The following is a 111,444-nucleotide window of genomic DNA, read 5'->3' on the forward strand; positions in this document are numbered from 1 at the left end:
GTCCTCCGGCAGAAGCTATCTCTGTCTTACTCCATGTCTCAGTGCTGCTGCTCCATCTTCCCTCAGCTGTGAATCCTACTCTACTCCTACCATTCAGCAGCTGCTTTCCCTTCCAGGACCCCAGTGCTCTCTCCTGGGACATGCCTTATCAGGGAACCTGGGCTCTTTCTCCCCCTGGGATTCCTCAAGCACTGAGGCAGATTACACAGACCAGTCACAGGCACAACATCTGACTTGTGCTGTCTGGCTGAGAAGGGTCAGTCATTTGCAGTGTAGTTTGCAGGCATTAGTGCAAGTATCAAACGAAGGCTTAATTTCAAAAGTTCTCCTGCAACTTCTTGTCAGAGAGAACTAGCCTACGTGGCTAGAATCCAGATGTGCACATCTATCAGTTGTTTGAAAGCATGGAAGTTCAAGATGAGTGCAATGCCAGTCATTCCTTTGCCATACTGCGAGTCCCTCCTGTCAGGTTACTGAGTAGCAATTTGTGCTCTGCAAAACACTCCCACTCAGCACATACAAACAAAACAATTTCTTAGTTATGCACTTTGTAAGTGATTGTTCAGTCCTGCAAACCTTGCAAAGGCCAAGTTGTACTTTGCTCTTACCATGAGCCCCTGGAATCTGGGACAGTGGTGGATTTTGACCATGGAAAACATGAAATATGCATCCACCCAATGTTATTCTTCATCACAGTGAAACTAATTTCACAGCAATATTTATGTTCAGATTTGCTGCTGTCAAGAAAAAGGCAAGTTTTACCTCAAATCTTTCAAAACCAGGAACTCTAACAAGACAACAACCAAACTTGCAGAGAAATTTTCTTAACATGTGAAGTATTTTACCTAGTTTGCTGTGTTTGGTGTTTTTTCAGATGGGTTTCATTGCTGTTTTTTAAAGCATAAAGGATACAAACCTGAAGATATTCAACTTCAAGGTAAAGAGGGCAGAAAATTAGAAGTTCCTGATCACTGAAACATTAAATTTACACTGCTGTGCAACCATGATGGTGTTGGTTACTGTTATTCCCTTTTACATCTACCTTTTCTCTCCTCCAGGTGAGGCTTTAAAATATAGGAATCACTCCCACTTTTCTTTATCTATCAAGGTATTTGCTTTATAAAGTATAATTGGCCCTAATTAGTTACTCAAGCAGGAGAAAGTGACGCAAGGTTTCCTGTTTATCCAGTCTTAAAACGACAGTGGAGTAAAATCTCCAAAGGCAAGTTAATTGCTTCAGTATTAGATCAAAGCACAGTGTCTACTCAATTATTACAAAGTATAGTAATCACTGCAGTAAAAGTTACCCATCAAGCCATTATTTGCAAGAGATTGATACACATTCAAGAAAGGATAGGGGGAAAAAAAACCACAAACAAAACAAACAAAAAAAGGACCATTTTTGTATGTCTGTGTAGCTCTTCAGATGCTCTCCCAGAGAAACTGCAACCATGAGGTACAGCAAACAAAGTCAGATGAGGCTAAAGCTTCCCTTTCTTTAATAGCTACTATTTTTAAATAGAACCAAATTCTACCCTCTTGTTCAGTGGGGTTCCATGGAAGATGTCACAACAGAGTTACTAAAAAGATCTCCATGCAGAAGAAAAATCCTGAGGAAACAAAGAGGGTAAATGATTTTTCTCACACAAAATTTCTTACTGAGAAAGAAATCATCAAAATCTGTCTTAGAAGTGAAGACATAAAAAGAGAAAAGATATTATACAGGTGGAATTGTGTGGTAGAGGATTAAGTCAAGCAAATGCTACTAAGACTGAGATTTGCCAGCATGAGTTGAATTGGGTGAGGCTAAAGGTTTATCTTCAAAAGCATCTTAAATCTTCCAAACACCATCACTGCATATTCACATCAGGACTTTATATATTTTTAAAGTTTTTTAAAATTATCAGTTTATTTATTCTAAAAAACTATGTACAACAGAAGGGCTAAGTACCATCTCTTTCCTTGTGTGCTGAGTATGTTTGAGTGCAAAACATTAATTTAGCTTTTTTTTTTTTTTAATTTCCTAACCAAAAGGCATAATTTCACTAGATAGGTTTGAAGTAATTAAGAATATTTTTTTAGGGCTTTTGATATTTCCGACTAAATAACACCTCAGAAATTACTTCAATGATGAATAGAACAAAAGTATAATGGAGAAACAACTCACACTTGGTATTTTAGCACATCTTTTTCTTTGGGTCTTCATCCAGCACTGATTAACATTAGCTTCCATTACTTACCTCATTAGGCAGTACCTTCATCAGTGTTTTTAAGAGCGTTCTAAAAGGTTATCTGGAGAGAAAGCCTGCAGAAAATTCTAGAGGCTAGGAGAAGCCATGGTATATGCTGATCATGCCCTTTTAAATATAAACTCTGGTTAGAGAAACGCAGAGGCTCTTCATGCACTAAATTATGTGGACTCTTCTCTGTGACCTCCAGATGTCCCAATTCTCCCTGGGTTACCACATAATAGTCATGTAATACTAACCTTGATGGACTGCATATGAATAAGAGGCTATTTTGAGGCTGTAAGTGCTTCAAATTGTAAGGTTCCCTGCATACTATCCCACAGCTGGCTTGGGAGGAGAAAACTCAATGTAATACGTATGCAGTAGTCTTTATGAAAGTCCAGGCTGTCCTCAGAGATCATTCTCCCTGTGAGGAGTCTGCCTTGGAAATAAGCAAAAGACTTAGATCATTAGCAATGAGTTCCATAAATGTGGCTGCTGAAGCATTCCTGAATGCTTTAGGTGGAGGTGTGTACCTTCACCAACACCCAGACAGTCCAGTGTCCACCAGAACTGTCAGTCTTGAATCACAAGCAAACCCCACCTGCTCCTCCCAGCCTGGGCTGCCCCAATGGGCCATAAACGCAGTGAGTGTCTCTCTCAGGCAGCCAGGTCATACCTCAGAACTCCCTGAGGCACAAGGGCTGAAAGCCTCCCACATCCCTGAAAGTCAAGATGCTGCAGAAAAGTCAGAATGTGTCAAACAAGCCCTGCTGCCGCTGCAAAGCCAGCAGCTCCCATTCAGCAGTGGATGCTGTCGTTCTTTAGACACCATCTGTTGCAACAGCTGCTGGTGGCTTTCCAACAGCCTCTTTAGTGCAGATCTAAAACCTGATTGCTCTCAGTCAACCACCCCTTCTTATCTAACCTTGATGAGAGAGACTGAAGATCATGGTTACTTTGGCCCTCTCCCATAGGGCATGCAGTGGCATTGAGCACCACAAATGGCAGCATCACCACCATAGGGGACTGGGAGACAGGATCACCAGAACCCTGCTGGGAGTGCCTGTGTGTGTGGTGTGCTGGGAGCAGGGCAGGGGCAGGTATTCTTTACTGTACAGCCCCCTCCCCACCACCTGCATCCACAGGGATGCAGCACCCAGTCCACCATCTGGCCTGTCTCTTCTTCACTGTGGTCTCTCTAGTGAAGAGCAGCACCATGAGAAGCCTAACCTCTACCAGAGGCTGAGCAGTTTCCAGTCATCCCCAAGAGCCTTTCCTCTCCCTAAATCCCACACCGAAGAGCCCACGAGGAGCAGGACCCTTGCTCCTTCCTGAGGCTCCCTGCAGGCAGAGCCCTGTCAGTCACTCCCCGAGGAGTGCTGTGTCCCTGCACTCCAGCAGGAACCCCCTCTAAAACACATGGATATAAGAGCATATTAGGCCTATCTGAAAAATGTCTTTTGTTTAGTATTTTGCTCCTCATGTTGGCTCTTCAGCACTGCTCAGTTATGTTGATTTTCTTAGCAGGTCTCCTGTGTAATTTTTATAAAGATTATAAGCAGTGTCACCAGTCTGCCCTACTTTTGAACAAAAAAGACATTGAAAATCACTTTCAGCAACACACTTTTAAGACTTTTCTGCTAACATAAAAAAACTTATTTCTGATTACCTCCTTGTTCAGAAGATTTTTCATTGTCATGATTCACTGTCAAATACAAGATTTTTATAAAAGTCTTTGGACAGAATGTCCTAATTACACTTGACCTCAGTTTACACCATGTGACCAGACACGTATCTGAATATCACCATGTAAAACACACTTTTGGCAACCGAGAGCTATTGGATATTTAAGACCATCTGAAAACAAACAAAAAGACAGCATGTTGAAGCAGCGGAGAGCAATCCCTTAGTCTGGTTCCTACCTGCACCTGCATTAGTGACTTAGCTTCTATTTCCTTCAGATTCCTTAAGGAACAGTGACACGCATACAGCGCTTTTCCCCGTATTTTTATATTCTGATTATGTAAGTGTGCTGCTTGCATAACCGCAACGACAGTAAATGTAGGATTTGCCTAAGGATCAACACGGAGCAGCTCCTGCCAGCCGTTCCCGAGCGTCCCTCCCAGCCGCCCCGCTCAGAGCGCGCCGATAAGGTGGGTGCCGTGTGTCAGTGACGCTCACCCCGTGCAGCCCGGCCGAGAACGTTTTGCCTGAAATAACGTTTGCATTCTCTGCATGAGATAAGGTCACCAAAGACATCAGGTCTCAGCGGCCTTACCGGAGCATACACGACAGACCGCCGGCCAGCTGCCACCCGTCCCTGTCTGGGGGTACTTCCCCGGCCTGTCCCGCCGCCGGGGATCCCCCAGCCCCCCGGGGCCATCTCTCTTTCCCCGGGGCTCCCGCCGGGTCCTGCCGCACGCGCGGGCGCAGCCGCGCTCGGGGCCGGGCGGGCGTCCCGGTGCCCCCTTTGTGCTTTTTACACCACGACAGCCCCGCGGGCAGGGCAGGCCCCCTCACCGAGCGGTGCCGGTGCAAGTTGACCCCGCGTACGGGAATGGGTGCCACGGGTCCGGCCCGGCCGCACGCCTCGCTGCGGGGGCTCTCACGGACCCGCCCCCCCGCTGCGGCCGCATCAATCATTAACGGCGGCTCGGGTGTCCAGCGCCTCCCACCCCGGGAAATCCTACCCGGGGCGGCGGGGGCGTCTCTTCCCGCTCCTCGGGAGCGCTGGATGCGCCGCCGGTTTCCAGTTACCGCGATGCCGGGCGGCGGGGCGGGAGGAGCCGCGGCGTTGCCGCCACTGCCCCCGCTGCAATGAGTGATGCTGCCGGGGGCGGCGGCGGGGGCGGAGAGGCGCAGAACTACCGCGGATCCTCCGCCGGCGGCCGCGGGCGCAGCGGCTCTGCCTCGCCCGGTCGGCGGCGAGGCGGCGGGCCCGGGGCCGGCCGGGGCAGCAGCAGCATGCCGGCGGGCGAGGGGGACAAGAAGGAGGCGGCGCCGCCGCCGCCGCCTCCTCGCCCTGCCGCCCTGCTGCGGTGGGACGAGGTGCCCGAGGACTTCGTGGAGTGCTTCATCCTCTCGGGCTACCGGCGGCTGCACTGCTCGGCGCAGGAGTGCCTGGCCTCGGTGCTGCAGCCCACCAACGAGACCCTCAACTTCTGGACCCATTTCATCCCACTGCTGCTCTTCCTCAGCCGCTTCGGGCGGCTGCTGCTGCTGCGGGGTGCCGGGGACGTGCCCTTCCACCACCCGGCCCTGCTGCCCCTCTGGTGCTACGCCTCGGGGGTGCTGCTCACCTTCGCCATGAGCTGCACGGCCCACCTCTTCAGCTGCCTCTCCCCGCGCCTCCGCGCCACCTTCTTCTACCTGGACTACGCCTCCATCAGCTATTACGGCTTCGCCAGCACCGTGGCCTACTCCTACTACCTGCTGCCAGGGCTGAGCCTGCTGGACGCCGGCGCCATGAGCCGCTACGTGCAGCAGCGGCTGGGCTGGCAGCTGGACTGCAGCCTGCCCATCGCGGCCTACCGCGTGCTCGTGCTGCCCGTGGCGCTGGCGCTGGCCGTGGGCTGCACGGCCGCCTGCTGCCGCAGCCGCGCCGCGTGCTGCGCCTACCCCTTCGCCGTGCGCACCTTCGTGTTCGCCATGCCGCTCAGCATGGCCTGCCCCATCATGCTGGAGAGTCTCCTCTTCGACCTCCGCGCACGCAACCCCACGCTCTTCGTCTACTTCTACCGCCGCTACTTCTGGCTGCTGGTGGCCGCCTTCTTCAACGTCAGCAAAATCCCCGAGCGGATCCAGCCGGGGCTGTTCGACATCGTGGGGCATAGCCATCAGCTTTTCCACATCTTTACCTTCCTCAGCATCTACGACCAAGTGCACTACGTGGAGGAGGGGCTGGCTGAGTTTCTCAAGGCCCCCCTGGCTGCCCCCACCTACCTAGGCACCGTGGGATATATGGTCCTCCTGACCGTCTGCCTTGCCGTGGTCGTCAGGAGGTTCCTCAGCGTTGCGGACCTCTGCAAGCAGGACTGACCGGGCTGGCGACCCTCGAGACAGCGACCACCGTGCCAGTGACCCTTGGGCCTCAGACCCTTGGGCCGATGACCTTCGGACTGGTGACCCTCAGACCAGACCCACCGTGTCCTGAAGAAGCTGTGAAACCTGGGGGAAACACACCTGTGAAAGAGCCAGGTTCCTTTCACGGAGGCTTGCTGGAGAAAATGACCATAGCGGAACTGCTCGTGCTCTTTAAACTACTAGGTTACCAGGGGAAGCAAGCAAATGCTTACTGGTATGTTGCTGCTTAGAGTATAAGCTGAAATAATTTAGCTCTGCTACTAGGAAGAATGCATGAATGGTGAATGCCACTTACTAATTTCATAACGATTAGGTCTAAACTAGCTCTGTATATACATATATATTTATATATCTAGCTATGTATTTATTAGCTACATATATGTGTATATATATGTATAGACCTGAAGACAATTGTGCAATGATTTCTCATAGACTTTTAATCAACTCCTGTGTGAAATTTCCTAGCAGATAATGCACTGACGTGTATCTTCCTCTCTGATATTGTAACAGGCCTTTGCAGCCACGTACTGGATTTTAAATGCAAACAAATCGATAGCCAGCTATAGTTTCTAAGGTCTTGCAGCCTTTTCAGCCAGGGAACAATAGATTTAAGAGAGAGAGGAAAAACAGCTGTGAATTATTACAGAATTACCAGTTGATGGAGAGACTTTAATTAGACAGACAGTGAGTGGTTGGTGTAGCCACTTGGATACTAAAATAAAACAGAAGGATATGTAAAATAACTGAACCAGAAAGGGGTCAAAGTGTTTGGAACGGGTGGGGGGGGGTGCAGAGGAAGAAGGACACTGCATAATGGAATGGCTCTTCCCTTAGCATGTCAGGAACATCTGTTGTGCTAAGGGAGTTGCTAAGGGGCCACTTTATCTTCCTGGGTAAATCACCTCCAAGTCAGTCCTCTAGAGTCAAAGTCAGATGCCAGACTTTCTATAAATCCCTGCCAAGCTCGGTGGGAGTTCTGTGGATGTAAAAAGAGTAACTGATGCATGAGATCTCATTCTGGATCTTTAAAAAAACTACATGGAATTAGTTTCTACTGCTCTTTAATTAGAGCACTGTCAGATTTACCATCCTAAAATTAGTTGCAGAATAAGATACTGATGAATCTGAGTTCAGCACCTAAAATCTGGTTCTACAAGAACTGGATACTGGCACTTTTTCCTATTCTGATTAGTTGTGGCTGCAGCTGGATGTGTTGAAGTCCTTTTTCAGAAGCTTGGGGGAGTTCAAGAATTAGGAGGCATTTTCCAAAGCAGAATCTTTTCAGAGCAACCCAGTTATTATGTCACACGACAAAGAGCTAAGTATAGATTGGATTTACTCTCTAGATACATTTTTGTAAATTATGTGCAGATTTTAAGCAAATGCATTCTGCTATTGTCAGACAGAACAAGTGCAATAATATTACACAAGGGGCTTACAAATTGAAGTTCAGGTGAGAAGCTACTTGTGTAACCCATTGTCAAAAGAAGGGTGGTACTTCCTTAGGAAACCCTTGTGTCAGACTGCGTAATGGTGTAGTAGCTGTTTTACTCAGCTCCTGTTGTATAAGTGTATTTCTGCTTGGATCCTTCCCATTTTCATGGACATGGCATCTGAATCCCAAGACAATGTTCTGAGTCCAGTCCTAAGCTTCTGTGAGACTAAGTTCCCTTTGTTTAAAATGGGAATATAGGAAACACTGTAGCTAGGGATTAGGAAGTCAAATCCTTAACATGGATCAGAGTCATCACAGACCCCATGACTGATATGCCCTCTACCAATGTAGCAGCTTTATGAAAATTTCTCAATGGAAGTGCATAAGCTAAAAGAAAATTAAACTCACTCAATTTAGCTTTTATCTCAATCCATTTTAAGTATAATGGTTTGAATATTTTAGATTCTTGGTGAACAATTAAAATAGCCTAACAAAAATATATACTCTTTGCCAGTTACAATTCTGCTGGTGTGTCACTTCTGGAAGGGTCAGATGTGGTCTTTTAAGGAGATTGACTAGAATTATCTGAAGTAGCAGTTCCCAAACTTTGGCCTCTTGAGTTATCACTGTTGGGCCATAAAAATCTGCATGGTCTAGAGTGAGTGGCTGTGTTCAGTTTTCATTTGCCAACCTGCATTAAAAGAAAATGGAAAGTACATGAAGTATTTTAAATCTTACCTATTTTCACTAACTTTTGTCATAAACTTAGCATTGCTTTCTTCAGCTGCAAACAAAGCAGAAAATGATCTGCACCACTGGAAGAGGAGGCTGGTTCACAACACTGTTATTCCTTGAAAAGTGCTTTAATATTGTGAAAACCCTGAAAACTCACAATAGGAAGCCAGTGGATCAAGACCTGCAACGATGTCATGCTGTGAATTTCCACAACTGCAAAAAGAGGCCAAAAATCTTTTAGATGGGCTGTATTCAAGTTAAAATAATAGAGGCATAGTACTTAGAACCTAATGACTCATCCAAACTAATTATGTAGAAAGGGTTTGCCTGGGAGATGCCACTAGCACATCCAACCAGCAATTAAAAGAAGAAATAAATCAGAAAGGCCAGGGACAGCAAACCTCAGCACTAGAAGGCAGCTCAGAAACAAACAGTAAAAGCCAAATGTAAAAGACCAGGCTTTTTAAGCATACTGTATAATGAATTATATTTGTGCTTGTCAGTCACAATGTAGAGCACATATCAAGAAGCAATGTCTAAAATGGCTGTTGCTAACTTGTAAAAATACATTTGATATTTGGAGTTAGGCCACACAGGGTCATCTATATATATCTCAACGACAGATAACAGTATAGAGTTTGGATTGCAACCAACTGCAATTTTACTGGAATCTCACTGCTGTTACAAGAATTGCCTGTGAGCCCCTGTCACACTGGAGATTGGCTATCTGGCTCTGATATTAAGAATATTGCTTCATTCAGAAGTTTCTGTTGGCAAATTGTTTAGGCACGTGTATGGGCCTGAGCACCTCATGGAATTGTTTGTAAAAGCTGGTTGCAAGCACTGCTGTCTGAGCCACTGTAAGCAGGCCAGAGCGAATGGCTACAGGGAGATGTGATTAGAATTAAGAGTTCTAATTAATGTAATTTTGTTTGTCTGGTTTTTAAGAAATGTGACTACAGATTAGAATGGTACAGTAAGTGTGGAGAATATCTAGGGAAATGTTACCTGTCTGTGTCTATTCAGTGAAGGACATGTATGTAGATAATTGTTCCATTTGCTGCGTCCAATGGGCAGAAAAAATCTGAGGTAAAAAGATTAAAATTGGAACAAGATATCCATAATTATAGTGCTTGAATTTGCTCACATAAAGTGAGTCAGCATTTGTGTGATTTGTAAGGTGCAGGATAACTTTCTGGTGTGAAAGCACATGACTGAAGAACATGTGTAAGCATGTCCAGAGCTCAGACAAGAGTTCTAACCTGCAGACGAGATGCATAAGGAAATCCTAGAAAACTAACTTGCTTGCAGAAGTACCTGTCATGTTTTTATAACCTGCCATAAGGGCTACAATGTGGATTCCACAGCTCATGTTTAAAACCAAAAAGGCTTTTTAGGCCTTTTGTAGTAGAATCTGTATGGGGATGGGAGCCAAGGTGGGGACTGGAGCACAGGGGAGTGGCCTGTAAATGCCTGGGTGTCTTTCTGTGTTTGGCCAGCACTGACCTCCATACTGACACATGTGTGCTGATGGGAAGAAGTGACTCTTGCTGGGGCCACTTCCCAGAGCATTGGTGGCACAGACACCCCCCCTTGCATTCAGCACATGCCTAGAACTGCAGTCTACACTGGCATAGATACAGTAAGCCTGGCTTCTGGGCACTCCTGAGTGGCCAGTGAGTTTCAAGCTCATCTTCATGTAAGATCGCTAAACACGATTGGTAATCATCACCCTTTTTTCTCTAGTGATACAGTATTTCTTCTGCAGTGTATTCATCTGAATGTCACTATCCAGGATATCTGTGAAGCTCTGAGCAGCTTCATTAGCAAGACTGGAATCCACAGGCTGGAAACAAAGGGAAAGGTTTCATCTGCATGCTGCACTTGTAGAAATGTAGCAGTTAAAAGTAGAAGTATGTTTGGTTTTTTTGCTAAAATGATAGTTCTGCTTAGTTGTCCAAGTGTTATGCTTATTATTTATTTGCTGAATCTAGCTACTTTGTCAGGTTTTTGTCAACAGTACACCTGCAGAAAATGACAGTATGAAAGTTTTACTTCATGTTTAAGTAAACTCTCTGAGGCAGCACATTCACAGAGCATTATTGCACTAAACTCAGTTGATTACCATCCACATGCCTTACAGAAGCAAGTCATACCTGTAGTAATTGCCCAGATCAAACTGTTTTTCATTGCCTGTGAGAGTAAAAATGACCAAGTGGCCAGTAACAAGCTGAGGAGTCAGGCACTCCTGGCTTCTTACCCTTGCTTTGCCACTACCTGTTCTGTAATCTAGGGCAAGTTGTTTAAACTGTGTTCATTTTGAATGAATTTTAATTCATGTGAAACACTGGAATTGTACCAGGGTTGAATTTGACCCTTTGTGTCTCAGTTTCCACATCTGTAAGATGGGGAGAAAATATACCTTACCTACCTCGCAGGGTTGCTCTGAAGACTAGCAAATGTTTGTAAAGCACTTAAAAATGCAAAGACCCTCCAAGGTGCTAAGAAGAAATATTATTGAACTCCAGCAGAGAGAATGTTATATTTTTCCTCATGTCACAGGGAGAGGAACAGGAATATTTCCAGATCATGAACTCTTGGGACAAACCCTTGTCATTGCCATACTCCTAGGATGTTCACATCCTGTGTCTTTTGGAGCTGATGGAAAAATTTTCATTGGCTTCAAGTGGGAGGCAGTCAAGACCCAGGCAGTATTCAACAGGCTGACTAAATGTTTAAGGGTCAGAAGTAAAGAGAAAACATATATGACTTACATACACTTTTCTTCAGAAATTCTCACTGATGACTTGTATTGAGGAGCACTGTAACACCCACAAGGCCTCCTTATTCATTTAGCCATGGATTGTATTCCAGTTATTATGAAACAGTGGAGCAGGATTTCCCATCAGTGTCTGTAAGACTATGATTATGTCTCAGTTGCCATTGGGAATTCTGAACTACATCAAACTGCTTCTTACTAGAGTAAAAAGACCTGAAATAAATGAAGCTTTCGTGGAAAAAAAATGTAATAATTTGAGAATATAAAATTATATTGCTCAAACAACTTTCTCTTTTTCCCCTCCTGTTCTGCAAAACCAACAACATGGAGTTAATCCTATGGCTGAGTGAAATCTGAGCTTGGATCTTTTGACCACATATATATACTCTATCAAGGAGCCCTGAGTAATCATCCTACTAACCCACTCTGCCCATCAACTGGAAGGGCTGGTATAAAAAGCAACATTGAGAAGAGGACTATGCTTTTAAGAGCTTTTCCAACTGGCAGCAGTAGCTGAGGGGGGAAAAAAAAGAAGACATCAAATGATTTGAGTGGTTTGTTAGTTAAGGCCTGTACCTTTAGAAATTCTCCCAATATCCATGTATATTCCTAGCTTCTGTTAGACACCTCTGAGTCAGGGCTGTATAACCAACACCCAAGTTACAGCTGAGACTTTACTCGCTTCTCCTCAGATGAGATGCAAGATTGTAGTGTCACATGCACTGAAAGACACAGACCTCCATTCAAGACACTTAGTGTCTTGGAGCTGGGTGTGGAATGAAGTTAAATCGTTTTCACATCTTGCTTAGATAGATGCTGCTTCATTCCACTGAATTCAGTAATAAAGTATTGACCAAGACAAAGGAAGCAGGCTTTTGCTTAAAGTTGCCTGGAAGGAAACACCACCAGCAGACTTCTGCTTTCAGGGCAATTGCTTCCTGGGCCATATGCAGAACATGGAGGATTCTGAAGTAGGGCTTCGCTGTTTCATGGGAATGCCTTAGGATTTGTGGTTGTAGCTGGGGGTTAATAGTACAAAGAAACAGTTTATAGCAAGTCAATTCTGTCTGCTAGAGGTTCAAGCATGCTTTAGTAGGAGGTATCACATTTAAGGGGTTGTGCATGCAATGAACAAAAAGTGTGAATTTTGTGTAGTTCTGTTGGGAGGGTTTGAAATTTGTACTCTTTGTACACTTTTGGATGCTGACTACTGTATATTGTAATGACTATGCATTTTTAGCAAAAAAATAGGTGTGATCTATAAATAAAGTTAATTCTGAGTTCATTTTTGCAGAAATGCATTTATAAAGGGTTTTCTCACTTCTCAGCATAACTTACTGTGACACCTGTTGGATCAGAAATGTATTGAATGTAGTTATCTTCAAACACAGGTGATGGATGGTAGCATGAGTATAAGAATGTTCAGTTCTTGTATAAGGGTGTTGGTATTCCTGAAAACGCTACACTAGCAAAAGTATCCTGGCCATTTTGTTGTCTTTTATATTTTAAAGCAATAAAATAGCATTATTTGCCATTTTAGTTCCCTGCTAACTCATTAATGACAAACATACATGTTCCACTAAGATCATTCATTTGTATTAGAAAATTGGTGTTCAGTCTACAGTGCTCACTGAAAAATCATTATATTTGTAGCAATAACAGTGTCAAGAAGTGCAGCAAAATATTGACTGCAGAATGAAGAGGTTTATTTGGCATCAGGTTTCCCATCTGGCAGAGTAAGATGGCAAAATACTGTTTTCAGTCCAAGTCAGGCACCAAAAAAGCACTCAGTGAACTGCAATTACATAAAGTATCTGCCTTAAGGCTTTTCTGTCAAAATTCAGCAGGACAGGATGTATGTCAGCATAATTGCAGGCTCCCCCTGATACTGTGGAAAGACTGAACACAGTGGAAAACTGTAGGTTCTTCTAGCTGAAGTCTGTAGAATTCCTTCAAAAGTTGTAAAATTCCTTAGATTCTTATTTGCGGACTTTGTACATCCTATTTCAAATGTGGCAATGACTTTAAGGATTTGATGTTCCCAGCAAAAACATCCATTGCCCTCTTGGAAGCAGATGCTTCAAGAGACTATATCCTGCAAATAAGCAAATGCTTTACAAGACTGCATCCTCCTGTTAGCACTTAAGGGTTTTCATAATGTTATCAGTAAACTCTGGATCTGACTGCTGGACATGAACATGCTGGAGGAAAACATCACAAAACTGATGAAACCAGTGAAGATGGCAAAACACGGAGCAGAATGGTAGGCAACAAAAGTTACAGCTTCTAGGACAAGTAATTTATTGAGGTCAGTACCTCAGCCTTCAGCTGTGGTAGATCCATACTTATTCTGATAATCTACTGGAACTCTGAAGGCAATCTATATTTTGTTACCATGACATCACTTCTCTGACAAATAACCCTGAAAGTCAGGACTGTATTTGAGGAGGAACAAAGGAACATCTGACAGACAATAATTACCTTCAGATTTTATTCTCTCATCATAGGATCACGTATGGTTAACAGGATCTGCAAGTGGAGATGAAACACATGAAAAAGGTAAAAGCTGATAAAAACATAGAGCAAATCAGTATTAATGCTAAGGCTAAATCTTGACTGCAGTGACAAGAGCCTTTGGGGCAGACACTACAGATGCATTTTCTGCATCAGAAACCCTCTACTACAAGACAGATTTCTTACCAGGAGTGGCAGTACACTTCTGTTAGTGGGGAGCTGGAAATACTTCTCTTGCCAGGGAGCACAGCCTTTGGGTACATGATGAATGCTTTACAGAAGCAAAACAACCATGTCACACCATCTTTTTGGAGAGTAAGCAATTTTATAGAGTTTTCTAATTTGAGTATCCTGCCTCCAAGGAGGCAATTCTTTCTTTCCTGTCCTTCCTGACTGATGAAACATGAAAATATAGTTTTCTTCAATTTTTGGTGTTAAGCATACTTTTCAATATTATCCTCTGTTTGCTAGAAAATGTCTATTCTCTCTCACTCCCCTGTTGTCCTGAGAAACTGGGCAATGCCACATGTACAAGGAGAAAAACCTTGGGGTTTTTTCTCCCCTTCTTTATATGCTGGGCTCTCCACATCAACAGTCCTGCGGCTATGGAATTCAATCACTGGCACTCACTAGTGTTCCAAAATCTCAGCTTTTCTTTTTAGCAGCACTTGGAAAGACAACTAGGAAATGTCAGTGGGTGGATAACAAGCAGCAGTATCTGTAGCCCTCAGAAATTATACAACTAATGAGCAAAAGGTAAACAGATCCCTGAGGCAGCTTCTCTGGTACCTTTGTACACACAGGCAGCACCTCTCATTATCCAAAATTTAGTGAAGCTCATAAGCACATCCTTAACTTTAATATGGCTATATGTTTATCTTTGTTCATTGGCGGGGTGAACTTTTCCTTGTGTTTAAGTGTGCTATAGAAGCAGAGCCCTAATGAGCAGACAGTGCCAGGGAAATGCTGCCAGCAAGAGTCTGGCACAGCAGATCCTGCCATCCAGCCCTAAGGCAGTGTCCTACCAAGACTCACATTCCCTCCTCAGCTCTATCACTTTAAAGCACTCTCAGGTCATTGTCTAAAAAATTCTAATACAAAACAAAGAGCAAAATATATATGTATAGCTAGAAATGCACCAACTTAGTCATGAAACAAAGCTGTAGACTTTCCATTTGTCCCAATTACAATATCAAAACTTTGTTTCTTGTAGTATAGTAGAAAATCATAGCTTGAAGAGAAACAGTTTGGAACAGTAAGTAACCAGAATCACTGAGCACTCAAAATATATATTCATTAGCCAACATAGTTAAAAAGAATATTTATTTCTGTAGATTATAGACTTGAAACTTAGAAGCCAAATATTCTATGAAGAACACCCTCATCCCTAGCAATAGAGCAAGTTCCTCCAAGCTATAATTATTCTGCCTCAACAGAAGCATGTCATCTCTTTTATTCTAAAGTTCAGGTGTTCTTTGGACAATAAAAAATATTTTTATTTAACTGCATTCAGTAAAACACAGAGGACTGAGATGATACAAGAGTGGGATACCTGCTCAAAATGCAATATTCAGGTCATTAAATGAATTTATTTCAGGTCCCAGCTAGCTTAGTACTCAGCAGGCCTATCACCTCGGAGGGAATATACAGTCAGTGTATGTTCAGATCTGCTTCTACTGAGATGACCATTGCTCCTAAGAATATAGTGAATTGATATAATGAATGGCAAATAGTAGATACCTCCATTACAGTTAATCTGTGATGAGTATGTTCTTGTATTCAGACATAAGGCTGAGGAAAAAGGAAAAAGTTGGTGGTGTCCTACATACTTTGGTTGAGGTCTATAGCTGTTCCCAAAAACACATTTTAGAAGTCTTCTTTATTAAAGGGGGGAAAAAAATAAAATTAACCTCACAGAGTTTAAAAGTTGTATGGGTTTTGATTTTGCTGGCAGATTCTTACATGGGTTTGCACAAAACAAATGAACTGGTGGACTTACAAATATTACTAAGTGAAGTAATCACTGCTTTCTCTTCTGAAAGTCACAGTGACTTTCTCCAAAGCAGGGTTACTGAAGACCCACATGCATCTGGCCCTCTCCCCTTTTCAGCAGTTGTGGCTTGGAGTGCAAGTCCTCTGTGGAAAGTACTAGATATTCACCTAGAAGTTTCCAACACACTTCTTTGCTGCATTTAAATAGGAATGCCATTCTTTAGCCAAATATGCACATAGAGCTAACAAATAATTACAATTTTCAGTCGCTGGAATTGTGATTTCTAGTTTCAGTATCAGGGCAACGCTGCCAGGTATGTCCTAGACGTGAGTGACTTCCATCTTATTAGTCAACACTCTTTGTTTCAAAAGCCATTTCAGTCCCCCACAGCTCATGAATGAAACAATCTGCTAAAAAGGGGCTGGTAAATGAAGTCTCTAAGGTGACATCTTCCCATGTAGGTCAGCAGTAGCGGTTCCCTTCACAAGTGATTCCTGAGCTACATTCACAAACAATCGCCAGGCTCAGTTCTCCTCCCTTGGCATTTTGCCCAGAAGGCTCAAACAGGCTGGAGAATAATTCTGACTTGTGAAAAGCCCTTTTCCCCTCCTATTCCCTAATCACATCCCTGTGTGCTGTACTGGCACAGAGGATGCAGCAGGAATGCAGTCCATCCATGGCACGGAGCCACATGATCCCACCAGGGCAGCTCCCACACACGAGTCAAAGCAGCCTGAGAACCAGGCAGTGACAGTCCTGCCTGCCTGCTGTGCCAAGTGAAGCTCAGAATAAAGAGATTCAGGCCTGCTGTTCAGAAGAAAGTTTTGCAATATTAGTCTGTGCCCATGGAAGACACTGAGGTCAACCAGCAGGAGTTTTGTAGACAAGATTGGGTCTTATTCAGTTTTAAGAAAACAAACCTTCATTTTCTAACTCAGCCATCAATGATAAATGATATAGAAAATAGAAATTTTTCGTTTCCCTGAAGTTGCTGGATAGAGCTTAAAGACTAAATGACAAAAAAAAAAAAAAAAAAAAAAAAAAAAAAAGGATCAACGGATGTAAAAATATGACCACTGGAGAATAACTGTGGCTGAAACCGTGGACAAATAGATAAAGAGGACTACAGTGTTCTTTTTTGCAAGTCATGTAACAAAGAAGTAACAGCACATGCCCAAAGAAAAAGTCTCCTTTTATGTCAAAGAATTCAGTGAATACAACCACCAGAGACCCCTTTTATTACTCTCCAGGAGCAAAAAAGGATTTCCAGTGGGAGGTGGATACATACAAATTAGTTCTAGGAAAGTAATGTTTATGTATTAAATAAGAACCACGTTTTAATGAATATGTATGATTACGATGGATAAATACCTTGTTGTAAAGCCTCACAACACACACAGAATAAAAAAAAAATCCTCTGTGTGTCCTGCACAGATAAAGAAAGCCTGCTTTCTAATGCTTCAAATGTGTTAGAAAGTATATTCCTGCCGATTTCAGTATCTTCATCACTCTGAGGTCTGAGTTGGATCGAATCCTCCATTTCACCAGCTTGAAATGAGCAAGGCAAAACAAATTATTTACATATATTGAAAAATATCGGGTAATTCAGATTGCTTTAATCCTTCCCAGCACATGCACACGGATGAACAGCAGTAGGGCGGTGTGTGCGGGGATGAAGTTGCTGCAGAGGGATTGCGGTGGCTCTGGGAACCACCGGCCGGGGCTGGGGCTGGGGCTGGGGTCGGGATCGGGATCGGGATGGGAATCGGGATGGGGATCGGGATGGGGAATCGGGATGGGGAATCGGGATGGGGAATCGGGATGGGGATCGGGATCGGGATCGGGGCCGGCGCTCAGGGCCGCCAGGAGGGGCCGCAGAAGCGCTGCCGGTGCGGGCACGGCTGGGGCCAAGGCCGGAGAGCGGCTGGACGGCTCCGGCACGGACACGTTTTCTCCATGGGAGCTGGCGCGGCATTTCTCATCTGCAGCGTATGGGAAGGGGAACAGGAGCCCCCGGCAGGCGCCTCCGCCCAGCCCTGGCACAGCTGGTGGAAGTGCTGCCCTTTGTGGCACTTCGACTGGGCACTGTTACTGTCCTCGGGTTGATTTGGGAGGGATGCCCCATCCATAGAACACTCTCAGGGAGAAGCTGGCACAGAGAGCCTGGCAAAAATAATGCCTTAGAGGCATAGAGGCAGCTGCTTGCTGATATAATCCCGTAGGAAAAAAAAAAACAAAAACAAACCTGTTTTAAGGGGATGACGCCACCCTCTTAGACATTCCTGGAACTTAAACTGAACATAAAGTCAGTCAGAGTGAGAGTATGCATCTTGCCATGCTTTTTATTTAAACATATTGACTAAAATAAGTTCATTTGATCTGTTTCCTTTATCACATGCGTACCACAGCAGATGCAGATTAACATACCTATTAGACTTACATATTAGTTTAAAACTAGTGTGACAAGCAAGCAAAGAAACAAAACAGGCAAGACATAAAAAAACCCCCAAAACTGAAAGTAGTTTCCTATGCAGGGTTTCAAAGTTGAGCAGTTGAAATTCATCAGTTCAGAAATGGCTCCTTCCTGGCCCAGAACAAGTGAGATGGATGAGCCCTGGTAAAGCCCAAGGCACACACCTGGCTGGCACAATGCCATGACCACCCTCTCACAGCCAGCATGTTGCCTACTGGATGGGAACAACTCTTTTACTCTGCTACTCAGGTTTCAGGCTGACCTGTGCTCTTAGGACCTGCCTACCACATCCCTAGCTGATGCCAAACAATGTATATATATTTAATGCTACAGTTTTCAAAACCTTAGGCATTAAAATGTATTTTCTGAAACACTGCAGTCCCCTTCTTGGCTCTAAAATTGCAGTGTTAACTGGAGTATCGTTACAGTGCTGTGATTCAGTCCCCGTGTGCTAGTTTACTGCAGGAGCTGTTGGACCAGCTATGCTGTTTGTAGGGCAGAGCTGACACTCATCCTCTCAGAGACAGACAGACACCAGCTTTTGGCTTGCCATGACCTTCAAGCTCTCCTGGGGAACTCCCATTCATTTTGGCCAGTGACACCTCAGTCCCAACCTACTGCCAAAGATCACACAGCACCCTCGAAACAGCTGTGCTTTCCTGTCCACTGTTAATCTTTCAAATAAGTGTCTTCTGGCCACAGCCACAATCCAGAGCTGCCCTGAGGCTCAGATGACCTCCCCTTGTCAAAGTTGGGATATAAGCAAGCCTGGTCCACTCCTTTCATATTTAACACCAACATATGGAAAAATCTTGTATAGTACTATGATTTCCTGTGCAAGCTGCCCACTGACGGCTACATCTTGTGTTGGCACAAGCTGTGAAAGTCAGCAGCCTTACTGTATGGATGCAGATGTAGCATCTCATCAAAGTGTTTCCAACTCTCTTTACTACTTTATTCCTTTCATTTATTTCTTCCCGTTTTCTGACCCAACTTCACTATCTGATCTGTTTCCTTTTACAAATTTCAAGCCTGAAGCCAAATTTCTTCAGATCTGACTCCTTCTATGCAAGCTGAGCACTGACAACTGCCTTGAATGTGGGTGGAAGCTCTCTGAGAGGAACCAAGGTGGAGCAGCCAGTAAGACTGTCCACGCTGCACACAGGGCACTGCTCCCTGTGTCAGTGCCACACCAGTGCCCTGCCTGAGACTCGTGTAGCTACATGTGCTGCTGCCACACAGGCAGGACATACAAGTGCCTTCCCTACTGCCTACGGCCTTTCAGTAGTCTTCTCTTCCTGTCTTACACAGTTGGTTGTATTAGCACTAAAGAGTAAATAACTCTACATCCCACTCGAAATATGGTTGAAATGTGACAACATGCAATTATCCTTGTATATTCAGTTAAATCCAGTAATAATATATTTTATTCTGACATGCCATTGAATGCATTTATCTCCTCACACAGCCCAGCTATAGGTAAAGCTTCTGGATGGTTCAGACACGTGATATAAACTAAGTCAACACACAACCTGTCTAGATACAAAATACCCTTTGAGAGTGAAATTCTGGTCTCTGAGGAATTTGCTCTGTCAATAGCAAGATTTCCTGTTTTCATCATTAGATTTTGTTCTTAGGATATCAGTCATCATTTCTTTGTCAACAGATTTTGCTTATCTCAACGTGACTGATTGACTTGCAGGTCCAGTCAATAAGAACTCAGAGGCTTCAGCATCTTTTCTGGTAACAGCTGCTGGGATTTACTCTCAGGAGTACAAGAAATGTTCTGCCATACGAGCCCCATCTTTTATGCTCAATGTCAAATGTAACAGGTTTCTAATAATAGAACCACCACAACCTGTCCAACAATTCCAGTCCTGGATTTACCAGAGGACACATCTCATTAGGTTATAGCTAATACAGTAAACAGTGACCCTTCATAGTGACATGGTAAAAATAGAAAGGCTTCACATGACAGGGAGTTTTCTCATCTACAACACTCTTCAGAAGGTTTTGGCAGGGCGAGTTTCAGTGATATGTTTACAATCTCTCTTACGCAAATTACAACAGAACTCTGGGGGTCTCATATGGCTCTTTATAGGTAGGAAGGACAACCGTCAAAAATTTGCTAGATGTTTAGTTTCAGACCTCACTTATAATCATATATTCAAGGATTTTTATGTTATGATGGGAAAATAATAGAAGAAATAGGAATGTAATTGTAATGGAGGAAATAAAACTTTCCACAGTATCTCTTAACTGAAAGAATTTTCTTGAACATTCTCACATTCCCTTAATTACTTTCATGAAGAGATCAAGTTGCAAAAGTATCAGTTGCTTTGGGACTAGCTGTCAACAAAATAAAATAACATATTTTGTTATTTTATAAACTGTTGCTCATCTTTGACTACTGGGGGCAGTAATTCTCTGGTCCAGCTGGTGTTATGGTGCAGTGTTCTCACCAATACTCAGTTAAGAGTTATCTTAAGCCTACAGAGAATTCACGTGACACCCACAGACTTAATGGGAAGGACAAAAATGATGCAGAGGTGCCAGGCTTCAGGGGTCTCTGAACTATGACGCAAAACCTTCATCCACCCATATCCCACAGCTGCACAGCCACAGCTCCCCAGGGACCCCAACCTCATGCTTCCTGCTGTGCAGTGCCACCATCCCAGCCTTAGACCCTCAACCACCACCACAGCATGCCACAGCCCACAGCCAGGAGCAGGGCTGAACAGAGTTATGAAGTCACAATTGAAAACCCAGATCAGACACCCAAGGACAGGCAGCTATAAACTAAACCTGCAGAGAGCTTTTCATCTGCACTGCCTGCACACGGTGGCCAGGACAGCAGCTTGTTCCCTGTGAACAGGTGGCCAGGGACAGCCTACAGGACACCCCAGTCTGAAGGGCACCTCAGCCTCAGCTAGGCAGTGGCTCATGGCACTCATTTCCCAAGGCCAGGGGCACTCATGCCATTAACCCAAAGTCTGCTTCCTGGGCTGGGCTGGGTTTTGTGGATGGCGCTGAGGTGAACACAGGAGAGCAGTGAGTGGAATAGAGAAATGCTGATTCCTCCAGAAATACACGAGTGCATCCATGGCACTCCCTCACAGTGTTTCTGTGCATGTTGTAATGTCTGCACTGAGTTTTGTCCAAGTGCCAAACACACACTGTATTCAGAATACATGTACACAGTTGTGCCTCCTTTTCTTCCTTGTAACACTGGGTAAATTGTGGTTCCTGCCTCAGGGAATTGAGTGGAGAGGCATTGGAGCATATTTGACAGACCCCAGTTAGAGCTGTATACCAGTTTCACACTGAATTTCAATAGGAATGTGGTGTTGGCATCCAGCTTTATTACCACTGCCACTGCCTCAGTGTCTCTTTGACAGAATTTGATTTCTTCCTAAAGAAAAAGGCCTGTAATGCTGACCTGCACCACATGGTGCAGATTAAAAAAACTCCGCGTTTCCTTGCTATGGCTTTAGAAGTACTAAAACTTCTTAATTTGTTGAAGTAATCTAAGTTTTATTCATCTTTAACTCAAAATCTGGATGGACATATTACTGTACTTTACAAGCATCAGCTCCATATAGTAGAGTTGATGCAGTACTTGCTGCTTGGTCATTCTCTTTTCATCTGCCAGAGCCTATTTAATATTTAATTCCTTAAGTTTTGAGTATTAATCCAAATATCACTTGGTGGATTCTCACCCTTGCTGACAGCTGCCTATTCTTTACAGCTTTTACTTAAGATGTGTAGATGCAGAAATCTGCTGCATCCCATCCATCTCTGAGTTTCAAGACAGTCTTCTCTGCTTTTGCAGCAGCTTTCATTCAAAATTTTCTTTAAATATCTTTAACCTGAAAATACATGTTTTAAAGGTAATTTCCTGCTCTGCAGTCAATAATTTCTTTCCAGATGTCAGAAACTATTGTGCTTTAATTATACAGTCCTCTGAAAGGCCTTCCACACTATGAACTTTTTTTTGTTTTATGAAAGTAATTTTATTGGCAAAACATATGACTAGCAAAAGGAATATGACTCTATGCTTACCATAATATAAATTATTACAACACTGTTTACAGCTGAGCTCTAAAAACAATTTTCAGGCAGCTCTGGTTTTTATGACTAAAGCTTAAACCTCTTAGGGTTTTTTTACTAATTTTTTTAAAGCCAGACGTGGCTAATTTCTAATTCCTGATGCCATTTTTGTCAAGCTGGGTGTCTGTAGGTCAGGTGTATGTACTAGAATTATCTGCTTTTTTGAGCTCTCTAATGGAAAATCATACAAACTGTAAGAAGATGTTAGAAAATTGTGTCACACTGTCTAATTCACAAATTGAGATAAAGTGAGAGCAGTTCTCCTCAGCCTGCATATAGCTTAAATCTTGCTTCTTCTGCCTTACCCCTGAATGAGAATTTGTTGCCTGAAAAATTGTCTGTCTTTTAGCTGGTCCAATGAAAACTCACTTGTGCCAAAGAACCAGGCCTCACATGATGCTTTCGGCAAGACTCTGCACAAACATTACCTCTGGAGCTCCATACAGCTGTGGCTATTCAAACTGGCAGCCAGATCTCAAGAGTTCTTTATTCCTGTCAGACACAAACCATTATAGAGCAGCATTCTCCAAGAGACAGATCTGCTTGTGGGACATATAAATACTGGTTTTCCTTCCATTGATGTCAGTAGGAGCAAGGACAGAGGTATGATGTTATGAGATGCTAAGTTCTTAAAATATGTTCTGAATGATTTCTATTTTTAAGAACTGTTTTGCTTTGGAGGATGAAAGGTCTGTTCACTTAATATGAGGAACAAGGTCTGTCTCAGAGATGTGGAAGAACATCCATTCATCCAAAAGCTTAGCTATTTCAGGAATAATCTGTAAATTATTTTTAGAGTTTGTTTAAACCGTTGTTAACTATACCTGGCAGATTTCTGGCAAATGCATTATTGTTTCTTTAGACTTCTCCATTCCTGCAAGGAAACTTTTTGGGAGACGGGACTTGTCACTTCTCCTGTTGACACTCTTCTACTTTGTATAAATAATTACACATTCACTGGGACTGGGACTAACACCTCCACCCTCCCCAGGAGGGTTACTGAACCATCAGACTAGAGCATTGTTTTTCTCTCACCAGCTGTCTCCATGAATATTTAAGTAGTTTTTTACAAAGTGGGACTGTTCCAGTGAAAGGGGCTGATGGTCAGGTCACTGCTCTGAGGCAGAAACCTGAATTTGCAGAGGAGAGAATTTCTTTCAAACACAGGTAGGAGTTAGACTTCGTGAGGCATGCACTGACTTCTTCAGGAGCACTAATGTGATCCTCTCTTTCTATGTGGGATCTACACATCAATTTGTGTCATTGTTTTGACAACCACTTATATTAAAAATACTTCTTTAGCATAAAATGGAATAGTTTGCACCAAATTAAATTGAATTTGGAAACTTAATTACATTTAGAAATATGAAAAATCATATTCAGCTCCTGGGTACTGAGATTTTCCTTCTTGTTCAAGTATTCAGTCAATTATTAGCTCATACTAAATTAGAAAGTCCTCCTACCAGTATGGGCTCCACAAATTCTATGCCTTTTATCTTAGTCTACTCAAAGGTCAAGTAGATAATTTCTGCTTTCTGCTTTAAAAAACTGTGAATTTTATGAAACATACCTTGTTGTCATAGAGTGAAGGGTTTCTGTGAAAGGCAGGGTAACTTGGGAATCTATAGCCTGGAAAAACTTAATTTTCCTCAACTGAAAAACACTCAGTTTAACAAATAGACTTATATTTTAAGGGTAGTTCAAATACCAAACTAAATCAAAACAGATAAACTGGGACTAGGAGTGGGACAGACTGTTAAACTATCCAAAACTGAATGATAGATTTAAACCCTGATTTTAGTATTAATACAAAGTAGTTGAAGAATTTGGAAATGGAGTCAAAATTGTCACAATAATCTTTCAGTACAAGGGTGCAGTAAAATCAAAAGTCCTCTGGAGTTTGGATCAGACCTCTGATCACTTTCTTACAGTTAACAGTTGTCTGGAAATGGATGCTGGAGTCTTCTGCATTACAGGAAATGTAGAAGTGACACAACAGGTATGAATTCAGAAAATAACAGTCCGGGACAGATCAGAGACACAGTACACTGAGTTCAGAATGTACTTAGTTGAATTAGATGTACTGGATTTTCACTTATATTAAAAGGAGATAATTTAATAAGGGTACTTAAGAGGCGACTCTGGTGTTAATAATAACAGAAAATTATTAAGGAATCCACAGAGTCACACTTTTACCTGGGTAAAACCTGTAACCATGAGGTGGATGATAACCAAGAGACAGGCCAGCAAACATTTTAGGGTAGTGTCAGGTCAGAAAGAAGTGGCAGCAGTGCCTAAGAGCCCAGAGCTTTGAACACTTAGCTGGAAATATATAGATGTACTAGACAGACAGTATAATAATCATGATCTATTGGTTGCACTTAGAACTCAGGTTTCATATGAAACAGTTCTTCTCATGCCCTTTCAAGAATGTATATACCTCACATCACATATCTACATCTGCACCTATTTACAGCAGGAATTCCTTGCTATTTGACACTGCACAGGATAATTATTATTAGTGCACTGCAGTACATCTGGAAAGATGAAGGAATGCTGACTCAGCATACTTCAGACAAAGCACTGCACCTCTTGAAGAAGGATGGATTACATAAAGCAGGAGCACAAGAGCTGCATCAGCCTTTCATGCATGCCAAAAGCCCAGCATAATTGCTTTGAAGTGGAAGAGTTACAGCAGTACAGCTCTCCAACTGCAGAACAGGTAACAACAGCAATTTAAATACTCACCAATCCTTGCAAATTCTCTGATTCCCTATTCAAAGATGCTTCCTATCCACAAGAAAATATTATGTGGTAGAGACAGGAAGTCTTCATTCCTTTCCTGATAGGATTAAAATGAAATTTGGCTGTTATCTCAAGAATGAGCCCACAGACCAGGCTTAGATTCTGGAAAGACTTTTCTCATCTCGAAGCAGCTTTTCAGTAAGTGAGTGTAAGGATTTAAACATAAAGACTCTTTCAAAACAGTTGCTTGTGTTCAAGTGTCCATGTCCAAACTGAAGTCAAGTATAGTTTAGAACACTGAAATTAAATCACAATATTACTTAGTCTGGCCTTTATTTTGTTTGGTGGATATGAGAAATTTCCTCAGAGACTGTTAAAACAAAAATAGTCTGAGGCTCTTGAAAGGACTAAAACAAATAACTCCTGGAATACAAAAGGATAAACTGCTTGATTCTGGCACTGCACTTTTGATTCCTAATGTACTAAAGGACTGTTGCTGAGTTAGAACTGAATAAGTTCTAAATAAGTTTAAAGTATTTTTATACCAAGTATATATCTAATTTAGGCATATGATGCTGTTTCTATAATGCTTTTCCAGTATTCAGCTTAATTTTCTGATACATTTTGCAACTAAAATTACTATCTAGAAGTCTCATCCCAGCTCCTAAAATGTCCATGTATGTTCCTTCAATTTTTTTGTAACTTTTCCCTTTAATACTTTAACATTTTAATTACCTATAATATTTTGCCCATAGAAAGAAGCACTTATCTATACTTTGCTGAGGCTGATACTGACAGTGACATTTCTTTACATTATTAAATAACAATGATTCTGTGAAAATCATTACACAGCAACATAATAGATCACAGATGTGTTTTTAAAACATAATATTAGGCTAAACTCTGAATTCTGGTCTGGAAGGCATGTGTGCATCTCCCAGGACACTAATTCAGCACTTAGAAAAAGTAAACTCACTATTGTAATGCACATGGCAAATAGCTGAGTTCCAGTCACCAGTGAAATAATTTGGCCCCAATTTTGCATTCCATGACCCTTGTACTCTGATGGGAAGTAGGCCATAGGGACTGACTGTAATTCCTGTAGTCAGAACTGCCCAGCCCTGGTACAATTTATTGTTGCACAGGAACATCAGTGATGCAACACCCACTTTCTTGCCAGGGACTCTGCGCTGAATAAAGACAGCTGAGGGTTTAGCACAAACAGCAGGAACCCAGGAAGTCTTTCTGTACCATCAGTATGATGCTGTACCTGGCAGAGAATGACTGTATCAAGATATTCCCTCACAATTATTTGGGCTATTTTGGCTTGGCCTAATCTGCCTGTTAAAAAGGGGTATTTTCCCTGTTCTGAATTTTCATCTTTGAGGAAGTAAGTCCTTCAGATGTAGGCTCCCCCAGTTTATCATTCAGCTGTAGCTGTTGAGCTGCTCAGTTAAGTTAGGGACTCCTTTTCAAACCAAGAAATCAGGTGCAAGAGTTATTACAGCTGATGGAAATTTGATTGTATTCTCCATCTCTTCTTGCACAGGCTGTCATATCATTTGCACGTTTTGTAAAGTGCCTTTCCCTCATTGTCTCTTTTATGATAACTTGGAAGCAGATAGTGAATTTTCTTATCAGTAAAAGTAGAAAAACAGCATTTTAGTTGACTGAACAGCACTTTTCTTCCTAAGCATTTGAAGTAAATAAATTAGATCTAACTGTTCTCCTTTTTATGTCTAGCCCTATAAAAAATAGTAGAGGGAAATCCGGAAAATAAACGAGAACATTGGCAGGAACAGTTTCTCACAGGGCTTAGTTCTGATTTCAAATCTGTGTTGTCAGTAACAGCAAGCTAATTACATGTGAAACTGCACCATGAGACTCAGGTCCCAGGTATCATCTGTGCAATAGAGTATGACAGAATAACACATTTGGTTCTCTTTAGAAATATCTCTATCCTGCAACTACAGAATTCAGAAGAAAGGAAAGAACAAAAATGGGGGGGAGGGAACTGAAGCTAGATACCTTAATACAAACCTACTTATTTATAGACAATGTAAAAGTCTTTATTGAACACCAGAGAATTAAAGCACACCCACAAAGAAGAGTTACCTTCTTTGCTCAAAGTTCCAGTTTTATTTTTGACAGCATTCTTGCTGAAAGCATATTCTCATCCTGAAAGAGACTCCTCTGGAGCACCTGCTTTGCCTTTTGTAACTTTTCTTCCCCTGCTTCTGCACAGAGTACCTGACAGACTCTCACTGCACACACTCCTGAGTGCATTCCCATGTGCCTTCACCCTGTCCCTCCTGTGTCACTTGCAGCCAGCCCGAAAGGAAGGTGGCTGTGACCACCACCAGTTTGTTTAGCACCACTTGTGTCAGTAACAGCACTGGCTCCACACTCTCTTTATTCAGGTCAGAGCTGAGTTTAAGAGCGTCAAGTGGAGGTGGTGCTTTTGGAGGGGAAAGGATGCTATTGTACAGTAGATTGTTCAAAACATCAGCTCTTTTCATTACTCAGTCTATAAACCAGACTCTGATCTAAGGCTCCAGAAGTTTACTCATATACAGACATAAGTGAGTCTTATCATTAAATGAGAACAACGGCTCCAAGGATTACATATATACATATACATATATATATATATAGGCCATATTACACACACACACACACACACACACACACACACACACATATATATGTATCTCCACCTCTCATGAAATTAATTTTATTTTGTATCAAGATATAGAAAGTCTATTTTTCCATTTTAGTGACACAGTTTTCTAGCTGCTCTCCTATTTCCTTCCCAAGCACAACACAATTAATGGTCTCGCGTTTCTTTCCCACATCCACCAAAGCTAAGGGAATCTGTTTTGTAATTTTGTTTCATAATATTATTCATGGAGAACAATTGGAGATTTGCTTGGAGATTTGCTGATTTAGATTACATCAAGACTGGCTAGCTGATCTGTCTTAGCTTTTACAGCTCTCTAGATAAGAATAGCATGCTGTGACCCTTGATGATGCCCTGCCCCATGCTGGAGCTCAGAAGTTGACCTGCAGAATCTGAGGTGCATTGCTCCTCTCCTCTCTGTTTGCTGCTGGAAGATTTGATCATGGGACTGCCTGATCCACAGCTACCTGCTGGCAGTTCAGAGGCTCTGCCTTTTTCTATTTTAGGGCCTTCTACTCCATACTTTATGCTTTTACATACTGAGTGTTTTCCTCAGGCTATTGTGTTTAAAATTCATTATTAGGGACATAGCATTTGCTTAAAAATGTTTTTTTTTTAGAATCCATTCTTCTGACTGGTACTTTATCCATTTCTACACCTGCTGTGTGATACAGTCATTGTAGGTGCCTGCTCTTGGTCAATGGACCCTGGGTGCTTCATTGGAAGTGTTGAAACAATCCTTTAGGAGGCTTGTACTAGGAAGGAGTATTGTTCACAACATTATCAATGTTCCAAGCATCCTGCTTGATAGTGGGCGCTCTGGTAAATCATTATTAGATAGATTTCTTTGGTTACAGGAATGTTTGCAATTTAGGAGTAGTTTTCTAATTCATAATTTTTATATTATGATGCAAAACAGTTCAAGTAATGATAAATCAGCACCATTCTCTTTAATATCTTCTTATGCTGATAAATAAGCAATTGACTTTGAACAACAGAAAATTATTTTAAAAATAATGATTGGGTCCCAGTTTGTATTCCTACAAAGAGAAGAGGCAAGTAGAAACTGATGCTAGAATTACCCAAACTGACAAATGGAAACATCAGAAGGTAATTTAGAAAAGCCATACTGAAAAACTGTACTGTTCTTATGATTAATGCATCATGTCCCATCTCTGATAAATGCTAAAATGAAATATGACGTTTTGAAACTGTATTAAATATGACATTACTTGAGGTAAAACTAGCAAAGATACAAAAAAAAAATTCAGGAATGTAACCTTAATTCCTAATAAATTCCTAAATTCCTAAGATGTGGGAATATTGTCAATATTACATGTACCTTTGGTATCTCAGTATCAGAAGAACCAGGGGAGGGGAGGTCTATGGCTCATCACAGACATTTTGTATATAAAGCCAGAAACCATGCTGTCATTTGATAAATGAGCCAAGAGCAAAGCTTGACAGACAAAAAGAGAGAAGAGTGAAAATTCCAGCCTGGGGAAGGGTGTGGCTCTGCAAGTTTTCCAGTGCCAACTCTCGTGTGGGTTTTTATTTCTATAAAGTAGCAGATTCAGTTGAAGGCAGAATAACATGGATAGCTCTTTGTTGTACAGATCTAAGCAAATTTGGGAATCCTAGGAACTGGATGGGCCTATCAGTTTGCAAGAGTCATTTTAGGTGCTTGGATTATCAAGAAAATAGGGATAAATCCTCTCTACTGCATGCTTTTCAATGCTATTATGAAAAGGGACAACTTGCAATTTCAGGAAATACCAAAGCTCTTTTGGAAGTGAAAATATCAAGATCTTGGCACTTAAGGCTGCACTGAAGGAGTTAGGGTTGTTTAGCCTGGAGAAGGCTCAAGAGCAGCCTTTATTGCAGCCTTTCAGTAAGTGAAAAGGACTTACAAGAAAGATGGAGGGGAATCTTTTTAATAGGGCCTGTAGCAATAGGGCAAGAAGTAATGGTTTTAAACTAAGAGAGTGTGAACTCAGGTAAGATATGAGCAAGGAATTTCTTGTTATGAGGGTGGCAACATCAAGAAAGGTGGTGGATGCCCTGTCCCTGGAAACATTAAAGGTCAGATTGCACAACCTGATCTAGTTCCCGCTCATTGCAGGGGTGTTGGTTTAGATGACCTTTAAAGGTCCCTGCTAACTCAAACCATTCTATGATTAAAATGAAATATAGAGCAGTTGTTGATAGTATTTATGTAAATTCAAATTAATTTCACAGTGTCAGCTGAACAGGACCTGTACAGAAACACCAAGAGAGTACTGAAAGGTCTTTTGCCATGGCACAAAATCCCAAGATATTTTCTCCACAGAGAAAAGATTTGGTGAGAAGCCTGAAAGCCAGAGCATAAACTAAGATTCATTTTCAGTCAGGTCATCAGGCCACTTTGGCCACTACACAGCAACATCATGATTAACTTTGTCATTGGAAAGATGTCAGGAATACATGGAGGCACAGGAGGTCTGCACCAACATTTACAGTGTTTTCAAAGAGTATCTCAAGGACAGTCTGTCACACAAGGTTACATTTCAGGAAGAGGTTTCCACTTTCCACTTCAGTAGTTGTCTCATTTTCAGGCAGACAAGGTCCATTTGCCAGACATTCATTAGGAAATTTGTTTCTTGTCAGCTTTGTGTACAAAATATCTTTATTCAGTCACTGATAGGGAGATGCCCTCACCCCTGGATCACCAACATCACTAACTGAGCCTAGGACTGCTGGCAGGAGCTGGAGGGGGAAGAGGGGTCACTCAGGCTGGCATTTCTGCCTGACTGCTGCAGAAGGCAATGACACCCTGGCACAGCAGGCATTTTTAATAATTACTATGGCACGAGCACAGTAGTTCATACATTAAATGTCTGTCACTAAAGATTCATCATTCCAAGCCTGAAGATCTGTCACCTCAGGGACACATGACAGAAAATAGTTTTTGTTCTACCTTCAAAAAGAAACTACTGTAGAAAACTTTTGCTGCAATATCAACTGTCAAAAGTTAGACATCTTTTGTCCACATTAATAAAGACACTTTGCTTATGAAACTCCATACTATTTTTGTCACATAACCCATGCATCATTTATGCAAAGAATACATACACAAGGCAGCATAATTAAGATTGCATGAGACTGTAAATCTGCCATCTTTCGGGTTTGAACTTAAAACCTTTCTAGCTGAATTTATATCTACTGCCTACAAACAATTCCTAACTGTTCATTCCATGGTTTTATCCCAAAAAGACAGGGACTCTAATAGATGCTGACTGAGCAGCTTCCTGACTTCAAAAATGAAATATCATCAGTATATTAAAGGGTTTATTTTATTTTTTTCCCCTGCAAGAGTAGAGGACTGGGCTTTGTGAAGAAGAAAAGTAATTCCTGTTTCTGTATTTCTAACAGATCATAATTTAGCTGAAGATTATCGTCAATGCTAACACATTTATTTATGGGTAACTACTTACTGGCCTTTTACTTTTCTGTTCCTTCTGCAGTCATTGATGGAAACCAGCCAGACATCTCTGGGTTAGTTCATGGGTGAATCCTCTCTACCAAGATCATTTCCATTTGGTAAATGCAGTTTAATTTGAGAGCCTTGTTTATAGTCCATCATTTACTACTTGTGGTATTCATAATCTATTTAATAGTGGGGCAGTAAAGAAATACTTGAGCACACTAGATTCAGGGTGTTTAGGAAACACACATTTAGGGTGTGTTCCAGGACAAGCAGTGTCAGGGAGTGATGCTGCTGTTTTCCTGATTGGCAAAGGTACAGGAGCTTGGCTGCATGGGCTGTGCAGGGACTGGGGGCTTTTCCAGCAGCCTGTTCACCACCTTGATTTGCTCAACAGGCCTGGACTGCACTGTTGCTGCACAGATCTGTAGATATGCTTGGGTGGCAATGCAGAACCTGTTAAAGTGTTAACTGTTCACAAATTTAAAACTACCTTTAGATGAGGCAAAATCTGCAGCAAGCACTTATAAAAGGAGCCCTCAAATATGCAATCCATGGGAACTTACTTTGTTGGTGGTTTGGCATGGAGCACAGCTCTTTGGTGGATATAAGGCCTGAAATACTCTTAAAAAATAGAGGGTCTTCTCTACACTAGAAAATGTTGGCAGAAAGCACCAAGGAACTCATGTGTCTGTGCTGTGAAGATTACACTACTTTCTGTCACACACATAGACTTCCAGATCTAGCAATTTTTATTAATATAATATAATATAATGTAATGTAATATAATATAATACCTTCATGAGTATACCCAAAATACCTAGTGGTAGAAGTTAAACTTCTAGCTGCTAACTAGCTGCTAACTTATTGGTCATGGTGTAAGTAAATGCCTCCTTTTTAGCTTTCTTACTTCCCATTTCTGTCACTTAAAATCAGTTCAAAACTCAGCTGAAAGCTCTCACAATGTCATGATCTCTGTTTCCACAGCCTCCTTTTTGTGAGCGTACCCTAACCCTTCACCAAGTCTTGCCTAGATGTGTCCTGCTTCTTCTTCCAGTCCCACTGGGGCAACGTGGGGCAGCCTCTCCTCAGGGCTGCAGGCCAGGCCCTCTCACCTGGCTGTCAACACACCTGCACACCTCCTAAAAACCTGGACCTTGTAAAACCCACACACCCCCAGCCTCTGCTGTTTCCACTCTTCCAGTGCCTCTGTGCACACGGGAGCACTGCTGGCACCTCTTACTGGCCAGCCATCTTGCAGGCTGCCTCCAAAGATCTGGGACATTCCAACAGCAGCTGCATCTCCTCTCCCACAAAATCCCTCTTGGAAACGTAGCAAGCATAGATCCAGGTTAGTCTACTGCTTCCTTCACCCAGCACTGCAGAAAGCAGAGTACAGGTATCATGACTGCAAAACTGCAGCATCCACTTTCTGTTTAATCCTCAGAACATCCTCTCTAATCAACAGTGCTTCTTTGAAGTTTTGGTAATGGGATCACTCTTCTTTGTATTTTGCAGGAATAGGAATGTTAAATGCTCAATAAATGAAATAAAAATAAGAGAACAGGCTTATATTATGCCTTATATGAAGGAGATTTTCTGTTTAGTTCCTCTAGTCTGTTCAGTTGGCTGTGCACTTCTAAGACTTACCTCCTTCTGCAAGAGGCACATATGGGAAGAACTACTTAAAAACAGTAGGAGGAACAGGTTCTTTTAAAAGCAATACTCAGAACATAAATTATTGCTTATCAATGTGGTCATCTGTATGTCATTGTTCAATAGCACTAACAATGTGTTTTTTTCAAATGCTACATTCAATAAGAATACTGTGCTCAAAATAAGAATACTGACTGAATTTTTTTCTTTTTTTTTTTTTCAGTTAAACAACTTCGGCCTAAATCCTGTAAAACACCCAAGTATTGAGTTCATCACTGTATACTCTGCCACAGTCTTTTAAAGAGTATCCTTCACAGCCAGAGCGAAAAGGCTACTAAATGGGTCAGGATTACCCACTGGTAAACAAAACGAAGCATTTCAAGTTTACTTTAGAATTTAAATAAAGAAGAAATTTCAAAGCAGCATTACTATTTTCCAAGCTTTGGCAGAGCTGCAGACGATTGCACAGCCGGCAACACTGACTTCATTCATGCCCGGGACAAACACCCGCACTGTGCCACCTGAGGACGGCAGCGCGGCGTCGCGGGGGGCTGCGGGTTCAGGGCGGGGCCGCGGACGGGGGGGACGCAAAGTGCGGGGCCGGGAGCGCCCCGGGCCGAGCCGCAGCCCCCGGGAGGCACCGGGGCGGGGCCGGGCACACCCAGGGCAGCGCCCGCACCCCGCGTGGGGAGAGAGGGCGGCCCTGCCCGGGCCCCTGCCCTGCCCTGGGGGCGGAGGGCCGCGGAAGCCTTTGCCTCCTCCCTCGGCCCCGGCAGCCACAGGAGGAGCAGGCGGCGGTACGAGCAGCGGTTTTGCGGCCCCAGCCCTGCCCCAGTCGCCGCCGCCGCCCTGAGATGCCGCCCGCCGTCCCGCTGCTGCTGCTACCGTCTCTGTTGCTGCTGGCGGCGGCGCGTCCCGGCGCGTCCCCGCACAGGTACCGCTTCCCCCCCCGTCCCCGCACAGGTACCGCTTCCCCCCCCCGTCCCCGCACAGGTACCGCTTCCCCCCCCCCGTCCCCGCACAGGTACCGCTTCCCCCCCCCCGTCCCCGCACAGGTACCGCTTCCCCCCCCCCGTCCCCGCACAGGTACCGCTTCCCCCCCCCCGTCCCCGCACAGGTACCGCTTCCCCCCCCCCGTCCCCGCACAGGTACCGCTTCCCCCCCCCCCGTCCCCGCACAGGTACCGCTTCCCCCCCCCCGTCCCCGCACAGGTACCGCTTCCCCCCCCCCGTCCCCGCACAGGTACCGCTTCCCCCCCCCCGTCCCCGCACAGGTACCGCTTCCCCCCCCCCGTCCCCGCACAGGTACCGCTTCCCCCCCCCCGTCCCCGCACAGGTACCGCTTCCCCCCCCCCGTCCCCGCACAGGTACCGCTTCCCCCCCCCCGTCCCCGCACAGGTACCGCTTCCCCCCCCCCGTCCCCGCACAGGTACCGCTTCCCCCCCCCCCGTCCCCGCACAGGTACCGCGCTCCCCTGCACACGTCCCGCCCCCCACTGTGCTCGCACAGGTCCCGCTGTCCCCGCACCGGTCCCGCGCCTCCTCCCCTCCCTTGGTCTCCCGCAGTCGCGTTCCCACCGTGCCTCCGTGGGGTGCGCGGGTGTTTCAGTACCCGTGACTGCATCAAGGCAGGAGCATTTCCCACGGAGCCCGGGGGCCTGCGAGAGCAGCCCGGTTCTGGGTAATCTGTAGTCTCTAACCTCTCTAACATAACGGTGTAATACGGTGAGGCATCCTTAGCCTAAAGCTCGGCGGGGCGTTTGCTCACCCTCCTGTGCTCAGCAGTAGCAGTGGTTCCACACAGATTTTCCAGGACTCCTCGCAGAGAGGAATTTTCCAGGGTGTCCGTGCAGTGTGTCCGAGCTGGCACCAGCACCTGAGCTCACCTGAGCTGAGCCCTGAGCACAGCTGGGCCACAGGGCTCAGCACCAGGAGCGGCCCTCAGTATGGGGTGGGTTGTGCTACTGAGGTACAAAAAAGTACTGGAGACTTCCTTGATTAAAACAAATAAATCCAAAGCATAGAAAGGAAGGAGAAGTAATTTTTATAACAGTCCTATTTTAATTATTATTATTATTATATGTACTATAAAAAGTAATTACTAATGACTTTTTAATTTTTTTTTCCATTAAAATAGCAATTTGCAATGATATATCACATGGGCACACCACTGCTCTTAGAAACTAAAAAAGGAGGGAGTGGTATCAGTCTGTGCCTACCCAGAATTAAGGCCCATGTAGTTAATTTTTTCTACACCTAAGTTCACACATTAAATTGCACAATCTATGTCCATGGTGATTTTATGTAAATAATTAAATATGTTTCATTTTAGCAATAGTTTTAAGCATTTAAGATGTTAAGACAGTTTGCACCTCTTATACAAAGAATAAATTAAATATAATTTTTTTTGTTATTCTCAGGCCTACATTTACATGTGGAGGAGTTGTATCTGGAGAGTCAGGGTTTATTGGGAGTGAAGGATTTCCTGGCGTCTACCCACCAAACAGCAAATGTACTTGGAAAATCACAGTAAGAATTTTTAATACCACAAAATCAATGCTGAAGACAATGAACTGCTATTTGTTGTTAAACTGTGTTTTACATGGGGTAACGTGTGCAATAATGAACGCAGTAACTCAAAGTAGCTCAACTATGTGGAGCTTTTTAGGGTTGATGTAATATGATAATAGCAGCTGAAACAGAACTGGCCTTGCCTCATGTCAGAAGCAAATTTTCATTGACTTCCCTGATGCACCTCTAACTGTTTTAAATTAACCCACTTACAAGCAAACATCTCCCCTTCTGTCACTGTGGAAAGTAATAATGAGTTTTATCACAGAAAAGATTCGAGGTGGCGATTATGAAAAGTAAAATTCCTTGGCAAGAAGACATATAAAAAGTTTCACTCAAACCCAAAAAATTCAGGCAGGTTTGCTTGAAGTGTGGTGCTAGGAGTATTCTGCCAGCTAGGACATCTGGAGTCTGTCATGCAGCAGGCTGACAGCACTAGGGAAGTGTTGTTATGTTTATAAATGACTACGTGAAATAGAACCATGTGGTACAATTGATATTTTGATACTGAAATGAGACTGCAGGGCAGAGATAGCATATTAATGGACAACAGATTCCATGAAACAACTAGCACTAAATACTCCTGTTCTGGATGTCCTTATTGCACAGTCTCAGAGAAAGGGATGTGAGTGAATGATTACTTTTCCTCACATCTGCACAAATTAAACCCTCTGAAACTGCCCACCAAATTTCCTCTCTTTTTTAGGCACAGTTCACCAAGAACTCTTCTGACATTTGGGCCTACAGAAAAAATAAGAAGGCATAAAAAATAAGTTAGTCTGTCTGTTGACAGGATCACTAAAGACAACTTCAGTTGAAAGACAGCATCACAGGCTAGGTGTTGGCAGGAGAATAGGATGTCACAGGGTAATTGTTTCCTGCTACTATAGAGATGCTGATGCAAAGCAGGAGGCATTGATCTGTTTACAATGTTCAGTTTAAAACAACTCTCGTACCAAATGAATGATGTGATTTGAATTGTTTTATCGGAAAGATCCCAGTGAAGCTGCAGAGTTGCTTTCTGCACCTTTCTGTTGCGTTTTTACTGGGACATAGTTAGAGGTTACCTTTGATCCATGTCTGACCTCGTCCAGAAGAGGATGTGAAACATGGTGTATGCCCAGAAACTTCCTTCCTTGCTGTTGAGGGGCTGAGGTGACAGCAATCAGCATGGCCCACCTTGCAATCTGAAGAGCAGATGAAAATTGCATTTGGAATCATATGCACTTACCTTAAATAAAAGGGAAAACATACAAAGTTAGTTTAACAGTACAACTCAGTATTAGATGTTAAAAAGTTCAAAACTGAATCTGGAGGGAAATAACAACTTTGCTTCTAAAAGCATGAAGATTTTACCATTTAAAAACTTGAATAACAAATGGAGACAGCATTAAAGCAGCAACTACTGAATCATGCCATGTATCTGCCCTTCATATATGGGGGGTAGAGTGAGAAGGGAACAAATTATTGTACTTAGGAAGTCCATACAGAGTGGTTTCATTGCAGACTTTATGTGGCTGTTAGTATAAAGATACCAGCATCCAGGTGAGCCTGGAAATGGTAAGAAGCATTACTACAAAGCTGTAGCAGAGCTGTGTCTGCACTTGAGCTTTCTTGACAATGGGAGGAACTCAATGGCTTCTGTCCTTTCATGATCACCCTGACTCCCAGTTTTCTGCTGTGCTGCCATTTCACTGCCTCCTGCTTGTCCTCTGTGGTTTGCCCAAAGCCAGAGAAGGGCTGCACAACTGGAGTAGTTCAGGCTTGCTTGTGCCCTCACCCCATTTAACCCCTTTTTATTAAACAGTAATGTTCACTAAGCCAATCTGATTTCTTTTGCCCCATCAACTATACAATGCTCTGTGTCTTTTGGATGTGTAGGAAGGATGCAGGGAAGGCAAGGACTAATAAACTTGCAAGACTAAGCCTTTACTCGCTCGAAAAAGACCATGGTTTACTGAACTGTGGCAAAGTCGTACACTCGGGGGTCTGGTTAGTCTGAATTTAAACAACAAAATCCTTTCACCAAATACTGCTGAGGCTCAGAATAGCTTGCAATAGCACCCAAGTAGGAAAGCCAGTTACACTGCCATGAAGAAATATTCTGTAGTTACTGATAGTCTTCCTCATTTAGCATCTAGTCTTAGAAAGTGACTAAGACATTTGCCTGTCCGTTTTAGCCAAAGGCTGTGAACACCTTTCTGAAAACGCTCTGCTAATACAGGATCTGACAAGTCTGCAAGACTGAAAGAGACGTTGATTCACTTTGTGTTTGGGTCATGAGAAGCATGAAGCTCTTGTTTTCTCAACTACAGGATCTCATCATCTGCACAAGAAATGCAAAGAGAGGTAGAATGAGAGCTAATTTTTCTTTAGAGGAAAAATAAGTTTAGGAAACATTATAGGTAATACAGATAAAGCAGTGTAGCATTCAGATATCATCTGAAGTATTTCCAACTAGTTTGCTAAAGCTGGAAGAGTCTCTCTAATTCAGTGATAGTTCTGTTATTTCAAGAGACTGGGACTTTTTCATCGGGCTAAAGAAAACAGCTTCTCTATTCTAAGAGCTCTAAGAAGTGTTCAGCACATGCTTGTGGTTCTATTACAACCTTGGCAGACTACCCAGCAGCTTTTCACTGGCTTTGCTAAGAACTCATTTGTGCAGCTACTTCCTTTCCTATAGTAATGTATATAGCTTTATCTAAAATATGTCATACACACTTACTTTTAATACTCTGTAATCCTTCTTGGCCATCACCTCACATAAATGTGTCACATAGTCTGAGAATCTGGACTGCTGTCCTGTGTTTTTCTGGCAGACTGCTTAGTTCCCATAAAACTCCAACAACATTATGTGCAACAATAATACTGAAAACTGTCAGGGTTACATAAGGTTGTTTTTAAACGTTCAGGAGCTGCGTTCCAGCAGGTTTGCTGACAATAAGCAAAGTTTGAAAAATTTTACTTAATGGGGCAGTTGGGAATCTGCCCTGAGGGAGCAGAATATTTTAAGAAATTTTTTTCTATGTTTTAAGCTTTCATTTTCCTATGGTATTGTAAAACTGCCCTTCCAGTAGAAAACAGGTCTTTACACATTGGTTGTATTGCTGGAAAACAGAGATGAACAGAATCTAGTACCCTTGTCAGGAAGAGCAAGCTAATACAAATTTTAAAATTGGAGATGGAGATAGAGAACAAGCAACTAGGCAGAAATCATGGTTCTTCCCAGGGTTCTCCAAATAGCTTCCACATTCATTCTCAGTAGAGAGAAATAATACACTCAGTTTGCAGGTAGCTCATGTATTTTTCAACTCTACCTGGAACTGCTATAGCAAAACATACAATCAGCATTTTTTTATTAAACATATATCAAAATATATACAACCCAATACAGGTTTAAAAGTTAGGCAAAATATATTTATGAAAGTTGGCATTTAAGGGGTTTCCTGTCCCAGAAAGATTATTTTCAAAGTAAATAGTCTAAACCATGTAATTTTGATGAAGAGGGTTTTGTATTCAGTCAGAACAATTACAGAAAAACAGCTTCACTAATTTAAAGATAACTGAACTTTGATTAACATTATATGAAATATCTGCAATGAACGATAACCAAAAACAATCTCAATACCTTATTTTGAGGTGTGTTGTATATATAGAATAATCATGCCCTTTTGAAGAGGTTAGTAATCTACACAGATGATTTTAGGGAATTATGATCTACAAAAATTCCCTCTACAAATTTCTTTAGCCTCTCATAGGAGTAAGGCATCCTTTACATTAGTTTAGCATCATAATTTTTGAACCTAAAGAAGTTCATAGAGTTAAAATGAAGGGAAGCTGAGAGTGAGTGTGGGTCAGTTGCCCTTTTTGTGACAAGAGGCAGAGGATGAGGTGACTCTGTTGTTGAAAGATACCAGCTGGATGGATAAAACAAAAATGAGGCACACCCTGCAGAGGAAGCATCACATCATTCTTCCTTTGACTCCTCTCTTTTTTTTCCCTTTTCTTTTAAGAGCTGAATTCCTTCCAGTTCTTCCTCTGAGGTATCTCATCTTCTTACTGCATCAGGCTCAGATGTGGCTCAAAGTAAACAATACTGAGTCATGCTGGCCTTCGCTTGCTCCCCCATGTTTCTCATGGAACAATATTTTAAATGTCCTGGGATAATCATTGACAGATTTTAGCATGTTAGATCTCAACATTTAAAGATGCGAAATGGTAGAAATCAAAGAAAAGTACAGATTTGAAAGATGCCTGTATTTAGCACAAGATTTCTTGGGAGTAGCTGCAAACTGAAACAGCTGCTGCCAGAATGTGGAACCACCATCCCCTGCACTTCTGATTGTCATCCACTCAGACCACAAAATTTTAAAGGATTTAACATACTGGAACAAATGGGCCATTTTTGTAAATGACAAATATTTTAATAAGCAAGTATATTTAAAAAAATAAAATAGCAGTAAGTAGTGACTGTAATTAAGGGCCTGCCACATTTCTGTAAATTACTTACCTCCCCAAATTCAGATAAACTAGAGCAAGGATTGTTCAGACAACTAAAACCTGCAGCAGGCTTCTTGTTAAATGGTCATGACCATGTGGCTGAGTTTTTCCTACACCGTTTTTTACAGACTGTCATGAAACAGAAGTCAGTACATCTATGGGGAACATTCTTGACCAAGTTCAAATAGACTAAACTGACAGAAGCAGAGCTTAAAAGCTACAATGAAATCTAATTAGAAAGTGTAATGCTGTACAGTATAGTATAGCATAGCCAGGGCTGGAGAGAGAAGAAGGAAACACAACACTTCACAGAATGACTGATATAATGAACCAGAAAACCTAAGACCTGAGTGAATGGTTAGCTGCAGTTTGGGGTTGGGGAGCTTTGCCAGTGTCCTGTCCGTCTTGAGCAGGGGTCAGTTCCACATCCTGTTCCCCTCTGTCCCCGTGGGGCAGCACAAGAGAGTGGAATGTCCAGGGGCAGGAGTGAGTGCCTTGGGGCTGGTGGGAGTAGAGCAGTCCTGGGTCACTGCACTCCTGGAACAAAGCTGTCAGTGAGCACCATCAGCATTACTGAAGGGCAACCACTTGGCTAAATCTGAGTGCAATTCCACACGGAGAGCAAAAAGACCTTTTCTTACCCCAGAACCAGCCACTTCTCACATTTCCACTTCCTTCTTCAAACTCTGGGAGAGAACAGGTATACCCAAAGAAGCAATTCAGGCTGAGAAAGTAGGGAAAAATCTCATAAAGATTGATAAAACTGTTTAATATAATATGCTTGAGCAACTTCTGCTCAGCTTTCAAAAACAGGGGAAGCAAAAGGAGAGATATCTTAAAGATGGGCAAGCTTTAGCCAAAGCTGCAAGACATTGTTGTGGAATATGTTGGACAAACTTAACTGTAGGCATGATAGTTTATTTTAAAACACAATAACCTTTAACGGTCACCCCATTTGCATCCTGTTGTACCAGTTGTACAAATTCAGGAAAATTACTGTTCTACCTCAAAAGAGCATATGCTATTTTACATACACACTTCTGGAAAAAAGGCTTCTGTCATCTAACTGCCTAAATTTGACTTTGTCTAACTGATTTTACTGTCAGCATTTCTGAACTGACTTGTCCAGTCACACAGAGTTTGCAGTATGACCCTAAATAATATTCAGGTCTTCTGGCAGGAATACCAAAATCATTTTAGCTTATCTTCTGTTAAAATGGCCAGGCCTTAATACTCCTTTAGTGATTCAGACCAGAAGACAAGTGAATGCAATAAGAGATTTAGATATGAGAGCAGTGATTCAAGGAACAAATTCAACATTAGGTGAATTGTGGCTTTGTAGTAGTAGCAGCCCTGAATGCATTTTTGGGAGAACTTTGGCCTTAAAAGGAAAATTCTTTGAAACCAGCAGCAGGAACTGCGGTGGAGCTGGTCAGGCAGTGTGCACATGGACCCTGGACAGCTGAGAACAGCTCAAGAAGATTCAGTTGCTGCAGGATCAGTATCAGCACTGGACATAAAAGCAGCCACACAAATGAGTAACCTGAACACACCTACAGCACATTTTTCAGTACATCTAGAGCTGCTGCCTCTATCAGGCATTTCTAGCACTTCCATCTATACTTGACAAGCAATTTTTAACTGTTGAGACTCAATGTTAAAACAGTTTGAAAATTTCATACAGGAACAGTCTAGATTTAGTTTATTTCAAACCAGTGTTTTAAAATGAGTCACTGTTAAGGAATGAAAAAAATTCATGTCCTCTTGAATAACGTGGCTTAAATATGAACTTAATGCAGATATATTAAGTGTGTGTTTAGAGCAGAAAATTATAGTAGTGTCTCAGTAAAGCAGAACAGCTGCAATTATTTTAATAGCTAACCACTCCACCATGATATGGATTGAATGCAGATAATTACACTTGCCTGTCTAGGGTCTCTCTATACTTTGAAATACTGTTTCCCTTCTTCAGTTCTGTTACACAGCACTAAATGCTTTATTAGAATAGTTTTCACTTCTCAGTACCCTGTGTTTTCTCTTAAAAGCTTGTAACTGTATCCCAGGAAATGTTCTCCTCCTTGTAAACTATTATGTTGTCTTAATTTACATCCTTCTCTGTATTCTTGTCTCTTTTGCAGTGTCCACAGATGCAGACATGTAGGAAGATATTCCCCGTCTTATGTTTCCTCACATGTTTCAGAAAACAAAACTCTCTTCTATATTGAGGACACCTACTAATGGTTCTTTTGAACTCTCTGTTTATAGTTTTACATTGTCTTTCAAAATATAATTCTTTCACTGCAGCCACTCCAGTAACTAAACATTAGGGTTGTATTGTGTTAGCTGTAAAGTTTCCAATTTTATTTATAAATGAAAGATGTCTGTCAGTAAATTAAAAAAACTTCTTAAAACTATGAAACTTGGTAACACAAATCAGAGAGGTCATTTCATTAGTTTAAAATGGTAAATTGCTTGTTCCATATTTTTTTCATATTAATCTCATCTTCCTCACCTTAGCTGGTGGCATGGAGCTGCATGGCTGATTTTATACTTTCAGCAGAAAGTAGGAGAAACACACCAAGCTGAACTGGTTTATAATGAACTGCATGAGCCTGACTAGAGGATACTCTGGATCAGAAATAAGATAATGGCAAGAGATGGCCAGAGCTTTGTATTTAGGATTGCTCCAAGTTACTTTAAAAACTGCTTTGCCTGGAATATAGTTGACAAAAAGAGCTCATCTGACAGGAAGTGAAGGGTATGAAAACAGCCACACAAACAGTGGGATCCAGTAGGTAAGTGGTCACACTCCAGATGCATCTCTCCCTCCCTCCCTCTCTCTGCAGGTCCCAGAGGGAAAAGTGGTGGTTCTTTCTTTTCGACACTTAGACCTGGAAAGCGACAATCTGTGCCGATACGATTTTGTGGATATTTACAGTGGCCATGCCAACGGACAGCGCATCGGCAGGTTCTGTGGTACTGTGAAACCAGGTGCCCTTGTGTCCAGCAGCAATAAAATGTTGGTGCAGATGACTTCAGATGCTAATACTGCTGGAAGTGGATTCATTGCAAAGTTTTCTGCAGCAGAACCACATGAAAGAGGTAATTAACCATTTTATATGCACTGAAGATAACTATAACTCAGCTCTGTGCAGAGCCACATTGATGCTTAAAAAAGATGTGGTGCCAGAGATACTAAGGATTGTGCTATTCAACATAGTTTTTAATTACCTTGCTTAGCAAATAGCAAAACGTAACTGTTTAGCCATCTTAGTTCATCAAGTAGTAAAGAGAAAGGCTGACATGTCTAAGAGTAGTGGAAGAACTGTACCTAGTAGTAAACTGGCAATAACTAGTCATTACAAGGGCAGATGAAATTCAATGTAGATAATTTTTGCAAATAAGGGGAAAACACACTAACTTTGTGTACAGTACAGCAGGTTCTGAATTGACTGTTACTGTTTTGGAATGAGATGTTAAGTTTAAAATAGATAATTTATGAAAACAGCAGTTGAGCATCAATTCAGTGCTTAATAGGTATCAGAAAAGAAACAGAAACTTAACAATTTTTAGAAAAGAAAATAAAGACCAAACAATAACACAAAAAATTACACCACTATAAATCCATAATGCATATACATCTCAAATAAAGTGTCTCTTTCTCATGTTCCCATCTCAGAACTGAATATGATAAAATTATCAGGAGAAATCAGAGACAACAAGTGTGATGGAGTTAGAAGAACATCACATAGACAAAGATCAACTGCACAGCAATGAACTTCTTTATGCTGGAAAAGTGAAAGGGACTGTAGGAGAGGGCTTTAAAGTCATGACTGGTGTGGAGAAAGTGACTGGGGACCACAGTCCATCTCTTTCAATATAAAATATAAAAGATGAGCAAGTGGCTGCAAAGGAAAGGATAGGGTGATTTTTCTCTGTGACCTGTGAAGCAGCAGAACACTGTACCAGGGGATACTGTAGACTGTTTCTACCCTGGTTTAAAAACACTTACAAAAACATATCAAAGCAAACTTCATTGGGTATTATGGAAGATAAAGGCATTGCCTGGTGCATGGGAAGAGTACGACCAGTCAGAGGGAGGTGGTATTGCCCTAGTTAGGGACTCCTTTGCAAGACTCTTGCTATTGGTATGATACCAGAGACAGTGCAGGTGATGAGTAATCTATCAGGCCTTCCAGCTGTAACCTTGGATCGGTAACTTCTTGAAATATATATTACAACACAGTGACCAAGAACTGAGAAACTGGTAATTCTTATTAATTTATAGTTCATTTAATAAAAAGGTTCATAATAATATTGTAAATAAGGTTTATATACCTGATGGAGTTTTTAATCTGGAACTGAGGGCAGGAGATACAGAAGAAAAAGACCCATCTCCACAGGCTGCAGTTCCTTTGGGAATGTCCGCCCCGGAGATGGTTCTGGCTCCTCCAGTACCTGCGGCTTCTCCTCCTCCTCCAGACCCAGTGTTTGCAGGAATGCCTTCCTCTCTGTTCTGCTGCTATTTGTTAGCTGTGTTTTGCCCTAGGTGCCTCCAGCTGAGGGATGGCTGGGCCGTGGCTGTGGCGGGGCAGTGGCAGAGGCTGCCGGGCGCCCTCAGCGCGGGCCTGCAGCGCCTCAGGGCCGGCCCCGGCCCGCGGTGCTCCGGGTGTCGCTGTGCTCCGGGCAGAGCCCGCGGTGCTCCGGGTGTCGCTGTGCTCCGGGCAGAGCCCGCGGTGCTCCGGGTGTCGCTGTGCTCCGGGCAGGGCCCGAGGTGCTCCGGGTGTCGCTGTGCTCCGGGCAGAGCCCGAGGTGCTCCGGGTGTCGCTGTGCTCCGGGCAGAGCCCGAGGTGCTCCGGGTGTCGCTGTGCTCCGGGCAGAGCCCGAGGTGCTCCGGGTGTCGCTGTGCTCCGGGCAGGGCCCGAGGTGCTCCGGGTGTCGCTGTGCTCCGGGCAGGGCCCGCGGTGCTCCGGGTGTCGCTGTTTTGTCTTGCAGGGGACCAGTACTGCGGGGGACGGCTGGAGAAGCCTTCGGGGACCTTCTACACGCCCAACTGGCCAGAGCGGGACTACCCCGCGGGAGTCACCTGCTCCTGGCACATCGTGGCTCCGAAGAACCAGGTGAGGCGCTGCCATCGCCCTGCTGGCACAGCTCAGCTTCCAGTGCCTGCGGGGACCGACACCTCAGAGCAGCCGGCTGACCCACGCTGCCCCGGGACCCTGCAGCGGCCCCGGGCTGACACCCCGGGCTGGGCTGGGCAGGGCAGGGCAGGCACAGCCCCGCTCCGGCCAGCCCGCCTGCCGCTCCCGCATCGCCCGCTGACTCCTGTGCCTCCTCAGCAGGCACGCACTGGTACACTGCCCTAAACGAAACCCATTAAACCATCCGCGACTGCTAAGGTTTTTAAGCCAGGGAGGGTTTAAAAATGATGTTGCTGCAGTTTATTACTGAGGTACCCAGGTAGAGCTGATTGAATTTAATAAAAGCAGTTTGTTTTATTCCATATTTTGAAGGCTCCATCGCATAACATGCTTGCTTAATTAGCCAGATGCCATGAGAGCATATGTTACTGCTTCATTAAGAGGTGAAGAGATGTGAGAGCAGACTGAGAGGGCTCTTGTGCCATGGCAAACACAAGGGTGTTCCCTACACTGTAGGGCAAATCTCAATCCTAGCTGCACATTTTCTGGTTGGTGCTGAGCCATCTGCTCTGTATCTTAGCAGGAGGTCTATAACGATTGAATGTTTTGGTTGACAAGCATGTTTGGTAGGTTGCTTTTCTTGCCACATCCAGCTTTTTAAATTCATTTACATATAAAGACAACTTCCCTCTTCATCTTCTGCTCATGACTAATCCTTGAAATAAGAAAAGCTGCCCCAGATAAATATATTCTTCTGATCTTTCCTACTTTTCTGTTTACCAAGACAGTTCCTCCCTTGAACTGAAACAGTATGTCATCTTAGTCTTTCCTGTAGTCCTTTTTAATTGATGTTTCTTGTTTGCTAGATACAGGTCATTTAATAATCCTATAGATAAGCAGTGATTTTTAAACCCTTATCTGTAAACTGCACATTACTTTGGTTCTTTCCAAATGTCTCTAGATAAGCCTAAGAACTTTTCCTAAGCTCATAGAGAAGATTTGAGAAAGGCTATATCAGCATAAAAATAAGGACATTATATCCTGTGCCTTTTGATGATTCTATTCCATAAATCTACCTGTTTCCAAAGATGTATTATTCATATACTGCAACAGTGGTTGTTTGCATGGAAAAAAGGCAGAATTTTTACAGTGATGAAAGCCATTTTCCATGGAGTAGTGAATAAGCATCTCTCTTTAAGTACACAGAAAAAGCTCCCCAGTCTTCCATTTGCCAGAATTTAGGTGTCGTTGTCTCCATTTCCCTTTCATAAGCATGTGAGCAATAAAACAAGGCACTCTTGTTTTGTGGCTTCAAATACAAACCAGTAATTACTTAATTTATTAAAGAAGATGAAGGAGCTGCTTCTGATCATGAAGAAGTTCTACCATGAAATACTTATTAGAGCGAAGTGCACTTACTGAACAATATTAAAGTAGATATTATGGCCTGCTGTTTGGCCTGCTATGGAAAAATTTAGCATTTCTGTTCCCAGTTGCATTATTTCTTTCTATACCATCTTTTTTTATCACAAGCACGTTATTCAGATGTGTATTTAAAGTGCATTTAAAGTGCACGTTTTCATTATTATACTGAGGGTTTTGAAACAGACCTTTTAGTCATCTCTGAAATCAAGTCCCCCACGGTTACTCATACTTCATGGGAAACAAAATTATGCCTTAAAAATTCTAATTGTGCAAAACTATATCCAAGTAAAACTAAGACATCAGGTGATAACAGGCTATCATTACTATGAATGTAGAACAAGATAACTTTTATTATGTCAGCAATCAAATAAAGTACATGCCATGTACAAATTACTTATTTTTCTTAGTGTGATCATAGAAGATTTAATACCATCTTTGAGTCAGATCTTTATAAAGGTTGATCTAAAATCAGCACAAATCAGTCTTGTCATTCAAGCCTTATTTGTGCTATTTATGGGAAGGTGATTTAAATACTGTTGTGCTTCATCTAAAGAAGAACAGTAAATGCACATATTACCTCTGTTTCCATGCAGTTAGGTTGTGTTTTCCTTCCTTGCCACACATGACTGACAGAGTCATTCTGCAGGACTTCATTTCAGAGTACTGGATTCCATGTCTGTTTTCTTGTACATTTTTTTTTAATCTTAAGTAGAAAATTCCATAAATAAAAGTCATCAGAGATAATAGCATAAGTACTGGTAATACCAGAATGATACTATTTCACATTTTTGACTTGTAAAGCCTCAATAATTATGGAAATCTGACATAGAAACACTATTCTTTTAAGGACTTACTTTCTCTTTGGTTTAGTCTTACTATTTGCTAATTTTCTTTTATCAACATTTTAATTTCTAATGTTTTTAAGTCTGCATCAAGTATACACAGCATTGGCAACAAGAGTGGTTTAGGCCCTGCTGTTAATGAAGTCAGTGAAACACCTCATACCAACTTTGCTTTTTCTTTAGAGTATCTTGAATGATGCAATGACATTAAAAGCTCCATTTCTGTTGTGTACACTTGCTGTAGTTATTTTAAGAGCACTGTAACACCTAACACCTACTAACATTCACTCATAAAAATAGTTTTCCAAAAGTTACTTGCCTACATTTGAAAAGAAAACATTTTACAGAATATTAGAGTTATATGCTGAACTATTAGTTGGAGAGGTCACGTGGATTAAAATACTTTACAATTAAGTGGATTAAGGAATTTTCCTTTATGAAAAGAAAAATTAAATAGTACTTCAGATGAAGAAGTCACTACAAGAAGTACAAGAAGTATTATTAAATTTTTCATGTCAAAACCTTAATAAGTTCCTTTTGCATTTGCCCTTTAGGTAATAGAGTTAAAGTTCGAGAAGTTTGATGTGGAGAGAGACAACTACTGCAGATATGACTACGTTGCAGTGTTCAATGGTGGGGAAATCAATGATGCTAAAAGAATTGGGAAGTACTGTGGAGACAGTCCCCCAGCGTAAGTAACTTCCTTTAGCTGTGAACTTCACTACCACTGTGTGTCATTTTGCTAACAGTTCTGTCCAAGGCTTCTAAAAGATTTTAATTTTTAAATTGAACACGGTGTTTTCTACCTCCAACTGAACATGTAGAAATTGCTTAGTACCTTGTCTCTCTCTAGGTTTTTTCTGTTTTCTCTCCAATGCCTAACCCTGGCTCCAACCCATGTTCTCTCCTGTCCCACAAGCCTCATTAGACCACTGTGTAATACCACCAATGCTAATCCCAGTGCTACTTCATATTGGTGTAGCACCAATAGTAATGGTAGCTGAACATTAATATAATATGTATGTTTTGATTATAGACACTGAAATGCAAAGATCCAGCTGAGTTCTCTAGCCCCTTGGCTTATTCCTCACTTTATCTGACTCATTTTCCTCTTGGCCCTTTTTAAAAAGACAGGATACACAGCCTGGCTCAGATTTTTCAGATTTGGCCTTGTAGTCTCGGTGTTCAGGAAGCAGAACTAAGCTCTTGGCAGCTGATAATCAGTGCCCTCCCCTGTCCCCTGTCCAGGCTGTGCCAATACTGCAGCAAGGAAAGTCTGATCTGGACAATGCCCATGGCAGCTGTAAATCCAGAGAAATCCTTTAACCTGCCCCTTACTTGTGGTTATGTCAGACCCAGCCATCAGAGTAAAGTGATTTCGGATAATCTGCCAAAAAAAAATGGGAAACAATGACAAGTTTTTACTTCAAAGACTGAATTAAGTGTTTCAAAGAAATTCTTGGTAATCAATATCCAATCATTGACAAAAAGTGAGCCCACAGAAATAATGACCCAAAACATTTTATTTTTGGTGAGGTTGTTGAAAAGTTGCAGGATCCAATACTTTATGAAAGTTCAAAGCCCTTCAAACTGTGTCTTTTTCATTAACAAAATCAAAGTTCAGAAAACCCCATTTATCTTCCCTGGGTACTGAGGATTTCTTCAACGTACTTTCCTACTTTCTTAACCTGACTCCTTTCATTCTGTGGAAGTGGAGTCTGCAATGAAGTCATACAGAAGAATTTAACAATATTCATATTAACATAAACTTCAGGAATCAGAGTTTTAGGTGATTAATGGAAATGAGTTTCATCCTCAAAACACCAGTGTGTGACATGCCAGACAAAAAAAAACATGTATTTTTCAGTATTATCTGGAGTGTTGAGGTTTTTTTTAAAGAATGTTATTAATGCTTTTTGGCTTTGACATTGCAAAAGAATGGAAATATTTTATTTTGGTTTTCTGTTTTAGGCCTATTCTGTCTGAGAAAAATGAGTTGCTTGTTCAGTTTTTATCTGATTTAAGCCTAACAGCTGATGGTTTTATTGGCCATTATAAATTTAGACCAAAAAAGTTACCCACAACTACAGCTCTGCCTACAACCACAACAGTCCCTGCTACTTCAAGTAAGTCTTACTGGCTTTATTCCATTTCCTATAAAAATTAATTATTCCAGGACAAGTAGAAAGTTACAGAAACACAAAATAAATTTTTTTTATGGTTTGTTAGTATTTTAAATGTTGAAGGAATTAATTAAAATTAATATACTCAAGAGAGTACCAGAATATACTCAAGGGAGAATCCACTTAACATTATTTAAGGAAATATATCCAGGCAAGAGTTCAGTGTAAAAGTAACATACTTTACCTGAGAGAATTTTCCTTTCTCTTCTCAATTTTGGACAGTTAACTAGCACATTCCATAGAAGAATGGATAATCTAATTTCAATAAAAAGTTCTGAATATTTCGGGAAATAGTTTTATTTAAAGGAACTCTTCCTTCTATACAAGTTGATATGTAAAAATCTTAGGGTATTTTTCTTCATGTAGTTACTAAAATCAAGCAAAATTGGTATGGAAGCCACCTGAGCCCTCTTCAGGCTCTGTCAACACCCTGTCAATATGACACTCTCCTAGAAGAAAATTTATTTGAAAATATTAAGGGATTGGAACTTACAGAAAAATATGTCTCACTAAAAATCAAGTCTCCTTTTATATTTAAGACTAGACAGCATATATGAAAGATCAGAGCTGGATTTCTCTGAAGGTGTTGCCAAAAATACCTCATTACTGAGATCTTGAAGGGATAAATTCTTAGAATTTTTATATCCTGAATGTGAGTCATTTCAGATACAATTATAGCAGAAAACGAAATTATTTATGATGTTTTTGCAAGACATAACCTGATTCGTACTTAAAACACATCAAAAATCAGGGCAGCAATGACTTGTCGGCAGGAAACAAGAAGCTGTGGTGGTTTAGTTCTGCTAATGAAGGTATTTAAAAGAGATGAAAATAAACATTAAAAAAATGAAATCATAATGACCTGTAAATCATTCTGATGTGACTCTAACAATAAATAATTCAGCTCTTCTTCACTCTAAAGCACTTGTTAATGACATCGTTTGTTCAAACACTTGGTGGTGTCAAGTAACCCAGGCTGTCAATAACCCTGTTCAGGGTTTTGCACAGGCAAGAGAGGTGAACTTTACCAATAAACTCCAAATCAATTTTCATGACAGCATCAGTGTTAGAAAATAAAAACATGCAGATTCATCTGAGAGAGGACAACAGAGGCAAAGAGCTCAAAAGGACCTGTCAGGTAGATAGAAATAAGAATCCTTTCAAGGTGTGACAGTTTTGCACAGTATAGGCATTTCTGATCTTCACAACAAACCAAAGCAAACCAAACCTCTACAGTTAGTTACATTTCTGAGCAGTCATTTGCATTCAGAAGTGTCCAGAGAGACTTTTATTATTATCTTGCATATCAGATCTGTTTAAACTTGCACAGAACTCCAGGCATGAATAAAATATTAAACTTTAGTAGGCTCTTTCAAGAATTATGTCAGTCTTTATGTAACATAAAAATATTAGTACTTGCATAAATAAATAAATGCTATAAATACACTTGTAATAGTAATGAAGATTAATTCAATACCTATAGTGAGGTATTTGACTTCCTTATATCACTGGATAAAGTCATGCATTTTCCTGTCAGTGTGCCTACATGTAAAAGTGGTGGGCAACTAAACTTTTCAGTTCTTCTCTAATTCATGTTTTGCTAAAGTACCTTACAAATAATAGACAGCTTCTGCTGACAAGTCATAGCAAAGTTGGTCACCAACCAAAATTTATTAGACTAAAAATGTAAAAAAGAAAGTGCCCCAAAAGGACCAGACAAGACTATTTTGTAACACATAATCCCTGTTTTAAATCCAGAAAAATCAGAGCCCCTCAATAAATTTTTGGCAGCTACCATGCTGGCATGCACCTGGGACTCATCTTCGTGCTGGGTTTCCTAACCTCCTACTACAGACATTAGCTTGAGAGACTCAAGGAACATGAAATTCTTAATTTTTGATGTGCTGTGTGTAGCATTGAGGTTGGAAGCCCTTGCCAGACCTGTATCATTGACATAGTAACTTGTTCTTTAAAACACTTTTCCTTGTGGGAGGCATTTAACTTTCTAAAGACTCAAATACCAAGAAGACTGGAGAAAAAAAAAAAAAGGAAAAATCAGCCCAAAATAAATAGAAAACTACAAAGACCAGATTTTAATCTTTGGATTTGAAAGGCAAAACAATGAACAGGGCAGATCTTCTAACAGTCATGGCCATTGCACTAAAGACAAAGTAGTTTTAATATGATTTAGTTCAGTGTTAGAAAATTAGAAAATTATTTGATTAAAAATAGTTACAAGTATAAAAGCATAAATTACAGATTGAAAGTTAGTCAAAAGTAATTTTTCAAAAAATACAGGCTGAACAAAACTTTTCTGCAATGCTCCATTCTAAAGTAAAGACTGCAAAGATACTTGTCATAACTAATTTAGTTTTTCTTGGAAATTAAGGCTATGTAGGGATCTGTGGTTTTTGGTTTTTTTTAATCTGTCAGTGTAACTTCCATGTTTCCAATACCTTTGTCACAGACTAATTCCAAACAAATTTGAAAGGGACATAAAAACCTTAAAGTACTGCATCCCAATATATTACATGGAATGATGTAGACTATGAACATCCAACTAAGTAGGAAAAAGATGCCAAGTGTATTTGGTTGTTTATAAACAAAGCATTCAATTTCAGAAAGGAAATGCCAATCCCTAATGTTAAATACATCATTCAAACATTGTGTTTCAAAATGCCATGAATAAAAACTGTGCAAAACTGCCTGACATGAAGGTATGTAAAAAATTTTGGGAAAAAAGGTCAGGCATTTGAATTCTGGTCCCTTTCATCACAGTGTGGTAATTTCCAATAAAAGGGCACCCCCTCCCTCAGAAGTGTCACTGTAATATCATATTGTGGGACTTCAGGTGTTCTACTAGGGCTGTATGGCAAGAGCAGTGACAGATTTAAGATGCCACACAAACCTTGAGTAACATCCCATTCTCTCAGGCCACTAGAACTGACATAGCTGAGACACCTGAAAAGACAATGACCTGAGGTGACAGCAGAGAAAAGGAATATTGTTCCTGTGGTGCTCATCCCCTGAAATGCCAGGTCTAGTTCATGCATACACCAGGATTATTCATCTTTCTTCTTGACTTTTTTTGAACATAGTGCTTTTAATTTGTATCAAATGCTTCATTTCAATTTCAATTTACTTTTTGCTCCTCCAAAAGTTGTGAAACCTACAGTTGCCCTGTGCCAGCAGAAGTGTAAAAGGAGTGGGACTCTGGAAAGCAATTATTGTTCAAGCAACTTTGGTAAGGAAGCAAAGTTTCTTTTTAATTATTCATTCTCTACTGTGTTTTTAGACTCAAGGAAATTTTCCCAGATGTAGTTCTGAGTTACCATTAATACATAGGCTAATATTTTTACACCACCTTATGTATGTCTCTGATATTAGTATCTGTGATTCACTCAGTACGTTTTTGGAGATATTCTGAAATAGGCACTGCACAGATATCTGAGACAAATATACCTTCTCAATCTGAGAAGCAAATGACAGTGTAAGACAACCCCATATTCATCGATTCAGTTACTCTATTGTCATATCTGTTTTCTGTAACCAGCCAATACATGTCATGCTGCACCTGCTGACTGTTCCACAATACAGTGTATAGATGTCCAAAAATGCTATGAAAAGAAATTAGAAGGGATGGAAGCTTCCAAGCACTTCTGTCTGTACACAGACATAAATGAATCAGGAAAAACAGTGTCTACTGTGCATTAGCATGGCACTGTCACTGCTGATCTATTCAGTTATGTGTCAGGCTATTTTCCCATATTAATGCTGCAATCTTTTTTTAATCCCCTATGATATGCCTGGCAATTTGATGGGAAAACTCCCTGCCACCACTTTTTTTTCATTTTAAGAAGACTGTCTCTTCCTGCATTGCTAATCCCCTAAGATTTGAGGAAATCTGAGGGATATGAGGGTAGCTTTGCCTGATGGTGCCCAAGCAGCAGTGAAGAGCCGTGGCTGTACCCTGAGGCAGGGAGGACTCAGGGCAGCCCTTCCCACCCCTGACCACCAGCCTCTTCCAATACAAAAAGAAACAGGTAGGGAAAAAGCCCAAACCATAAATGGTCTCCTCTTACTGACCACACATCAGCTCTTGAGCCTCACGGTAAATGATACTATATAAAGTTTGTTTTTTTCCTCTAGCAGCACAGTAATAAATCACATTCTTCTCTTCCATCTTCTGTCAAGTGCTTGACATTTTTCAGTCTTTTCCATGACAGAAGTTAGAGTAAAAATACTTTATATGCTACTGTGAATGCAAGTATATACAAAGGCAAGAATAGGAAATATGCTGTTCATAGAATATAATTTATTCTAAGTTTATTTGCAGACTTTTTGATTTTAGAAAGTAATAACTATTTCTCTTTCATCATGCATTTCATTTTATTGTATCTAGAAATATAGCTCCAATACCCAGCACTTTAGCATCCACAGTTCTCTCTTGACTGAACTGGAACATTCTATTTAATTAAAAGTTCTGCATTAAAGGAAGAGAATGTACAAATTTGCAAACTCCCAAAACGTGGATTATGCAGTTTTGTAAAATAAATCTGGCTGTACATACTTGATAATTGAAGATCCAATTTATCCTGGGATAGAATATCTGATTTAAAAAGATGACCTGAGAAGAAACCAAATTGTTAATACCAATTAACATTTCCTTTTGATAATAAAGATGGCTTACCAGTTAATTTAATCATCCTAGGGAAGAGAAAGTATCTTGATTTTCATACTGTGAGGACTTTGGGAGATACGATGCAAATCTGCATCTGCATTCAGCTGAAATAAGTAAATTTGTATTGAGCCTCAGACAGATCAAAATCTAGTTTTTAGGGCATTAACTATTCCCTGCTGCTCAGCTGGGAGTGTCAGAGAGCTGGGAATTCAGATTTTGGCTAGAAGAGTTTCAATTCAACTTCTCCATTATTTGAAAATGATTCATTAAAAGTAGTATCAAAATGTACTGTTCAGTTGAAATGAGAGAACTGGGCTTCCACGAGACTGACACCTTGTAGAACAGTTTCATATTTGGTGCCACCAAAATTTGACAGTAGTGAGTTAGTTACTAGCAGTGATACTCATATTTTTAATAAGTTTTCCCAGTACTGTTTGTTTCCTTATTAGGAAATAATATACTTAATAAGTTTTTATGATGCCTCAAAATTTATGTGTAAAGATAAGAAAAATGTACCAAATATATCAAATATCCTTTCTTCCAGTAATAACTGGAACTGTAATCACAGCAGTAACACGGGCTGGCAGTCTGCATGCAACAATATCCATCATTAATCTATATAAGGAGGGAAATTTAGCAATCCAACAAGCTGGCAAGAATATGAGTGCCAAGATTCTTGTTATGTGTAAGCAGTGTCCTCTCATCAGGAGAGGTAAGTACACAGTAATAACTGCTTTGTGTGTTTATAAAAGATAACCATTATAAAAACTACTATTTGAAATATGGCCACAAAAATCAATAAAATTACTGTGGTTTTTTCTGTAATCAGCAGTTAGTATTGCAATCAATTTAAAATAACCAGTCATCTAGGGGTTTATTGCATTTTTCTGTTTTAATGGAAAAGGAATAGGCTCACCTAGATCACAGGAGTTTGAAAAACTTTTTTTCTTTAAAAGTCATGCGATGCAAGATAAAATCTGATTTGGGTCTCTTAGATGAAGCTGAGATAGATTTTGTGTTGAATGTATGTATTCTGGAGCTAGTTTATATACACAGTTGTTTAGAAGGGAAAGACAGTAGCCTGCTAAACCTAGAAGAGCAGTATATCACAGGAAATGGCAGAAATCAACAAGTTCCACTGTTGTGTATCTCCTGAATGTATTTACAGCTTTACAGAAATACTTGTATTAATATACAGAAATCTTGTATTATACAGAAATACTTATATCTGCAAACAGCCAGTACTGCTAAAGGCTACTTTAAATAGTATTACACAGAGATCAACCAACATAAATTCCAGTTAATTGTGATAAAGGTGTTAAAAGGAATACTGGGAGTATTTTTTATTGAAGTAAGTAAGTAAAAAATAAAATTATCTTTAGCTCTGCCTCATAAGTAAACAGGTAGAACATGAGAACATAAATGGAGCCATAGCAGGAAATAGTCAAAACAATTTAATAAGCATCAAATAAAACCCCTGATACCATTCCAGATACTACCAGTGCTTAAGCATATTAACTCAAAGTGGGCAGTAACAAAGTGAAAAATCATGATCAGAAATAAGCTTTTGCCTTTAGTTATCTGAAAACTACTCAGCAGGAGACATAATAATGTCCTTGGTGGAACAAACTGTCTCCTTGTAGGCAGACTTGTGGCTCCAGACCACACACTTCTGTTTCTCATCCTAAATCTCAATGAATTATTTAAGAGTCATTACTTAGTATCTGAACTTTTCTGTTTATATCCCTGTGATACAATTCCTTCCAGTCCAAGACATTGCAAATCCCTAAATCTTCTCAGGCATAAAAATACAGATCCAATTGAATTGTCCAAAGCCAGGTCTTACCACTCATAAAGTCCACCTTGCCTGAATGCTTCTGTACATATCTAGAAAATATTTACATCTCTGGGGAGGGAAAGGGAATGAAAATATTTAAGTGCATTATCGCTTAAGGGCATTAACCTACAAGCTGAGTAAATGTGAAAATATTCAAAATTAATGAGATATATACTTCACCTTGGGTGGCAGTGGTTAGGCTATCCAGTGTTGATAGGCACTTCTAGTGCCTCTCAGACACACTTGATAGTCTGCATTTGTATATTTAAATATGTAATAGACACTTAGCCTTGTTTCTGCTTGATTTTTACATAACTATAGTTTGTGGTGTAACATACATGGCAAAGACAGGTAAGGGAGTAAATGTTGCAGGTAGGAAGGAAAAAATGATGCAAGGCATTAGTAACAAACAGTGAAATGAACAGAAACCACAGGTGAAGAACTATACTTACCAAATGATGTCCCAGATTTCTGTCTTGTAATCTCATTCTCTCCTTTCTAGGTTTAAACTACATCATCATGGGCCAGGTAGAAGAAGATGGTAGAGGCAAAATCTTTCCCAACAGCTTTGTCATGAGCTTTAAAACTAAGAACTCAAAGATCCTAAATGCCTTGAAAAATAAAACATGTCAAAATTGAACTCTGCAGCTGCATTCTATCACCTGTCTTGAAAAATCATTTTAACTTAGTGAAAGTCATGGAAATGCAACTGACTGCCAACAGTACAGCCACGCTGACCCTTCCTTCCCTCCTGTCCACATCAGCACACTGGCACAAAGTGAAATCCTTTACTTGTTCAAGATGAGAACAGACCCTCCTAAGGCTGAAAGCTGAAGATTTGCAGCACAGCCATCTAATCTCAAACATACAAATTCCAATTACTTGGAAATGTTAATTTATAACTGTCCAATTTTTAAGGAGTTTTGTACGTAAAATAAGAATTCTAAGTGCAATATTTATAGCAGCTCAGTTTAATTTAGCTTTTTTTTCTCTAAAGTTGTTTTATTACATGGATTTCTGCATTATTAGCAGTGCTTAATAAAATATTTTAAGATTAAATCATACACCAATCAGTTATTCATTATTTATAAAGTAGGGCAGCTAAATATAGAAACTGTTTTTTGATCATTTCATGCTTTTGATGGTTTGGGCTTTGCACATTGTAACTGACACTACACTTCCTTGCTGATTAAGGGTCTGATTTTCCTTACATGGAAGTCAGTGAATCATTGATCTGAACAGGAACTCTTCAAAGAATTAGACAGCTGTAAAACAGCACCATACTCTTCTCCATTGATGACAACCTACTTAATAAATGTCACTAATAAGTTCTGTAAGGTAATAAGGTAGAGGAAGGTAGCAATTAATTTAGTGGTGGTAAGGTGCATATAGAATCTAAGATCCCTTTAATTGTTAATTTTGTATATATATGTTTGTATATAAATACCAGACCAGAGTTCTTTGACCATGGGCAGGAAACCAATGAAATACACAGTCCCTACTGGAAGTGCCCATTGCTTATTCCAGCAGGGAAATGCAGATTGCCACTGTGTTCTTTGATGGATTCTCACATGTAATGCCCAGAAGCACTGCCACAGTGCAAGTCAGCAGCACAGCAGCCTCTCTTCCAAAGACTTTATGGGTAGCTGAGCTGGGGACAAAAGGATCAGAGGGAGGCACAGAGGTACAAAGAGGCTGTGCTGGCAGCTCACATCCAACAGCTCCATGCTGCAGCCACACTTCAAGGACTGCATTGTCCCACTGACCAAACCAAACAGCATTTCTCTGTGGAACCAACAGCAACGTTTGTTTGCAAAGCAGATGTAGTTCTGTAATTTTAAAACTTTTAAATAAGAATTTTAATTTTCCAGCATTAATTCCTATGCAAACTAAGGGATTATATGCATAGTGCTCTCTGCATTTCTTGGCAGCAGCCTGGGGAAAAGCAATGTGGAAATCATGCTCAGAGCTGTCTTGAACGACAACAATCTATTTTTATTTATGATGACATACCCATCTGTCATGCAGCTTTTTTCACTGAGGCAAGAAAGGTCTGGCAGCTTACTCATAGTCTGCCAAATGGAAGGTAGGGAGACTGCCTGCTCTTCTCAACATTCCCTTTACACCAGTTCCTTTCCCAAATCAATGCACTGGTAGCAGTAGGCCTGAAAGGGAACAGAGGAACACGGAGCAGTGCCAGTTTTCACAAGTTACAAAGCACAGGTAACAACTGTTACAAGTTTTAAACACAGTTCATAGTGACTGCAAACTTCAAACATTTGAAATCCAACTTGCAACCAAACAGAATCAAAATTATCTGATCATGATTTGAAATAATTTCTACAGAAATAACAAGACCATAGTTCAGCAAGAGCGTAAAGTAAGCTGACTTTCATTAATCAGTGATTTTGACCTTCCTGCTCCAAATGCAGTCATGAAAATTTTCATCTCTATTTTTCATTTATTAAGGCAAAGTTAACTCTAAGACAAAACCAACATTAATATGAGAGGGAAGAAAAACCTTTTCCAGTTATCTCAAAAACTCTATTTAGTCCTTTCATGACTCGCAGAAAAATTTGTACAAAGAAACTCTGAATCCTCTAGCCAAGTAAACTCCAGCTTCTCCAAATTTTTTTTAAATATGTGAAATTTTGTTTCTGTGCCTGTCTATAACTACTCTGGGAGTGTGCATAAGGGAGACCTTGGAACAGCCAGTATAAAACTGCCAAATGAGAAAGCAATAACATATTTAAGACACGTGAACTAGAAAAATCTAAATGATGAGACAAAATTGAGTACAGTATCTTCCTTAAAGCTAATACCTCAACATGACAAAGAAAATACTTTCAGTATAAGTGATCTACTGGTAACAGTTCAGAGAACTGATATAATGTTTTTGCAATATGACAAATATTAATCCAACCACATTTTCCGAAGAGCTTTTATTTCCTTCCTTTCTTGAATATACATAACACATACAGCACATAGGTTTTATGTTGGTGCATTATTCAGACATGACATCTCAGTCCAAATACAAAACTCAGTGACCCTCTTAGCTTTGAACCAGGAGGTTAACTTCCTATTCCCATGGAAAGCCAACACATATCAGAATCCCTCTATATTCTAACATTCTGGAAGCAGAGTATTAAAACCTAGTTCAGAAATACATAATTTCATAGTATGGAAAATATATTACCTTTACAAGAAAGAGTTTTATAAGAATTCCTTCAAAAAAGTAAACATTCATGTAAGCCCCCACTCTGTGAATTTCCCAAAATCAACTGTAGTCAAAGACTGCAGTGGCTACCTGCACACGACCATTTCCAAAGAGCACCATCAGAACAGTCAAACAGTCAATCAATCCTTCAGCTGTCATAAATATACTTTATAATTAAAAATACACGAGTCTCGCATTTCTCAGTTACAGTTTGTCGAGTTATATATAAGCATGTAAAAGCCATATAGGACCCTTTAGCACAGAAAATCCACAAAGCCCTTACTGTCCATTGTAAGCAAAGTCAGATAAACTATTTTCACAAAACACAGTATACCTGACATAAAAAAAAAAGTCTAGCCTGGCAACAATTCTGGTAAAAACCAGGAAAAAAGGAAACCAAATTTAAAAGTAGGATATGTAAAACCTGTGTCAAGCAGACCCTACTAAAGTACAACTCTGCAATGACAGGACTCAATGACCTCACAGAAAGAAGAGTAGAATGGTTCAAGGGAATTGTTCAGCACTGCAAACAATAGCATTCATGTGCTCCACCTCATTTTCATGAAATCACAAGTTTTAATAATCCAAATAATTTATCTAGACTTTAAAACCCCAAGATACTAAGCATTAAATGTTTACAGGTTAATTTTTAAATTCTGTTCCCAACCCTAACATGTATATTAAAATGTACTATTGAGGCACTGCTGAAAAATCCAAGCAGGGTTTGACTGTCTTACACATAACTATAAACATTCAGGAAATGGTTGGTCTATTTTGTGTTCAAAATGTCAATGTTCCCACAAAAGTGAAAAGTCTCGATGATTTGATTTGCTACAGCCTATAAGTGTTACTTTACAGTTAGTGTTAATGTACAAAACTAGAACTGCCTCTTTCAGAGTCATACAGTCTTCACATGCACTGTAACCTACAGTCATACATAATTTCCAACTGTCCTGGAAATCTTCTATTATTCTTTATCCAACTTTTCTATTAAAAATAAACAGGCTGGATTTTAATTTTAAAAAGCCTATCTTCTCCCACAACTTGAAAAACAAGTATCAAAAAATAACAGCAAAAATAGAAGAAAGAAACACACTGTGCTAGTTACGAAGCTCTAACATCTGACAGCCACAGACAATCTGAGGAACATTTAAAAAACTCCTATTTACAAATTTTATATACACATCAAGATTAAGAGGTTAAGAAAATTAGTGTATCTGTTTTTGCATTCATTTTGACCACGTGGGCAACGAGCTGCAACTCATGCAAACGCATTTTCAAACGCATTTTTGTGCAATAATCTTCTTGTCTATATGATCTGGCAACAGAATTAGGTCAACACTTTCACCTATGGTTATCTAAAAGCACACACCTTTTGTTTAAAAGTTAGGTCTTAGTTTCTTGGATAAAACATAGCATATTTAGAAGTTCGAAAGCCAAGCAGGTCTCTCATTTCGTTCCGGAATTTTGACAAATCCTGCCGCAGTTCATTGAGGTTTTCCACAGTGGCCTGATCTGTACTTTGCATCTTCTGTCTCATGGAAGTCAAGTAACGGTGGACTAAGCAACACATCACCTTCTGGTAATTCTCATCTCTCTTCTGCTTCAGATTTCTCCATTCCTTTAAACAAACAACGTATTTACTATGGAAGTGATTTTTGAGCCCTAAAGCCTGTATACAATTCTACAGAGAAAAAACGTGAACAAAATAACAAAGCTATTTTTTAAACAAATCTTGATGTACACAAATGTACAATGAATATAAATTGTTCACAAAATCCAAATTATATTATAAGCTGCTGCACCAGCAAAACTGAAAAATTTTATCTACCTGGCTTGGCAATTGCTCTGTGAGCAATCAAGAGTTCCATAATCCTGAATGTCTCTCAGTGCAAATTCCATGAAGTGCTTAAATTTGTTTATTAATGCTATTTTTGGTAGCAAGAAGAAGCAAAATTAGTATGGAAAATTGCAGGGTACAAAAATGTTTATAAAATAAACAAAGAATCCCTTCCCCAGCAATGACAGGCTTCAGTGATCTTTTTTGGTTATTTATTCTGACACTTCTGTAATATGTTTAAAAGCAATTACTTTCTCCAAAGAATATTCTAACCTCACCATTTTTGAGATTAGCACATACTTCCTTGAGGTTTCTATGTGTTTTTATTCAATCAAAACTTTATTTTTTTTCAGACTATTTCTGGTGGAATTGGGGGTTGGAGGGAAGTGGGTTGAAATTCCCAAACCAGAAAGTTAATAAAACCTTCCTTAAGTAGAAATAAGTAACACTCATTTATCTTGGATGCAACACACATTATTCTGTAGTTCCTATTTATCTTAGTAGTATTCACTTTCTGACAGGCAGCTTCATGCAGCAATCTGCATTTTCATTTCAGCCAGCAGCACCTTTCCAGCTGCAGAGCCCAGAGCTTGCCCAACCATTCCTCACCTTGAGGCTGTTCTGACGTTTCACTTTGCCACTTGATGTATGAGAGCAGATCCATTTACTGAGACTGTTGAAAAGATAACAAATGGTCTTGGGAGAGGGTATAACGTTAAAAGGTGGAGGGAGCGTGCATTTATCATCGAAGTAGCTAAGCCAAAGCTTGGCACGAGCAAACTTCCACTCCTTATCTTCATGATTCTAAAATATCAGAAACATTAACAGAAAAAAGCAGCAGAAATATTAATAGGTTATTTTGTAAGTTTAATTTTCTCATACCTGAAAAACTGACCGTTACTTAATTTTGGTTATATAGCATTTTAGTAGATTGATTACAGTGTATTTTAATAGGTTTGCTTGAATATTCTAATACTAAATACTTAAAACAAGTACATATTTCCTCAATTCCCTATATACTCTAGTATAAAATTCAGAAGGGATAACCCCAGATCAAATGCCAAGGCACCACACATATCAAAACCAGCATTTGAACAGCCATTGTATCAAGAAAGTCATCAATTCCCAAAAGCCCTACACATATTCAACATGGAAATTACAATTTTTTAATCAAAGTAAATAAAAAGTTCTTATTTGAAGGAAAAATATCAGCTCACAGACAGTGCTCATCCATGAGGTCTGTAGATCATAAACTTACACATCATAGGAAGAAATTTGCGTAACATCCAAAGACACAGGTAATTGGTAATTAATCAGACACCACTTACTGCTATCAGCTGAAAACTTTTGTGAAGCATTGCCACAAGGAGTTTAGTTAATACTATCACAACTACCACGTTGTAGGTCCCAACAATAACAGCACCCACAAAAGACTGTAATTCTTCACCGTAGCTAAAACGTGTCACAAAGATTGCGACATGTGCCAGGGAGAATATGTACCAGAAGAGAGCAAAACACGTCCCAATAAACCTACAGAAACAAGGAAAAAATCTGGTTAGGTAAACCTAACACCAGAAGTGTTTAATGTAAATTCAAGACCAGTGAAAAATCCAGTTCTGTTTAATTACTAGGGATTAAAGGCTAAAACAATACAGTTGTTTTATAGATCTCAAACTCACGAATGGAATGTGTCATTGCTCTGTTGTTCACAGAAAATGCCCGCACAGTCCTTTTCTTCATTTACAGTAAATCCTTTATCATAAAGTTGGGTCAATCCAATTGTGAATGAGAACAAGACAAGAAGAAACATGCCCAGAAATTTTCCAAAATCTTGTAGCATCTGCCCCATTGAAATCTGTGAAATAGATTTATGTCTAATTTTAGTACAACATGTAGTTATTTCTATTTGTGTTGCCTCCTTCAGCCTTTGATCAAGAAAAAAAATCTATTTACATTTTAAATATTTAAGTTAAATTTTTTATGCAAAACAGACCTTAAGATCAGGAAATTACCTTGTACTGTTTTTCAGAGAAAAATTCTAGATATTAAAAAGAATATGTAAGTCATTTTAATATTGCCTGGAAAATTAATATCCTCCAAATAACCATAAGCAATAGTATGTACACCTTGTTACTTATTTACAATGCCAATGGTAATAAGGAACTGACAGGTCAACAGACAAAAGCAGTAAATGAAATGCATTTGAATGTAAATTAAATGCCATCATAGAAAGTTAAGAAAACATTTAGAAGAACACTTAATTAATCAAAACATTTGGAATAATTTTTTTTAAAAAGTAGTATACAAAAACACATCTGCAGAATACAAAATTAGTTCATTGTAGATTTTATGTATGATTTTAAATAAACATGTGTGTAGGCACACACAAGAAGGACCTTGATTTGCTTTTGACATAAGCACAAATTTTTACAGACACAGCATAAGCTGCTTGCATAATTTGTCTTCCTACAAATTTCTTCAGAACAATGTACCAATATAAAGAATGCAAATATATGTAATGTGGAATTGGGTGAATCTCATCTATATAAATCAGTGCGTGGAAAGCCCAGTCCTATATGATGAATCAAAATCTGTACCAAATCGTAGTCCAAAACTGTAACACAATTACCAGGTTTTGCAAGTACAGCCTTACTGGGAGATGAATTCCTGCTCCCTCCTTGGCTGCTGGAAACTCACCTAGTGCCTCCTGCAGCACAGCACATTTAGAGTCTGCACAGCTTGTAATGGTCATGGAGATTCTTCAGCTGTGGGCAGAGCTCTGCACCAGTTCTGTGCAGTTTTGGTCAGAGGATGACTGTACTCCCCATCAAACTGTTTCATCATATCCAACCCCTTAATGAAAAAACCCAACCCAAATCCCAGTGACAAAACACTTTCCCTTCAACACACTGTTCCAGCCAAGAGAGAGACAGTAGATGAAGCAGGACTGCACAAAAAGTGTAAACTACCCAAAACCTTTTTGTTTGCAAGAGAGTGTAATAACCCATCCCAAATACCAGTTGCTTTCTTCACAGCTTCATGGTTTCCCTCTCTAAGTATGTACAATTCCTAAGCACTCAAAATCTAATTATCTCATCTAGGGAAGTGCTGTTCTACCTACTGTTAATAATAAAATCCACCACACACAGCCAATCTACAAATCTGGATTATAACAAGTTTTATTAGCCAATGAGTCAAATAACTGAAGGCTCAGAAATAAATCTAAGAGCCAAGAGAACAGAGTAGCTGCCTTCCCCTGCCCCCCACTGTTGGGTTTCCATGCCATATTTGATTACCACCATCTGAACTTTGTGACCTACTTTCAGAAAATACTGTAAGAGTTGTTGCACCAGCCCCACTGGCCAGCAGTAATAACGTAAGCTCCTGTGTGCTTCTGAATGGGGTGACTGTTGACTGTTTTTATTTACTTGGAAAATTTCATAACACAGCCTCCTAATAAAAAACTTGTGAAAGATCTAGTACATAAATAAATATGCACATTAAACAGTGAATCTCTTTAAAATGTGGAGAGACTTCAGTGTTCAATCAATTTGTACAACCCTAATGCTTACTGCAACATCAAGACTTTAGTATTTTTTTTTCAAAGTGTGCAAGTACATTTCCATTTAAAATGTGTAACAGAAAATTAGGTAATTAAAATGTGGGAGGTTTCACTATAATCATTACTGGAAGACTCCAACAAATACCAAGTAAGAAGAAACCTGTTCTCCCTTCTTACAACTGCCAATAAATAGGTGAGTATTTCAACACTCTTGAGAGATTTATATTTTTCAAACAAAAGCAATTAGCACAACTCAAGGTGCAGCTTCAGTGAGATCACAGACATAAACAGAAAGACTTTTGATTGCTCTTGCTTGTTACACACTTATTCATCTATCTCTTTGGAGATAAGAAGCTAAGGCAATTATTTGCATAAAACTTTACAGGAAGAACCTCATCTTTATACTTCCCAAACTGTGAAAACTTAGGCAGTATGTTAAGCTTAAAACAGATTAAAACAAAAAGACAGTTCAGGTACAGCTATCATGGAAAAATACGTTAACTGAACTACACAAAGTCTTTCACACTTTTTCTTACCATTTCTCATCTGAATCAGTATGTTTTATACAAGAGATTAATTTAAAAAAATCAAACTTCAATGCAGTATCACTTGCTTTTACTTTTCACTTTCTTTAACATTTTCTCCTATTTTCATTAAGACTCTTGATAGCAAATTAGGTTTAACATTTTTTCAAACAGTAATGTTACTCACCTGGAGTGGTCCCAGAATGGAGCTGGTGGTGTACATGAAGAAGAGACGCAAGTAACTAAGAACATTGGCAAAGGCAAAAAGACCTTCTGCCACCAGGGTAGGATGGAATGCATCCCAGTCCTTCCTTTCAGCATAATCATGAAACTGCAACATAACAAAGGACAAGTTGAGATCACTAACATCATAAATACAGAAATGTACCCATACACTTCTCCCTGCCTCTACTTCCAAAACAGGCAAGAGCATAAAATAAATTAACATATATCACTCAGAGGTGTCGCTCCTCTTTCAGACAAAGGTGTTTTAAAAGCCTTTCCAGAGGGAGACAGAAATCAGACAATTTAAATTCAACCCCTAACTCTGCCACTCACTTGTTTAAAACATTTATTCCTCTGTTCTGCTTTCACTTTATTGAGACAGGGATTAGGGACTTTATAAACATGTGCACTGCCTTGTGTAATAGGCCTTAGTCAAAAATAATATTGAGATGCTACAAAGAAAACCAACGTACACGTGCAATTGCAATGTGGTGACAGCTGATCTCGACCAGTTTTGGAAAGACTTATGAGTTGGTGTTCCTTCAACAGATTTTATGAATGGCTACAGAGAATGGGAGTCACAAGTAAACTGTTGCTTGACATATTATCCTCTAAGTACTGCTATTCAACTTATTCAAGGAATATCCACAGATTCCTAACTTTTGGTTTGGCTGAAAACATTCAGCATTTATATTACCAGCTTCTGCTGTCTCAAAATGAACATTCAAAAACCAAGGAACTCCCAGCTGCTTTATAACAACACCCAAAAAGTCTGCTGCACAAAGATGGCAAGAAATAGGAGTAAGTATTTTGTACACACTGCAATTGCACATGTACAAATCCTTCTGCTATAGAGACTCTTCTTTTATTTCTTACAGCTTTGGGGCCTATAAGGGACCTACAATGAAAACTGAACAATTTTATTTGGTTTTCTATATGACTTAGAAACTATAAATTTGGCCATATAAAAGGTGCAAACCCCCCATTATATGCCTATTGTATAGGACAGGAGTCTTTCATCTTCAAAAAGGTTACAATTTAAATTGGCAACAATGGGTGTGATTTCAGCAAAATAACTAGTACTAGAGACATGCTTGTTGCAAAGCAAATGGCTGGGAAAGCAGCCTAATGTGGCATTCTCCCTCTAGTTTTTTTCCAAGAAATGGAGCCTTCCTTTCCAAACGATTACCAGCCTCTGAATCAATGCTAGGATAGGGAAATGAGCCAAACACCAAGTTGGGAAGAACTGAACCAGTTTATTTCCCTCCCGACTGCCAGACAGCTGTCAACTTGCACTTTTCAAGACACAATAATGGTGCTACTGCACTGGCTTGGATTTTGCTGTAATATACACATTCAATTGGTTTGGCAGTTTGCCATGTGCTGTGTGGTTAACAACACATGCAACAGAATGGCAATGATCATTTTCAAAACTCGAATTTTAATCAAATCCAGATGGCTTTTCACAGAGACAAGACAAGGCTCCTCTATGGTCTCAGGGCTTTTATCCTTATTACCAAAGAAAACACCAACCAAAAAAGTCCCACCAAATAAATTTCAATTAAAAATCCACCACTTCTGACATTTGAGTATATGTATTCAAACGCTAAATAAAACTTTGTGTAACAAAAGCACACTAGGCAATCCAAACACAGAGAATACTATCAGCTTTCTGCATAGCACTGAATGCAATCAGGCAGGCTCAAATGCCCAATCTGAAAAGATGCAGTTCCCTGAAGAAAAATCAAACCATTTGGAAGGCCAGCCAGTCCTTACAAGGAAGACAGTAGATCTGTTTGGGGTTTCCAAGTACTTGGACATGTCCTGATGTGTTTTCTAACTCCCATTTGCCTGATAACTGTGCTTTGAACACCAAGGTGCAGCAAGACCTGAGGTCTTGACAACTCCATGGCCCATACCACACAGACTTTTAAGCCCAAAGCCTACACTGCACCACATCATAGGCAACATTACTAATACTGTACACTTAACCACAACAGCCTAATTCCAACACATCATGTGTAATACATCTTCAGGTATTTTGCAGAAGTGTACTAAAACCACACTTGCTCAATCAGCCCCAGAGGAGCTTCGGATCTATGAAGATTGGTGCTCACCTTGTTATGGGCAACAACTTTGAGGGCAAAAGTTGCCAAATACAGGGAATTCATGACAAAACTAAGCTGATTGCGGGATTCTTCTAAAAAATCTTCTAAACCATCATACCAGAGCCTCTTAACATCTGACCACACCATTCCTGTAGGAAAAAAAAAAACCCAGGGAAGTGAAGCCACTGTGCTGAACAGGTATTACTTACATGATCACTATGTATTTTACACTGAATTTGTTACAGAATCAGTAAAAGGAAATGAAAAAGATGATGATATTTACACACACAAGAACTGGGATTCTGTTGCTTTATTTTTCCATGAAGACATTTGTATTCATGATTTTGAAACTTTACCCAGAAAAACACAAAACTTCCTACTAACCTCAGGTGTTAGAAATTCTGCTGTGGCCCTTTTGACAATGACTTTTAGGGAGTATTTTAATGGGACTGTAGAATACAATAATGTAAGTGAATCCTTATTACTTGATTCTTTTAATTCCATTTGATTTTGCAGAATATTTTCTAAGTATGTTCTTTATCAACTTAGAATACTTTGAGTAAGTATAACGTCATTACAAAATAAATATTTAAGCTATAAATGCAAATACTATTTAAAAACTTGAGATTCAATGATGTGAAAAAACCCCATTTTAATGATCATGTTGCTTAGATATAATTTTTAAATCTTACTTGAAATCCACATTAGAATATTACATGCAGAAAAAATGTATTTCTGTAGCATTTAATTAAAATTATCAAGACCACCTAATGACACACTTTGCCTACAGCAGACCTGATAGAACAAAAGAATTTATAAAACTATAATATTTAATTTCAAAGCACAGGAGGAATCTGACTTGTACTCAAAATTTGATGTTTTCAAGTTTTTTTTAAGACCTGCCTGTGTTTGTGTGGGGGATACTCCATATTTCCAAAACCTGCAAGAACTGCTGAACAGTTTTAATACATTCAATTGTGAAAGGAATCACCATTACACAAAAATCCCCTCACCTTAAAATATCAATCACCCTCAGAACTACTTAGATAAAAACTGTGTTGTTTTTTACTATATCACTGCCTTTTACAAGTCAAATGAAAAAAAATACGTATCTAGTTACCTTACATTAAGAAAGGTAAATTTTAATGTAAAAACAATCCCATGCCAGACAACCAAAAACAAGGTAAAAATCATGAACTTTCAACCAAAAGTTTTTGAGAGCTCAACAAAAATTATACCTGTGCTCCCTCTGCTGCATCAACCAGAAGTGACATGCAGCCTTTCTGGTACGGTTATGATAACTGGTGACAATGACATACAGAAATAGAAAACCATAACACGGGAAAATAATACTTGGTTTTGTGTTTTGAAACAACTATGAGGTAAATGCACACCTCCAATCTCTTAGTCTAAGATGGAGCATGCATACATAAACATACACAACATACACTTTTATCTTTAAACCACATACCAACTGTGCAGCAAATCCAAATTTTGTTATTAACTACTCTTCCAAGCAAGCATTACAGAACTGATCATGAAAGACTGAGTTACTACTTATTGCTGATGTACCACTAAACTGTCAATTTTTTATATATATTCAGCAATTATCATCCAATCCACTCAAATCATACCTACCAATAAGCCATATTATCAGAAGATAGTCTATTCTCTCAAGGGCTGGTCCCATTGTATTCTTCTTATTCTCATTGTAGACAAGGGAGTACAAATTAAGTAATAACAGAAATGTGAAATATGAAGCTCCATGAATAATAAACTTCATAAAAGGAGTGTGAATTATTCGACCTACTCGAGACTTAGGAGCTAACAAGTAACAGAGGGACAGAACTGGCCAGAAAATGCCAACCATCAGAACAGTGAGGATCTTCTTGCAGGTGTGCTTGCGCCGATAGCCGGCCATCTGCCCGAACCACACCGTGTTCAGAAACTGCTGGCAGTTAGACTGGGCAACAAACTGCGGGGGCAGGAGGGGAGAAACAAACAAGGTATCACTCTCAGGTTTCTTAACACACATTACTAAGTTGCATCATTAAAATGAATTTTCTAACTATGTGTACACCTCGCAAAAAAGTTGTTATTTTCCAAGCCCTGTAGTAAAAACAAGCTATGCTCAAACCCCAAGGAACACTGAAATACTTGAGTGTGCTTGATCAGGGCAGGCCAGAAATGTGTAATGCTGGTTGTAGGGCATTCCAGAACTACAGCTTACTACTTTTAAATGCTATGTATTTCAACAGCTTCACAAACGGTTTAAGCTTAGACCTGTAGAACAGACAGAATTATATAATTCCTTTTGAAAATGCTAAAAAACTAACAAAAATGGATTTTGCATGAAAAGGAAACTTCCACTCTGTCCTTGGTCCTTGTACCAGAAACCCACAAATACCCATTTGTCTTCTAGCACAGAAAACTAGTTATAATTTATGAAGGGATAAAAATGACAATAACCTACTGCATGGAGGAAGCTTCATACTGATGGCATAAAAAGTGCTGCTATTCTGGAACAGAGGGGCTATTCAGTTATACCAGCACAGGTCCAACCCAATTACTGAACAGCACGGGCAAGGCCTGAGACCAAGCGGAACACTTAATAACCAGTGAGAAGATGATAAATCATGTTTGACACCTAAGGATCCATGCCTCTCTAGGCAAGGATTTAATGAGGAACTGAGTAAATAATTACCACTACCAGGGCTATTCATAAAAAAGCAGCAGCCTATACTCCAATACAGAAAATACTACACTCATCTCCACAGTAAACACTGAAGAATCACTCAATGTCTTGCAGCATCCCTGTTTCACATACTGATACCTGTGTATTACCATCTCTTCTGTAACTCCTGCAAATCTATTTCCACTTCTGTGTCCGGAGGCAGAACAATAAAGTCATTAATTGCTAGCAAAATATGATATGGAAGGTCTATCAAGTTATGCAAAGACAAACCTCTTTTTGATTATACTTGATTGCAAGTTTTAAGCGGCTTAAGTTCATCCTCTCTTCCAGCAGTCCTCGCTTGTCTACATGTTCATCACTGGAGGTGTGATTCAGAATCACTTCCAGCTCCCGGGAATTCCGTGCTTGTGCAAGTAAATCTTTAGCAAAGGTTTTGCACTGTTGAGCAAGCTCCTCATAATCATTTCTGGAACACACACAGAAGCAGTATGTACTATTACACTGATCCTGTATTTTCCATTAAAACATGAACTAGTCATTTTTGGCTGGGATTGTATAATATGTTAAGACAGATTGAAAGAAACCACCCCAGAAGTCCCATGTCAAGGTCCAAGCGTTCCTAAGACAACTCTGAGTAGTTTTCACTACTTCATGTAACTACATGTAGTTCACCACATGTAACACGACAATTGCATTTCTGTTTAGCCTGCAAGATCACTAGAGAAAATCTGGCAGACTTACAGTATAGAAATTCTTATGTCATGAGTTCCATACATAAAATTGAAGCTTAGAATTATTTCCAGGACATGAGAAAGTGTAGTTGTCACAAAATACTACACTGTAAGTAATCACTTGGACTTTCCAAATGGACAGGAAATTGTTTGGGATTTTGCATTATTCATGTAATCTGAAAACTAAAGTCTATTCAATAAATATTATGTGTTAATGCATTAAACACATGAAAAGAAACCACATGATTTCCTTGTCTCACCTTGCACACAGTCCATTTTAATGCCAACCTTTACCACAAAAATACAACAACTGAACTCTTATTAAGAAAGACAGGCAGCTAAAATGCAGAAAATTCATGTTGTTTAGAATTTTACCTTTTGTAAACACTTGCTCTCACATTCTTGTAAAGTTCTTCAGGTGGTAAGTTACAAACTGGTAAAATTCTGCATTGTTTAAACATTAAATTACACTGAGCATTTGCCCATCATAGAGAGCATTTTCAGCATGAAGTCTTCTACACACACATACATATTTTAAATACATAAACATATGCACTCTTCAAATATAATGAGCAAAATTAATAAACAACACCCAAAACAACTCCTAACACAAGTCAGGTCAGTATAAACAAGGTATTTCATATTTCTACTCTGACGCAGAAAAAAAGTGCAGAGTACTAATGAGATATTGATATGATTAATAGGTGTGTGATTTCCAAGTAAGTAAGCATTCAGCATAATTTCTGTTTATTTTTGCAGAGTAGAGCTGAAATTTGAACTGTTGGTGCAACTACACACATTGAAATGTCTGTACCTAAAAGGATTTAAAGTAATTAAACTGTCAAAATGACTACTAATGAGGCATAAACTATATAATACATCTTACTATGTCTAATTATCAGTTTAAACATTCTACTTACAAAAAATTAAGAATAAATTTTTTCTAATGCATACACCTGTAATTTCATAAAAATATTGAAACCGATTTGTGTTGTCAATTCCTACCTGAACTCAACCTCAACAAGGCTTAATTCCTTCAAGTCTGCACTAAGTTCAAAAGCTCTTAGGATTGGATCCTCTTCTGTCAACATTATTAAGGCAGGACTGGCTAAACAGCGATAAATGTCAAGACGAAACCTTTGACAAAAAAAGAGCAAACAAAATGAAGATGTCATTTGCCTCAAACCAGAATCTGCTCCAAAGGCTTGACTAAAATGGCCAGCTGAAAGACAAAAAAAAATTGGTTTGTTAAAATCAGACACTACAAGCATTAGCTGCAGTATGTCCTGGAAGATACCTGACATATTTAGCACACCTAAGTATCCAAAATCAGCCAAACTGGTTCCCTCTGCTTTTCCTCACTACTTCCACTGTTATCAGTACATCAGCAGAAGTTCTAGATTAAATTAAGATGTGCTATCTCAAATAGTTCTACTGTTGTCTGCTTTGGATACCCTGACATATTTTCTCATACCAAAATTAATGACATAGGGAATAGGATGGATACCAGAATGTGGCCTGTGGTAGCTCAATACTAAAAACTCAAATCCTCTCACTTCTGTTATGTAGTATTTTGGATACAGACTGAAGTAACTATGCAATAATTATCATGTATTGTAATTGCAGTACACTTATGATCTTTGAACTCTGTAGTTTTTCATCCAAATTCTCTCAAATTTTATTCAACCCTCAAACATGTTCTCAAGTTAGCCACAGAAAATATGTACTAGATTGTTACATCCCTCTCCTCATTTAAATCTTTATTAAATAGCTTTCTACTTTCAAAAATACTGAAGAAGAAAAAACGGAAAAAAATTTTAAAATTGTCTTTAGTTTGCATTCATCAATCCATGCCACATAAACACTTTTAGAAACAGGATTCAAAATTATACACTTCCTCATTTTGGCTCACAAATCCACAAGCATTAACTAACTTAAGAAAAATTTTATTTGCATAGTCTCTATGGTCCCAAGCCAAAGGTAGCTAGAATGTTTGAGACACACCTGGTAGAAAGGAAAGGCACATAGTGACTATGCACAGTGACTAACAGTATAAAACCAAAATGGAAAAAAGCCACTGCCTCCCACCAGCCTTTTCAAGCACAAGCCATCCTCAAGAACTATCATCTCTCACAGTAAGAGCTACAATATTAAAGGAATTAAATTAAAGGAATCCACCCATAAACTTCACTTTAAAACCAAAAAGGAAACATATTGAATCTGACCCAGGCAGAGAATTAAGTGTCTTTTAATTATGGCTTTTGACTGCTAGGTCTTACCTGGAATGTCGCAGACTATCTTTTTTGTTCTTGGCAGTGCACAATGTGCACTCACAGCCCACAGCATGAGGTTTGGGTAATGATATGTCTTGCTTCAACAGCATGGTGAGAATTTCATAGTTGTTACGATGAGCAGCTAAAATTACTGGTGCCACATCCATGGTTGTTGAGTACTCCGGGTTCTGAATGCGCTCCATTAATTTCTGGAACAAAATGTAGGAAGTATCTAAATTTATTACTTACAGTTCTACTACATGTAAGGGGGCTTTTGTTCAACCAAGAATTTCTCCTTCAAAATACTTTCCAATGTTTCATAACATGAACAGAAAGAAAAATATGAAACAACATTAAAACACCTGTCAGATAGATACTAAAAAGAATAACAGACCCAGATACTTTTCTGGTTAATTTACATAAAAATACTGCCTATTTTTCCAACACATGGAATATTAGAAATTGTTATTTTGCTCTAGTTTGTGAAAAAATTATTGTATTTACTACTGAAGTGCAGAAAATATATTCTGAATATACCATACTCTGTTACACAACACCTTATTCCTTCCCCATCTTCACCCTCCACTTTGTGCTTTCAAAAGTTCTTTGGTACTTAAGCATTGACAAGGTAAGTTTCAACTGCTTAATTTCAAGGTTTATAGATTTGCTCTGAAAATCTGTGAAGCTTCAATACATGAATAAACACTTTATAAGTCAAGACTGCTAAGTACCTTGCAAACAGACTTCTAGAAAGTATTTATAACCACTAGGTTTTCTCTCTTCTGAACTAGGCATGGGTTTGGCAGGTATAAAGCCACTGGATCCCAAGGTGATAAAGTAAAATAATGTATTTCATCTTTCAAGACAAAAGAAAATTGTTATTACATATAATATTACATATTATTACAAAAATATTCTGTGGTATCCAGATTCTATCACCTTATAGATGCAGGATTTAAGAATATTGTTTTAAATACTACAGATACCCAAAAAAAAAGCAACAACCTTCACAGCCCAAATCAAAAATCAAGGAGTAACAACACTTAACCACAATGGTTGGTCTGGAGGATCGTTTTGGTCGGTGATTAAGTAGAATGTCAACAGCTCCCACCACTTCTGAGTCAATAGCCACCAAAAGTGCATCTGAGGACTAAGTAAAGAAAACAAAACATATGGGAAAACAGCAGTAACTTAAACAGCACAAAGACACAAACTCAAGCCAAACTGAATTTTTTAAAATATATTTTTAAAATTTAATTTTAAAGTACTAAAATTATGTTCTGTATTATCACCAGGCATGTGATCAGGATACAAATTCAGGTTGCCATTGCAGGATTCCACATAGCATTAGTGACAACTTGCATCACTGCACTAACAGCAGAGGAATCAATTGAATGAATTATTTTCCAGCAAAGATTATGCAGGAGACTTACAAAAATCAAGTTTATAGACACAGTTTACCATGTTATTAGTCAGATTAAAAGGAAGTGTTAGTGTAACACAGCTCAGGCACATGGGATACTTCAGCCCTGCATTTGTAATTCTGGGGTACAGTTAGGAAAACAAGCTTTTTCCTTCTTGGCTGGTAACCAACCACTTCTGCACCTTCTATTACGCTGAGATAAGCAGTTTTTCATGTTCCCTACAGATGATATTATTTTTCTCGATTAATTTCCAAAACTTTGGATTTTTACTTAAAAATAAAAGAAAACAACACAGCTTTTATTACTGCCACTAATTCAGATACGAAAAAGCTTGTGGTTTTATTCATGCCCAATATCAAACAATGTAACAAAAGATGTTACTTCTCCCTTACATATTTAATCCACCATAGCTTCACCTCTCCCATCAGTAGCGGAGACGCTGCACACATTTAAGGAAGTGTTGTTGGCCATCAAGCACAGATCAAGTTTAACAAGAAAGCAGAAATGCATGTCTGCCTTAACTTAAAATCAATTAATATAATGTGAATTTTTTCTGCACTACCATTTAAAAAGTTAATACACTCTACAGCCAAAGGGATTTTTGAATTTTACACTGTTTAATAAGAGGCACTCACACCATGTACTTTTTTTCTTAAGGATAATGTATGCATTATACTGGCAGCAGAAGTAACATTTAAAATAAAACTCAAACTTGTTAATATCATAGAAAATGTTACTTATATATTTGCCATACCAGTAAAATCCCACTAGAAGAGTCAACCTGTGAGAAGAAACCACTTCCATAATTCTTTTTCCAATTTACTGGAAAAATAATTGAACTGCCTAAAAAGCAGACTGCATTTATGTCCAAATTCTGACAGATTAACAAAGAAGATGCATGACTACACTGAACATTTTTAATAATGTGTGTAGGATACCTGGCAGCCATAATCCAAAAGCAGCTGTAGTATGTCCAAGTTTTCATTTTCAATGGTTATGGTAACAGCATTTCGTCCTAGCACATCCACACAATTTATGTTCATTTCACCTGAGCTGTTTTCCTCTAAGAGTTTTTTAACCATGTAATAGTCACCTGCAGAAAAAAGGTAAGGATATAATTTCATGTTATCAAGCAATAAAAGCATGTGATCATTTTAAGTACCAGCTACCATCAAACAAGACACTATTCCATAGCTGACAACAACAGTAACTGCGTGTATCAGGCAAGTAAGAAGTCAAGGTAGATAAGCACTCTCTCATGAGGGAGAAAATGAAAGATATTTCAAATCTCTCTTCGGGAAAGCACTAGGCATGTACTTTAATCCACTCCCTTAGTTCCAGTCCTAAAAACAAACACACACAAAAGCACGGGTGCTTTTCAAAACTGTCTCTAGGGTAACAAATTACTTTGCAGCATAGAAGACCATTCTCAGTGTAGAATATTTACAGAAGTATATGCAGAATACAGTAAAATACATACCAAAAATACTGAACCAGCAGTTATACAGACAACTGGGTTTTGTTACGATTTTGTTACGCAGCCTTTTAGCTCTCAGAACCTCTGTTTATAGTTGAAGAGAGAAAGCCATGGCTTCCTCTGATGTTCAGAGCAGACTGCATGGGCTGTGCAGATGAAGGCATCCCACCACTGAGAGTCCCAGAGCAAAAATGCTAAGCTCGCTGGCGAATGCCATTACAGAAATACCCCTGTGGATGTGAGCTGACCTAAGCTCGGGGCCAGCAGGAGTTCTGCGGGCCAACACCCGAGCTCCTGCAGCCCTGCTCACGCCTGAGCAGAGAGCTCGTCTTGGGGATGTCTCGGCAAGCTCCAGTTTTACAGCAGCTCTTTATTCAGAGACTCTTTTAAGAGCGAACACGTCCCAGATAGCTCCGACACAAACCCAACGCCCTCAGGACCGCGGGAGGAGCCGGCCCCGGACCCCGCGGTGCCGCAGGGCAGCCGCACGGCGGGACCCGCAGCCCGGGCGAGGGGCGGGCAGCGTAGGGCAGACACCCGGCCACGGCTCGGGCCCTCGCAGCGAGCGGCCGAAACCTCGAGCGGGGCCCAGGGGGGCCGGGCCGGGCCGGGCCGGGCCGGGCTGGGCCCGGCGGCGGGGCCGGTACCTTTGTCGCAGGCCAGCAGGAAAAGCTTCTCGTCCAGCGTGGTCTCCTCCTTCACCTGCCGCACATCCTTCAGCGCCAGCAGCTTGTTGGGCGAGGCCGAGGCGGACGGGTCCGCGCTCTGGTACAGGGCGGCCATGGCTCCGCCAGGCCCATGCGGACCCGGGCGGGGCGGTGACAGCGCCGCTGGCGAGCGGGACAGCGGCCCCGGCCCGGTCACCCCTGGCGGGCAGGGCCGGGCGGGGCGGGGCAGGGCAGGGCAGGGCCGGGCCGGCGGCCGCTCCCCGCCGCAGTGCGCAGGCTCCGGCCCCGCCGCCGGGGCAGCGCAGGCGGGCGGGCGGAGCGCTGGGGCCGCGGCCCGGAGGCTCCGAGAACGGCGCTGCCCTCCCCACAGCCGGGCAGCGGCCCCGGGCCGCCTGCGAGGGACGGAGGGCGCGGCGGGACGCGGAGCTGCTGGGCTGCCCCAGGGCTCCGCTTGCCCTTCAGTCTGTTTCCTCCCAGCTGCTACAGTAACCGCGGCCCTGCTTGTCACAGCATCAGAGGGCTGCCCATAAAAACTCACTGCGATTTCCTTGAAGCAACTTTGAAGTAATTTTGGACACTTAAACAGCAATACTTTATAAAATGGGAAATACTGGCCTGTATAGAGTAAGGTACCACGTGCCTGACAGGTAAATAATATTATATCATTTTATAAGAGATCATTTATTTTTACAGTGTAGAGATTAAATAAGCCTCCATTTAGCCTCTCCTGTTTGAGGACTTGGACTGAGTTGTCTCCAGAACTCGAATTTGTCTGAAACTTTGTCACCATCTTGGACTGGGAACAGAAACCAAGTAAATCAAATCTTGTCCCAACAATGCAAGCCACCGATTCAAATCCAAGCATTTAATTCCCTCCAGTCCCTGTTATCCCATTATATAATGGAAACTGGAAGGATCCATCCCGTACTGTTGCTATATTGTGTGCAAGATAGTGAAGATGTAAAACTTAGTCCAACTGCTCGCTCATCAGGATTCTCAGGTTCTGCCATACTTAAGACTGGCTTCAGGACCTGAGAGAAAGTAGAAGCTTCATACGTAAAAAAAAAATCTCTTTAATTTTGATTTAGTTTTCTTACTGATTAGCTTTTGTTAACAACTTTATTAAATGTCCAGCTCCAGAACAAGTGAACATTTACCACTGATGAAAAAGGAGTACAAATCAAAGGAAAGATACATAAGGAAATGCAGTACAGTAATGAGAAATCCCATAGTGGACTAGCCAGCTCTTTATTGTTTTCTTAATACAATATTTTATGAAAAGGTTAAAAAAACTCAACCAATACCTGTTTAGTCCAACCGCGAAACTCAGCACATATGCAGACCTAATAATGACAGGACATTTCTGCTTTCTATTGCAGGTTTGTTCATACAACATGGTTTGTAAAAGTTTCTGCTAAGTAACAGAACAAATCTACTGCATATATTTAAAGATAATTCCCACAAAAAAGTTTCATCAGTTTAATCAGTATTCATTAGTTACCAGACATTATCACAGGCCTTTACTTGCTCTGAAGTCAATGACAAGACTCTCATTGGCTCCAACAAGAGTTAAGCTCTCCAAGAATAAGGCAAGGATGATAATTTCTGTGCAGTTTGGAGTCCAATCCGACAGGATTGGAATGCACCTTGAGACTTGTATGACTACATTTAAGTAACACCCACAAAAATCAAAGTGTTTCATAATTGGTTCTGAAACAACGTATGTAGAACAATGCAAGTTCTTACTGTGCTATGGAAACTAATACAAATGAAGCTTGATTCATATGGGTTTTTCCAAGCAATACAAATCTATGATGTTAATTTGTTAATGAACATGTTCTGAAAACGGTGTTCACCATAAATAATTCATGTGTTATGAAACTGAAGAAAATCAACTAATATAAACACATTAATAAAAGATAATTGATGAGTACATTTGTGCATACAATTTTTCTGATACTAAGTTTCAGACTCTGTAAACTGAGAGGCATTCATTGTGCTTAACATGGCAGAAAGTTAGATTATTTTATTCTGTTCAGTCCTCTTCCCATCAAACATGCAAACACTGTCATCACCATTTTTGGCTTCACTTCAACCAGATCATCTGGGAGAGCATAAATACGAGCACCGATTTTTCGAGCAACTGAAATGGCATACCTTGGAAAACAAGAGAAAGCAAATACTGTTATTTTTCTGGCAGCTACTAGTATGTTAAAATTCACAACAACAAAACCAGATTTCAATAGCAGGATATGCCTGTCTAACAGTACTTAGGCTGTAGAAAATGGACATTACAGTAAAGAAAGCATGTTCTGGCAATTGTACTGGCAGATATTTTGCTGCTGGTTGTCAAAGCATTTATTTTGGTCAAAAACAATATGAGGTGTGGCAGACTATTAAGAAACCAATTACAGTGCAGTGGTAGTAGGTCATATCAGGTGTGAATTTGAGTTCATATTTTAGATACACTAATATTAGAATTAATAGTCTATTCAAAAATCAATTAACATTAGTGTTATCTTTCTCTTAACTAATCAGTAAATCATGCATTACACCATGAATTCATGCATTTCCTGCATTTCAGAAAAATAAGAAGCATTCATTTAAAACTTACTTGGCATTATTCAATTTGTCTTGGTAAGAAAGGTCTTCTCTCTTGACCATTTCTGGACGAACTGCTTTTGGTGCAATGGCATCTATTAAATCTAGGACAGGCAAGCTAGTGCTAATTGATTTGTCCTAAAGGAAAAAGACTCACAAGATTAGTTTAAGGAATCTACTTTGATTACTCCGTCTTCAAAATGCAAAAAACCCTATAGCACATCTTGCATGTACACTGAAAGACAGAAGCCTGTTTTCCTACTTCATAGTGTGAAAGTTTTCCTCACCCTTTATGAATTTTGTAATGTTCTTTTCTGCAATCAGTATTATAATGCTCACTGTGCTGGTATCATTATTTCACAAATGATTTAAATTATTTCATCAAACTTCCCTCCTTAAGCCCTAAGGAAGGAAGGGAATTTTGACAGTAGTTCAAGGACCAGACTTTGAAGACAACAAAAAGATCCTTACAGGCCCCCATACATATATTTGCCTCGTTTCCTTGCCATGAACTATTTTCTCCATTAGTTTGTGGCTCACTGTTTTTATAAGTTTTTAACTCAGACGGTGAGCACTCTGTGTTTCATATTTAATACACAGAGATACTTAAAAGAGCAAGTCCTGTTGCTGCAATCATTCCATGCCAACTGTCTGGGCACAGAAGGAGCTGCTGATGCCAAAGAAAGCACAGCCAGTGCCAGTGAGGCTGGCTCAGACCCTACAGTGAGCACAAGCCATGGGGCACAGCCGCCTTTGTCACCAGATCAGAACTATGACTGCCAATTCAGGGAAGTCCCACAGAGCCATCATACTGATTGTACATCTAAAAACACTAATATAGTTCTGTTCAAGGCATTAAATGCATGGAGTGTATCCCCAAGGCCGTAAGACACCTTTATCATTTTCACTATTTGAACTAATGGCAATACAATAAAACTTGGCTTTCATAGTCCACAGTGAAATATAAGGCACTTTTGCATTCTCTGTGGTCTGCTTGCCATAGTAATCCCCAAACCCAAACAGTGAAAGGCAATATTTATGTGAATGTTGTAAAAAATTAGTAGTAAAAAAACCCAAATACTGAGTAGCATCACTTTACATCAGTACCTCCTTACTGGTGAACCATCAGTTGAATTATCTTAAAAACACCATTTGAATGACCTTAAAAACACAATCAACATCCCCCCAAAAACACAGGCACACCAAAGGCATGATACTGGGGCAGATTATTGTCATACGTTTAACTTATTTATTACTTCCATTAAAATGCTTCATGTAGAAATAAGAGTAGCAGCAACATCTCATAAGAAAATGAAGGGGCCTGAGTTACCTTCTAGAGTGAAAATGAAATATTTTTACTTAATTTCTTAATTAATAACACGTACCTAATTAAAGTACATAACATAGTTAACTCTCAAATATGTAACTTGTTAGGTTCTCCTGCTTTGACCCACAGACACTGCTTCAGGTTATAAAATAAACCTGAACAAGAATGTTACATTTGTGTGCAATTATTAATCAGCCATTTCTAGAACAAGATATTCACACAGAACAACACGTCTGACATACATACGGCTTCTTTCTTTTTGAACACTTCTGTGGAAGGAAAGCTTCCTTTATCAGTGTGCTCTTATTTGCTGAATGGGGACAGCTCCCGTTTTCCCCCCGCCGCTGCACATCAGCAGTGCCACTGATGACACAAGGTGTCGCTGGTTACCGCGGGCTCTCTCTCCCGGCTCTGTCGCACCTGAGAACATCCTTGGAACCAGCTCCTAGAAGTGCTCATCTACCCCCAGTATTTCCAAAACTCTTTTTCTTGCTTGTACAAGCATGAGCGTGCCTGTATCCAAAAACTTGGACAATATACGACAGGCCTGAACACTGCTAACTTCACACAGAAGCTCCTTTGAAAGTTTAAACTTCTTTTCTTTGTTGTTGGGCTTTTTGTTTTGGATCCTACTGCAGCTATTATAATTTCTTTTATTTGCCAAGAGATTTGTAAAATACTTTTGAAGATTCAAAGACTGTCAGAAATATTTCCATAAGCAGTTTTTCTAGCTGATGGGAGAGCCACTATTAAAATGAAATTGCTAACAGACCAGGTTAAAAATCTCAGGTTTTATTATATGTGGAAGGAAAAGTAAATAAAATTTATTACCTTGAAACTTATAATTGAAGTTTTCTTATTTGCTTTTGCAAGTGTCTGATTCACCCACTTAATAATAATTTCATCATTTACTTTTTCGCCCTCTCCTAGGTCAGATAATACATTCAAAGTATACCTTCAATAAAGAGAACAAGAGCCCAAGTCAAAATGAGTGGTGGAATTCAACTTAAAAACTATAAGCAAAGGTAAAATATTACTTAATCACAGTAACAATGCCAAATACTCCTCTAAGGTACCCTTTGGGTTTTACAAATGATTACTCTCACAGAAAGATACACAGAATCAACATGCATTGAGTTCTTTTTACTTGCTGCAGGATTTATAATTTTAGTCACAGTTTCTAGTTTATAAGGTTTTAATTGTCACTATAAATTGTGGTTTCAATCACTGCACAGTATGTAAAATTACAAAACACATGTACAATTCTATCTTTGAGAACAGGGATATTTAGATATACAGGGCTATTTAGAGATTGCTCTCTACAATACCAATTGGGTGACCTGAACTCTCCTCTTAATTTGCCTTGAAATACAGACACACATGCACACACACACATATACATCTATCACACACTGCTCCTAACTTACCTTCTCATCAGCTGCCATACCAAAGCCAAAGTCAGAGTTGGATTACCCTCATTTAGATCGTGTCCAGCAATACCAACCAGTGAGAATTTGGCTTTGGTCTTTCCAAGTTCTACTGCATAATTGCAATTCTCAATCTGAAAATAAATGTTGTGTGCAAATAATGAAAACACCTTAATATTTCTGCAATATAATCTTACGTGTATTTTAAATTACTTTGGCTTACTGTTACCTACAGTGAGATCTGAAGCTAGAAAAGATTTCCAGTCTAGCTACACTGTGATTAAAATAACAGTTTTTACTATAAATGCAATTATGCAAGATTCCAATGATAATTTTTTCCACATTTGAGAAAACCAAGTTTCCACTAAGGCAGTGAATAAAATATATTTATATCAAAACTATACTTTGAAAGATACTGAAATCTGTTCTTAAACAGACAGTAATTTTAATTCTCTACATTTCAGGCTTCACAACAATTACAAAAGTAAGTGAAAGCTTGGATTCTACAAGTCTTGCCCAAATCCTCTGGGCAGTATAAAACTGCTCTGGGAGGAAATGTCTCACAGTATAGGAACATCCAGCAACAACAGCCATGTCAAGCCTGAAGCTTTCACTTAGAGATCCAAATCAGGCCATAAATTAAATATTGCCAAATGGTGTCCACATTTAGAAACTGAGGTGATATGTGCTCTATCTGCTATTTATTCTTTGGGATAATATCTGAAAAACAGATTTTCCTTTTTTTTTTTTTTCCCCAGACTCTCCCAGTAGCACAGAAATCTCTACAACACAAACTGCCATCAGCACAATGGAAGGCAGTGAAGCTGGGCTGCTTCCCAGAGCATCCACCCACCTTTTTCATGTTGCCACCCAGTAATGAGTAAGGAGGTTTGTTGACATGGCTCCAGTCAACCGGTACACGTGTCATGTCATACAGTTGGAAGATGATTAAAGCATCAGAAAGGTCACTAAACCAGAGCAAAACAATGTTTTAAAGCACAAAAGCACAGATTGACAATGAAAGTAAGTACCCAAGACTTGTCACAGTGTAATTAAGTTGCTGAAAAATTCCAGACACTTAAATAAAAATTGGTGCCATTCTGTAAAGAAACTAACCTATATTCTATTGCTTGATTCTGCAATTATATCCACCAAACTGCATTTAATTTCATTATTTTCACAAATCTTAGTGAAGCAAGCTCAGCCACCAGCATCAATTAAATAATTACTTTCATAGGGCATACATAGACAAAATAGCTGCTAAGAGTTTTAATTTATTGATACAGTTTTAATTCTCCAAGGACTTTCCCAAATGTTAAATACTCATGCTTTATCTGCAGATGCCTACAGATGTATCCTGCTAAAGAAAAATCAAAACTAACAAACTTATCTTGCAAAACAAGAATAGCAGGAAAAATATTATTTTCCCATTATATGCTGCATTACTGATAATCCTCATCAGCTGCTTCATAAATTAAATTCTCCACATTAAGCTACCTACAGATCACTTTGCAGAGTTCAGAAAACAGAAATAATGAAACCAATTTGTATATATACATACAAGCAGGTGTTACCATTTGCTCCCTCAATCTCATCTTTTATTAACAGGATTTGAATCAACTTCTGGTATAATGTGAAGGTGCCCAGAAGCATCTAAAAGTTTTTATAAAGCCCTTCATCTGAGGAAATACTACACTGCAGAACTTCTTACAGTCTGCTGAAAAAATAAAAATTATGCATCATAAAACACAATTATCTCAGCTTTTAAAAAGATGTAATTCAAATGTACAAGTGAGTGAGGGGGGATGATTTAAAACATCTTAGGTTTTCTAGTTTATCTAGATTCTGACTAGAATATTCAAGTCAGATACTGCTTAATGTGGTCCTACAGACCAGTTTTGAAGTGGAAACCTGGAAATCATTATTCTAGTAGAAATACAACTTCCCATCTTTCCTTATTTCTTCCCTGTCACCCAAGGGAAGTCAAATAATTCTTTAAAAAAAAAAATCTTACCTGTATAAATGATTAACATATGGGCTTACACCCAGTGAATTCATCCAGTTTCTGAAAGTCCTTTCTTCCTTACTTTCTCCTATGGTGACAAATATAATTCTATATAAGTTATTGGAGAAAACACTTTATTAAGCAACGTTTAAATGCTTCTCATATCCCTCATATCCCACCCCCTCCCACCCCAAAATGGGTTTGTAATTTCCCAAACAGTAGTCTAGACTACAAGGCAATCATATCCAATTCAGATTTGCTCAGTTCCTGGCACAGGGCAGGGGCACTACAGGGAGTAGTACTATCAAACTACATTTATCTGATTAAATACAATTTGGTAAAATACAGAAATAACTTTTATTGTATTTCACACAATTAATATATCATGGTGATGATTTATAATAATTTCCTGAAACTGAAATGAGTGGAAATTGCATTCAGAATTACCATTAGATCTGTTTTAAATGACTTTTTAAATTAAAAGTCACTACTAACACACGGGGCACTACAACTCCACTCTCCCCTCACAGAAGTTGACAGTATTAATTTGCAAAGGGGCTCCCAAAGAATCAGATTTCATTTTTTTTTTTTAGTTCTTTGCATAGAAAACGTGGAGAGGCAGTGTTGCATTGGTTAAATTTTTGAAGCTATTTATACTGCCAAGGGGGCCAGTTATCCTCACAGTTTTAACCAGCAATTCTACTTAACAAGAGCTGCAGAAAATTCATTAGGAAGTAAATCCTGACCTTCACTTTCCTGACTTAGATTGCTTTTATTATTGCAATCATGAGTCCTAACCTAACATTCTTTCTCTATAAAGTAACACTTGCAATAGTTGATTTTCTACATACAACACTACCTAAATTTTAATAATGTGTTTGTGGTTGTCTAATGTGAATCAGTGCTGCATAAGCTATTTACTTTGCATCAAAGAGGAGCATTTGAGAAAATATTTAGCCTGAATATGTGAGTTGGAATAACGTCATAACTTTGTTCTCCTGGGTTGATAATCCACAGTTAAGAAAACAGGGATGACACTGAGGAAGGAGAAAACCTCTCCAAACAACGAAAGAGCAGATTTCTCCAGATTGAAGCATAAATATCTAAGCAAGATTTTTCTTTGCTGTTTTCATTTTCTCCTTAGAGGGTAACAATACCGCAGTTGTCTAATGAGGTTTATATAGCATGAAAACTCTCATTTAATATTGCAGTTCTAGGCTAATTACGGAATAATGAATGTTTTTGTAAAATTAAGCTACTGTGTAAACATCTATTTATCATGAGACTAGAAAGAAAATCTCTTTAACATTATTTTTCCATGCCTAGACCTATGTCATAACATTGATTTTTAGATAGAAGTTACCATTTTAATCTAGGTCTCTTACCCTTTTATATAAAAAGTTCAGGACTTCAGAAATTTCAGCTGTAGTTTACAGTTTCTAACAGAGTAAGTTTTACTTTAAAAGTTTCAGCCACCTTACCAGATTCTTTCCAGTTATTATGAAATAGTTCATATTCATCTTACTGATACATTTTCTAAATTACTATTTTTTTCATAAGCAATACAAATTAGTGTTTGTTTCAAATATTTACTTGTAAAAATAACCAAAGAGCCACTGATGAAAGAGAAGAAACAAAGAAAAATACTTTTCTGCCAGGTCATCAGAGAGCTTTGTTTCACATATTTCTTGCCACATTAAAATTTAAAAGAAGAATCACACTTTGTGACAGTTAATATCAGATTTTCCATTTAAAAAACAATCATAACTCAATAATGATATGTAATTTAAGTTTATAAAGAGTATCTTTGAGATTATAGTATTTTGAAGCAAGTGCCTTGTGCATTTTTTTAAAGGATTTTATGGTTACTGAGCTTTGAGTTGATTTGCAGTACCTAAAATACTGGCTGCAAAGTGCTCTTAGGAACACTTGTCCATTGCAGAGACAGTACCAAGGTTATTTAGTGAACTCTTACTAAACAGCATAGCCACAAAAACAGATACTCAGCAGCTGCACTCAGACTGAGGATTTTAAAATGCTTGCTTAACATTGTCAGGAGAATCCAAAGTAGCCAAGCAGAAGCAAGAGCATGCAATCTGGGCAGGACCCTTTTGGGAAACAGGAGTCCAGGAACTAAACCCAGCATACAAGATTTAATATGCCACTCTAAACAAATCCCTTTATCATGCAATACATGAGTGTTAATAAGTTTTCCAGATGGCTGAGAACTGACCAATTTTTTCTCTCTATTCTTTTATTCAAAATATACCTTGTGATCCTATCAGGAGCATATCTTCTGCTGAGTGGTGCAGCAGATAGCCAAAATCATTGGAAAACTGCAGAAAGGGGGCAGAGCTACACAAAAGAGAGAGGAGCAAATTTGGTAGTATCCTTTATATTTATTTCCATCTCTTTTTTGAGATCATTACACTGTGGAACTGAGTAGAGAGTAGCCATAGGGAAGGGATCAAGAATCCAAAGAGCTCCAAATATATCTGAGATTATCTCTGGAACACAACTGATCTCAAGATACAGCTGCACCCAAAGTTCAGCCAGCCTGAGTGGGAGTAATTAACCCTCTCATGGCGACAGCCATGAAGGCTCTGAGTAATCTAAGCAACAGCACAGGACATCTACACTGGAGGAAAAGTAGGTAGACACAAGTACCTCCTCTTCCTCCCCAAACGAACTCAGCTTTCTGCATGACTTTGACTCCAAACTGCTGCTTTCCCCACAAGCGAGAGGCTCCTTGGATCAGCAGCAACATGCAAAGGTGGTGCAATAACTGAGCTCAGGAGTGCCCTCTCCACCCCCACACAATATCAAATGTTCATTTTGCTGTGTCAGTATTCCTGAGAAATATGCTCTCTGTCTTTCAGTGCACATCACCAGACATATTATCAGAGCAGATGTCAGTTCATGCACAGCATTACCCGCCTTAAACTAAAGAGGACAGGCACACCATACTGATCAGGTGGGACAGTCCCTGAAAATATGGAATTTATGCAGGAAAATGAAGACTTTCAGGAAGCTCTACTCACCACACATGCCTACAGCTTGACATCTCGGTTCATAGAAAGCCCTTAATGGCTAAACCCCCCAAAATACCTGTATGGCATTCGACTTACTGCAACCTCTTGCCCTCATTTTATATGCTGTGGGGTTTTTTTCCTTCTCTTTTACTTATGATGGCATATTAAAACAATAGAAAAATGTAAGAACAATGCAAAAAATCAACCAGAAAAGGACAGAGATGATAAAACATTAGGGAAAAACAAGAACAAAAAATTGCAGAATAAACACTATTATGGAGTACAGAAAAGTACTAAATACAGTACCTACATTAGGAGGGGTCAAATCTGCATTTCATGAAGCAAAACAGGAAAGCATTATAAATTATGAGTCAGATTTCAACAGACAATCTATGATGAAACTATAAAGAAATCAATGCCGTATTTTAAATCACTAGCTTGAGAAAACATCAGTATAAACACAGGACTTAATGGAAAACAATACATTAACAGGAAGAAAACATTAACAACATTGTCTTTGGGGTGAAAGAACTATTTTATGGTTTAGATCTACTTGACACCATGGAAATTATTATTTGAGGGCAAAAAGGAGTCATCTACTTTTCTTTGAACAGATAACATTGCCATGATTATCCATCTCTAAAACATATACTGTAAAGAGTAAGTTAAATTTGGCCAGTATTTACAATTACAAAATCATAGTCTAGCATTCAGCTGATTGTAACTTTTTAAACTGGTTTGGCTGAGACTTTTGATCTCATCTAAATGTTTCAGGAAAGTCCAAAAACCAATTCAACTGTTTTTTTCCCATGCCACTGAAAACTCTTCCAAATTTAACCAAGTTTTCAGTATTTCAAATCACACCAGCAATTTTATCTTCAAAGCAGAGAAGCTGAACTGAACATATTCCACCTTCACATAGCTCCTGCATACATTCCAAGAGCTGACATTTCTAACAAAACTGAAGCAGAGGAAGAGCAGACCTTTCCTTCAGTCATTTGTCCTGGCCAGCAGGGACTGCAGTGACTGGGGATATCACAGCTGAAAAGGGAAGACAATGTCCTGTGCTCTACAACCTCTATCATATCACAGCTGGCACCCAGCTGAAGCTAGAAGAGCAAGAAGCCTGAAACAGGAATGCTCTGAGGGCTACAAGATTTGTGACACAGGGATGCAGCAGCACAGACAAATTATGACAAAACAGGCAAAGGAAGATGGACTCACCTAGATGGAAAGGAAACCTGATAGGAACAGTAAGAGGAAGGCACGAGAAGGCAGTGCAGAGGACTATGTGAACATTGCTGATGATTCTCCCGAGTGCAGCACCCCTGATTCTCACATTCCTTTGAGATCAGTGAACAACTGTGAAATACACTGGCAGGAGCCATTCCATTATCTTAGATTAGCTGGTCCACAGCAAGGGCAACAGCCAAAGATTGTTACCAATTATCCCTTTATCTCTAGCATTAGAGATCTGAACTGTGCAGTTAAAGGCCAAAGTCCCTGATAGGTAGGATCTATACAGGCTGTTGATGATGTAGATTGATACAGGCTGCTGATACAGAAGCCTTTTTAAAAAATACGTTTCCTACTTTAAAAGGCAACAAACTAATGCACACACATACATATACAAATGCACTATGTGAAAAATACTTTTAAAGACTATTACAGTTGCATAATATGGCACTGCAAAGAAAAGCTAGAATTTGTACATCAGCTAAAATATAAATAGCATGGAAAGAAGCACGGGAAACTGAAAGGAAAGTAGGAGGACAGTTTTTGCTCCTGCAAATGAATGACAGAAGGTTATTCAGGAATAACCATTTGGTCAGGCTAACACAAGTGAACAGTATACACACCACTGGGGTTTTCCACTAAGGCTTATATTGGCTGCTAGTAAGTAAACACAAGCACCAGCACACAGGGATTCTATGTCACAACCTAGAAGGAGAAATCACTAATATTCTTATCTTCAGTATAGTTAGAAAGTTGAGTACCTTCTAATAAATTGAGATCATAAGATGAATTGTCAGGCTTGTGCAGGGCCGGATATGTGTTAAAGAGATTTGCAACAAAAGCCAAATTGAGCTTAGGGTTGCCTGCAACCACATCAGCTGGAGTTACAAACTGTCTGCAGCCCAATTTATCTGCCTGTTGGAGCATGTATTCAGCCCTCCTCAAGTCATTTTTATCCTAAAAAGAAAAGCAAACAAAAGTTAATTTACAGTTAAGTCTGTTACTAGATTTTACCAAATTGTCAGGGTAAGGAAATCTTTAAATGACCCATGTCAATTCCTCCCTCATTCTGCCAATGCCTTAACCAGCTCTTACAGCCCATGACAATTCCCCTCTGCCTTCTACTGTCCTTCACTTCTGTGGCTGTCAGCACAGCATTCCTTAAGAATCACAGCAACTGCAGCCAAGAGTGTAGAGATTATATTTCCATTTCCAGGTTGTTGATTCCCATATTGTGTATCCTTGTACATATACCGAAGGTTGACCACCACTGCTTTAAACTGATATTCTCAAAGCACAGTAATTCCAGATGATGCCCAAAACCATCAGGAAGAGTTTGACTGCTTCAAACTTGCTTTCTTTTAATGTTTTTCCTCTTAATCATCATAAGTTGGCAACTTACGTGTTTTGCTCACTGGTCCTTATTAGTAATATACTGGTTCATTACAAAATGTGATCATATGAACTGTAGGAAATTACATGGAAAAAATTAACTTCTACCCTTTCTCACTCTTGAAAAATCCAAAACAAGAGTAAACAAAGTAAACAAAGAATTTAAGAGAACTAAGCATGAAGAGAACTAAGCATGGAAGCAAATAATCTTGCATGTGGATTTCATTATTATAATGAATAACGAGATTCTACTTTAGATTCTGATTGATTACAGGCATCTCAGGCATGCAGTTCAACTTTGTATCAAAAGCACTCTTAGAATAATCCTTCCAATAGGTATTATGAAGCAGCCAGATGAGTGTTTTCCCATCCATGTAGGCTGGGTTTAGATCCTCTGTCCCTTTACGACTTAAAGCTTGATGAAACACTTGAAACACTTTCCTGCTGGTTATTGGGAGGGTTGATGTGTTATTTCTAAATGCTGTTTGGTTAGAGGAAGGAACAACAGCTCATGAAGTCTATTCTTCCTTGTCTGAATTCCAGAAGAGGAGAACTGAGTGGGATGTTCTAATATTCATGTTGGATGACCCAACTGAAAACCAATATACACTACTCCAAGTAAAACATAGCTCCAAACTTTTGACTGCAGGATGCATTATCTTGTTTCAGCAGCACTGTAGAACTTACTCAAGTTTTTGCTCATTTAAGCTTTTGAAACACCAAATAATCTGGCTCATTTTTTGCACACATTAGGAAACAACAGAGGATTCAGGGATAACCTGGTAACCAGAATGTTGGATACATACACAGATGTCTCAGATAGTTCCAGTCTATTTTTACATTTTTGGACACTTACATGAAATCCTGTAAAGTCAATTTTAATGGGCAGTTGTTCAAGGTCATCTCCTTTGGGTGCAATCTGATTTAACAGATGGTAGTACGCTCTTGAATCCTAAAACAAACAGCATAATACTTAAAAAAAAAAAAAAAAAAAAGCTAGTATGTAGCCTTTCCTACTAGTCCAATCCAAAAGCCATAAGAGTCAAAAATACAGCAGCCTAATTTCAGTGATTGTGGATGAGGTCATACAGCCATTTTACTACCCTGTTTCACATAGAACTTACTTAACAAGATGACAGAGAATAGGAATATCTGCTAATTATCCTGGACAATGCTAGCTAAATTTATTTTGCTGAACATCAACTAGACTGTTGTAATTAAGATATTCAGGGAAATTTATGTGGCCATCTGCAAAAAGGATCAATTTTGTAGTAACAAACTGGAAGAAAAAATAAACCCCAACCAGTTCTAAAATATTTACTACTTCTCTTACCACCACATAATACTTGTACCATAGTAGCTTTTTTCATATAAAACCCTAGTTACAATCTGCTTTAATAACAACCTTCTTAGTAGCATTTGAAAATATGTAACTTACAATTAAGGACATGGTTTTCTCCAATGAGAGGAGGTCTAACCACCTTAGGAAATCTTCTTCCTTTGCTTTCAGTTTTAAGAAGTTGCTGTGTTCTCTTGTCAAGTGGGCTACTAAAATGCTCTGCATGCCTTTGCAGAATGACTGAAGAGAGAGTTATGCAGCTCTGCCACCTGCCCCAAGAAACCTATCTGCCCCAGTGTCAGTCAGCTGATGCACCAGCAAAGCAGTGACTAGCAGTTATTAGGCAGCTAATAGGGTGGTGCAAATTACCCTAAATAACTCTAATAGCCATCTTACAACATTAGAACCTCCCTATCAGCTCGTTGGAAATGTTCACTTCACACATGTGTGATATGATAATACAGGGGATGAGCAACTAAATACAAGAGATCAAAACAATGCTCTTTCAATGTTGAAAAATGCAGGATAAACCTAGAGCCAGAGAAAACAGATTACTATTTTAGCTAAATTCTTCTGATCTGACAGTTTTTTTCTACGCATTGTGTGTTTTAATACCACTGTGTTCAATTATGAGAGCAAGTAACTACATACCTTAATGTCTTGGCTGAAGTTACTGATTTTCTGCCACCCTGCATTGGCCAGATGGTAATTCACCCAGCGTAGCAAGAGATCTTCTGGGGAAAGCTTCATTAACTGATCCAGCTCTTCCCCTTCATTTAGCAAGGCAATAAGAGCTAAAAGCAAGTTTGAAAGAAAGCTGAAATCACTGCTATTGTTGTCTGAGCTAATTCCAAATGGCTGGCATTGCTATAGGTGGCATTACTCTTACCTTCATTTCTGGAGATCTCAATATCAGCAAAAAGGCCAACTTTAATGATCTGCCACAAGAGTCCTAACACCAAGTGTGGTTTTCCTTCTTGCAAATCTTGTGATCCAATATTGACAACTGTGCAGCCAATGGCAGATGCTGAGTTCAGAGCCAGATTTAAGTTTTCCTATTTGGAATATCATCATTTAACAAACTTGTGAGATTGTTCATATTAAACTTTGGAAGAAATAATGCATTAGTTCAATGGCGTCCAATAGAAAACTGCACTCTGGAAGTTTTTTGTGAACTACCTTGCATCTTATCAAAATATAATGAAATAATGACAGTGTTTAATGTGGACCCACCAAAAAATTGTGGACCACCTTCTGCAGCTGGGATTACTGAGGAATACTTTAATCAAAATACTTTTTCCAATTCTTAAGTATCATTTATACAAATTAAACAATACTGCTCAAAATATCCTGTGCAGGATACTACTGACATCACTGTCATCCCATCTTAAATTTTACACATTTATTCAAGCAATTGTTAAATTGTAAGTGAATGAAAAGCATAAGAAAATCACAGCAATTCAAAACCCTGACACTCAAACTAAAGCTAGTGATTGTCAAAGATATTGACAAAGATTCCAAGAAAAAAATAGCTGGCAGCTCTCATCTATGTTATTATTTTCATGTGTCTTATTTTACTATCTACAGAAGCAACATAAATACATGCAGTATCATCTTTGCTGAGAAATCTTAAATAATAATACTTTAAATAAATAGAGATTACAAAACCTACTTGGAGGATTTAGAATATAGTGTGGTTTAACTTTTTATATTTTAATGTCACTATCTAAAGTGAAAAGTCTGCCATTTAACTGAGGCTTTTCATCATCACTTTTTTTCTCATTGAGCCAGTAACTTACAGATCTACTTTCCTTTCCAGATCTATTTTCTTAAACCCAAAGGAAGTTCTTAAAAATGGTTTCTGTCAAACTTTTCCATTACTTCATACATAATTAAAAATGGAACTCCTCGTCTTCTGTCCAAGTTGCTCTCCAGGATTGAAAGAGCATCATCCTATCATAGAGTATACAGCCATGCAGATACTTTCTGCACTGCTAAAATACAACCTGGCCATCCACTCAAAGTCTCAAATTATTTTCTTCGGGTACTCCGTAAGGCAAAACAAAATTAGCTAATAGGGCAAGAATTAAGGAAAGCAAGAAAGAACTATTTTTTTTCTGCAAATCATCTAAGAAATAGGAGAATGCAGTAGAGTTTGTTAGAAAATATAATCTCATGGTTAAGGATTTTTTTTTATTACATATAATTTTTATTTTTTTCTCCAGCAGGAGAACTGTCATTAAAACAGACAAATATTTTGCTTTTTCATTTGTGACAAGTTCCTATCCATGCAGTACTTACAGAGATAGTGAAAGGAGTGAGTTTTTTCTTATTAATAGCCCTTTCATCAATTGTATCTGGTTGTGAAAAGTTGATCATTTTGCTAAGGAAGAAAAGTCAAGAGTTTATTCAAATTTCCATTACTCAGAAAACATATTATTTGATTATAAACTACTGACAGTAAACTAGCTGCAAATATTTCTTTTAGAAAATTAAAAAAAATATTTTAAAAAATCTTTTCTCCCTCATTAAATAACTGCACATTCATTCAGAATTCCTCAGATATGTTGCATTTTCCTTTTATAATTAACAGATCATATCTTTAACTGTTAAAGAAAATTCTTGAGAAGATTAAAACTGTAAACCAAAGTAACTTAAATGGTCTCCACCAAAAAGTTGTAGCATAATCAGTGTATTTCTGCACTGCATTTCTCTAGTACCTTTTATCTACATGATCTCAAAGACTAATTCACATCAATACTAATAAACTAATCCCTTGTTACCATGGTATGTGATTAAGTACTAGTAATCCACTTTAACTAGAAAGTTGCAGCAGACTAAAGTTAAGAGATCTACTATATGCTGTCTGTTTTGCCATGGATTTAATTCAGATTTCTGTTCCTGCTATCCCATGATTTAATGACTATAATTAGTAACTTTTAAAAATACTTAAATTAGTCAAATTTCCTAATTATTTCAAGTAATGAATTTATGAACTGTTTAATGATCTGCTTTATAAACAATCTGCACATATTTGGCACATATAACTATGAGTCTGAAGTGCAAAACCGCTTCTATAACATATGCAGAGTTATAGAGAAAATATGCTAAAAATCACATTTCTATGGGCAAACAGATTTTCCCCATCTTGCACCTGGACTAAAATGTTTAAGTGTGGAGTCTTCATGTTAAAGCCAGTCTAAAGTCTTCTAATTCATGTCCCTGTGATCAGCATTTAAACTTTGAGATTAATTTCTTTTCTTTCTCATAGCCTTAGACTCACCAAAGAAGGATGCCATCTGCAAGGGATTTAAACAGACTGGCATCTGATGGGTTCATGGGTAGGAGGTGCTTACAGTCTGGGTCATCTTGTAGAGCTTTATTTATCCAATTAACAAAAGCAACTTTTTCTTCCTCTGCAAAGAAAGACAGCATGAAAATAAGATATTAACATTTCCACGAACACATTAACTGCATTAACTTGGGTTAAAGAGGTTCATCTGCAACAAAACCCCTTAGTTTCACAGCGGTCAGTTATTTAAAAAATGAGACCAATGAGAAAGAACACAAAACCAGTAAGGACAGACTGACTTTTCTCCCATTGCACCCGCTAAGTATCTGGTGATTTTCTGAAGGATAACATAAAAATCATAGGAACATCATAGGGAAAGTATCCTCATGGCTGACTTCAAATTCACTTTCTCAGCAATTACAAAGAAAGAAGAGGGGAAAATGTCTCATCTGAAATACACATCATCTCACTCCATGCACTGTTTGTTGAAAACACAGCACTTCATTCAGCCTTCTGCGGGACTTCACAGACTGGCAGCCTTTTGGGACTGCTCTGAACTGCTGAGCTGTCTTTAGCTATGAGAAACTTCAAAAGTTTAATATCTCCATTTCAAATTCTCTTTCATATTCTGTGCATACTTTATTACGATGCATCTAAGAAAGATTATTTGGATAACAGTCAATCAAGTCTCAGTATCCAAGTTCCTAAACAGTACAGATGGTATTCACCTCACCTCAAAAAACACCTGACTCATTCACTTCTTTCATTGTCAGTGGGCAACATTCTGAAATTCTAGAGCACACTTCAGCTCATCATAAATATGATGGCTAGTGAGGCCAGGCCAGGCGAATCGTGCTCTAGTGGGGTTTGTTTCTCTCCACCCAAAATAAAACTGCATCTAAAGAATCATCTCTGATGCCTGACAAGCATCCTTTGGAATGGAGCATATCCCCTGCTTTGAGAATGTACCAGGTATGTCTGGTGCTGGAATCCTACTGAAAGAGAGGATATTGCCACCTTTGGCTAGTCAAGGTAAATATTCCTCATACATAGAACCTTAACACAATTTGGAGCCACATAATTTCCAGACTTAAGTCAATCAAAAAGTTGCAATGTTGCTGATTGCAATATGATCCTAGAAGGTGGTTCACACTCTGGCCAGGAGCTGCAACACAATTAGGCACAATTACCAACTTGAATTACATGCAACAGGGGGAGGTAGAAAGAAACAGATCAAATATTAAAAGCAGCTTCTTCAGTGTGAGACAGTCTATGCAAAAACCATGTAGGAGTGAACAATTCTGTAATGGAAAAGACAGCTGAGGAGGCCAGTCCATCCAGAAAAGATAGGTGGTTGTTAGTGGGGTTTTAGTTCAAGTTTGTTAACACTGTGGAAATAAAAATGAGCATTCATTTTTTTATCTGAATATAGAAATAAGAGTCCATTAGCATATAATGAAGCGAAAACTTGACAACTTTTACTAGAAGTATGCCAAAGGGGCCATTCCTCCCATACAAGATGTCAGTGCTTGTTTTCCTCTTTTGCTCTCACACAGATGTCCAATTTGCCTCCAAGTGCAACTAAGAGTGAAACTAAGCAACAACTGAACAGAGTTAAACTATCACCCACACTTACTTTGTCTATCTCCACATGCTTTTGCTGTGTTAATTTGCTTTCACAGCCAAGTTTACAGTTAGGCTCTGTTTTATCTGTAGTACAAATGAAAGAGTTTTCCTCCATGGAAAATTTGCCCATGTTTATTTACTTCTTACCTGAATAAGAGTGCTGTGTTCCCTCACTAGATATTGCTGATGTTCCTCCAATTGCTGTAATACCTTGCTTTTTGTTTATCGATTTCCGGAATGATTTGCTAACATCTTTGCTTTTCAATTCCTGAATTATCTGAAATTTAAAAAACAGAAAGCATTTTGTGATTGACTGTACATTCAAATACCTGTTAATTCATATAAGTAGTCTAGAGTCAGTAGTTAACCTCACTTTCTTTGATATTTACATAGACTTCGTTCTAAAAAAAAGTCATTCCTGTTTGGCTATCTATATCTATACTGGATATCTAACACATTATTTCACAATGAATACCCCTATTAAGCCATGCTATCTAAAAAAATAGACTTATTAATATCTACACAATTTTTCCACAGATATTTTGGAAAACTGAAGAACACAACTAAAGATACACACATTTTTGATGATGAGAGTATATTTTTCCCACTTATTTCCCCACGTGCTTTGCATGTAAAGGGTTATGACATGACAATTAAACATGTCCTTCCTTTATCAAGCTAATACTATTTTCCACCTGTCTTCAATGTAAACCACATTGGATATATTAGTATGTCCTGGGTTTGCCCAAATACTGCAAAGATCTCAGACTGACAATGAAATAAAAGACACAGTTAATACCTGGAACCAAATATTTGCATGTTTATAATCTCAGAAAAACTAATTCAACAAACAGCCTTCTGCAATTAGCAGCAGTACTCTTAACTTCAAAGCAAAACACAATCATCCCCAAACACCCACAAACCAACAGCCTGATAAGTTCTAGTTTCTTTTAAAATGCACCACTGAGTGATTCCCATTTAGGAAAGGCTAAAGCTTTGAAATCTGCTCAGCGAAAGGGAAAACTTGTACCTCACTCCCAGTAATAAACAGCCTTTAGTATAGAGATTAAGCATAGTGAAGCACTACTAAGAGCATTCAGAGGCTGGTATCTAATTGTCTGCTCTTTTGTCAGAGCAAGGGCTGACCCAACAATATGTAATCCTTCCCCTGCCTCGGAGGAAACAGAAAACAAGACTGATTGCAACTACTGTTCTTTCACATGCTGCTGAAATAAGAACCATCAAATAAACAGAAGTGTGGAAGATAAAAACTAGAAATAACTATATAGGGTATTCTAGGTTGTCACACAAAACTCAAAATAATAGTTATATATAAAAATAATATTTAGCTGTACTACATAATTCTCAATAGATAACAGACAGTAGAGAAACATCCAAAGGGAAGGTCTTACAGAGACAAATTCTTCAAAGTTGATTTTCCCATCCTTGTTGCTATCTGTCACTAAAATGATTTTTTCTACAATCTCCCGGACTTTGTAACCCGGCAAGGGCAGACTTGCTTCTTTAAACAGGTCTTGAAGCTCATAATCACTGACATATCCACTGTTGTCAATATCTGCAGAATGAAAGCACAAGTTGTTATACTTAGGTAAACTTATGCATATTCACATACTAAGGTATGGTAACTGTTAAGAATAAATGAAGCGTGATAAACGCAGTTCTAGGAGATGAGTGGTTTTTCCCTGATATAGATAAGTAAGTATGAAGGAATGCTTCTGGATTAGAGGGCCAACTGTTTAGGACTTGTGCCATCTTGTTATATACTTTCTCAGGAATTATTTTATGATCCCAGAGCACAGATATAACTAGATAGCAAATTTGCAAATAGTGAAGTTCAAGATTTTCCTTTTTTTTTAAGACTCACAACAAAATTATCTATAAACCTTCAAGTCAAAAGGCCATCAATTAATATATCCTTACTGCATATGAAACCATTTGCAATCAGTAAGCTCAAATCTGATGCATGTTGTTATTAGAAGAGCACACTCCCACAAGAAAAACTACTTACACAAGAACGCTGCTGAACTGCATTTTATTTCTTATCCTAGTATCTGATAAACATTTTCTGTTCTTTAAAACTTTCGATTTGGTTTGGCTTACCTGTGAATAATAATTCTGGGATGATCTGTATCTGTTTATTAAAGGTGACCTTCCTTAATCTATTAACTGGTTCTGTTGGAAGCAATTTGAGCTGCCACCTTCACTTACACTTGGCTCTCAAGGCGACATGGCAGGAATGTACAGCAAAGTACCAGAATGCTTTTCTTTTAACAAGAGGTTCAAAATTGTGGAAAGAAATTAATGGTTGTATCATATAAAAATAAATTGAGTATCATTTGTGCTATTCAGCACAGAAACAATCAAAAATATCCTTTGTGCTTTCACCTTTGGCAAATCTCTGTGCAGAAAGCTGTTTTGAATTCATCCTAGTGCAATAAAGAATCATTTTACACACCCATGTTCTTATCCAAAGTAACACATAAATTAATCAACTGCATTACCTGTTCCTATTTTTTTAAATCTATGCATATTTCCATATACTTTTATATATATATATATATATATATGTATGTATGTATGTATATACATATTTATACAAGCAGAATTTGAGCATGTCCAGTAAAATAGCCTTACCTGTGCCTTGGCTACACAATGAAGTATTCTTAAACGCAAAAAATCTGTACCTCATACACAGTATAAATTAAGTCCAATCAAATTTAAGTCCAAAAGAAATCACATCTTGCCTAAGTAAGGCTGGATATAACATCCATAGTTTTATATATTTAATGCTAATATTTTCCATGTTTGACAACAATTTTCAGTGACTTTCATGATCATATTAAATCTCCTGAAAAATGCTAGTTAATAGTATTTTCCCAGCTCTATGAATGATACATTTGTAAGAAATTTAAGAGAACATTACAATTAATCACAAACAGAAACAGATGATGCAGCCACTTTTTTAACTCATCAAGGTGCACCCACTTTTGGGGTTTATTTTTCATTTTTTAGTAGTTAAAAACATTCTTCATATTGTGTCTACTATCAGCACTCAGCCAATAATACCAGAGGGGATGAGTGCCTCTCATTACAGAAGGCCAAGCAGAGAAACAGGCTTTCATCTTCAGCCATAATTAATTGCTAACAGTAATTTTTTGTAATCCATACTACAGTATGTAGCTTCTGTACAGCTTCACAAGGAAGCCACATTTCACTGCAAAAGGCTAAAAACACAGGGTAAAAAAATTAATTTTGTGTTTTTGACAGTATCAAAAGTTCATAAATCAATAGATAAACTTGATGTCTGCATACACATTAATTCATCCACCAGCCTGCAGACTTGTAAGACCACACATAATAACAGGGATGGTCTAACCAGCAGAGGACATGCTCATGAGCTCACTCAGATTACCAGCTATTTTATTTCTCTAGGTTCATCTTTCACTGAGGGTAAGTTTCCATGATGACAAGCTAAGAGTTAAATAAATACCTTCTCTCAGTTTACCAATGTAGCTGCAAGCACTTTATCCATAAAACATTATAAATATGGGGAAAAAAATTAAAATCTAATGATGCTTAATTTTTATGTTTTACAGAAAGCATAAGGAAGAAAATGTTTTCAGTGAGTAGGAGCAGTGCAGACAATTCTTAAAGCAGAAATATGAAAACATGCAGGCAGAGAATGGAGAGAAAGAAGGAATACAGATGGCAAAAACCAAACATATAGAAAAGCTGTCAGGCAACACCAGTGAGTCTCCACCTATGCTAACATCTCTCAGTAGACTGATATGTGTATGTAGTGCTCTTCTCCTTGGTCTGTCATTCCAGCACCTGCAGGATGTAAACTACCTGAGCTATAGATGTCCTGATAATTGTTTAACTGCAACTCATTAATTATCTTCCATAGATGTATCTTACTCGCTTCAGAATTTCTGCTCTTTGTTTGGTCTCAACGGCACCCTGAGTCAATGGGTTCATTGTTCTATTATTTATCAAGAGGTTAGTTCTTTTTATTTTAAACATCCTGACTCTCTACTAGGCATCACATGATACTTGTATTGCAGAACCTGAATAATTCCCTCTTCACTTCTCCATACTACTTATGGTCTTCCAAATCTCTAACATACAGCATCCCAAAAATTTCTTTATCAAGCAAGGATTCCTAATATTTAAGACTTCTTGCCTAAAATGATCCTGTTCCCCGAATCATGACTGATTACAAACATGGTGTGATTTCCTGAGCTGCACAGTTACACATCACCTCTCAGAACTGCAGTAATTAAGAAATAAAGCAGATATGGATATTCACAACAGCAGTGTCATCTGGAAAAAATGGTTAGCTGCTATAAAATTTCTTGCATTTTGTGTGCTTTGATTAATCTGTAAACATCCTGTCAAGCACATAAAACTGCACAGTTATTTATTAACACTGGCTAGCTACAAAAGATCAAAACATCTCCAAGTTTTGTTTACTTAAAACATAATCTGACTGAATAAATGAAATTATTAGTTCACCAAAGCAAGCAAGTAAAGCAAAAACCAAGTGTCAGTAATCTAACATGAAAATATATAACACCTGAAACTTAATCAAATGTTTTTCAGAATTAAGGAGTTCAAAAAAACTGAATTTTGAGACCCATTATGCAGCGTATACAGTAACACAAAAAATTCTATCACCCTGCAAGACAATGTATGTTTTCAGTGCTGAAGCTGAAAGAAATTAACACACAGTTTCAGTGAAAGTAAGGGGCTCTACGTAAACATTCTTTTTACATTTTTTAGATTATTACTGGCAATACAGAGGGAAAACACAGCCCTATCAAAATTAAGTGACCCATAAAGATTTCTTCCATAAATCCTAAACAGTTTTGCAGTGTTAATGGCATCCTTATGATTCCCTTATTTAAAACATACCTATTTTGCCAAATGCTTCTCGTAGCTCTTCAAGCTCCTCACGAGATATAGTAGTTATGTTGTTCTCCATCCTCAGACAGCACAATTGTCGTCCTCAATTGCTAATACCTAATAATAATAATAATAATAATAATAATAATAATAATAATAATAATAATAAAACAGGTAAGATATAAGGCAGGTTGTAATTCCAGACACATATAAGTTACTGATCTATTCAACACCAGGTACCAGACCTGAATGACATGTCCATGCCTGGCACACTTGGAACATAACAAACAACACTTTAGATCAAATACCTAGAAATTATGTTTGCTGTAATAGGGAGTGAAAATTCACAATAGCAGCACCTGTTCACATACATTTGATGTTTTCATTTGCATTGAATAAGCACTGGCCAGCAACCTACCTCCACTGCTTGAGTGGTTTTCCAGCATTAAAATCTCCTCACACTTCAACAAACTGTTTTTGGAAATATTAATTCCTAAGTGAGATACAATGTGATTGCCAAGCAGTGGTTAGTGCTGGGATCTAGTCCTGCAAAGCACTGAGCACTCCAACATTTACACAACATAAATACCAGTGGAACACTTCCAAGTACCTGCCTACAATCCACCAGTGAAAACTGGGGGGCCCTTCCACAACTGCACCAGGAGGTGCCACCTCCTGAACTAACTCTACCACTCTTCTGACACCCTGTTGTCTCCTAACACTGTCTAAGAGCTGAATGAAGGCTTTCACTGAACAAAGATTGGAGTCTGAGTGTGAATCTTTCTCTACTGACCTCCCTAGAATAGCTGAACAAAACTGAAGGCACCTTCACAAGTGTTGATAAACTCCCATGAAAGATTTTGCCTCTAATCAGAGCTTTACTACAACAGGATGATTCAGATTTATTGGTAGTTAGTGCAGCTTTATAAAGAAATCCCACGCAGTTGTCTCAACACACAAGTTTATATTTGCATTTGCCATTTTCCACTGTGCAGCGTCCCTGGCACACACAGAGAAAGTCCAGGGCAGCACAACCCTGCCTGCACTAAGCTCTGAGCAGCACCTGGCTGGAGAAACAGAGAGCACAGGGTGCTACAGGTGGGGTTGTACGGGTCCTAAGCATCTAAGTTTCATCTTTGCTTTTACTTTATAAGCCAAAAGTAGCAAATACACCTCACATAAATATTTTCATCCACGTTGTTCTAAATTTGCCTAAGTTTTCCTTCTGGTTTAGTGCTTTTGCTTTAGAGCGACAAAAAAATATATTCCTAGAATGACCAAGCTCACAATAAATATATTCTGCTATATGCAGCTGCTTCTTCCCCAAAAATCATGCATACCAGCAGAACTGGACTGTTATCCACTGGACAAGACACAAGAAGAGGAAATCTGATTTCAACAATTGGTTTTACCATAAATCATGCTGGATGCCCTTAGGAAACACTCACTGTACCTCTGTTTCCCAGCTTTTGTGGTAAATTTTTCTTCCACAATGCTATTTTAACGGAGTTCTTTAACAACAATGGGTTATTTTAAATAGATCATGTCTACTTTACTTGGGTTAGTATTTTCTATGTCTTCACTAGGACTGTGCCTGTGGGTCACACAGGATATGGCCTTGAGTGTGGGTGGCAAGTTAAGTCTTTTTCCTTCATGTCACTAGATCCTATAAAAGTACTAAAATCCTTCTTACCCATTTTGCTAAGCTTACTAACAGCATGTACCAGTCTCCATACTCAAAAGAAAACAAAATTAAAATATATATTCAGATAAAAATAACCCTTCACACAGGTATTTCTGGAAGTGCAAGTACCTTCACTGTGAGCCTGATATGGTAATTAAAGAAATAATGAACCATGGAAAAAAAATTGGTGATAAAAATTAATTTAAATGCAAATTACCAAGGAAATTTAAATGGCTCCAAATCTAAAAAAAACCGCAAAACCCGAAAAGCAAACAGATGATACTCCTCTGAAATACAGAAATGGCATGACAAAGTATAAGTGAAATATTTAGCTAAGCAAGTATAAAAGACAACAGCAGTTTTGCTGGCACCATTAATGCTTTTAACTATTTACCATTATCATGACTCAGATCTTATCCATTTTTGCAAAGCTGCATGCAATTAGTTTCAGTCCTGCCCTTTTATGATTAATAATTCAGATTTTTCCATCATATTCTATTTAATAAAATAGCAATCTTTGATTTCCAAATATGTTGATTATTTTAGTTACACAGTAGAAACATCTGTTCTTGAATGAGGCAGAAAAATAAAGCTAATAAGTGCTCTAAAGAGACAGCCTTAAATAGCCTATGATATCCCTCCAGGGCAAATTATCTGGTCAATTAAATGGCAACAGTGTTGCAGTCATGGTTCAGGCATTCAGGAGAGACAGAGGTCGAACATTCAGAGACAACACCTTAAATAGTCAGACATTTCAGACAGTTCCAGTCCACAAACAGGGACCTTCTATCTAAGCTAATAAATACCTTGCACACGCAGGTTTATCACCACCCAGGATGATGCAGGGTACAGGCAATTCTGACAAGATTTAGCCTCCAGAGGTACCTGTGTCTTGGACTATGACTGCCTGTTGAAAGGTAAATTCATTTAGAGAGAACATTTCGCTGTACTCTGAGGGTGTTCATACGACACATTTTCTGTAGTCCCTGCCTACATTAAACCACTTCCTGCCACTCCAGAACAGAGTAGGAATAAGCACTGTTTTTATGCTGATGAAGTACCTTTGATCCTCTTTTTAGTACTTGAAAATATGCATAATTTGAACTGACAATATTTATGTAGTCCTAGCCTGCTTTCTATGCCTGGAAGGCTTTTTCAATCTAAAGACAATTCCCTGGACTCTGCTGGAAATCATCCACATCCAACATAAGACAGATACAAACTACTGTTGGTATAATCATGATATTTCTTTGTGTGCAGAGGACTATCTGTGGCTGAGCAACTGTAAAGGATGACGTGAGTAGGTCAAAGAGCAGCTCCTGCCACATTTTTGACCTGTTATCGAAGCTGTCAAAAAAATATAGAGCAGTTAATTGGCAATCAGCCCCAATAGTTGTCTCCATCCATGCAGGCAAGTGGTAATTTCTTTTCCAGTTCTTCATTTCAAATTCTGTGTGCCTCATTTCCACACGCAGCTGCTACTGCAGTAACAATGGAGTTCAGAATGCTGACTCGAGAGCTTATTTTCTTTTGTTGCTGTTCTTTGTCTGTATCAGGGACACACCTCCTCCATCCCTGCTGCAAATACTGCCTATTGCTGCATCATTCTTAAAGCTGTTGTCTCTAATTACAGCCAAGTGGGCATCATTTGCATATACAGGTTGTGCTTTTATGTCACCAGCTGGTTATTACCATGTACTATCTATAATTACAAAACATGAAAATTCTCCTTCTCTTATTTGGCACTGAATCTGCCATAATTTTAATGGGAAAAAAACTGAATCGATCCTTTAATAATGTCAAAGGACATATTGTTTTAGATGTTGCACTGGTGGTCTGTAAAAAAACAGCAGTGTAGATTACCTTTTCTTAATTTAATACAGATTTTTTTTATCTTATTTTGATAAGTCAATCTTTATGACAAAATGAATAATCATTAGAGTTCAGTGACTTTATAATTTTATTATTATTGCTGTTGGTCCTGGTATAGGATACAGAAAGATAGCTTATCTTTCCCATATCACTGGTAAGGCTGCAGGAAATATGATTAAGAAATAAATGTATGGTATCCAAAGTGAAAGAAACCTTGATTGTGGAACACAGTCATGGAATCACACAATGCCAGGTTGGGAGGCACCACAAGAATCAGCCAGTCCAACGGTTCTTGGCAAAAGCACCCTCTAGACAAGATGGGCCAGCAGCCTGCCCAGCCAAATCCTAGAAGTGTCCAATGTTGGGGAATGCACCACTGCCCTGGGGAAATTATTCCAATGGCTGACTGTTGCTCTTTGGGAAAACTGTCTTGTGACCAATTGAAACGTCACCAGGAACAACCTGTAGATATCACCCCTCCTCTTTTCCATGTGACTTCCTTTATAAGGGAGTAACCACACTTTAAATACTGGAACATGATGATAAGGTCTCCCTTAAACCTTCTTTTCTCAAGGCTGAACAAACCCAGTTTTCTCAGTCTTTGCTCCTATGGCAGCTTCCAGTCCTCTGATAATCGTTGTGGCCCTTCTCTGGACTCCATCCAACCTGTTGGCATCTTTGTCTGGGGCAGGAATCAGAACTGGACACAGTATCCCAGGTGTGGCTCTCTAATTAGCTCAGAAAGAACTGATCTAACACACCCTAGACTGATGAGCACTGGGCTTTATAGAGAAAAAAAAAAGATTAAAAAATAGATACACTCCAAATGAAGCAAAGAGGATGCCTGTCAATCTTAAAAACAGGAGAGCACTAAAAGGTCAAAGTAATTAGCTATATACATACATATACCTGTGTATGTATATATATATATATACAAAGGTATTGCAAGCACATGGCTGATTTTTGAAAGAAGAGACAGGGTATAATTATGGTATCAATTACAGTTATTAGCAGAGGATTATGAAGAGCACAATTCTTCCAATATGATACAGTCAGTCTGAAGCTTCACAACCTGGAACACTCAGAGATTATGTTTCTCAGCCTGCCTTATAAACATGACTGGATGATCAAAAGTATTTAATTACTAGAAGTTAGAGGATAACAATGAAGAAATATATAAACCAATATTCAACATATAAACCAATAATCCATGGAATTTTCCTTGGTCTTTTATGAATGGCATTATATAGTGAACAAGGTACCATTTAAGAGGGAAAACCAGTATTTTTAACTTTGCCCAAAACTATATGCACTGACCTTTTCTAAAGGAAGGCTATCAGACCAGCCACAGTGATAAATTTTGTGTCCACAAATATGTATCTCATGAAAGGAGGAGTAGATGTGCACTGAAATTAACTACTTCGTAGGAATTTATTCAACATACTACAGGAACTCTGGTCAGTAACAGAATCAACATTTCCTCTATTCCTTTAAGATAAACCTGGATGACTCATGACTAAGCAGTAAAACAAGCTAAGATATATAATTATTAGACTGGTCATGGGCCTGCTCTGAGTTCACTTACTGTGGTATAACTACAGAACAATTTCACGAGGCTCACGTGAGGATTAAGAGCAACTCTCTTATAAGGCAGCAAAAGCTTACTTGAGAAAGATACCTTTTCATCCAAACAAAATGCCTCCAGTTCCATTTGGCTGCTGAGTGTACAGAATAGCCATGCAAATTTATCGACAGTATCAGTTTCACGCAGTTTCCTTTGCATGCATCATTCAAGAGCATCTCAAACTGCATGTGCTTTGTGTTGTTGCATTCAGCACTCAAAATATATCAACAGAAACCTTACCTATGCACTTGTAAGAAAGTAATTTTGAAAAAGGGCTGTTGCACACTGAGTTCAGGGAAGCAGCTTTCATGAAATGTTCTGCAAACCTAACCTGTTTACAGTCCAGCCACACCAACATTTTGGGCTGAATTTACCCAAATGGATTATCTCAGATCACATGTGACCCATCCTGCTTTGGTTAATTAGTTATTTTTTATGATTTCTACAAGCTTCACCTATTTCCATCACAGAGCTGTGAGTATTGTCATCAAGAGCAAATCTAAAACATTCTCTGTGAAACTGGGACATTGAGATGACGTAAGTCAATACCACCAGCCCTGCAGAGCTGTGCACACAAGTCACTACATTCTAATTATATTTTATGAAGTTTATGAATACTGCCATTCTTAATTCTAGTTATGGTTTAGAACGCTTCTGCAAGTAACAGAACAGCAAAGGAATTACATTTTTTATTTCTGTAGTACAGTGTGTCCAGGGCTCCCTACCTGATAGCAAACCATTTCCAGGCAAATACATAAACAAAGCTGTTTCCATGCAACAAGGAGCTTTTCTTTAGGACTTGAAAATACCAGGAAAATCAGTATTAGAAAAATAGAAACAAGATTTTTCTTACATATCTCTTGATAAGACACAACACTTCTGTTTTTCGGAACACAAGATGAGACTGTCTACAAAAAACAATGTACCCCTTAATCTGAAGCAAAATCATTCTACTTTTGAGATGAGATCTGTTTTCCATGATGAAATGTCAGTATAAGATTCAGTATATCTTAACAATCTTCATATTTTATGTAATTTAAATATATTACTTTTCCAATAAATTATAGAGTACAGAAACCAAGTATACAATACGTGTGTGCCATAATACAACAGCAAATTAGGGAACACAAAAATAATGTTTCCCTACAGAATTTTTAACATGGTTAGATTAAAAAATTCTGACCCAAAGTAAAAGTTGGATACAGTGAATCTGCTGAAGTGGCACTTGCTCTCATTTTTATTATGAACAGCCTTTAGCTTGCTGAAAGTTCAGTAACAGCATGTAGATGGTATCCAAATGATGTCAGGAGAAGTACTGACATAAGGAAAACGGAAGTGTAGGAAGAACCTGAATACACTCTAGCCATAAATCTTAATTACCTTTTATGCTATCTCAACATCTTTCATGGTTTTCATTCCTCAACAACACAAGTATTTAATCAAGAAAAGGAACACAAAAGGCATAAAACTTAATTTTAAACACAAACATACCAACTATCCACCAATAAGACTGTTTCCACTAGAAAGTGTTTTCAGAGTTCATTGTGAATAAAAGCAGCTTATGAAATAGAATAGAGTTACTACATTCTACAGTAGAAAAGGATGGTCCTGTTAAGGGTTTTTTTAAAGATGTTTGAGCCTACAACTTCGTAGGCAAACAGCTTGGAAACACAAGTTGAAGTGCCTGGATGACATCAGAAGCTTGGAAGGTGTGCTGCCAACCTAAAGCAGTTCAGCTCTGGAACATCCTATCAAGCCTTACAGCTGGCCTAAGGGAGATGAGTTACTTTGGCATTCAGTTACAGGACATTTTCCTTATTACCACAGCAAAGGTACCATGGTTTTTAAGAACATGTTTTTCAGTTGCATTCCAACAGCTTCAACTGGAGTCAGCTGGATTTGGCGATTTTCAGAATCTCTAATAATCATGCCATAAATGAAGTAATGAAAACCTTGGGAAACCAATAAGTGCAATGCAATTGCAATCTCCTTCTTAGATAGAAAGAAGCAGTTCTTGGTTGGTGCCACCATGGAAAAGGAACACAAGTGTTAGTATAAACACTCAAAATCTCAGTACCATAGTTCATTACACAGAATGTCATAGACATACTAATATTTTGATTTTCCAATAAGGAAGTATTGCATCCAGCAATAAAATCCACATGCTGTTAATGGCAACACAAAGACAGGAAACAATGGGCAAAACAGTGTCAGAAGGGGGACTAGGGAGTTCCCTTGGGAGACAAGAGATCACACACAAGACTTTGCATTTATTGAGCAAATTCTCTAACAAGTGTCTCTTCAAGCCTACTGGAAAATGTACATTTGTAGAAACCACTAGGATTGTAATACGTGTGACCTTTGTGGGTGTGATTCTAACCTTCCCAATGTAAACCATTTTAGTGTTGCTTTGCTTCCATCTTATTGTCCAGAGTCTAGAATATCTTTTACTGACACAGTTAAAACTAGTGCTTACGAAGGAAATTCACAAGTCCTGGTACAAAACTTGCTGCCCATTTCTGCTGTGTGACTTATGCCTGAGAGATTCATTTTCAACTCTGTGTTTCTGGTATATTGCTATATATAGTTACTATCAGGTCCACTTCTATTTGCCATTAAAGTCACGTGTATTTCCAATGAAAAGCTTCATTCCCCTTAGTCATTAACATGTTTTTCTTAGACACCTCAAGAACACTATTTAAACAGTCCACTATAACCCACAAAAATAATGCTAACAGAAGTGAAACAACCCCACTGCCTCATCATTTTATCCAAGAATCTGAAGCTGGAATTTTGAACATAAATTTGACATTTAAAGGCACTGCTCTGAAAGCAAAACTCCAGCTTTTCCATTTCACACATGGCAATGTATTTAAGCAATCCATGATTGCAGAACTACATTCAAATTAATTAGCAAGGAAGTAACAGAATCAAGGTGAATTGGTAGAAGAAACTTCTTCACACGTGTAAACATCAAAATGTTTACACTGGTCCAGAAAGCATTTGACTGAGCCTTGAACAGAAAAAGTTCAATCAACATAATGTATTGTTTCATTTATCTGACATATTCTTATCTATTCTCACCATCAATATAATTTGCCTTCTGGATTGGTCATATGATACTCTCCAAAAATCAGTTTATTATACTGAAACCTATGTCCCATGGTGACTCATCATTTGGCTTCCCTGTGCTTCCTGGAGAACTTGTTCAAGCTCTCATCAGCACCTTTACTGCTCTTCCTGTTCCAAAGGCTTCCCTTGCCTCACTGACCTTGTCCTCATGTGAGTATCTTTGCTTGTGCATCACTTCTGAATGCATCCACACAGTGACCAGGAAAATGTCCTGTGTCTGGAGGGCCACAGTTGGAAAGGATCATACTTTCCAGTTAACACTGGAAGCTGCTACCTCAGATGCTGAGACCAAAAGCAAGGAAAAAATACAGGCTGAACCAAAGCTACAGCAGCCAAACACAGAATTGTGGCAAAATTAATTCCTGTGAAAGTCAAAGCATCATAGCAGCTTTAGCATGCAAATGCATGGTAGAAGGAAAGAGTACCAACAATAGAGAAAAATTGATGAGAAACTAGGAAGCAGTTTACTTATGAAACCCCTTTGATTACCAATAACAGCTCTGAAGAACAGAATTATTTTTTAAGTCCAAATTTGGTGTCTCTGTGGCATTTCATTAGAGCAAGCTACACTAAAATATAAATGGAAAGGTTACACTACTAAAAGCAAGTTCATTCAGGAACTCCATCCTCAAGTCACTCTTTTGTGCCTAGGCTGACATAACATATCAAGTTTACAACAGCAAAAGAGACTTAAAAGACACACCAGCAAATGATACTTAATCTCTTTCTTTCTCTGTCTACATTTAGGAACGTGCAGCTTTTGTTAGCATGCAACTCCAATGACAAATATAAGCTGCATTATTTTTAAAGAAAATTTCAGTTGGAAAACATTCTGAAATTCTTACTGAAATACCTGTATCAATAAAAAACTCGTACTCAGAGCTCATGATGTGTTAACAGAACCTTCATTTAACAGTAGGACTTCTTGGTTATCCCAGTACTGACAAATAAGATTCATAGGTCAGAATTTATGCTTTAATTATTCTTTTACTTCCTTATTAAACTATAGCATTGCTAGTTAATTACTAAATAGAAAAGCTAATGAGAAGCAATAGTCTGGATTACAAAAATAACTTTTCCAAAAAAAACCACAAATCAGACCCTAAGCAACTAAAAACACCATGAAATATGGAATAACACCTGTCTTCTATTTTCAAATACTTCCCATTATTATCAGATTAACTTTTTAAGCCCTGCTTTCCAGTGACTGGAAAGACTTGAAGTTTGTTTTAGAATTAAACAGATTCTTGTGTATTTTCATAACCCCACAAACTGTGCCAAATTACAATTTCACAGGTTATGAGCTTCATAGTTTTTGAGACTTGGCTGGATTTTGCATTCTGTCTACTCCAATCCAAGAGTACTCACCTTCAACTGTTTAATCTATTACAATGTCACTGATCTTTTGCAAGGCTGTCAATATTTGTCCCAAGCCTCTGTTTCTTCCAGGTTCAGCACCACTTGAGGGGCAGGACATAATGTACTCCCTACTCTTTGATGAGGAATAGGCTTTAGCCTTCTATGGCATTCATAACTTCAGAAAAGGATCTTTTCTTTAGGCCAGCTGGAACATTCTGAACCATTTTTCTCTTCTCTGAGCATGAAGATAACATTTAATTAGCACATAACTGAAAGAGCAGAACTATGAACAAAGCTCTTTGTGAACAAACAGCCTAAGAGGCAGAAGAGGAGGGAGGTGTTAAAACAGCACAAATGCAACACTCCACAAGACTGCCTTTATCCTGCCCCATGCCTGTTCTTTGGTAGCTGAGGTAGGAAACCTCAGCTTGCTACAAATAGTAAAACTCCAGCAGAGAGCCACAGGCTAACTCTTACTAATGAACTTAGTTTTAAGGTCACCCCAGAAGTTAATCACGTGAATGTCATTAAGAGTAACAATAGAAATGCATTCATTCTGCCCTCAGCAGTTGAACTTAACAGCCATATATTCTTCATACTCTGGCTAATTGCAGTTATAAAATAGTACTGAATAGATGTGTGGTGCCAGACTATTTCCCAGTTTTCATTAATTATCAGATGGCAATATGGCCTTCTGACACCCACTAATGCCTTCTTCAGCTCCACATGGTTCAAAAGATTATTAGATTAG

General features: G+C 39.2%; 4 protein-coding genes across 11 annotated transcripts; 2 read left to right on the plus strand and 2 right to left on the minus strand.

Moving 5' to 3' along the window:
• The first annotated feature begins 5,048 nt into the window (after positions 1–5,048).
• Positions 5,049–6,269, plus strand: PAQR9 (progestin and adipoQ receptor family member 9). The gene has a single exon (XM_062499429.1). The coding sequence runs from the start codon at positions 5,049–5,051 to the stop codon at positions 6,267–6,269; it is 1,221 nt and encodes a 406-aa protein (XP_062355413.1).
• A 27,482-nt stretch (positions 6,270–33,751) lies between these two features.
• PCOLCE2 (procollagen C-endopeptidase enhancer 2) lies at positions 33,752–56,715 on the plus strand. 2 transcript variants are annotated; one of them, XM_062499229.1, is made up of 10 exons: positions 33,752–33,837; positions 34,405–34,425; positions 35,316–35,424; positions 42,813–43,068; positions 44,962–45,086; positions 47,929–48,065; positions 49,346–49,500; positions 52,718–52,801; positions 54,783–54,950; positions 56,578–56,715. In XM_062499229.1, exons 1-10 carry the CDS (start codon positions 33,752–33,754, stop codon positions 56,712–56,714), a joined length of 1,278 nt encoding a protein of 425 aa, XP_062355213.1. In that variant the 3' UTR covers position 56,715. The 2 variants fall into 2 exon arrangements, with proteins under 2 accessions (XP_062355213.1, XP_062355214.1); XM_062499230.1 differs by lacking the exon at positions 34,405–34,425 and having other exon boundaries at positions 33,752–33,831.
• Positions 56,716–60,685: 3,970 nt separating this feature from the next.
• TRPC1 (transient receptor potential cation channel subfamily C member 1) lies at positions 60,686–76,934 on the minus strand. Of its 7 annotated transcripts, XM_062498903.1 has the most exons (13): positions 76,799–76,934; positions 75,613–75,767; positions 74,299–74,400; positions 73,257–73,459; positions 71,983–72,114; positions 70,517–70,712; positions 69,190–69,526; positions 67,561–67,700; positions 65,406–65,549; positions 62,812–62,987; positions 62,461–62,662; positions 61,742–61,936; positions 60,686–60,913 (listed from the first exon to the last, which is right to left on the minus strand). In XM_062498903.1, the coding sequence occupies exons 1-13, from the start codon at positions 76,932–76,934 to the stop codon at positions 60,686–60,688; spliced, it is 2,346 nt and encodes a 781-aa protein (XP_062354887.1). The 7 variants fall into 7 exon arrangements, with proteins under 7 accessions (XP_062354887.1, XP_062354888.1, XP_062354889.1 ...); XM_062498904.1 differs by lacking the exon at positions 74,299–74,400; XM_062498905.1 differs by lacking the exons at positions 71,983–72,114; positions 74,299–74,400.
• Positions 76,935–78,840: 1,906 nt separating this feature from the next.
• PLS1 (plastin 1) lies at positions 78,841–101,101 on the minus strand. The gene is made up of 15 exons (XM_062499042.1): positions 101,032–101,101; positions 97,509–97,672; positions 96,244–96,373; positions 94,462–94,594; positions 93,480–93,561; positions 92,068–92,233; positions 91,830–91,972; positions 90,696–90,791; positions 89,209–89,404; positions 84,189–84,267; positions 83,028–83,142; positions 82,175–82,308; positions 81,579–81,702; positions 79,434–79,558; positions 78,841–78,976 (listed from the first exon to the last, which is right to left on the minus strand). Exons 1-15 carry the CDS (start codon positions 101,099–101,101, stop codon positions 78,841–78,843), a joined length of 1,893 nt encoding a protein of 630 aa, XP_062355026.1.
• Between the last annotated feature and the right edge of the window lie 10,343 nt (positions 101,102–111,444).

Source organism: Cinclus cinclus, chromosome 10, assembly GCF_963662255.1.
Source record: "Cinclus cinclus chromosome 10, bCinCin1.1, whole genome shotgun sequence".
In the NCBI taxonomy this organism is placed as follows: domain Eukaryota; kingdom Metazoa; phylum Chordata; class Aves; order Passeriformes; family Cinclidae; genus Cinclus; species Cinclus cinclus.

Coding starts and splice junctions, on each gene's coding strand:
- PAQR9 (XM_062499429.1), top strand. CDS start 5,049: ATGAGTGATGCTGCCGGGGGCGGCGGCGGGGGCGGAGAGGCGCAGAAC.
- PCOLCE2 (XM_062499229.1), top strand. CDS start 33,752: ATGCCGCCCGCCGTCCCGCTGCTGCTGCTACCGTCTCTGTTGCTGCTG. Junction 45,087..47,928: donor TCGTGGCTCCGAAGAACCAG/GTGAGGCGCTGC, acceptor TTTGCCCTTTAG/GTAATAGAGTTAAAGTTCGA. Junction 52,802..54,782: donor TTATTGTTCAAGCAACTTTG/GTAAGGAAGCAA, acceptor CCTTTCTTCCAG/TAATAACTGGAACTGTAATC.
- TRPC1 (XM_062498903.1), bottom strand. CDS start 76,934: ATGGCCGCCCTGTACCAGAGCGCGGACCCGTCCGCCTCGGCCTCGCCC. Junction 75,768..76,798: donor CCTGCTGGCCTGCGACAAAG/GTACCGGCCCCG, acceptor TTTTTTCTGCAG/GTGACTATTACATGGTTAAA. Junction 61,937..62,460: donor AAAGTTTTCAGCTGATAGCA/GTAAGTGGTGTC, acceptor CTGATATTTTAG/AATCATGAAGATAAGGAGTG.
- PLS1 (XM_062499042.1), bottom strand. CDS start 101,101: ATGGAGAACAACATAACTACTATATCTCGTGAGGAGCTTGAAGAGCTA. Junction 83,143..84,188: donor TATGTTAATCATTTATACAG/GTAAGATTTTTT, acceptor GCTCTGGTTTAG/TGACCTTTCTGATGCTTTAA. Junction 82,309..83,027: donor TGGGTGGCAACATGAAAAAG/GTGGGTGGATGC, acceptor ATTTATTTTCAG/ATTGAGAATTGCAATTATGC.